Source organism: Dipodomys spectabilis, unplaced genomic scaffold, assembly GCF_019054845.1.
Source record: "Dipodomys spectabilis isolate Male_0828 unplaced genomic scaffold, ASM1905484v1 ptg000009l, whole genome shotgun sequence".
Taxonomy (NCBI): Eukaryota; Metazoa; Chordata; class Mammalia; order Rodentia; family Heteromyidae; genus Dipodomys; species Dipodomys spectabilis.
Window position 1 is genome coordinate 8,755,129 of NW_024870686.1, and position 144,179 is coordinate 8,899,307.

Genomic DNA, 144,179 nt, shown 5'->3' on the forward strand with positions numbered 1-144,179 from the left:
AAAAATAAATTTCTCTCAGTCTTCAGAAAAAGCAAAATATAAAACATCATGTGTGACTAGTTTTTTTTGGTGGGGGGGGGAGACAAGGACTGAGGAAAAGAATAAGTTTGTGTACACATGCCTTGTTTTCACAGAATATTTCTAGAAGATTCATAGGACACTGACCACAGTTATTACCTTTGAGTTAACTTTTGAATTGTCTAGTGTCTATACATTCAAAAAATGTCTTTTTTTTTTTCACAAGGTAACTAACAATGGCTCGAGCCTGTAATCCTAGCTAGTCAGGAGGCTGAGATCTGAGGATCACAGTTTAAAGCTAGCCAGAGCTAGAAAGCCCATGACATTCATATCAATGAAATACCAAAAGTTGGAAGTGGAGATGTGGCTCAGGTGGGTAGAACACCAGCCTTGAGCAAAAGAGCTAAGGGATAGTGCCCAGGCTCTAAGTTCAAGTCCCAGTACCAACACACACAAAATAAATAAAAGAAAATTCTTTTTTGTCTTTTAAAAAACTTTTCTACAAAATAGACAATTAAAACAGCAGACAAACCCATAGAAGCCAACACACAGGAACATGCTTGCCTGCCCACACACAAATAAAAAAATAGCTATTTTTAAAACTCATTGCAAAACTCACTGTAATAAAGCAAGACACCTTTTGTGGGAGCAAAGCAGACCAAAAACAGCACTCTGCCTTTTCTTTCTCTTCTGTAGAATTACAAAAGCTTGCTCATCCTTACACTTGCTGTAATATCTGATATTAACACCATGCCTCCTCTCCTGTATCTTATCAAACTGCACATTTCTTGAAGGCTAGACTCAAGACTAGGATTTCCTTCATGGATCTCTCAGAATATGTAGTGTGAAAGATTGCACACAGTGGGTACATAATTACTAACACATCAGAGGTGCTATATACTACATTTTATGGGTTTTATTTTGTAGCTCACTGACTTACCTGAATTATTTATATCATATATAAAATTCAACATCATAGCTATGTGAGTTTTCCCTGATTTTAAATTTTGAAAGCCCACTATTTTTTTAATCTTCTAGAATGCTTGTGATGTTAGAATAGGAAAGGCTTCCCTTCAGGTATTTAGGAAAGTAAATGCATCCATACACATATACATTTGCACATGCACATGTGTATATATACAATACAAACTTATTTTCCAAGTCTCTGTTTTAACATGTCCAATGTCTTCTTCATTATGCAGAGGCCTAAAAAAGTCAACATGCAGAATGCATTCTGCGGTCCTGTTTTATGTGTCACATTTTTAAACTGTAGATGAAATGAGGATCTCTTGGGCAAAAGGCCAGGACCCAGTGTTGGAAGAGGGGCAGAACCTTGTTTGTGTCTCTAGGGAGTTGACAAATCACTTGCAGCTGATGACGGTGAACTGGGAAAGTAAATGACTTCTATGTCCTGAAGTTACCTGGACAAAATCACTTCTCTATATATTGATTTCTATCAAACCACAAAGACATCATCATTGCAAATAAGCATGGAATTTTCCTCTCAACTGTGTACCAGAGGGGTTCTCTCTGGACTCTGTGTTCTCTTGCCATGGAAGTATTTGTTTAAATAAAAACACAGAGAATACAACATGTAAAATAGATGAATGTGGAAGGTGCCAGGGATAGCTGAGAACCCCTATTTTCAGTTCTGTGGTCCTTTAGAAGCAGTCATCTCAAACATCAGTATGTGAGAAAAAATTACCTAAGAGACCTTTTAAAAATGCAACTTATCGGATCTAACAAGTGGAGAGTCTGATCAAAAAGTCTGAGTGGGACCTGTAATCTATAAATGTTAACAAAATGGGAGAGGTGACAGCTGATGGATGACTTGACATGCAGTCTGTCACGGCAGGGAAAACTGCCGTGAAGGGAATCCTACAATAGGCTCCCATTCTGAGTTACTAACAAAGTTATGACCTCCAAGGTTCTCAACTCACGTTAGTCCAATTTCCCATAATTCCCCGTGCCCTCCAAACATGGGAAGGAAATGAGATTTTGTTCAGGCCCATGGAAAAAATTCTAAGAACTTGTTTATTGTAGAGCAGCACTAGTGCTAATGCAGAGACTAAAATTCCATCCAACACTCACTTCCCAAATTATCTCAACAGAAGGAAGTGGATCACCCTCTAGATTGTGTAGGATGGGTGGGGACACCAGCTGAAACCCTAAAAATAGCCAAATCATGTCACAGGGCCCATCAGGGAATTCCTTCCTGACATTTGGCTTCTATGGATTTCCGTGAATGAGCTACTCATGGCTATGCCAAAGTGCCTCTGAGTAAAGAGACAAAGAACTCTGTGGGGTTTATTATTGACCCCACATTTCACTTGTTATTTTCTTGTCTGAGAAATCAGACATTGGCAGAACCTCTTTATCCACAATAGGGGAGTTTACATGGTAGGAAATGCGTTGCTGTTTCCACCTTGGAGGTGATAATGGTTTATGCCTCAGTAGCCACCCTGTCTCTCTGGTTAGGCAGCAGTTCAGGCCAGATTCAGATGTGGCTATCTCTACCTTATTTCTAGTTCATCCGTTTCTATGGTGGTTGGCAAAGTCAGATCATCTCATGTGTTCAGGACAAGCCTGAGAAGGTAACTCCAAGATCCATTTTCTTTCAAAAGGCATGAGAAGATCACTGAGGTATTTTCTTTTTTTTTTTGGGTCCGGTCGTGGGGCCTGAACTCTGGGCCTGGGCGCTGTCCCTCAGCTCTTAAGCTCAAGGCTAGTGCTCTACCACTTGAGCCACAGCGCCACTTCTGGCTTTTTTCTTTTTGCTTATGTGGTGCTGAGGAATCGAAACCAGGGCCTCGAGCATGCAAGGCAAGTGCTCTACCACTGAGCCACCTTCCCAGCCCGACTGAGGTATTTTCTAAAGGTTATAAGATTGTTGTTTTGTAAGCATAGCCTCGAGAATTGGCTTTTGTCTAGAAATGTGAAGCTTAAATATTCTGAAAACCCAATAGAGAGAAGTTATATCATTTGCTCTTTCTTCACAGGCTTGTGTAAATGCTGCAAAAGCTCTTCAATTTTGGGAAAATAGTTGGGTAGAGAAGACATGATTATCAAGTATTAATGTAATTTTAGATGAATGTGCCAGAACAATAATAATAAAACAAGTATCAGCCCTCAATATAGTCACCTCGGAGGGATTTGTTACAGTGCAGCTGTCAGTTTTCAAAATATTTTTGCAAATCCTGTTTCATGCATTGCCTTTCAAGTAAAGATGGAAGCCACTTGAGACAATCAGTCTTACTAACAATAACTGTTAACTTCTTTTAAACTCATATATCTTTTTGAAGTGTTAAAAGACCCTCAGCTTCTATCTCAAACTCCATATTACTTCTTGTGCTATCTAAAAAAAGTTCACATTTAAAGATGAAGCATATCTTTGTTGTTTAATGAAAACAAAAATCTCACTTTTCTAATTTTAAACTGTGAATATATTTTAAAAATACACCACAGACAACACACCCTCCCCAGAATTTTTACTTACTCACTCAAAGCCACAGCATTAAACTGGAGTTAATGCTTATATTTAATTCTGAAATTCTCAGTTTGTGTGTCCATTTGACTCAGTAACTGATTTCTCCTTCTGTCTCTAAATGTATCAAGAAAAGTGTACCGTCATAAAATAAGAGATGTCACAGGGCAGTTTCAAACAGGTTCATAAAGACTTCTTATACTGATATTCAGAAAAGGAAACATATGTTTGTATGCTTAGAATCTTATAAATCGATTAAGAAAATCAATCTCAGTAGTTCTATTGATTAGTTGCATTATTAAACATAGGCTTGTTCTTGAAAATACAGGTCCTTGGAAATAAAACTCAGTGTACATTTAGAGAGTTTGGTCTCCAGTGTACTAGCCATACAGTTTATAGCTAGGAGAGCTTGAGAGACAGGCAATAAGAGAAGGCATGTGTGTATAGGACATAAAATCATAAATAAGTATTCTTAGAGAAACAAGTGTAGAAGGAGGAGGATTGGATGTGGAGGTTAGAGAACAGCATGTATTTGAACTTATGTAAAGATGTATTTGAAAACCAACCACTTCCAAATAAATAAGAATCTGAGCAATTGAAGAGACAAGTTTGTTCATAACCTCTGTTGTTAATGCAGTTCAGATATTTGTTGTCACTCTCCAAAGTCTGTGCCCTATCACAGTTATGTTTAAGATAGTTGATGTGTGAACAGGCATGGATAACCATGAGAAATAACTTTGTACCTGAAAAGAATCACAAACGTGATATTCCTAACCACAATGATGAGGAGGATGAGGAGGAGGAGGATGAGGATGAGGATGAGGATGACCATGACAAGAATGATATTGACATCAAAGGTGGAACTGTCATGAGTTGGCGGTGTGTGATTGTTTCAATTTTACGCTTCTTTTTCTACTGGACTCCATTGAAATTAATACGATAGCTTGAAGGGTCATATTACCTGAGAAGCAAATACATACATACCCCATCATTTATATAGTAGAAAAGGAAGCCAAATGGGAGACTATGTAGCAGTATTTCACTCTAGTGAATATAAGACGGGATTTAATTTCCAGGCACAGCAGTTCAGCCATATAAATCCACTAGGGTATCCTCTGGGATGCTAAGTTTTGTCTCTCTGTTCTACGATAAGCTCTTGAAATACAATGTTTTTCAATGTCAGCATCAGGATGAAATCTTTCAGAAGTTAAAACAAACTGCATAGTATTACAGAATTAAAACCTAGAAACCTAGTTTGAACTTTTGTTTTCCTCGTCTCCTACTGTATAAGGTTCACCAGTTTAATTTCCTGGAGCCTCAGTTTCCTCACTTTGAGCTGAGGATTCTCATCAATATGTCACATGGTAGGTCAGAGCATATCACTTGCCACTATCAAAAAACACCTGGGACAGGGGAGTGTTCTCTTGGTGGCAGTTATTTTACCTTTCTTACTGTTAGATACACAGCAACTGCTTTCTTTGTGCTAGTCTCTGAACCTGGCGTTCTGAAGGATACCAAAATTAAACAAGAGATAGGTTACCATTTGTGAAACACCCAGACAGGGCCTTGTGGGCCTCTTCTTTACCATAGTAGAAACTAAGACTACAGAGTGGTTAGCATTTACTGTTTAAGGGTGTCACATAGCAGAATGCCTCCAGTGTCAATAATTAGCTTGCTTCAAAGCAGAATTTAGAGACCCACTTCACGTATTTGTTTGAAGATCAAAGCTTCTGATACCAAAAAAGGAAATGGAATGCAGTTCACTGGGTGCTAAATCTAGAAAGCCAAATGGACCTCATGTCAGCCTAGTCTTTAGCAATCAGCTGTTAGATATACATTTGCTTTAAAATAGAATATAATAATAATTTTAAAAAGGAATTCTACACAGCTACACTAACAGGAAAGTATACTTCAAATGAGATCAAGCACAATGTTCCCCCAGGGAACAAATGTTTGGCAAGCTTCCACTTACACATCTTCTTACCTTGGCTATTTTAGCAAGAGAGAGAGAGAGAGAGAGAGAGAGAGAGAGAGAGAGAAACTTGTACATGGATGCCTGGTAGGGCTCCTCTACCCTACCACTGGCTTAAGATGTTAGAAATAGTCTTTTATTTAAAATGCAACTTCTTTTCTTTTTGTTCCCAGATATTTGTTTTTGATGAGAAACATCCTTTCCTGGTAGAAAATGTAGAGAAAAGTTGGTAGGAGGCTGAGAAGCTCATCACCTCAGTGGCTCTAGAATTCTCAAGCTTTGACCCTCAGCTGCAACCATAATTTCTTTGTACAGCCAAGACATGGGTGCAGAAACTCTTTCCTAGTTAGAAGAATGTGGCCCCCACATACTTCCTTAAGCCTAACCTCTGTGCTCTGTGCTTTCTCATAATGCTACAGTGTGTGTGTTCAGAGACAAGTTTGGGGTTAGCTTATTGTTTATTTCTCACTATCCCTAGTGCTTTAAGGCCTTGCATGTCTATCACCACATTCCTCCCTGTCTCAGGCTCTTGGGAGTACATGTTCACTTCAGTGTTCCATCCTCAGATAATATGTAGACTGTTTGAGATTAGGCTTTGTCAGAATCTTAGTCATAAGCTGAGTGGCATTCATAACTGCTTTTAGATTTGTACACTCTAACAAATTTCAGGCTCCAACCTCTCCTCTGTATCCTGGCCAAGGGTTCAGAGCAGATGGTTCTCCATCCCACCACTCCCTAATAAAAGAAAAGAGCCTTCTTTTTGTTCCTGATCCCAAACCCAATCTTTGTCTTCTCCTTCCCTGTAGGCGCCCTTCTCCCAAATATTTCCAGCTGACCCTCCAGTGTTAGGGCGCGACAATCCCCAAAGTTGCAAGAATGCCCCAGTGTACATCACCCATCACTTTTAATCTTGTCTCATTCAGGCAATGGCATCAGTGTAGGTGGTGCCAGCCCTGGACATCAGCTCTCTTCTGATTCCTTCCTCCAGCCTGAAGAGAACAGAATTCAGAGAGGCAAATCCTTTCTCCTTAAACTGGTGCTCACTCCCAATTTTTCAAAGGCAAATGTTTGGACAGCAAAATATACTTATCTCCTGTGAACAAAAGCAACTTTCTGGAAAGAATGTGTTGAGGGAAAACTTTTTTCAACTTCATCAGATACAGAATTCTGTTGTTCTATTTAGTCGGCATTATAAGATGCCTAACAACATCTCGGCCTGAACCTCTGATCTTGGATTTCTTCTCTTGGTTCCCAGTTTCCTATAAACAAGGGACAGTTGTTTGACTTATAATTAATATACTGAAAGATCCTGCCAAATAGCCCTTTCTACAATGAGCAGAAGCTTCATCTCCAAAATACTGCCTACATTCTCCAGTGAGGCTCTGTTCCCACCTCAGGCTCCAGTCAATGGAGTATCCTATTTTAGACTTCCTTCAGATTTTCTTACATGTTGTTTCAGTCCGATCCTCAGCCCCAGAATATTGTTTCTATCTATCTCGTCTTCAATCATATCCATTTACTAAAACAGCTGTTGAGAGATATTTCTCATCAAAGATACCTTATATTACCACAGACATCTGGAAGTCAGGCAAGATGGTAATAGAAAGATCAAACATTCATGCTCTTAGTGGAGTGTATATTTGTTGATTTACTAAAGCATCAAGCAGCTGCCTTCTCTTATTGGCACAGTGTTACACATGCAGTTGCATTAGCTATTTAGATAATGTGGTTGGTGCAACAAATAAAGCCTATATATATATAAAACATTACAGATCACTTTGAAAGTATACAGTGGTTTAATTGTTGTTTTTAGCAATTCCAGATTGACAAAGGGGGCTTTAATTTAAATTGTGCTCATGGCATTCGCATTAGACAAAAGCTAGTACTGACTTTTCTAATTATTATTCTGTCTTGCAAATTAAGCTGGTTTGTTTCCTTCTGAGCAGAAGAGTAGTTGGAAAAAGCAATCATGTCAAATGCTATTCTCCAAGTAGATGTCTTTTGCAGATTCTGAAACCACTGAAGGAGGTTTAGCTACACAGATCTAAGGAATCCCAGAATTTTAGAGCTGTATCTGCAAGTGCCACAATCTGATTTTCTTTATCAACACTTTTTAAACAGAAGTGCCTGTGTCCTGATCATGCACAGATGTAACAGGAACTAAAAACTATAAGATAAAGTCCCACTGGCTGGACACCAATGGCTTATGGCTGTAAACCTGCTACTCAGGATGCTGAGATCTAGAGGATCACAATTTTAAGACCAACCCAAGCAAAAAAAAAAAGTTCTCTAAACCTTCTCCAAAATAAGCACTAATAAGTATGACTGGTAGTGTGGCTCAAATGTTTAACTATAGCCAATAAGCTCAAGGCCCTGTGTACTGGAAAACAAACAAATAAATAAAGCCCCACAGAGCCTAAGGTTGGAAACAATGGGAAATAATTGGTGAAGTAACAAATAAAATTGACATATCAGTTTTACTGGATATTAAGTAATTCCTATTAAAACAAGTTTTCCCAAAGAGCAAACCTATTAATTAATATGCGTGATTTTTTTTAAATTAGCAGTTCAGGGAAAATTTTTGAGCTAAAAGCACAAATGACAAAAGCAACACTTGATGCATGGGGTTATCTTAAACCAAAAGTCTTTTGTGCAGCAAAGAAAAGAATAAGAGTAGAGAGACAGCCAAATAGGAGAACTTATTTGTGAACTATTCATTCAAGAAGGAATTAATACATTGAATATATAAAGAATTCAGGAGCAAAACTGTAATATAATTTAAAAAATTGACAAATAACTCAAATGGACATTTTTAAAGAAGACATGAAAATACCAACAAATAAATGAAAAAATAGTCAACACTACTAATTGTTAGAATTCAAATCAAAACTACAATGAGATATCATCTTACTGAAGTGAGAATGACTACTATGTAGTAACTACCACATGATCCAGAAATCCCAAAGAAATGAAATCAGTATGTCAAATAAATATGTCTGTACTCCCATGTTTATTATAGTACCATTCACAATTACTAAGATACAGAGTTAACCTGGTTGTCCACCAATAAATGAATAAATAAGGATGATGTATATATGGCATATATACAAAAATGGAACACTATTAGCCATAAAAAGAATAAAATGCTGTCATTTTCAGTAACATGGATGGAACTGGAGGACATTAAGTGAAATGAGTAGGGTCCAGGATAACAGCAAATACCTATGTTTTCACTTGTATGTAGATGTTAATATTGACCTCACAGAAGTGAAGAGTAGAAATGTAGTTCATAGAGCCTAGGAAGGGCATGGAGGTTGGGGAGAGTAGAGAGAAGACAGTGAGTACAAGTGTGAAGCTGGATCAGAGGAAGCATTTTTTTTTCAATCACAGGAGGGCAACTACCCTTAATAACTATTAATTATATACTTCAAAGTAGCCAGAGAGAATTGTGAATCAGCAGCATGAAGAACTGATAAATACAAGAAGCAATGGATCTTCTAATTGCTTTGGTCTGTCATTACACATTGTGAACATGTACTGAAATGGCCCATTATGCCTCATGAATATGTACAATTTCTGTGTCAATAACATTTTAGATATATTTAAAAATCCATTTAGAAGCTTGGAGGCATCTCAGGATGTAATTCAGAAATGGACAAAATTATCGAACTGTAGCAGGTGAAATGACCTCACTGAAGAAGAGGTGCTGACCTCAGTCTCTTTCCAAGAATGTTCTGGGTAAGATCAAATGCAAAAGAAAAAGCTGCACACAAGCACTGTGCTCAGTTGATAATGTGTTGCCATACAGGTACACTAGAAATGAATAACTAGATTGGTGTCAGATAGAGGAACCAGGCTTCCCACCATTGGAATAAGTTACAGATTCTAGTTACATTGTTTTTCCTAATCAGGGTAGTTGTTGAATAAGCATTATGGAGGGAGAAAAAGCAGAAGGGAAGGGAGGGAGCAGGGGAGAGAAGGACAGGCAAAAGTTCACTTACAATATAGAAAATATAGAAAAATATAGCGCAAATAGAGCATGTATTTATCTTGATGAGACATTTTATTCATAGACAAGTATGACTGACTTAGGATTAAAACACAGGTTGTAATTTAACAGGTGGCATTAGCCTTATACAATAAAAATAAGTATAAAATGTTTTAAAGAGGTTTTAAATATTAAATGTAAACTACTCAGATGAGCATTTTCATCCTCGAGAATGACCTGGGATGTTAGTTATGCAAAAAGAGAGACAGAGTGAAGGAAGGGGTGGCATTGTCCAAAAAGAAATATATTCTTGGGATTGTGGTTTAGTGGTAGACTGCTCGCCTAGCATGCATGAGGCCCTGGATTCAACTGGTACCACATAAACACAAAAAATAAAAATTTTCTAAAGAAATGTGCTCTTTGCCTGAGTTCTATAACTATAACTTCTTTGAACATCACCTTTATAATAACAATTATAAAATCAAATTAAAAATTAAAAAACTAATAAGGACATTATTGAAATGAGACCAAAGGAACCATTTGAATGTCTATGTACAGTCCCTGTAAACTTTCAAAGGTTTTTGTTTGCTTTGCTTTGCTTTGTTTAGTATAGTTTTGTTTTGTTTTGATTGCAGTCCAGAAGATTAAACCCAAGACCTTACACTTGTTAGGCAAGTATTTGTATTATTGGAGCTAAGGCTCCAGCCCCAACTGATTTTTTTAAATGCTCAAGTTGCCAGGAGCTGAGGGATGGCTCATACCTATAACCCTAGCTACTCGAGAGGCCCAGATCTGAATATTGCAGTCTAAAGGAAGCCAACCTGGGCAGAAAAGTCCTTGAGACTCTTAATTGCAATTAACTACCAAAAAGCCAGAACTGAGTATGGCTCAAATGTTAGAGTAACAGCCTTAAACAAGAGGTACCCAGTCCCTGAATTCAAACCCCAGTACTAGCAGCAATATAAAATAAAGTGAAAAAAGCATTATTGATAAAGTCAAACCCTTTTACTCATCATCTTTATATGTTATGAAAGCAAAGTATTTTAGTAAGTCATTCTGATAAGTGGTTGATTAAACTCTTAGTAAATGAAATTCTTTTTTCCTCCTGACCTGGATAATGTAAATAGATTGGTTAATCATTAGAGTTCTCCAGGTCTTCTCTGTGGTTCCACTCCCTTAAACAACAAAAAAAGATTGCATACCCTTGAAGTTTCCCTGAAGTTATCTTAGGTAAAGTCCAAAGTTTAAGGCAATGTTTCATAAACCACAAACCTTGTTACCAAAGGACCTCCAATTGCTAAGCAGTCCAACTCACTCTGACTTTGGGGGATGGTCCCTTGCTTAGCCTGGCTTCAACCCAGTCCTTGAAATATTCACATATATTGGGCAGATAATTAGACTTCATTGTAGGGTGTATTAGGCTACAGGTGTGTGAGGGCCACAGGACAGAAGATGATCTCTCAGTTGGGGTTTCTTCTCTGTCCCTCCTCACTTCACCCAAAACTTAACTATCTCTTGCAGCACACTCCCTCTGTTATCCTGAGATCCACCCAAAACCTGATTACTTCAGTTTTCAAATCATCAGACGTACCTACCATCTTCCTTACTTACCAGGACCTGACCTCTTTTAGCAACACCTCCTATAAGAGGAAAATGAGGTATTTTAAGGAGTTCTTGCAGAGCAGTAAGATTCTTCCTGTCCTCCAGCCCTCTCCAAACTAAACACACAATGCAGAAGAGATTTGGCGAAGTAATCATATTTAACTGCTTTGTGATGATTTAGCCAAATATTTGAATAGAGAACTATTGCTGTAATTTCTGGTATTTTTTAATGTTCTACTTAGACAACATTGTGTCCTTTAAAAATTGTGGATAATGAAGGTCGCCTGGTCTTTTCCTCGACTCAAAGGGATAAATAGCTATCAGGCCATTATGTGAAAATACCAATAGGACAGATTGGAATGACTGTCTTGGAAAGAGAATGTCCCCATTGTAATACTGCAAGGGGCAAAGTGGAAGCCTGCTGGAAGGGGCTTCGTGTCACGCTTTCCCTCTCAATGCTGAATGTCATGTGCTCGTGTCACACTGCTGTGTAGGCAGTGTCTGCATCAATGCACACAACTGTATCACAGAAAACAAATGAGGCCACCAGCAAAGACTAAATGACAGATGAGCTCTGAAACGCTCAACTAGATCGATCTTCCCAGCATCAAATTTAGCAGTGTGTTTTCTAAGATTTTTATTTAGAGAATATTTCATTAAAATTCGTATTTCATTATTTGAAGAGGGTACTGGTTTGAACTCAAGCCTTTTGCTTCCTACACAGGCACTCTACCGCATTTGCTGCTTCCAGATCTTTGATATTTTTCCAACAGGGCATTGAGCTTTTTCTCAGAGCTGGCCTTAGATGGTGATCCTCCCACCTAATCCTCCCTAGGAGCTTGTAGTCCAGGCATAAACTGCTATGTTCCATTGGTCATCTCAGATACTGTCTTGCTAGGCTGGAAACAGAAATATTAAACTGTGATCCTCCTCCTCTTTCCACCTCCTAATGAATGGAATTATAGACACGAGCCACCATGCCCAAATTTAAATTCTTATTTATTATTCAATGCATGAAAAAGGCATCTTAAATTTCTCAACATTAAAGGAAAATTATCAACACGGAAATTCTAAGGGCCTCTACATCCTGCAGTTTGTTAATGCTGAATCTTAGTCAAAGCTTCTTATGAAGTCATCTTCATAAGCAAGAACATCTGAACTCTCCTGTGTGAGAGTCAACAATCTCTAGAAGAAAAGAACTTGCACACACAAAGCGCTTAGTGTGTTACCTGGCTGGGAAAAAAAATGTGGGTGTGAGTCAGTTACAGCTTGATTTGTCAATAGTTTTACTAAATCTGGAAAGTCCTCAAGGCAAGGCAGTGTCTAGAGCCTCTCTGGTAGATCCTGCCTCAATTCCAGTCCAGATAAAGAGTGTTCTGTGAAGGCCTTGGCCTCACCTATGGTGAAGGGAGTCTTCCAGGCTGATGGAGTGAAAACAGAAGATGTGTTTCCTGTTAGTAAGAAGTACCTTCTAATGGAGAGGAGTTAGGGACACAGAAGCCATGTCCTCAGCCCCAGGGCTGACCCCATTTCATCTCTTTTACGATCATCTGCAAACAGCAGAGAGCAATTGGGTGATATAGGAATTCTATTTAGGAAGAGGTGGTACAGAACCAATGGCCACAAGACTCCTCAGTTTTGCTGCTCCTCCCACCCCTCCCAGACTTCTGTTCCTGTCCCTGCTTCTCTTCCTTTCCTGGGAATAACCATTTACTCATCCTTTAAGGTCCTGATCGAATGCTGTATCTGCCAGGAAATAGCTCTTGCATGAAGAGATCTTAGAAATCCCTTTGTTCTCATTATACCTTGAGGCACGTACCACTCTGGGTTTGTGGGGGCCCCCTGAGCCCTCCTGACATTGCTCACCCTCTCAGCTCGGTTCCAGCTGCCAATGGCAGGTTTCCCTTTGCCTTTGAGAAGAATTTTCTTGGCTTGCCATGACTGGCATTAATTCAAATGAGATAATCCCAAAAGAACTGCTTACCTTGTCACTTCAAAACCCAGATCGTGTTCCAAATTTTAAAGTAATTATTTCTGTCCTTCTCTCAAAGGTGATTAGGCCACATTGCTAATCAGAAATCCTTGAGAAGTTTGCTACTCACACTATCAGCATGTGTGTATGTGTGCGTGCGCATGTGCGTGCACACGCGTGCGCACATCCCTGCACCCACATGATAATACTAGGCCTTGAACTCAGGACCTGGGCACTGTCCCTTAACCTTTTCACTCAAAGCTAACACTCTACCACTTGACCCGTAGCTCCACTTCCACTTTTTTGCTGGTTAATTGGAGGTAAGAACTTCACAGATTTTTCTTCTCAGGCTAGTTTTGAACTTCAATCCTCAGATCTCAACTTCCTGAGTATCTAGGATTACATGCTACCAGAGCCTAGCTTCATCAATACTTTTTATAGACTCAGACAGTAAAGGAACCAGTAAGATGATGAGTTCCTGGCCAAACATGATGAATCACATTTCAGAAACCTAAGAAGATGGTCTGATGTCTCTAGAATTCTTTAAAAATTATTCAAGGAAGATCAGCTTCTAGATAAATATATAAGAAGAGAACACTGTATTAATCAATTTAATTATAAATATTACTATCACATTCCCCCCAGTCATGTTCAGAGGTCAGCAAACTTTTTCTAGAAAGGACCAGATTGTAAATATGAAAGCCTTACTGTTCCTGTCACAGCTGCTCAACTCTACCAAGGAAATATGGAAATAAATAGATATGGCCATATTTAAACAAAATTTTTGGAGCATCAGAAAAGAGTTCTAATTCTGTGGGCTCATTATGCCAGTTCTGCATATTTTTAAGGTACAATACTATATGAGTGGTATAGAATTTTTGCCTTGGATCAGATCTGGGTTTAAATGTTTGTTCGGCCTTAATTAGCTGTGTGAAATTGGACATGATATTTAGCTTCCTAAGCCTTGACTTCTTTACCCATAATACAGGTTAATAAGGGTACTACTTTCATTGAGCTGTTGTAAGGATTAAATAAAATAGTAGGTGTGATAACAGCTTAACAATCTTGCTTATTACTGGCATTGACGCTGCCCTCAAATCCAACTTCATCACCAAGAAAGGCAGGCTTTGCCTCACCTTCCTGTGAATCTGATTTTGAAATCATCCAGTGGCTTCAACCATCATCAAGCATCATTCAGCTTCCAAAAACCTCCACATTCAGCCTCCTTTCAATGATTCTTTTTGATTCTTTTTTGTTCTTTTCTTTTTTTGGTTGTGGGGCTTGAAGTCTGGGCCTGGTCGCTGTCCCTCAACTCTTCAGCTGAAGACTAGCACTCTACCACTTGAGCCACAGCACCACTTCCAGCTTTTTCTGCTTATGTGGTGCTGAGGAATGGAACCCAGGGCCTCATGCATGCAAAGCAAGCACTCTACCTACCACTGAGCCACCTTCCCAGCCCCTTAATGATTCTTCTAAGGATATAAACTTAGTAAGTGCCTTCAAATAGGTCTGCATGGGAAAAGGACCTGTGATCTCACATTTTATAAATCCATTTCATATTATTTAGTTACTCTTGCTTATGTGTTTGTGTACTTCCCCATTTCCTTCCCAAGGCAAGAGCTCTTTTGTCTCTGATTTTACAATAATTCACTGTGCTTATCATACAGCAAGAACTATAATCCTAGCTAATCAGGATGCTGAAAACTGAGGACTGCAGTTCAAAGCCAACCCAGACAGGAAAGTCCATGAGACTCTTATATCCAATTAGCCACCAGAAAACTGGAAGTCACACTGTGGCTCAATGTGGTAGAGCTCAGAGATAGTAGCCAAACCCTGAGTTTAAGTCCCATGACCAACAAAAAGACAGACAGACAGACAGACAGAGAGAGAGAGAGAGAGAGAGAGAGAGAGAGAGAGAGAGAGAGAGAGAGAGAGAAAGAAAGAGAGAGGAAGGAAGGAAGGAAGGAAGGAAGGAAGGAAGGAAGGAAGGAAGGAAGGAAGGAAGGAAGGAAGGAAGGAAGGAAGGAAGGAAGGAAGGAAACAGGATGAAATGAAAACAAGGAACCCAGTCAGGTGTGGTGGTACGTACCTACAATCCCAGTTACTTCAGAGGCAGAGGCAAGAAGATCTTGGGTTCAAGACTAGCTGGGGCAAAGATAGGATGGACAGACAAAAAACATCTTCCTATTACTCCCAGAGTTTTGCCTTGGAACTCTGATTTCCCACACTACATCCAGATTCTTCGAAGGACAGGACAAATCTCAAAGCAAAGGATCATTTTTCCTAGCTTCTTTGGAAGATTTGATAAAGAAGTTAGGCCAGAAATGTTACTAGATTTTCTATAAACTCAACTAAAATTGTGCTTCATTCCTCAATTCAGTGGGAGATACTTAACCCAGTTCATGCCAGCTCCCTTTCCTTGCTTGTCTAAGGCATTCTAAAGTCTAAGATTCTCTTCTTTTTTCAAGCTGAATCTTGAGGACTATTGTTGTGCCTGGCCTTGGTCATCAGACACAAGGGATGGTGTGCCATCCTTCGTCATCATCAAGGCAGCTTCAAATGCAGAGCTCTGTTTTTTCTCTCTTTCAGGCATGCAGAATGCCCCTGTCTTCTGCATTCTGCTTTTGTGCCCTCTGAGACAGGAGGGATGGATCTCCTAGGAGGTTTCTGGCCCGATATGCAAGGAAATGTGGTAGATGCAAACACCCAAAACCAGTCAATATTTCAGAATTCTTCTTCTATGTAGATCATTCAAATTAGGATGAACTGCATAGGGGCAAACATACTCATATCCAAACAGCATGCATGATTTCCAAATACGAAATTGATCTAAAGGGTAGAAGATGTTGGAAAATAAAATGGGCTTACTATGTGAAACAAATAAAAGGAACAATCTTGAAACAATCAGAACAGTCCAAATATAAAAGTAGCTGCATCAGTGGCCAGTGGTTTATTGGAATGAAAATAGGACACTTGATGTCTAATGGTTGCTTAAGCAGATGTGTGAAGAAGGTGCCTTTATTATTTTCTCTAGTTTGATTCTTTAGGAAGGAGAAGGGAAGGAAATGGAGAAAGGGAGAAATAGCATTTTTTTTTTGCAGAGAGCAGGAGAAAGAGAAAAAAGAATTTGCATATGCAATTTTGAAAGCTTAATCAATTCAAAATCTATAGGGTAGACCAGCAGGCTGGATACCCAAGGAGATCCAACATTCAAGCCCCATGGCCATCTGCTGGCAGAATTACCTCTTGCTCAGAGGAGGTCAAGCTTGATTTATGAAGGTCTTCATCTGACCCATCAATTATGAAGACCCATCCACATGATTGAGGGTAATCTACTTTATTCTAACTCTACCAATCTACATGTCCATCTGAGCAACAAAGGAAGGGATAGAAATGTATTCATTGCCTTACTCATAAACTGTAACCCCTCTGTACAGCATCTTTACAATAAAATAAAGTAAATCACCTTCATGCAAACATCTGTATGACCATATATCTGGCATCTTATGGCCCAGTCAAGTAGCTGCATATAGTTATCCACCACACTGGATCTCCACTGTAACTCATTCCAATTCCTACACATTTCCCACGTCTTGTAAATCATGTAGCATCAAGTGAGTCTAATTTTAAAAACAACTTTTGAGACTCTAAGATAAAGATGCTGTATAATTACCCCATGTTCTACCTCCCTCCATCCCTCCTCCCCTTTTTCTCCTGCTCCCCCCCCCTTTTCTTCTGGGAAGAGAAAGAAGTTTTAACAGCATTGCTTTTACAGGGTGATACCACAGCGAGTTGCAACACTTTCCTGCCTGAGGCAAATGTATCTGAAGACAAATTCCTTTTTCAGGACCATGGACTATTATCATTTGTCAGCACTCACAGACCTCGGCACTTTGAAGTCTACATAGGTATTTTTCTTCTTACTCAGGTAGGTAATTTTCAAAATGAAATGGAGTTTGAAGTATTAGAGTTTGGCTGCCAGTTTCCGATGGGAAAAATTTACAAACCATTCACACATAATTATTTACACCAGAACTTTGCAGGAGGGTCTTTAGGACCCCAGTCTGCTCTCTTCTGAATCCTTTTGGCTGGGATTGGCTTTTCCAATTCAGCAGGGGACATACAGGTGGAAAGTGGCAGGCCTAGAAGGACACATGCAGAAAGAAAGACACCTGTTAGAACATCTATAACAAAGGTCCATGGCCAACATCCCTGGATAGACTCACATTTCAGGACAATGCTTCAGTTGAAAAGGCAAAAGATAATTATTTAACTTCATATAAAATACAGTTGCTAACAGTTACATAAGCAAGCTATAAGTTGCATTTTTCAAAAATAGAAGTTGAATTAGTTAACAAAAACCACAAACCTTTCCAAATAAGCTTTTATTCAACACCACCAACTCCAAGAAACAACCTCAAATTTCTATCAACTTGTGAATTCCTGTAATGGAATATTAGTAAGAAAAAAAGAACAAATATGGAAACCTAGTCTAATTTTGATAAATCTTAGACATAGTATAATAAATGTAAGAAGCCAGACTCAAAATGTTTCACACTCTATCATTGTGTCATACTTGTATGACTTTCTATGAAAGATAAAACTATAAGGACAGAAATCAGGTCAGCAATTGCCACAGGCTTGGAAGAGCAGGACAGATTCAGTCTGAAGGAGCATGAGGGAACATTTGGGGATAAAGGAAACATATCTTGATTGTGATGGTTACATGACTGAATAATTTTTGTTAGCTTCTCAGAAATGTAGCCCCTAAAAAGGACAAAGTTACTGCATATAAACCATAGAACTATAACACTGAAAGAATTACTGTGCATAAATTATGATCCAGGAGAAACACAGTCCAGGATAATACAAAGGCTACTGCAAAAGATTTGTTCATCCTTCTGAAAGGATTTGAAGCAGAGCTCACAGCAGCAGTGATGAGCCTGAGCCACTGGTGCACAGCAAGATGGGAAATTGCACATTGTAGACCCGCTAAGCACTTCAGCTAATTGAGCCTTATTCATCCTTAGCCTTTGGAAGACTGAACTAAAATCTTGCTACAGGAAGATGATGTGGGGGTGATCTGCCCAGAGGAAGAGAGTCATTGTGAGCCTTGCTAGTCAACGTCTTTTATAAATGTGCTAACGGGGCAGCCAGTTCCATACTCTCCTTTCTGTCCCTGGGCTGCTACATGCATACTATGGTTTGAGTGTGGTTTGTCCCTTCCAAACTCCCATTGGAAATTAATTCCCCACTGTGAGGCAGCAAGATGATGGTAATTTAACCCAATTATAGTGCTTAGAGGTGGTGTCTCTGGGAGCTGATCAGTATTAGGTACGATCCTCAGGGTGGAGCCCTCATGACTGAATAAATTCTGATGGCTTCATAATGATGGTGGTGGTGATGGTGATAATGATGATGATGATGGTGATGATGATGATACTGAAAGGTTGAACCTAAGTCATTGTATTTGCTAGGCAAATCTTCTACCATCTACTTCATGCCTCCAGTCCTTGTTGCTTTAATTTTGCTTGATTTTTCAAATAAGATCTTCACTATTTGCTGCAGTAGCCTAGATTCTGATCCTCCTACCTCTGCCTCCCAAGTAGCTAGGATTATCTGCATGTACTGTAGCAGTGAAATGAATCCTCGTAGCTGTGTAAGGAGATAAAGATGATACATACACAGGCAGTACTGCCCTGCTTCTCATCACATTATATCCTGTATTGCCTGTAGACTCTGCCAGCAAGGTCATCAATCAGATGGAGAGCTCCGCCTTGTAGCCTGAACCAAAATAGCCCCCTCCCTTTTAAAAACCATAACTTATCCCGTCTGTGGTATTGTGTTATTAGCAACAGAAAACAGAAAAGTACAGCATTTTAGGCTGATACACCAGGAGAAATAAAATGCTAAGTTTATTTGCCTTGAAGAACTGAAATAAGGTACATGGGGTGCCAGGGACTGCTAGCAGAAAGAGTGTAATTGAATCCTAGTTGTCTTGGGAAGGACCAGGGTAGTGAAATTGAAGGCCTGAAGGGTAGGGAGAAAGGATGAAAAGATAAGCAAAACTTTTTGCTTATCTTGATGTGAGCATTTAAAATTGCACCCAACAGTGATTTGAACTATGGCACTATCTCCAGGGTATTATTTAAATATCCTCTTTCTTAGTGCCAACGATATCCCGATTTGCTGGGGCTTAATCTGATTCATTCCACTGGAAAATAGGGTCGTTAATGCATGTTCGGCATTGTCCCCACAGGGGAATGTGGTGAAGTCATTCATGCAGCCCTGACATACTGCTGACTTGCATTCACATTCCCGTCTGTACCTTACTCTGAGATCTGCAGAAAAACACATCATTATCACCTCACTGAGTTTATCAGCTCAGTCTTGCATTGTGATTACACTGCAGGCCCTTGCCTTTTCTAAGCAGCAGGCACTTTCTTCTCCTGCCACACCTGGGACCATTCATCCTGCTCACCTCACTGAGTCAGGCAGCCAGCATTTGAGCTCTGCTAGGTGCCACAGAGAGGTGGAAAGATGATTAACTGTAGAGAATAAATCTATCTAAGAAACTGGAAACAATGAGAATGCTGCTGCTACCATTAAGTCTAGAAACAAATCGTAAGTGCGAAGAATAGGCTGTCCTGCCTTTCCTTCTTGTGTCAGTCAACTTTCAGTCATGACAACAAGATATCTAAGTTCTAGAAGTTCCATTTCAAACCAATTGAATGCCTGTGGTCAGGTGGCACATCATGGCGTGAGTGTCAGACAAAACCACTGAGGAGGCTAGGAGCCAATGCCTCACACCTGTAATCCTAGCTACTCAAGAGGCTGACATCTGAGGATTGTGGTTCCAACCCAGCTAAAGCAGGAACATCCATGAGATGCTTAACTCCAATTAACCACAAATTAAGTGGCACTGTGGCTCAAAGCGGTAGAGTGCTAGACTTGAAGGGAAAAGCTCAGGACAGCACCTGAGCACTGAGTTCATGCCCATGATCAACAAAACAAAAACCCACTTAGGTCATGGCCAGGAAGCATAAGAGAACCAAAACCCTTTGAGGCCATGCTCCCAATAACCTAAATACCTCCTATTGGGCTCATTCTCCTAAAGATTCATACCACCTCAGTAGTGTCACAGGGGCTTTTGAGGGAGGCATTCAATCCTCAGAATTCCTCTGGTACATCCCGATAGCTTGGCCCTATAGTGATACCACCAGCAACTTCAGAGAAATAAATATAAGCTAAGAAAGAGGATACATTCTTTTTAAGAACTAAATGCTTCTGCATTTACACTGTGCTTGGTCCTTCATTCCCATGAGGAGGGCAGGATTGGCACTCATTTTTCAGAAAAGGACTTAGAAACTTAGGGAAGTTAATAGACTTGCTGAAGAGTATTCAGATATTTAGAGAGCAGAGCTGATGCATGATCAGTGCATTGTCAAAGAGAAGTTGCAGACCATTGGTGGCTCACACCTGTAACCCTCATTGCTTAAGGGATCGAGATACGATGGTCAAGGTTTGAAACCAGCCTGAGATGGCTGTATTATCTCTAAATAACTAGCAAAAAGCTACAAATGGAACTGTCTTGCAAGTGGTAGAACAGCAGCTGTGAACAAAAAAGCCAAGTGAGTGTGCAAAGTTCTCAGAGAAACAAAGCAAGCAAGCAAGCGAGCGAGCAAGAAAGAAACAAAGAAAGAAAGAGGGAAGGAAGGAAGGAAAGAAAGAAGGAAGGAAGGAAAGAAGGAAGGAAGGGAGAAAGAGACAAAGGGAGGGAGGAAGAAAGAGGAGAAAGGAAGGAAGAAAAAGAAATACAGAAAGGGAGTGAGGGATGAAGGAACAAAGGAAAGAAGAAAGAAAGAATGGATTTTCTAAATATGGCTTTATAGCTTTCAAAATATGAGGGAAATCCAATCAGCCAATCAGAAGCCACCAGATTCTGCAAAAAGGGCTGTGGCATCTGGCAAGTTTAGATCCAAATCTGAGCCCAGTATGGATGATTTCAGGAAGCTAGAAGGTAAACATGGAAAGGTATTGATATCATGGAATATAGGCGCTCAGAATGTCTTGGACTAAGAGGGAAAGGGCATGGAGAGGGGATGGAGAAGAAATGATCTAAGATGAACTTTGAAAAATTGAGTAGCTTTCAATAGAGATAAGAAGAGAGAGAGAAAAAACAACAGCAGAAGATCTCTAAGTAGAAATGAAAAAAATAGAAAGCATGGAAGACAAACTCATTGGTAGGGTCAATGATAGCAGATTTAAGGATGTGTTGTCTACAGTGAACTCAAGCGCTTAAAGCTCAGGAAAACACAGAGATTTGAAGAAAACTAAAGAAATGATGAGACTGAGAGCTGCTTTCTTGGAGCCCCTTAAAGGGGAGGTACAATTACCTTTTGAATGTAGAAAATGTCAGTATTTAGAACAAGTAAAATTAAGTAGTACTTTGCAAGTAGTTGGAAACTTTATGTAAGACTTCTTAACCTTCAAAGATAGAGACAATGTATTTCCCCCAAAAAAAGTGTGATTATAAATTCATAGTTTTTATATATTTAGTGATCTATTAAGAGGAACCAGGATGTATGTCCTTAGCTGTTAATATCACAAAGAGTAACAATTCTCCTCCTTAAATTACCCCTAGAGGTTATTCAATGATAGAGGATTCCATGAAACATACATAATATTTGTGAGCAGAAATGTTTTCTAATGGCTAGATCCTCTCTCCCCCTCCCCCAAAAAAACAAAAAAAAGAGATCACTTGATTTTTCAAGTGTCCAGCTGAGTTTGAAGTATTTAGTGCATCAGTAGATCTGACCTTGCCTTCTCTCAATTGTCTTGCAAATCAATGCATTGTCTGAGCTACACAGTTCTAGATATTCTGTTAGTACTTGGAAAGTCCTAATAGAATTGGAGATAAGCATTTAGAAGATCCTTCTGTTTCATGGTAGCTTTGGATAAAAATAAATGTGCTATTAATATACTGTTTGGATGGAGGATTTACTTTTTGTATGTAGTAGCATGTCAGAGAATCTCAATTTTAGTTACTAGCTTTCTCTTTCTACAGCACAGCAAGTCCAAGAGTTGAGTATCCCTAACAAATTGTAACATCACTCCTAAACCCTATTCCATAAGGTAGTGGTTTCTACTGTTTAAATAATTCGTTTTATAAGATATGGAGTGTCTGGGTGGAGAGGGGACTATGTCTATTACCCAACATTTATATACAAACATTTAAATTACATTAGAATCACAACACGCAACTTTCATCATTCTTTTCTTTCAAGAGGGAAACAAAATCCAGTTAATATTGTATTTAGTTAGCAATTGTTTTAAGTATTGTACAAAAGTATAAAGAGAAAACTTGATATGAACTGGGAAAAACTAACTTCCCTGTCTATTGATTGGCAAGAAGGAGGAACAAAAATACTGGCATGAAAAATAGTATTTTTGATCTCCATTGCTTAGGGATTAAGGAAAGCCCCCCCAAAACAAACAAACAAACAAACAAAAAGCCTTTCAGGGAAAGTATACTTTTCTTATACTAGAAGTAGAAGAGGTTTGCCATTAAGTCATTAAGGACAAGCATTGTCCAGTCTCAAAACTCTAATTTTCACCAGAGTGATTTTGTTTGATATTATTTTTTAACCTATAAGCTCGAAACACTGCAGGGAAGGACAGAAGAGGGGCCTGGAGGACTTCAGAGGGACATGGAGCTTAGCAGAAAGCTTGTAGCACAAAGGCTCACCCTTCATTATACTCTCCCATAAGAAAGTTACAGGAAGCTACAGGAGTATCAGTACTGATACAGGAGTCTCAGTACAGTATGGTTTGGAACTCTCAGAGGGTTCTGCCTTTCTCTGTGGCTTACCCCGCACTAGGTACACCTAGCTCTGGCTGAACTGACCTTTATGGTAAGTAATCTGGTGGGGAAATCCCACCTGGAGATTGGCCTTCCAATGGCATGAAGACTGAATGCTCAGTTGGTGATGATTTAAATGAGAATTTCTAGAAAATTTTAGAAATCATAACATTACTGTATACATACTCCCAAGTTGAAAAGAACTGAAGAGATTTTTCTTTTATAGGGGTTAGTAGAAAAGCAGGCAGGCAGGAAAGGAATTGCGGAAATTGTAGATGACAGGTTAAGCTGATGCACCCCAAATTGCCTGATAGCAAAATGGAGACTGGGAACTACAAAGTAGTGAGAGAATAAAACATATATTAAGGAAGGAAAAAGAACAAGGGAATAAGGAACTAAATCTTTGGCACCACAGCCTTACAGGGACCAAAAAGGAGACCCACCAATCAGAAAGCCATCTTCAAGGACTCCAGTTCTCACTATTTAACTCAAGACCAATCTCTCTACCCGCTAAAGATGGTACAAGATTGCTGGGATAGACTGAGATGTTGCCGTCTTCCCTGTGATGTGTCTATGCCTTGTGATCTCTTTCTCTAACTTACTTTTCTAATAAACTTTCCTATCACCTTTATGTCATCTATTTTGTTCTATCCTTACATTTCCCCTCCCCTATGCAGAAAGTCAGAAGACAGAGCTGGTTGACTCATCTTTGCAGTGTTAGGGCTTGCTTAGAGCCAGGCCAGGGGTATGTTTTCAATGAAAGGGTGCTGACTGAAGGAAGGGATTTCATCTTCTGATGAATGCCTTAAAAGCATCCATTCCTCTGCTTCCTGCCAGCCTCAGGGCGAGTAGCCTCTGTCACATGTTCTTTCCACCATGATGTTCTACCTTAGCAGGATGAATGGAGCCGAGGACTAGGAGCTGAAATGTCAGTAACCATGAGCAAGATCAACAATTCCCCCTTAAGTTGCTTTTTCGGGTATTTTGTCATAACGATGAGAAAGGTAACTAGCACAGAAAATTGGTATCAGAGACGCAGGCTGCTTGCTGTGACTTCCTGATCATGTCATTCAGAAGCCTTTGGAATTGCTTTGGAGAAGGAATTTGGAAAATTTTGGAGAAGTGGGCCTGAGAAAGCCTAGAAGGATGTAAACAGACCTAAATGGAGGCTGCCGAAAGAAGTACAGACCAAATTGCCAGTAAGACTACAGTCAGCAAAAACTGCACTCATGAGTTTTCAGTGGAAATGAATCTTCTACATTCTTATTATGGGCTGGCAATAAATTTGGTGACATCTTGCCAATGCCTTGAGACTTTGCGGGATTCTGAGGTTAAAGGCAATAAACTAACCAATCTAGTAGAAGAAAATTTAAGACAGCATAGGGTTCAGGCTGTGACATGGTTATTGCTAGTGACTTTTAACCAGGTTTGTAGTAAGAATAGGGAACAAACAGGAAAGGTGACGCGTTTCCTTCCATGAGCCCCTGAGAAGGAGGTATGTGAAACTGTAAGCTTGAAGCTGAAGATACAATGGTGATCCCAGAAAGTGTAGAAATGCCAGGAACATGGAGTTTCTGCCATAGAAGGTCACAGGTAATAAGTGGAGCCAGCCTGAGAAAGGCCATGTACGAGACAAACAGCAAGCTAAATTGATTGGTCATGGAGGAGATCTGTTTTTACTTTGCTGTCCCCTCTCCACTCTACCCAAATACAGCTCCTCAGAGAAACCAAGAACTGGGTTCTTCTGCTAATCTGTCCAGCACAGGTTGAGCTGTATGTCTCAGAGCCCAAATGATGTGGTTCTCTTGCTGGCCTCTTCAATACAATAGCATTGTGATGCCTGTACTTTCATCGGATTACAAACAAAGGAACACTATGCTCTGATATAAAAGTCACATTTATCTTCTTTCTGGATACGCGTGCTGTGGAATCTTGCGAGTGAATGTTGCTATCATTGTCCTCCGACTTAGTCAGCTGAGTTGGAGGAGATTTTCATGTTTGTTTGTTTTTTAAAGAATACATGACTGCTTACAGCAGATTCCTTTGTGATCAAAACATCAGCTCAGTGCCCTGGCCATGCATGAGTCCTCACTCATGCATCTCGTGATGCTGACCTGGAAGGGAGAATATTAGATAATGGAAGATTTATTTAAAGAACAATCAGAGATAAAACCCTACAGTTCCTTCATCTCACAAATACACATTCTTCCCCCTCATGCTTTTATGCTTTTATTGCTGCGTCTTTTTGGAAACTGTTTTCTCATTCATCCACCCCCACTGGGCAAGCCTGTCTGGCAGCTCTGCAGGTGTCCCCTTGGCCTCTCACAAAGCCCACTTGTTAATCAGCCCTGTCACGTGCTTTTGTGACCCCCTTCTTACCCAGCTTTCTTCACATCTCTCCAGCCAGCCACTACTACCACTAAAAGGAAAAAAACATCTAACAGGCAGTCAAAAGAGCTATTATCTTAAAGACTCCTTAATAAGGCCTAGTGCTTTCCTGTAAATTGGTCTACCCAGTTGCACCCTTCCCCCTTTCTGGAGACTCTGCTACCCCTCTGCCCCCCCCCAACACACACATATCCCCATTCATAGATCACTGCAAAACTCACTGATTCTGCTACGTTCTGTGGTCACTGGGCCTTCCTCTACATGTGCTTCTCACCCACCATCACTGAATGTCTCTCTCATAATTAGCTGGAATGTCAGTCCACAGCCTGCCATCCTCTGACTAAACAAAGAGCAGCTATGGCGACCCAATGCAAAGCTGTCTCAAATCTTCTGTGCTTAGTTCTGGACTGGTCTGGCTAGGCTAAGTTCTTGCCGCCTCACTTGGTTGAGAAGCAAATGAGAATGTTAATTCTGTACATAATGATAGGGGGAGTGGTGACTCCAGGGTCTGTTGAAGGCTGTGGGGTTGACACCGATAGTCAGTCATGAAACCAATAGTCACGAATGACCTAGACCAATTATGTACGTGGTCCTGAAATGGATGGGAGGCTGCACACACCCATCTTCAGGTCCCAGGCGGGAGGTTTCATTTTTTTCTCTGCTATCAACTTTCTCCTCCACCCCCAGCCCCCCATACCGGAACTCAGACTCTGCCTTTTGACTGAACACATGCTCTCAGAAACCTGAATGGAGGGAGGGAGCCAATTAAAGTATTCTGCTTATTTACTTGGTTGGTTGGTTTGGGGTTTTACAGTGTGATATACCATGGAAGGAAACAAGACACTTCCTGAGTGATTTGTTTTGCATCAAAATGGGATTTCTCCACTGCTAGTATTGATAAAATGCTCTAGTTTAAAGGCACAGTCTTGTACTTGCCAGATAGATTCTCTACCACGTAAGTCATGCATCTGGCCATTTTTGCTTTAGCTACTTTGGGGGTAAGTCTTCACATTTATGCCCTGGCTAGCCTGCATCACAATCATATTTTGCTTTCCATATTGCTGAGACAACAGGTACACACTGCCATATACAACTATGAATTAGTAAGGACATCTTGGACTTTTCTGCCTGGGCTGGCCTTGAAATAGGATCCTACCAGTCTCAGCCTTCTGGGTCACTAAGATTATAGGCATGAACTACCATGCCTGTCTAGCACTGTCTCAAAACTCTTTATAGGCACATTTGTTGTGAAAACTATAAGAAGAAAAGAGACCAAGGAAGAGAATAAGGCATATCACATCAAGGACTAGTAAAGAAACACTGTATTTTTTAACAGGCTTATAAAACTAATGACATATCACAAATGTCATATTCATTTTAGATAAATAAAACCATTTTGTCTGATATGGTAATACACATGTGTAATTCCAGCACTAAGAGGGCAGAGGCAGCACTGTGAATGCAAAGCTAGCCTGAGATAAATACGGTGTTAGAGTTTGCCCTAGGGTATATTGTATAGGGAGACCTAGTCTCAAAAAATAAATAAAAGCAACAATGAAAATTACCAAACTATTTAAAAATACAAACATCACATTCTGAGTACTGGGTTTAGGATTTCAATCTATCTTGTTTTTTTCAGGGGGGGGAGGTTTGGGGTACAATTCAACCTATAACAATAACCTTTTGAAGATTAAAGTTTGCGGAAATTTCATGATATATATGCAATAGCCAGGCATGGTAGTTCACCCCTGTAATCTTTGCTACTCAAGAGGAAAAAAAATCAAGTGGATCATAGTTTTGAGGCCACCACAGGCAAAAAGTTAATAAGATACCATCTCAACCTGTAAGGTATGGTGGCTATCTGTGGGTCTAAAACAAAGAAGGCAGTCCAAACCAGCCAAGGCAAAAAAGCTGAAGATCTTTCCTGAAAAGTAACAAAAGCAAAAGGACAGCAGGACAGCTCAAATGGTAGAACACCTGCCTAACAAGCTCAAAACCCTAAATTTAAAACCACCTACCACCAAAAGAAAATTAAAAAAAGAAAACGAAGAAAGAAAAAAGAAAAACAATATCTGAAACTGAATGTACATCTAACAGTACTAGCATATGTAAGAAAAGCATGCTTTCTTTCTTCAATGCTGAAGTATTGGGCACAATGAAATGTCATAAAGACTTTGAAACTTTCGTTCTCAGACCCACGTAGTTTGAGATTCTGGCAGCCTACATGTGTTATTAAGATGCTGCCCTCCAGTTTGGGCAAAATATTTTAAAAATCCCAACTCAATGCTTAGGATACAATACTTAAATTATTTATTATGTTTTATCTAAATATGACTAAGCTAGGGAAGAATAGGATTAACCTCAAGGAAGAAAAAGATGTTGGATTAAGATTTGTTTGTGCATTTTATTTTCATTTTATTTGGGGTACGTTGTGTGTGTGTGTGTGTGTGTGTGCGCGCACACACACACATACACATACACACACTAGGGATAGAACCCAGGGCCTTGCACATACTAATTAGCCAAACACTGAGCTACAATCCCAATCCATTATAGCATTTGAGACAGTATCTTCTCATGTTTCCCAGGCTGGTCTTGAACTCCTGGGCTGAAGTGATCCTCTTGCCTCAGTCCCTCGAGTAGCTGGGAGTATAGCTGAAATCTCACTGTGTCTACCACTTGGGTAGGGTTTGTAAGGAATATGTGGCACCATAATCATAGGGCACGGATGAACTGAGAAGATGCTTGAACTTCCATATCTAAGAGCAGGGAGAGACAGGGTTGGCAATGGAGGGGCTCTGGGAGGAGATGGCTGCTGGAGGAGTGGGACTGTTTGTGCTTGGTAGATAAGCCTCTTCATCTTTGGCAGAAACTGTTATGTGCTAGGGTATAGAAGGAGCCCAGAAAGGCTTTCCAAGCTTCCATAAGACCCTTTGCCTTCTTCCTTCCAGTCCCCTTCATAGTAGTTTTGAGACTCCCAAGGTCCACAGGGTGGGTCTTAGCTTCAAGCCTCAGCTTTAAGGAGCACATGCTCATGACTTGTGAATGCACTAACCTCTCTCATTTGCAGTCACTTGGTCCTGTGTATAGTGGTCCTTTACTTAAGTTCCTGTTCCCCCCCACACCCACCCAAATTATCCATTGCATTTGTCTTCCTACTGGATTCCTTTCTTCCATGGAGTCTTTTGCAAACCCCTGCTGCTATAAACAAAATAGTTAAGAGATTGATCTTGTCTGAAGCACCCCCTACTTCATGCAATTAACCAGATCTCTTTTGGATTGTTCAGAATTTTGGAACAAACGCCCCCTTTTGCCCCCCTTCTTTTCTTCCTGGACTCTTCTAGATACTGCTTTCAAATAAGCTTGTTCTGTCTGCTTCAAACACCTGCCTGCCTTTTAATTCTTTAATGGATGGAGAAAACAAGTCTGTACCCCTAGACAATATCACTCAGGATTCATGGCTTCTGTACACTTCCAACTCAAGACACCACAAACTGAATTTTCTAACTTTCTAACTTTCCTAATTATCATCTGTACCAAGAATACCATTGTTCTTTCAGTCTTCAGGGGACAGATTTTTGCTGGGCATCTTGAGTTCCTTTGTATGGAACTCAGGGTTTCTGGGAAGTTTAAGTGAGAGCTACCATGTGAATCATTTAGCACTTTGGCTTGCCACACATGAAACATTTCATTATGTCAGCTACTTAACCTATTATGGCTCACAGTGAATCACTGAAGTCGCAAGTTTCCAAGTCTCCCTCTTTATCTCTTAAAACTGCCCTTACTCCAGCTGCCCTCACTATTATTTCTGGCCACCCCCTTTGTCAAAGCCCATTGCCTGTCTTCTGGACCAGAGACAGAAACTTTCAGCTGGTCTTGTTGTTTCCAATCTGTGCCCATACCTCCTAGTCTATCTGGGATACAAGAGTGAGACAGGACTAACAAGAACCAACTGGGATGATGTCATCCTGTCGCCCAGAAATGTTAACGTGTCCTTGTTGGTTCACCTGGAAGCCAAGCCCTTCCTCCCAGTGCCACCTTACATTCCCAGGTGTGTCTCCCTTAGCCATGCTCCAGCAAGACTGCAATAGAACATCTCAAAAGAAGTGTGTTCCTCCTTTGTGGACACTGTTCCCCCAAGTCCAGAAAGTCCCCATTGTCCCAAAATAACAACCTTTCTCATTCCGCAAAAACCCTCTTCCTCCATTAAAAGACCTCTTGTGTTTCTTCTCATTTTCTGCTTCCTGGGATGGCTCACCTTCATCTCATGGAGCTAAGATTTTTGCCTCTTACTGACTTTTTGAAGCACCTAGTGCTTCAAAGTACAAGGTATGCAGTAAGTACCCATTGGTTAAAACCAAGAGATATCTCGCCATTTAGAGGTCTGTCATTCTGCTGGGGAAATAGCCTAGATGACTTCCTTTGGCCACATTGTCATGCTCTGGGTCATTCTTACATACTCAGTTTGTGTCTGTGCAGGATAAGTTAATGGTCTGAACTTCCTAATTCTGCCTTTCTAATTCCAAACCATCATATTGATGCTGTCTGGACTGACTGATTCACGTCTCTTTACATCAAAGCATAATAGGCATAAAAGTGTGTAAGCAGAATAAATTCATTTGAAAGTGAATGGAAAGCCCTCAAAGAAAGTAGGCAGAGTATCCAGAGCGAGGTCCCACAGAGGAGACCAATGGGGTCCTCTCAGACGTGGTTATTATAGTGCAAGGGCTCCTCCCTTGGGTTTTGTGTTAATTACGTGGAGGCTTGTGCATGTGCATGCACCTCCTGATTATTTTCATTGGTTGAGTGGACACCGGGGCATTGTGGAAAAAGGAGGCGTTTGAACAGGAGCGCATAGCATTATGGAAAGAGGTATTTGAGCAGAAGCTTGGGACACTATGGGAACAAGAAGTGTTATTATAGAACACATGCTACGTCTACTACTTTTCATCCCAATCTAACAGTTCCCCTTTCTCTTCCTCATTATCTTGTCCCAAAACACTTCCTGTCCCACCTGTTTGTCTTAATCTCTGAACCATTGTCTTGTACGGAATGGCATCTATGGACTAAAACATAGAAAAGCATAGCTGTTCTTCAGGGTCTGGGTTGTACCAAGGAGCCTGAGCCTGGCAATGAGAAGTGTCATGGAAGTGGACTAATAACTAGCTAGACACAGAATTCTGTGTGTACACAAATTGTGCTGCATTGCAGGTACAATATTGTTCATGACATGAATGAGATTCCTCATACCTTAACTAAGGCTACTGCAGAGCACTGTGTAAGAGGATGGACATTTAGTGGGTACCTGAATAATTCCTGGGTTCTTTGCACTAGGCAAGATAAAGCCATCTCCCTGGTCATGTTGGTAGCATAAAATGATGCACATGGTATATCATCAAATGCAACACAATGAGTTTATTTCATGTGAACACTGCAAACTACCTAGCTTTATTAGGAAGTCTAAATAGGAGCATCAAGGTCCTGGTTGACCCTAGCATAAGAAAAAGACCTATCTCAAGAATAACCATAGCTTTCCCTATTGGCCACACTATTGGTGGGAGTATAAACTTGTTCATCCATTCTGGAAAGCAGTATGGAGATTCCTTGAAAGACTACATATAGAGCTCCTGTATGACCAACAATAACACTTCTGGGCATTTACCCAAATGATCATAAGCAAGGCCATGCTAAATCCATCAGCAGCATTATCCACCATAGCTAAGATATGGAACCAACCCAGATGTCCCTTAGTAGATGAATGGATCAAGAAAATGTGGTGTGTGTATGTGTGTGTGTGTGTGTGTGTGTGTGTGTGTGTGTGTGTGTATGTATGAATTTTATGTTTCCATTAGAAAGAATGACACCACCCCATCTGTAAGGAAATAGAAAGATAAAAAGACTTGGAAAAAATCATATTAAGTGAAGTAAGCCAGACCCCAAAAAATCAGGTCCCATGGTTTCCCTTATTTACAATAATTAGTATACATCTAGGATAATCTTAGCAGATGAGCAGAATAGCTCAATAGCCATGTAGTTATGACCATATAAGATGATAATAAGCAAAATAAGCTCCAAGATATGGGCACAAGAGGTTTTTTCTTTGCTGTTATTGCACTATGTGATTGTTTTTTGTTTCTTTTGTATGTTCTTCCCCCTATGGTATATCTCCTGTTGTCACTGTATTTGATTTTGGTACCCTGGTATCGTATATACATTTGTTTGAATTAGGGAAGGGAAGGAGAACAACAGAATGATGGGACAAAGGAAGAGAGGAACCAATGCAACAGTGACATACACAAGACAATATGTTGGAAATGGTCTGTATAACTTGTGGGGCAGTGGAGGGAGGGAAAGTAGGAGAAAAATGAGAAGGGGTAACAAGTTTGACAAGAAGTGTACTTATTACGTTACTTATGTAACTGTAACCCCTCTGTACATCATCTTGACAATTAAAAAATGAATAACTATAGCAAAATGTGCTGGATTCATATAGTAGAGTGCAAAGCCCTGAGTTTAAACCTCAGTATAGCTATATATATATATATATATATATATATATACATATATATGTATATATATATATATAAAAAATCAAGTTAAAAAGAAGAAAATAAAGTATGAAGGTGTCTCCTATGTATTCATTATGCCTTTGTTTTGTGAAGCAATTGCTAGGTAGACTTTACAGAGGAAAAACTGACATATCTGGGATGAAGAATAGAAAGCATATATATTTCAAAGCCCTGGGAGAGGTCTGTGATTGCACACTCTTACCATGTCACTTCTGTAGTTCTCCAGTGCAGACCATTTTGTACCTGCCTATCAACACTGTCCCTGATGAGTTGGATGTTGTTGGAGCCTTGCCCAAGTTGCCCTCATCCATTGGCTCAAATGACCTCCCCTCATGTTAGGAAGAGAATAGGGCTAAATTAGCAGTCTTGGGGGAGGGGCTCCTGGCAGACCTTTGCCTTTCAATGGAACCAGAAAGCTCTTGATTTCAATCCTAATACCACCACTTTGCTCTGGAAAAATGGGCTCACTGCTTGGCACAGGATAAATAATATGCAAATGTTAGTACCACCCCACCCCTCTTTACTCTCTCATAGTATGTCCCAGCGTTAGGGGTTGGCCTACATCCCCTTCACCCCTTCACACTGAACTGAAACGTCGGCTACATGTCACTATCACATATAGGGGGGAAGAGGAAAGGAATACGGGAGACTCCCCTTGGTTCTCCAGGCCCATCCTGGTGCCAGACTCTTAACTAGAGTTATAATCAACTGTGTCTCTGGAGGAAATAAAGGGCAGAGAAAAGCACGTGGGTGTTAGGGGGATCTTTTCCTGGCATTGGAAGGAGATCTCAGCAGATTGACTGGGGAAACACCCAGATCAAGGTGCAACTCTAACCTAAAGAAGCAAGAGGAAGGGAGGGACTTGATTGGGTCCGAAGCTGTCATAATCTTGAGTTAAAAAGATTTTTCGCCAGAGGAACTACTTCTCAAACTCATTCTGTCCCGGCGGGATGAGTCACAAAGCAGACAGGGCGTAAACACAGGTGTAATGTTGGCCCTGTGGACGACCTGGCGGTCCCAGCGTGGTAGATAAAAGGCCACCTCTTCAGTCCAACCCTGCCTTGAATTCTAACTGCAGAACACTAAAGTTCAGAGAGGTTAAGTCACCGGCCAGACAAGAGGGACAGGGCAGGACCTGCAATCAGCTCTGGCCCCAGGGTAATGGTGACATTTCTCCTGGCTCAGCCGCCATTCAGAGCCCTTTCCAGACCTTGATCTAGTTATTCCACTCGGGACCCCATCTCTACCTCATGTCCTCTCCTCCCTGCTTAACTTGCAGGGCGGGCTGGATGCAGGCATGCAAGCACCCCAATCCCTACACCTATGCACGCACTGTGGTTAGGGAGGCTTGCAGGCACAGACATTCGCCCCTGCAGACGAGCGCACGGTGCAGGAGGGGGTGCAAAAACCGAGCTGGGTTGGGGGGTCAGCGGGCTCCAAGCTTCTAGCTGGGGGCGGAGCCTCGCTGCGGCCAGCGGGAAGGCGGGTGCGGCGCGGAGTTCCGAGAGAGCCCGGTGGTGGTGCGGAGGGGGCGGAGGGGAGCGGTCGGGGCCGGCAGAGGAGGGCGCAGGAGGCGCGCGCGCGTGCTGAGCCGCGGGGCGCGCGGGCCTGGGGCGCGTGGGGGCGGTGGCGGGGGACTGCGGAGGTGCGGCGGGAGCCCGGGCGAGCGGGCGGGCGGCGTAACCGGAGGCGAAGGGGGCGGAGCCGCGCTCGCAGCTGCCACCCGGCTGCCGGGCTCCGGGCAGACGACACCCGCCCGCGGCGGGGCACACACCGCGCGCAGACACTCTCCAAACAATGCTCCCCGGCGCCCGGCCGGGCAGGGGACGGCTGGGCCCTAGACGGCGTGGCCGGAGGAGCGCAGTCGGGAGGTGAGTCCGTGACGCACGCTTCACATTCGGCTTCTTTTTGTCTGGCAAACGTGGCCGCAGCGGGGGGCTTTGCGGGAGCGCGGAGAGCCCCTGTCGGCGCCCCGCGGGGTGACAGGCGGCCAGGCGCGGCGGGTGGAGAGTCCCGACCGCGTGCGCCCGCCCGGGTGGTGTCCGGGGTGGAGGCGGGCGCGGGGCCGGGGGAAGGCTGAGGAGCCCCTGGGGGGTGTTTTCGATTCATTCAGCAAAAACGTGCGCTTTCCAAACGGGGAAACTTTCCTTGGAGTTTCGGGAGTGCAGGGGCGCGGGGGGGGGGGGGGGGGGGACACCGTTGGGATGGTTTGACTGGTCTTGCTGGTCTGGCTGCTGTGTTTGCGGGGTGCGTTTGGGAACTGTATTATCAAAGGCGCTGAGAGGTAGAGGCCGGCCCAGGCCGCTCCGGCCAGCCTCGCGCCCCCCTCCCCACCAGGGTGATGGCTTGGGGGATCCGGGCTGGCCACCTCTCGGGTGGCAGCAGGTCTCCAGAGGGCAAGGAGGTGATGCCCCGTCTCTGAACATGGTGAACCCGAGAAATGCATCCTGTGAGCATGCATGGGTCTTAACATTTGCTTGCCCCGCACCCTTAGCCAAGGACGCACACGCGCACGCACATGCACACTTGGAAATAGAACCCTCACTACTTGTGAGAGAGCTGTGAGTGCGAATGCAGGCGGAACGCAGCCTCCAGACTCTCGCTCTGTGTTTCTCCCAGGTTAACGCTCAAGGCAGCATAGGGTTTTGAAGGAGTCTCTTGCCAAGCCCAGAGGTCTATGGAGGTAAGGTTGAGTCCAGACTCCGGGTTGCCAGGCTTGACGGAGCGCCTGTCTGAATGAACTCTGATTCAACAATCTCTTTTGTGAGAAGGCATTTTTGACAGGAAGTCCGAGAGAATTCTGCAGTTAGTCTGCTAGCCAGGAGTCCTTTAGACCATAGTGGGTGCAAAGCACATTTCTCCTGCTGAGATCAGATTACACGGCGTTAAAGAAGGAAAATAGAAAACTGTATAAATATTGTAATTTACCTTCTGGGTGTAGATATCGGGGAGGAGGGATTGTTAAGGTTGCCAAGTCCTTCTTTCTGTCTGGTCAACTGGAATGTATTGAAATCCAGACACTTTCCATACATAGTTCCTATTCCAGGCATTGCACAAATTGAATTGTAGTAGCCAGGATCAGCTGCGCTGGGCTCTAAATATTTAGTTGTGGGTCTGACTACCCTGATTCTTCTGATTCTTTTTGAAATGGGGTAGGAGTTATCTGACAGCTTGGGTCTTGTGAGTTGTAGCTACAAATCCAGTGCAGAAGTTTGCAGAGGCAAGCCTATTTTATCATGATTTGGATCAGAAAGAATGCTGAGATTTTTTTTTCTAATCTTACACTGCAGCCTCCCACTAAAATGGGGGAATTTGCATAATTCTGAGGGCTGCCTTCTCCCCCCTCCCCTCCAGGGAAGGAATGTGGGTGGGAAGGTGCCATTCCCAGGCTGTGTGTGGAGAGCTGGCACTGCCTGGGCAAGCTAGCTCTGCTCCTGCTCTGTGAGTGTGTTTCACTGTCATTTACTGAAAACAAATAGGAGAAGATTCCAGGCACAGGGGAGCATTGGCGAAGACTTTGAACTGGCTCTACCGACACCATGGTAAATTCATTTTGCTGGGACTGAGAAACCAGTGTCAACAGGACACAGAGAGTCAACCGTGCTGGGAAGCTCAGGACTGCATTTGTTTCCCCTGATTTAATGATGTCTGATTAAAGTCTTTGTGTGTGGGCAGTTATGTGGTGAAAGTTTCCTCCAATCTGCCCAGACTTTCAGAGTAGGTGGGGGAACCGAGGGAATGATCACAAATGAAGCAAGGGGTCTCAAGGAAACTTCCAGCATGACAGTAATCCAGAGCCTCCCGAACTCTCAGGGTTGCAAGGCCAAAAAGAGAGAGGGACCTCTGAAAGTGGGGAGTTTGTCACCCTATGACAACACTGTGTTCTGAGCTGCTTGCTGAGGAGAAAATAAGATGTGGCCACCCAAATTTGCTTCTTTGTAAATTGGTGTTAGTCCCCCCAGGAAGTGGTTAGATATGAGTGTCCTCAGCAAGGAGGAAATTAAGGAACCCACACAGCTGCAGTCTGCTGTCTTCCAATACTCATTTAGAGGCAGGGGAAGCCTGGCCTGTACATAGCCTGTGGATGGGCCTGACAGTAGCTTTTGAATGGCTCGGAAGGTTTAGCCTGCCTTTACACTCTAGCTTCTCAAGAGTGACCATTCTTCCCACCCTTGGGGACCAAAATTATTTCTTCTTCTTCTTCTTCTTCTTCTTCTCCTTCTCCTTCTCCTTCTCCTCCTCCTCTTCCTCCTCCTCTTCTTCTTCCTCCTCCTCCTCTTTTTCCTCCTCCCCCTCTTCCTCCTCCTCCTCTTTTTCCTCCTCCCCCTTCTCCTCCTCCTCCTCCTCCTCCTTCTCCTCCTTCTCCTCCCCCTCCTCCTCCTGTTCCTACTCTTCTTCTTTTAGAATTAGCAGCAAACTTGCAGTTCTCTATGGCCTGACACTGCAGGAAAAAGAAAAACCTGTCTTTATTGAAGGCCAGTGACTCCTCTAAGAATTTGGCTGGGGAAGAAACTGCTACTTAGTGTTATTTGGAGGAGAACCTAACCAATTCTTCAGGAAAGAGATTTATAAGGAAAACCCTGTATCTTAAAGATGTCATTGGCACACATGCATCCTTGTTAATTTTGGAGGGAAAAAAACATACCAAAAACACTCAGTTTCAGCACTCATTGACTAAAGCAGTGAGTAAGTGTGGGAGACAAGAAAGAGAGGGCTTCCCACAAGGCCTCTGGAATGATCTTTGAAATTCCTGGCACAGTCCACCTTGTTAGTCTTGTTTGAAGAGCATCAACTTCATGCAAACTCTCATAGTACAAAGTGGAGTAAAACCCCTAGAGCAAAACCTTCCCCACTCCATGAGAATCTTTTTATCTCAGGGTCTCAAGAAGATTTCCTTTCTGGAAACATTCTCCTGATGGGATGGCAGTTCATTCCCCATAGGAGAAGGTGAGCGGTGAGTGTGCTGCTCAGCATCCTTAGGGGTTACTGAGGTGACCCAGCAAAGTTGGCTTCTCTTTCCCAAACCAACACACTCAGTATCAGTGGACACATCTCAGTTTTGGCCTTTGTTGTAGTTTTACCATTTGTATGCAGAATGGGGATCCCAGCCTCCTGATGGGGTGGTTTTCAGGTGAACTGCTTAATGTTTGCTGCCGCTGAGCTACTCTTTAAGAGTGAATTCACCAGGGATTGTGGGGCAAACTGGGCTTTCAACTTTATTCTCAGAAGCAATAGACTCTGGAAAGTTGATCCCCTTGTCTTCAGGTCTATGCTATTGTCAAATACCTATCTGATAACCTCCTCTCACATTCTCTCTCACAGTGCCTAGAGGAAAACTGTAGTGTCCATGCATTTCTTGCCTGTTTTCCTCCTAAGCTGACAGCACCTAGCTTTGTCAGCTTGGGGGTTGAATGAAGTATATTAAGCAAGGGGAGGGGATGGAATTCCCAAGATGCCAGACCTCCTGACAGCGTTTCCCTGGGGGTCAAGGCAAGACCACAACAATCTACCTATTCAGCAGTATATATTACAGGGGCCAATTTCAGGCATTGTGTGGGCTCAGGGATACTTTTCTTCTTATACAGTTCTTGATAAAAAAAAATTGTGCATTGTTCCTGATTTATGGAATTGAAACTTATTTGTACAACTACTTAATAATTCCTTTTCTTTTTTTTTTCTTTCTTTTTTTTTTGTCGGTCGTGGGGCCTGAACTCTGGGCCTGGGCGCTGTCCCTCAGCTCTTCAGCACAAAGCTAGCGCTCTATCACTTGAGCCACAGCACCACTTCTGGCTTTTTTCTGCTTATGTGGTACTGAGGAATTGAACCCAGGGTCTCATACATGCGAGGCAAGCACTCTACCGCTGAGCCACCTTCCCAGCCCTTAATAATTTCTTTTTAAAAAACAGACACAAAAATGGAGCGTTACCATCTGATGGCTATTGCTTTTATTTGCTGCACTGCTCTGTGGTTCTTGTTGCTCTGAGGAGCTCATATTCCCCCTCATCTTCAATGTCTCACAAAATGTATGACTTACAGTCACCTCAAACTTACTTTGCTGTTGATGGTGGTAGTGGTTGTTGTGTTTCCTTGTAACTTCCCCAAATTTTCAACATTTTACAAAAGTCTTTTGTGCTTCCTGTTCATGTAACAGAGCTGGGTTTAGCTTTCACAGATTCTTAAGGCCACTCCACTAGCAAGTATGGCAGAGCGTGTGACAAGTGAGTAAGGGCCCCAGAATGAATGAAATACTCATCTTACCTTTCTTCTGCTTGCCTTCTTCCTGTCCATTTTTTCCCCCAGTCTGCTAATCAGACTGTAATTGCTAGGGCACCCATCTTCTGGAGGGGAAGATCCTAATCAAGCCAGCATTCTGCCTTTCCAGGAGGTTGCTCTGGGATCCACCTCTGCCTCCTACAAGTCTACACCAGAGAACTGGGCACAAAATGAACCAACACACTATTGGCTCACAATGCTCCAGACCATCCGACTGAACCCTGAGAGCCCAAAAATGTCTGCGTGCAATGACTTTGTGGAGCACATTTGGAAGCCCGGGTCCTGCAAGAACTGCTTCTGCCTGCGGAGTGACCACCAGCTGGCCATTGGCCATCCCCAGTCCAGAGCAGGCAGCCTGCCCCCTCCCCCTCGCCTGCCCCCCAGGCCTGAGAACTGTCGCCTGGATGATGACGGCTCACCCTACTCGAAGCCTACCATTGCTGTGAAGCCCACCATGATGAGCTCCGAGGCCTCTGATGTGTGGACAGAGGCTAGTCTGAGTGCTGAAGTCCCACAGGTGAGGCTGACTAACCCCTGTGGAATTTTTACAGGAGCTGCTCCTCTTCTAACATGAGGTGGCTGGATGGCAGCCAGAGAGGGCTGTTGGAGCAAGAATCCTGCAGGATGGCTGCCCATGGGCTTGCCCTGAGATTGTTTTTCCCTGACTTCTTGCTGTTAGGCTCTTTCTACCTTCCTTTTGCTCTGTCCCTTTAAGCTAATAACTATTCATCCAATTTCCTCCAATGATTTGGAGACATGTAAAGGCAGACAACAAAAAGCTCTTTTAGCCAGGTGCTGGTGGCTCACTCCTGTAATCCTACATACTCAGGAAACTGAGATCTGAGGATTGTGGTTTGAAGCCAGCCCAGGAAGAAATGCCTTATCTCCAATTAACCAGCAAAAAAACAGAAGTGGAGGTAAGGCCCTAACTTTCAGCCCTAGTACTGGATAGATCTCTCTCTCACTCATATTCTCTCTCTCTCTCTCTCTATATATATATATACACACACATATAAATATATTTATGTATATGTATATATATAGCTTTAAGAATATTTTCAGAAATTATCAAGCACTAGCCAATCATATATATCATATAATTATATATAATATTTCTATTATATATACATGTTTATATATTTATATGTATTTATATATGATATATAAATGTTATGTATAATATTTATATTAGATGTAAATGTTTTCAGAAATTTTGAACTTAATAATATATATGATCACAATGCCATTATCACAGTTAAAATATTACCACCATTGCTTATGATCATCTAGTACCCACCCAATATTCATACTTCCAGGTTAGAAGGTTGAGTTTTGCTAGCTTTGATCTATGATAATTAAAGCAGTTACACCTTAGAGGTTAGGCCCATCTGTTCATCTCACTGGTAACCCTTACAAAGCTGTAATTATTTAGGGTTTGTAGATTTAGGCAGCTGGACACATCTCAGAGGCTATATGCTTAAGACATTCCAACAATGTCTTGCTTCAGATTGACTTCTTTGTATGCTCTAGATTTTATTAGCTAAAGTAGTCAAGATATGTGGTAAGCGTATGTACAAACAAAGGTCAGTTTGAAGTCAGGAGATTCTTAATGAAGACTGGCATTTCCTGTGGTTGCAGTGAAGTCCATGTCCCTCTCAGGGCTGCTCTGTTTCCTTTTAGCTGGTTACACCCATTCACCAAGCCACTCTGGGACCCCTTCAACCTTCACCTATATAAGCCAGGAGTCTTGGGAAAGGATCCAGATGCAGGCCATACTTCAAAACTGCATTTAACAGTCTTAACAGAGGAAGTGAGGAGCTTTGAAAGGGAAAGAAGGGGAGACAGTGATTTCTTTGATGGGAATGACTGGTCCACCTCTTGTAGCCCAACCACTTAATCAGGTTGGGGCTGAGGGCACCATTGTTAACTGGAAGAGAGAACAAATGTTTGGCATGACTTACCAAGAAAAGCCCGGACCCATCCCAAAGCCCTGATCACTAGGTGTTTTAGAAATCATTTTGATTTTATTTCTTCAGAATGTGCTGGAGCAGAGTTGTTTAAAGAAAAGAAAAGAAAAGAAAAAAGTCAGCTAGCACAAAGCAAATATAAAGCCCCAAAGCCCAAAATTGTATTTTCCAAGCCTGGAGAAGAAACTAACTCACCTAGCAATTGTGAGGGAGAAGACAAAATGTTCTATTTTTTTTTCCGAAGTTTTTGTTTTTGTTTTGCTGTTTTTATTTTCTTAACTCATAGACTTAAGTGAAAAACATTACAGACCCTGAGAAGGTAGCACAGTCAGTGTCTGGAAAGATAAGTGGCTAGGGAGCTACAACAATGAATATAAGCTGTGAAGATATCAGAAGATGGGCAGGTGTATAGCTTGCCTAGAGTCCACACCTCCCAAGTTTCCCCAGACACTATGGTTGACAATGTCCCAGTACACGCTCTAATGTAAATCTTTTGACCTTTGGGCCTGTGTAGGTCATCTGGAGACGAGCCCCGAGCAAGCTGCCCCTCGCGAAGCAGGATGACGTGCCCATAGTCTACCTAGGCAGCTTCCGAGGAGTTCAGAAGCCTGCTGGTCCCGTTGCCTGCACAGAGGGCAGCTCCCACTGCCCGCCTGCCTATGCCATGGTTGGCTTGCACAGCCTAGACCAAGGGGAAAGGAGCATTGCCTTCCACCCAGTGAGCTACCCAGAGGAGAAGGCCAGGCGGGAAGAGAAACCTTCATTTCCCTACCAGGAGCTGCCCTCTGCTCAAGAAAGCTTCCGCCAGAAACTGGCTGCCTTTTCTGGGATGACATCTGGCTGTCACAAGGGCCCTAGGCCCTGCCCGTCTCCACAGCCCCTACGGGCATCCCTGCCCTCAGAAGATGACAGTGATCAAAGGTGCTCACCCTCAGGGGACAGTGAAGGCGGAGAATACTGCTCCATCCTGGACTGTTGCCCAGGAAGCCCAGTTGCCAAGGACACCATGAATGCTGAGGGCTCCCTGGGCAGACATGGTGGAGGGGACTGCTCACCCACATGCTGGGAGCAAGGAATGTGTGCCCAGCCGGGGCAAGAGGAGAAGCGTGTTCTAAACTTCCCCAGGGAGTTTTGTGGCCAGGGTCCCACAACGAACCCATCCCATCTGGTCTCTAAGAAGCTGACCTCAGAAGCTGCCAGTTCTGATGGCCTGTCCTGTGGCAGCAGCAGTGGCACCAGCAGTCCCTTTACCCCACACCTAGAGAGCGATTACTGCTCTCTCATGAAGGAACCTGTCCCAGGGAAGCAGCAGGACTCTGGCTGTCATGTAATGACCTCTAGCAAATGCCTGGGACTGGCTGTGGAACCCCAATCTCCAGCCCAGCCCAGGGAAGCAGTACAGCCTGAACCCATCTACGCTGAGAGCACTAAGAGGAAGAAGGCAGTTCCAGTGCCTTCGAGGCCACAGGCCAAGGCAGAGCAGGCAGCAGCTGCTCCAGGCCAAACCCATGGCCACCAAGCATGGGCAGGGGATACTTGGGCTCAGAAAGTAGCATCTGGTTGGAGCCGGGACAAGGAAGGCCCAGATAAAGCTCCTCAGGTGGCAGCCACCATTACAGTCATGGCAGCACACCCAGAAGAGGACCATAGGACCATCTATCTGAGCAGCCCTGACTCTGCAGTGGGGGTGCAGTGGCCACATGGACCTGTGAACCAAGACTTAGAGGCTGGTACAGAGGAGACACCAGCCCGGCAGGGACCCAGCTCCAGGGAAAGCCAGGCTCATGGTCTGACTGAGACCACACCCAGGGGGAGGCCTGCCATTCCCCCCAAGTTGTCTAAGAGTAGCCCTGGAGGATCTCCAGCATCACCATCGGCCTTGACCCTGGCCGATGTCGGTGATGGGAGCTCCAATGGCAGTGGCTCTGGGACACAGCCTTCTTCTCGAGGCCCTGCCGAGCTCACTGCTTCCTGCCGAACCAACAGTGCCACTGTCGGTGAGCCTGCCAGGTGTCCTCCTGCAGTCTCCTCTTCAGCCGTGGACCCGAGGCGGCCCAAGTACCAGACTGGCGCCTGGAGTCGGATAGAGGAAGAGGAAGAGGTGGAGCAGGAATTGTTGAATCAAAGCTGGGGAAGAAAGACAGAAAATGGCACTGCAGACCTTTCAAACTCTTCTACCTGGCATCGACTCCACCCCAGTGACGGCTCCTCTGGGCAGAATGGCAAAGTTGGGACTGGGATGAGCAAATCAGCCTCTTTTGCCTTTGAGTTTCCCAAGGACAGAAGTGGGCTGGAGACATTCTCCCCGCCCCCTCCCCCTCCCAAGTCAAGGTGAGTACCAGTGCCTGTGTGGGAAGATACAGTCTGGCTGTAAGGAAGCTACTCATCTGTAGGGCCTTTATTAGAAACCTTTGTTTTTGCTGTATCTAACTAAGGCCCAGTCTTAACTCCTGCCTTCCAGGCGCCAGTGTCTCTGTGAAGGCCTTGGTGCTTTTATGTTAATTTCTCAGTGTAGATTTCAGGCTTTGTAAACAAACCTACCAGTAGTGCCCTGCTTGGATTGGCTATCTGAAATAAGAAACATGGGAGGCTGGTATTGTAACTCCATGGTAGAGCTGATGCTTAGAAAGTATGGGCCTAGCACTAGCCCCTTCCTCCCCTGCCCCAAACCCCCAAAAGTCCTGCAGAGCTCTTGCTCATTTGGGTTCCCATGATTTTAAAATCAGGTGCTCTTTTTGCCCACATGTCTCAGAAGTGTCTTCTGCAAGCCTTTTTAAGGAAACGGACACTTCATTTTGTTTAAGCAGGCAAAAGTGGGCCAAAGGAGGTTAGGCTACAAGATTTGGAGAGGCAAAATAAGCTAAGCTAAGTGTGTGCTCCAACTCTTACTGTGATGGTGAGTAGGCTTTGGTGCCAAAATTAGAAAAGAGGAATCTTTGCACATGTGGGTTATTAAAGGAAAAGAATAGAGTTTCATGCTAGTATGCTGGAACTCACAGCTTTCTCCACTGCCTCTCTGACGTCCTACCAGTTTAAAGTACCTTTGAAAAGCTCCAAAAAGTAAATGCCTTTTTGAAGCTAGTGAGCTGTGCATGGAATTTAAATTCTGGAAGAGAAAAAATTTCCCTCAGTGAAAGCAAAACTGATTTTTATCAGAGAAAGGAGAAACCTGCTGTTTAAAAAAAGGGGAAAAAAATGGCAGCCTTTCTGAACAGAGACTTTCTCTATCTGTGTCATTGCCAGTGTTCTGCCAGAGCAGATGTCTTCTAGATTGATGTCAGGGACAGGGGAATTGACCACAGAGAGAAGAGACTGCCACATTTGACTTTGAACATCAAGGCCTCCTAGGCTGTGATCTGATCTAACAGGGGCTTGTTCTCATGACCAGTGCTTTCTTTGTTCTGAGATTGCCTTGGCCGCCCACCTTGCAGAATAGACATCTTCCATAGCCTCAGATGACTGCAGACTCTCTGGTTCTTTGGCTATAATTGTATTTCATTGAATGAATGAGCGATTCAGCAGCTAAGATGAGCTCCCATTTATATAGTGCTTCCTTCCTATGGGCCAAGTGTGTACTTTAGAATGTTAGACTTAATAACTTATGTAATCCTTAGAACAACCTGATGAAGGAAGAATTATCAGCCCAGCCCACAGACAACAAAACAGAGCTCAAGAGCTGAAATAATCTGCCTAAGGATGTTACAAATCTTTTATCAACCCAGCCCTAAGTCTGTGTTCTTCAACATGCAAGAGGCATAGAAACCAAGCAGAGTGTGCACCCAGTTTGGGGTAGCTTTAATATCAGAAAACCTAGTTCATATCTAATCTTTCTTACTCTCTGGCCGAGTAACCTTGAGCAAGCTATTCACTGTGTCTGAGTCTCAAGCTTACTCTTCTCTAAAAATGGGATAAGAAGACTTTCTTAACACTTCCTTATTGAAATGAGATGCGCAACAGAGACCAATGGGGAGGCTAGTTATTATGTAGGCAGAAACCTATATAATAGGTGTGTCAGTGGCATCCATACCCTGCAGGACTCAGCCTTGCCCAGACCTGGAAACACTGTCTGAGCCTTAGAGAAAAACTTTCTCACTCAAGCATCACAGGGCTCTGAGAAATCCTAGTAACCATGGTAACACGACTCAGAAAGTGTTTTAATTATCAGCTAGGGTGAGATCTGAGTTTTTTGGTCCAGTGTGCTATGCTAAAACTTAGATTATGTATAGCTCAAATCAGGTAGGAACTTCAAAAGTTCTAGTTTCCAACTCTTTAAGATAAAAACATAAAGATAACATTGTCTTCAGATCTTTTGGTAGAAAAATTTAATAACTAAAATGAACTTAAGGGAACATGGGGGGGAAATCTTGCTATTTTAAATAAAACAAAATTGTCCCTTTAGAGCAGAGTTTTCCAAGGGTTGCTGACATTATCTTTTGAATCATTGTGTTTCCCTTGTGAGGGGCTAAGAGGGCAGGCTTGAATACAGTACTTCCTGAGTTCTTCTGGGGAGGTTACCTGGAATTCCAAAGTGCTCCAATCTGACAGGACCAAGGTATAGACAAATCAGAACATTATTGTGAATAAAGACCAGAGTTGATTGGGTACAGTATGAGCAACACTAGGAATTATGGCAGGCAGTATTCCAAGATGGAAAAATGTGTAGCCTCTTTAAACGATGAAAGAGGTTAAGTTGTTTACTTCCCATGGACTCATCTGTTCAGTGGGGCCTGTTTCTAATGATGAATTTCTTCATGTGTGTGAAATGTGCTCAGAACCCTAGAGAAAGAATTTGTGTCACAGAGATGTTTCTTCCTCCTTACCCTGTGTGGAGAGACAGCCAGACCATCTGATGCCCTTCTTGGGCCATCATTTCTACAACAAATGACACTTATTTTTAGGTTGTTTTGTGAAAGTAGCTGTGACAAAGATACATGTTCAGAATGACTTTGATTTTCCTGTCGTCTTGTTGCAATTATTTGTGGGAGTAGCCATCTGAGATCGTGTCCTCTGAAATCTATCACTTATGTTCTGGTGAAACCTCTTGACATAAACATTCTGTAAGACCAAGAGGCTCTACAGCCATGTCATATGCCGAAGTGTAGTTGTGCACCCTCTTCCTGGGCAGGTAAGGAAAAGTCTGGGCCCTTCCTTGTGCTCTGTTGCTGAGGTAACTACCTACCTATATCTGCAAATTCACACAGATTTGTAATGATTGAGGCACCAAATCTCTGGGTCATTGCCCTGCCCTAATTTAAAACAGGGTAAATAGGTAAGGACTGAAAAATACTGTTGGCTGAGAAACAAACAAACAAACCAAAACCCCCCAAGAAACTGCAGGCAAGAAGTATCAGCTGTTAATTTTAATATCACCTTCAAGACTTAAGGCAGTTTAATGAGATGAGAAGCCATAGTTCCTGGGGAAAAAATTAAGATGCAAAAAACAAAATCTCAGGTTTTTTGCCTTTTATTTCCTCCTCAGATGCAAGACTATGTTGAAATGACTTGTAATTTGTGAGTGACAGGTCAGAAGAAGGAGAATCATCTGGTTAGGACAGACAAACATTTTACAAAGAAACTCCAAGTAGGCCTGAGACAGTGTGGAACTGAAGATGACAGGTGAATGAGAAATAAGACAGATTTGTGGCTTCAGTTTCTACATAGTCTGTTTCCAGGTGAGACTATTCAAAACAAAAGATTTCTCCCAGAAAGTGAGAGATGGTTTTCTTTTTAAAGTTGTCATTGGGAAACTTTAATTTTAACCCTCCTCTTGGTAAAATTTCCCCTTCTTGGCATGCTGGCCAGAGGAGGCTGAGTCTGTTCTGGGGTTTTGGTCTTTCTTAAGTCCCCTTCTGCATTGATTCTCAGTAAAGAAAGAAATAGCATCATAAATAGAGTTCTCTTTTTTGTCCATAGAAGTGATCACTTTGATAACTGGATGAACCAAAATAATGTATAGTATATTCTGTTCTGTAACATGGTCCTCTCAGCCCGAGCTCAAGGACGAGAAGAGAGTAAGATGCTATTTGTGTCCAGCCTCTTTGTCCAATCTAATTAAAGCTTAAGTTCTGGACACCTTTCCTACTGTAGCAAATTGCAAGGGTACTAGAAAATCCCACAGTCTTGCCATGGGCTTGTCTATATGGCATTTTGAAAGTCAGTGTGCATTTTATTTAGGGACTCTTCTGTAACTAATTTGAATAAGGAGTCTAGAGGTAGAGTTGGTGAGGGTGAATGAATACTGGGCAGACTTCAGTGGGAGAAACTGTTCCCCTACCCCAAACACACAGAGTTTGGCAAATGGAACAAAGCAAATGTATCAACAATACAAGTTTATAGTGTGCTCATGCCAAAGGCAAATTAATAGTTGGCCTCTCTCCATGAGTTTGTGGATGGAACCTGCAAACACAAGACCTCTTATAAACAGAGTATTGAAACTGATTCCTGCTCTCCTGTTCTAATACTTTAAATAATAGTGGCTTGCAAGTAGCATATACACAACTTTTAGGTCTAAGTTTTAGCATGCATTTTGACTACGACTAGAAAAATTCTTTAGTTCATTGGGTAGTTATAAATTGCCTGTCTTTTATTGGACTGTGCAAGGTGGTAAAACATGGTCAGGGACAGGGATTCTGTTTCTTAAGAACTGAGTTGGCATGACTTGAATCAGCAGGTGCACAAATGAACTCCAAAGGCTTGCTCCTACATTGATGAGACTGGTTCTCACAGAGTCTGCATTCTTACTACACTCTGGGTTATGTTCTTTAACACAAAGGTACAATCAGCTCCATGTGTAGAAGGAACTAGTTATAGCCCTCTCCTTTGTCAGGATTAGCACAGGTTTGTAGGCAACCAAGTGTGTGTGTGTGTGTGTGTGTATGTGTGTGTCCCATTTATTCCTTGCAGATAAAAGCACACTTAGCTTCTATAATTCCAGATCATCCAGATCATCTAGTGTAGTGGCTGGCACTTAGTAGATGCTCAAGAATCAAGTTAAATGGATAGTTAGGATAGTTACAGGTTGAAACCAGGCCCTGTTTATTTCTCTTTCAAAGCAGCACCTATACCTTCATGCCTGGCACATGGGTGAACAAGAAAGGCTTTTAAAGGAAGCTAGTAGCTTGGAATATGAAACATTCTGCACTCAGGCCTCCTGGTAGCCTTTGTATTCTTTTCATGCTTCTCACAGTGTGTATTGCTTTCAAAGAAATCCATGTTTATATCTCTTAAATAAAGTATGATCACTTATGTTTGTTATTCCAGCTACTTGTGACATAGAAATAGAATTGTGGTTCAAGGTTAGACTGGAAAAAGAATGAGACTGCTCATCTTGAAAAATGTGTTGGGCATGGGTACACACCCCTGTATCCCAACTCTGCAAATGATAGAGATAGGAAAATCACCATTGAGGCTGTCCTCCAAAAGTGTAAGAACCTATTTTAACCAGAATAAAGGAAAACAAAGAACTGGGGCAGTGGCTCAAGTGGTTAGCACCCTTGAGCTCAATCTCCTAATATCACAAAATAAAGAAAGAAAGAAAGAAACCAAGAAGGGGGGTAGATAGGGAGGGAAGAAGAAAGAGTAAACTCCTAGGAGTTTAGGAACCAAGTCTCATGCATTCTTCCTGCATGTCTCCATAGCAACCCATAGCACAGAACCAGATTCTTGGTAGGTATTCAATACAGAATGATACCCATTGTAATCCTGTGGAAGCTGAGGTTAATAATGGTTAATGCTTCAAGGTAGGCAAACACCCTGAGGGCGTAGTGCATCCTTTTTTGGATTCATTACTCTCCAGTGATTGTACATTTTACATTTTCCTTTTGCCAGTGGCCTCTATCATGCTGCCTTTTTTAAAAAGGCTGAGCAGGTGTGTGGAGCCTGCCCTCTTTCCACAAAATGTTTCTTTCTGGTAGTAATTATCTAATTTTTTTTTCCACTGGTAAGTTGCAAGGAATTCTAGGGTGTGGTTTTACTTCTCTGAGAACAGAGTTTTCATGCTTCCTGGGAGTGGGGCTGGAAAACACAAACTTAGGCTGGATGATCAGGTCTCCTTTGTCCATCAAGCCATCAGAGAGACTTTGTTCGAGAATGGCTTCTGCTTTGTGGGCATGGCAGTCACCAATTGGTGAGAAATTTTCCTTACTAGTGGTACAAGGGGTGTTTGGTTGTTTGGAGATTAATGTCTTACTAACTGTATACTCCTATCAGGTTAATAGGTCAACTATAGGGAGCACTTGGTGCCTTCTTTCCAGCTAATACATTTCCAAGTTTAAACATCTTCATTGCTCAAGATTGTGTGTGTGTGTGTGTGTGTGTGTGTGTGTGTGTGTGTGTGTTTGTGTGTATGTGTGTGTGTGTGTGTGTGTACATACATGTGTGCGCTTGTACTTTTGAACTCAGAGCCTCTTGCTCTCACTTTCTTTTCTGCTCAAGTCTGAATCTCTACCACTGAGCCATATACCTCCACTCCTGGCTTTTTGCTCATAATTCAAAGTAAGAATCTTACAGACTCTTGTTCCTTGGATCTTTAGATCTCAGATTTCCGATTGACTCGGATCCTAGGTGTGAGCCATCAGCACCTGGCCAGGATTTCTTTGTACTGACTTTCGGGAAATCCCCCAAAGTGCTGGGTGTTTAGAGTTCTCATGCTGCTCCCACACAAATTTTACATTTATAAAATTCCCTGCTTTTATGGCTTGCTTGTTCTTTCTATTTCCCTGGCAAACTGACTTATATAAACAATTGTTCTTTGTTGGGTGACAAGTGCAACTTCTAGGTTGAAGATTGCTTAAAAAAAATCCTTCCCCCTTTTACTCAGATAGTGTGTTAATCTGTTAATTACAGTGTGTCTTATCATCAAATAGTGGCTTTGACTTCCTTAGAGTTTGGTATTCAGCTGTTTCATGTCTCTTTACATCTGTGCTTTACAACTCTTCTGAAGTCTATAACGTAGGCCAGTAATTGGTGATACCATTGTATGTTTATGAGGTACTGAAAAACCATTCAGAATGGCCCTTGCTCTTTGAAAACTCCATATAGTAGCAATTAATAGGGCCAAAAATATACTAGATAAATATATATATTAGTAAAATGAGCTTAAAGATCAGGAAGAAAGTGAAGGAGTGTCTGAAAATTTTATTTGTGCCAGTACTAGGACTTGAACTCAGGGCTGATGCTGTCTCTTAGCTTTTTTTTGCTGAAGGCTGGTGCTCAACCAATTGAGCCATACCTCCACTTCCAGGTTTTTTGCTGGTTAATTGGACACAAGAGTCTCATGGGCTTCACTGCCAGGATTGGTTCTGAACCTCAGATCTAAGCCTCCTGAATAGCTAGGTTTATAGGCATGAGCCATCAGATTCCAGCTGAGAATCTGAAATTTAAAAATCAATCATCACTTAAAATAATTCTTACTAATAGGTAAAGGTCAAAAGGAAGGTAAGTTTTCATGGCCATAGAGTCATGAACCAAAAGGAACATTGGTTCCTTCTATTTTAGTTCTGACCAGTTGGAGTACAGCTCTGGAGCTCTGCATGAAAACTCACTGTGCTGGAAGTTTGCTGCAATTGATTAATACTGTCTTCAGACTATAGAAGTTGGCGTAAAAAGACATGTGCTGGTTATTTGCTAAATCTGCCTTCAAGCCTGAATTGCTATGTAAATAGTTTTCAAGTAGTTAGGATTATAGTAGCTAGGATTATCTAGCTTACCAGCACCTAGCTTGTTTCCAAATATTATATATCTATGGTTAGTTGAATCTGTAGGTTCCTGTGAACCTGTGAATAGGAAGAACTGAGGGTAAATTCATTATGTTGTACAGCCAAGCTCCAGAATTCATTTTGCAAAACTGAAATTCTATACCCATTAAAGAAAACTACTTTTCCCTTTACCATGACCTCTTACAGACGCCATTATATTTCATGTCTCTTTGAATTTGATCACTTAAGATACTTCATATGTTTGGAATTATACATCTTTGTGACTATTCATTTCACTTAGCACACATCTTCAAGTCTCATTGATGTTATAGCATGTGTTAAAATTCCTTCCTTTTTAGAGCTGAATAATATTCTGCTACATGGTATAACCACATTTTGCTTCTCCAGTCATCCGTTAGTGGACACTTGGGTTGCTTTCAATTTTTAGTTATCGCGAATAATACTGCTCTAACTATGGATGTACTAGTTTCTCTTTAAGACTCTGTTTTTGATTTTTTTTGAAGGGGAATATACCCAGAATGGCATTGTTGGATCACCTTGTAACTCTTAATTTTAATATTTTTAGAAATAGCCACACTGTTTTCCGTAACTGTTGCACCATTTTGTATTGCCACTAATAGCGTGTAAGAGTTCCAGTTTCTCTATATTCTCTCCACACTTGTTTTTTTCTGGGTTTTTGTTTGTTTGTTTTTGATATTAGGCTCTTATCAGAGGCAGAATTTGCAGATATATTTTTCCATCCTCAGGGAGTTCATTTTCACTCAGTTGACTGTGTCTGTTGCGGGTAGGATACGAATTTTGGGCTAAGGTGCTGGGTTAGCAGCACCTTGCCAATCAAGGAGGGCTTGAAAGTTCTGAAAGCAGACTTGGCAAAACTAATTGTCTAGAGACAGAAAAAATTCCCATCAGGCATAGGTGCTGTTGGTGGATGGAGTCTTATAGGATGGACCAGAACCATAGTGACTCCTAAGTTCCTGGAAGATTGCTATTGGTTTGATTTCATCAACCACTAGAGGTGTGATCTGGGGGTAAGGAGGTAGTGTGAAGATGAAAAGAATCCTAGAAGGCTAGTAATGCTTAAAGGAGATTCTTTTTTTTTTTTTTTTTGTCGGTCGTGGGGCTTGAACTCTGGGCGCTGTCCCTCAGCTCTTCAGCTCAAGGCGAGCACTCTACCACTTGAGCTACAGCACCACTTCCGGTTTTCTGGTGGTTTATTGAAGATAGGAGTCTCACGGTCTCTCCTGCCCGGGCTGGCTTTGAACCGCGATCCTCAGATCTCAGCCTCCTGAGTAGCTAGGATTACAGGCGTGAGCCACCAGCGCCCGGCTTAAAGGAGATTCTTTTATTGCAAGAGAAGTCAAGCTAATATGATAAGGTTTTTTTTTTTCTTGTAATGAAAAGGGGGTAATAGAACTTAGAAATCTGATTGGCTGGAGATGGGGTTGAACAACCTGATTGACTGGCTCCTGGGTCTGGGGCTATAGTATAGCTGATCCAGCTCTCAACCATAGATTATTCAAGTCAAGTTTGGACCGTTATAGACATGTCAGTGATTTCTGATTATTTTAGGGAAAAATGTATATTCCTAGAACATTCTCTTGACTAGCTTTCTTCCTTGAGGTTCCTTGAAATGCCATAATCAAAGAGTAGGCATCAAGGTGGAGTGAACTTTTTAGGTTATCTGATCTGTGTCTCTCTTAATAACAAAAAAGATGGCTCAATTTACTGATGGTGAGGAGGTGAACTTGTTCAAAGTGCACTGTACACATCTATGGTATTATCACAGTGAGACCCCCGTGTGCTGTTAGTGTGTGCTGAAGCATTTACCGGAGGCTGTTAAAGACATCTCTCTGTTTACCCATCTACTCATCCATACTTTTAAGTGTAACGTACTTTCTATCTACATAATGCTATTTATAGCATTTTTGTAAATGTTAACTCCTTGAATCTTTGTAACATTCCTAAGAGATAAGCATTTTTGCTATCTTCATATGATAAATGGAAAGCTGAAACACAGAGAAATTGAGTCTCCTTTCTCAAGACACACAGCCAGTTGGAAAGGGCAGTTCTGCCTCACTGATGAAGTCTTAGATGACTCTGCCTAGATGGCTTCTGAGGTCCTGTTACCCCGTGCCTGCCCATAGACAGGGCAGCTAGTGAGAAGTATCCTTCTGGGGATTACAGTTGTTTGGTCTTTAGCTTGCATTTGTTATTCTCTATTCCTTTTCTCTTCTCCATGCCACTCTGATGTGAACAGTTGTAAGAGCTTCCTCCCTCTGCATCCATGCTGTGGACTTTGGACATGTTTTTCATAGGGAAGTGCATTGGAGATAAGTGTAGTGGGGACTGGGTCTAAGTTCTTCAACATTCTTTGCACCCCAATGTTCCATCTCTATCTCCAGACTCAAATGGAACTTCCCTACTTAGGAACCCCCAGTCACCTGCCTTCCTTATTCTTGTACCCAGCAGCCCAGTGCCTCTTTGGGGAAGTACATAAACATGCAGAATGGGGCCACAAATAAAAGACGGCATTTCTGAGACCAAGTGGACAATCTTCAACAGATGTTTATATCTTTCAGTGATAAGGTATATCTTGATATAGTCAGGGAAAATGCCTGCAAATTTCCGTTGACCAGCTTAAGCATTTTGATCCTTGACTAAAACTAGTAACCTACACACAGTATATGTGTATTTCTCTGGAGGTACACCTGTATTAGTCAGCTGTCTATCTCTGTGACAAAAATACCTGAGAAAGCAACTTCAAAGGAGGAAAGATTTACTTTGGTTCATGGTTTCAAGAGTATCATTGTGTTTTCAGCTGTGTGCTTTGCATTTGAGGTAACGTAGAAATCATGACATTGGAACATGTGGCTGCTCACCTCCTGCTCACCAGGAAGTAGGAAAGAGAGAGAAAGTGCCAGGAAAATAGACTGTACTCCACCTTCAGGTGTCATTCGCAATTGGCAGTGTTACTTGTGCTTCTGCCCAACCAGTTAAAAATCTAGCTTCCCATAACCCATTCCTCTGGTTTGATGAATATGTTAGAGCATCTCAAAGAACTTCAGGAAACACTTGCTTCTATTTGAGGGTTTATTATGAAAGGTATCACAAAGGATAGTCATGAATACCAGATGGTGAGAGGTACCCTTCAAGACCTGTCATTAAGGATATAGACCTCCTTGTCCATTCTTAGACACCACTCTCCAGGAATCTCTACACGTTCAGCTCTCTAGGAGCTTCTAATCTCTGCCCTTCGGGGTTTATAGAGACTCCATTACATAGGGATGATTGCCTAAATGATTCACCATTGGTGATCAACCTAACCTTCAGCCTTTCCCCTCCCTTGGAAGGTTGGGAAGGGTGGTGGAAAGTTCCAATCCTCCAGTCCTTGGTTTTTCCCAACGCCCATCTCCAAGCTTCCTTGGAGCTGCCAAGCATCAGTCAACTCATTACCATATGAAAAAAATACCACTTGAGAGATTCCAAGAATTTCAAGCGTCTTAATGCCAAGGAAACTGGAGTAAAACCCAAATATATATATTTCATGACATCACAGTTTCCCTATCTTTTAAAATAGCTGGCTGTATTCCCATTTTTAAATGATTTCCACTGAATGTAAAAGCCTACAGTGCCCCAGTAGAATGGCTAGGCCACAAACTACAAATGCAAATGAAAGGACCTGCCCATGGGAACTTTACAGGCCATCTAACCATAAAAGCACCAATTTTCTATATTTATACATGCAAACCAATCAAGCGGAAGCAGAATGGCCCACTCAGTTCTGGCAGGTGGCCTTTGCTCACTTGCAAAAAATAACTCTCCTAGCATCTTTATCAATAAGCACCTAAGACAAAAATACTAATGAGTTTTCCGATTCTGTTAGCTGTCTTTCTAGACCCACCTGAAATTTTTTTTTCAACTGTAAGATTTGTCCAAATTCAGGATATTGTAGGATTGTTGTATTTTCTAGGTAGGAGAAAAGTCTCCTATTAAATCATATTCCTGATCCTTGTAAGTTGCTGAATGTCCCTGTACTTTGCTCTTTCCCCCCCAGACAACCATAATTCTTTCTTAAAGAAAGCATTTATTCTCACAGATGCCACTGAAGTAATGAAACAGGAAGATAAACATAATCAAGGAGTATTTAATAATTACTTTCTGTTTTAGCACATCCTGCCTGTGAAACAGCTCCTCAACTTGTTTGTAATTTTGAGGGTGATATCAAGTCTATTTCACATGAAAAAATTAGAAAAATGTATCCAGGATTATAACTAAGTATTTAATCAGGTGATTCAGACTCAGTTCAGTGTTTGATACAAAGGTGAGGGTCTGGTCAAAGAAGACTGAAATGGCTTGTAAGTGAAATTGGTACTGGATCTTAAGGATAGGTTTGAAGAGGAGAGGGGAGCAGTTCATCTGTTCCCAGGTAGAGAAAGGAGAAGGATTCAGTGGGTGTTTGGAGAACAACCAGAAGATAAACTTGATTTGAATAATGGATATATGTAGAGCTCTCAAAATAGAGCTCTTTTGCTTAAACACACTCACATGCATACACACACACACACACACACACACACACACAAATGAATCTAGATTTCTTTTCTAATGTATAGATAGAAAGGGAATTATTAGAAAATGAGATTGTTCAAGTATTTCTGTTACATGGAAGTTGTCAGGTGATCCAAGATGGTGGCCAAGGGAGAAGCTCTTCATAGGAACTTGTAGAGGGCTATGCAGTGTCAACTGTTGTGATGAGAGTGATACTTTAAGTCAGATGCTCTTCCCTAAGGCTGCTCTAAATCTTGTGTGTGTGTGTGTGTGTGTGTGTGTGTGTGTGTGTGTGTGTGTGTGTGTGTGTGTGTGTGTGTGTGTGCTGGTACTGGGGCTTGAACTCAGGGTCTTTGCTTTTTCACTCGGGGTGGTGCTCTACCACTTGGGTTTTGCCTCTTCTGGCCTTTTGGTAGTTAATTAGAAATATGAGTTTCAACAGGCTATCCTGCCTAGGACAGCTTTGAACTGCAGTCCTCCTGAGTAGCTAGGATTACAGGGGTGAGCTCCCATTTGTTTGAAGATGTGGCTTTATGTCTAGAGGAGCTTAATAAAGATTTCCCTCCCAGTTTGCATGTTGGTTGAAGCATAGCAGCCTTGTCAGCTCTACTTAATGTATCATCCTTCAGTCACTAATACAGCACTTGGCACTGAGCAGGTAGTGAGCCCTATATGTGGGACAACCTCATAAGGGTATTCAGGACAGACAGGAAGGGGACACATAGCAGCTAATATAGTTAGAAGAGGAAGTTATAAACCGGGTATTCATATTCACCAACTGAATTTGAATCACTTGATACATTTAGAATGTGGCTGAATAGTAGAAAACAGATGAAGAGAAACTTGATGTGGTTGAGTGTATGTGTGACTTTCTTCTAACCAGGGAGCCAAGTAAGACAATTGGAGATTAGAAGCTGCAGGTCCGAGAGGCAGAGCCGGCCCTGTTTTCCTGTGTTTCTACAGGAAGTGCATTTTATAGAAAAGTCAGAGAGGAACTGGGGGAAAGGAGCGCCCAGAGCTGGAGAGCTGACAGTGGCCCGACAAGCCACTGTGGGCTGCTGGTCCTTTACCCTCAAGGGCTACTCCATGAGACCCCAAAGTTGCTGGCCGGCCAGCCAATCACGGACTCAGTTGAGGACGACACTTCGGGCTGGGCTGTAGGATGGTAAGCATCTACATTCTTTGATCGAGACATTGAAGGCAACTTTTCACTTCCTCTTAGTGCTTTAAAAGATGCACAGTATATACTTTCCGCATGTTAATGAGATTCTTTGCCCTTTTTCTTTTTTAGATTTTCTTGTGATTACTAAGCTTAATAACGAATGTGACCTCTCCCCAGACTCCATGCTCTGAGTGTTTCCTAGAATTTAAAGAGTTAGACTCAAACTGCAAGCTGGCAGTATTTGCATTTTCAGATCTTGAGTTCTAGAGGCAGAATGCTTTCCACCAAGTATACGTGAACTCTACAATCAATCAGTCTGTGAGGGAAGCTTTGTCTCAGGGCCACTAAATTTCTAGAAGCCATGTGAAGTTTGAGCTAGGGGCTCTGCCACACACCGGGACCCTCGTGTCCCTTAAGGATTGTGGACATTCTGAACGCTCTCGTTCTGGAAGCTCTGGGGTATTTTTAGATGAGGCTTGTTCCTATGAATGAGGAAGTCTGGCAGATGGCTCTTCCGTTTGGATTTTTTTTTTTTCCAGCTTTCTACCAATGTCGGATGGAGCCTACTCTTGTGTAAAGCTTTGGTTTCCAAGGACAATGGGGGGAAAAGCCATTCAAACAGCAGTGGCAGCAGCTGCAGGGGCTGTCTGGAAGGACGTTGTGCCACCAAGTTGTATTTCACAGAGCTCTCCTGTAACCCTGTCCGCAATCAGCAGTGGGAGGCAGGAAAGGAAGTTGGAACGAGAACAAGTCATTTATCACATGGGGACTAACGACATCTGTGGAGGCCATACTTGCTGGAGCTGATAAGAAAGCCGTTCTCCTAGCAGAGAGAAGACAATAGCGTGTATTCCTTTTATTCACAGAAGCCAATTCCATAAATTAAATGGTATCACACTTTATGGTAGAGGCTTTGCACCAGTTTGGTGAAAGATAGATGATCATTCATGACATTTTAAAACTTGAGTACAACTGAGTGCTGGTGGCTCATACCTGTAATCCTAGCTACTTAGGAGGCTGAGATCTAAGGATGGAGGTTTAAAGTGAATTTGGTCAGAAAAGTCTGTGTGACTCTTATTTCAAATTAACCAGCAAAAAGCTAGAAGTAGAGGTGTGGTTCAAGTGGTAGTATACCAGCATTGAGAGAAAAGCCAAGTGAGAGTACAGAAGTCCTGAGTTACACACACACACACACACACACACACACACACACACACACACACACACACACGGAGTATAGACTTGCTATATCTTGTTGAGTGTAGTCTTCATAATACTTGGTTTTCCATCCGAGACCACTCTATTAGGGCTCAGAAAAAGTCATATTTGATATATTAGGCCTTTTTCAGGGATTCATAAGAAATCTATTGCACACACAGAGTGATGAATCAAAGCCATCTTGATGATAGGTGTCTGCTTCGATGGCAAGCCAGCCTTTTATTTTAAACTTGATGTGGTTTTACTCATTGACTAATTAAAGTGGCAATCCTTGAAAGGTACAGTTATCACAGGTTTCCAGGGTAGAAGCTTTTCAATAGAGTTCCTGTGAAATTTGAGGTTTTATTTCTTGGGTTTGTTTTGTTGTCTTGTTTCACAGTGTTGGGGTAAAAACCAGGGTGCTTCACATGCTCCTAGGCAAGCATTCAACTCTTCCTAATATGTTAATGTCAAGGAAAAGAGCACCCCAGTGTGTGTTAGTGCCTTCCCTCCACATCTGCATTTGAGCATTCCCTGTACCTGCTTTTGTTACCCACCTGGAGAGATCCTGAACTTGGTGAGGTTTTCCAGGAAGAAAACAGCAGTTTTATTTCTCAGTCTTCCATTGGGTGCTTTCTGACTTCCCCAAACTCACGCATAGCTCATAGAACTGAGTCTGTATCACAAACATAGACTGATTATTTTCCTCCTGTGTCCAATTGGTAAAACTCTGTAGAACTCTGACCTCTCCTTTGTAAGACCAAGACTGAAAAGGTTTAACCCCAAGCCTTATCACTAGCAAGCTCATAAGGCTATTAAAAGGGGAAACTAGCTCTCCTGTGTCTGCCTGTTCCCTCCTGGGGCTTTATGGAAGTCCCTATGGGTCTTTCTGTGTCCCTTCTGGCTCAGATGCTTGGGGAGTGGCCATCCTGGGGGCAGGGGAGGGGTCATTCAGACTTTAAATTTTTTCCTACCAAAAATGTTTAATTTATCAAGTATTCTAAGCATACAGAGATGTTCAATAATTTAATTTCAATGACCTTTCCGTGTCTTCACAAGATTTCTCAAACATTAATATTTTGCCTCTTTTAAGTTTTTTCTCTTTATTCTCCCCCCCCCCGCCCCCAGTTACTATGTTTTATGTTTTTGTGGTACTGGGGATTGATAGGGCTTGAGCATGCTAAACAACACCCTGCCACTTCTAGCCTCTAGACTTTTAAAAATCATTAGTGTATTTATTTATCTGTTTATATATTGCATCAAATAGTTGTACAAGGGAGGTTATTTTACGTGTTTTTATATGTATCAAATGCATCTTTATTAGTCACTCTCTTTTCTAACCTGCTTTCCAAACCTGTGTCCGCAAGCTTCATTATTTCACTTTTACACCCCAGCCTTTGATTTTTCAAAAAAAGTAAAATACTCATAATATAGTAGGAGTCTCTATTCCCTTCTCATCTCAACTTTCCATTGCTACCCAGAGTAATTGCTGTCTCAGAGAGCATCATTACATTTTATTTAACCTGCCAAAGTTCATTTATTATGTGCTTAAGTAATGTGTGTCACACTGTGCTTGAGCCTTTTATAAAATTTTGTTTAATTTATTGTCAAGGTGATATACAGAGGGGTTACAGTTACATAAATAAAAAGTAATGAGTACATATCTTGTCAAACTTGTTACCTCTTCCTAATTTTTTTTTTTTTTTTGGTCAGTTGTGGAGCTTGAACTCTGGGCCTGGGCGCTGGGCACTGTCCCATAGCTCTTCAACTCAAGGCAAGTGCTCTACCACTTGAGCCATACTTCCGATTTTCTGGTGGTTTTGTTGGAGATAGGTCTCACAGACTTTCCTCCTCAGGCTGGCTTTGAACCTTGATCCTCAGATCTCAGCCTCTGGAGTAGCTAGGATTACAGGCATGAGCCACTGACATCTGGCCCCCTTCCTCATTTTTCTCCCACTTTCCTTCCCCCCAACCCCTCCCAAGTTGTACAGATTATTTCTAACATATTGTCTTGTGAATGTCACTGTTGCATTGGTTCTCCTCTTGTCCTTGAGCCTTTTGTAAACTTTTCATCCTTGACGCTTGTTTTGTGTGTGTGTGTGTGTGTGTGTGTGTGTGTGTGTGTGTGTGTGTGTGTGTGTGTGTGTGTGTGTGCGCGCACTTTGGTTTACATGTTGTTAACTGCTACATTCTTTTTCACTGTAATACTGTGCTACAAGTTATCTGTTCCATTATTGGTGGATAGGTTTTGCTGCTTATAACACAGTAAATGTCTATGTCCATATCTGAGAGTTTTTCTAGATTTGCCCCACATAGCGCAGTAGATACTAGCTTAAAGTCAAGTTAGCCCAAATTGTAATATATGTGGTCTAAATGTAAAGCCTACCAAATTTTAAGGAGTAGGAGCAAAGAAAAGGCTACAAAAAAAATCTCATTAAAATTTTATGCTGATTATACGTTGAAATCACTTTTTGATGTATTATGTTAAAATACATTATTAAAATTAAGGTCACCTGTGTCCTTCTACATTTCTAAGTATAATTACTAGAAAACTTTAAGTTGTATGTATAGCTTACATTATATTTTTATTCAAGACCATCTCCCATAGCAGAAGTCAGCAAACTGTTCCCTACAGGCCAGTTATCTTTTTTAAAATAAAGTTTTATAGACAAACATGACCATTCATCTAATATCTGTGGCTGCTTTCCTGATATACCAGCAGAAATGAGTAGTTGCAACAGTCTGTACATTCTGGGAGGCTCAAGTATTTACCGTTTGGCTATCTAAAGACAAGATCTCTATTGTAATGATCCTTAAATATTTTCTTAAACAGGAGAAAATACATTTACTATCTTGAGCAAATACACATCTGCATATCTACAAGTTTTTATTAATGATATATATTTCTTTTTACCTTGTTGAAATAAACTGCTTGTCAGTAACTGTTGTGACCCTCTAAAAGTAATTAAGTCATTCATTCACTGTTAGTTATTTAAATGACATTGCTTAAGGATAACCAAAAATAGAGTAACTGGGTTATAAGAACTGTACATTTATCTTCCAGGATTCATTACATTTTCAGCGTGTGTGTGTGTATGTGTGTGTGTGTGTGTGTGTGTGTGTGTGTGTGTGTGTTTCAATCTGTGGTTTCACAAATGATGTAAGAAAGTTCGTTTTCCCACATCCTTAGCAGTACCTGATACTGCCAGTGTGATCTTGTTTTAGGTATAATCTGGTTACTAGTAATGTTTATCATCTTTCTATGTGTGCCTTTTCTGCATGCATGTGTCTTGTTCATTTTAATTGTCCTTTTTGTAGTGGTTGTCTTCACTTTTGTTTTTTTTTTATTTATTATGGTATTAATGAGGTTTGAACTCATTGCCTCAAACTCACTCAGCTTGTTTACATAACTTGCTTGCTTGGCTAGCACACAACTATTGGATCCACCTTCAACCTTGCTTTTTGCTGGCTATTTTTGCTGGACTTTTCTTGTGGACTTTTCTGCCCTGGCTATCTTTAAACCACCATCTTCCAGATTTCAGCCTCCTAAATAGGTAGGATTATAGGCATGAGCCACCAGCACTAGACTCCATTGCTCTTTGCAATTGGTGTCATTCATCGGTTTCTTGTGGTCATAGGCATTCTTTTTATATTCTGAGTACTGATTCTTAATTATGTAGTTGTGAACAGGCTACCTATGTAGTTCCAAGTGTTGTAGCATATTTTCTGAAGATCATCTCATGATAGCAAACAAACATTCTCTAGATAATTCTGTTAAAAACAAGGGATTCAGTGACTATGAAAACAAACCAGGCAGGGCCTGACAAAGAACAATCAATGGACTCTTGACTGTAAGGTCATGTGCATGAAGAAAAGAAGGTCTGATGCAGATCAATACTGTTTGTATGTTTCTTATAGCAGATTTTGAGATGTAGCCTGCTACAGTTGAACAAGTGAGTCATCAGGAAATATCAGTTTAGCTAAATGTGTGTTATCACTGATGAGGAAGATCTGGACTGATGGCTGTCTGTCTCTCAAGAGGGCAGCTGTGAAGATTCATGTAATTTTTGGAAAAGGGGAAGGAGAAAGCCGTAAGCTAAGCACTCTACCTAATAATGGGATGTTTTCTCTAGGGCAAATTCTCTTTGTTTGAAGTTGGTATTCCCATCTCTCCTAAGATGATAATGCTGTCTTCAAGATTCATGAAAATATTTCACAGATAATCGAACAGCAGATTCCATGATTCAAGAATAAAGGTTAAGTTGGCTCTATCAGGCATTTCACTAGAAATCTGGTTAAAATTTAGGTAAATTTTTCCTTAATTTCAAGAAACAACATAGACTTTTCAAAGCCATGGCAAGAAGAGTACCAGGAAAGGAACCCCTATATTTTTAATCCTAGTTTACAGTTCGTTTGCGATCTTTTAAACACAATTCAATTTTTATAGATCTCTGAATATTGGCTTATATGATGTTTCAATTCTTATTTTTAGAGATGTTTTAAGGGATATAATAGATGGTATAAATATTTCAGCAATCGGATTAGAATGTGAAGGCAGCTCTAAGTCTTGAATTTGGCACTTGTTTGATTTTTATAAACTCTCTTGCTCTAACCCAATTCAAGAAATCTCCTGCCATTCATGTGCATAAGGTTTCTGAAGAACTCCTGTTCTCTCTCCCTCCAAAATCTTTTTTTCTTTTTTCTTTTTTAACTTGCTGGCACTGATCAGGGCTCAAGAACATAGTAGATTCATGACCCATTGGCCTGGTCTCTGAATGGAAACCAGCTGAATCACCTTCATTGTGTGTTTCTACCTTTTTCCAGGCACCTTTTAAAAATGAACAAGAGCAGTTCTGACTTGGAAAAAGTGAGCCAGGGCTCTGCAGAAAGCCTCAGCCCATCCTTCAGGGGTGTCCACGTCAGCTTCACCTCTGGCTCCACAGACAGCCTGGCCTCGGACTCCAGGACCTGCAGCGATGGAGGTAACAGATTGACCCATGACAGATAGGCTTTGGTTTTCCTGGGGCTGCAGGCCAGCCTGGGTTAATTGCCAGAGTTTCGAAGGGTTGAACAAGGCCTGTTTCTTGGTCCCGATTTCTCCATGAAGTTTACCCCACCAAGGAACAGTTAAAGTTTGTTCCCTCATGAATATGTAACAGAAGCCTTACCCATATTATACTGTGTAATTATAAAGTGCCTTGGTGTGGTAACAAGATGGGACATGGTTGCAGTTGAAAGCATATTGGAAAACTATTGAAAGCATATTGGAAGCCATCTAAATATATATATATATATATACACACACATATTACCCATGTATATGCATATATGTATATATATATATATATAGGTATATGGGTATATATGTATACACAAATACACGTGTGCTCAAGATTAGTTCTGTTCTCAAGATTAGTTCTTATTTTGGCTGGACTTTCAACTCAGGGTCTCATGCTTGCTAGGCTGGCACTCTGCTACTCAAACCACACTCCCCATCCCTCTTAGCTTTAAAATAGGTCACACGTTTTTGTCCACACTGTCCTGGACTATGATCATCTTATTTAGCTACTTGCATAGCTAGGATGACAGACACATGCCACCATGCCTAACGATTGATTGAAATGGGTCTTACTAACTTTTCCCCTAAGGCTGGCCTCAAACTCAGCCTCCTAATCTCAGTTTCCTGAATAGCTGAGCTTACAGGCATGAGCCACCGTACCAGGCATAAGAGATCAGCTCAAAGGGCATTCCACACACATTAGCCTTCAGTGCCTTTCTCTCTCTGTCACATGTGCATGCATATATGCACATACATACAGGGCAGGTGTTTACATAAGTGTTTTTTAAATAGAACATGAAGGATTCATCAGGTCACTGTCCATCTCACATTTTATACCGCACTCTAAAGCAGGATATGTCCTGTTTGGAGCTCTGATTTTCTGCATTTGTGCCCTGGGCGGGTAGTATTTAAGACCTCTTACCTTTCGACCTTCTTCATGTGTGTGTCCTCTCTTGGGCTCCCATGGCCTTTCTTAGCATGTTACTCTAGACCCATGCTCACATGCCTCTTTTCCTCATTCCTACAAAAGCATTTTTGGTGAATAGGCAATTTTGGAGTAGAGGGCTCTATTATAAATTCATTGTCAACAATATTTTTTTATCTAAAAGATAGATCCTGGCTAAGACTGAAGCATGTAAGTCTGACTGTGGTGTGTTGGATGGGAAATCTTTGCTAGTTCTTGCTTAAAAACAGGAAGTATCTTAGCCTTGATTTGGGAAGGATGTAGCAACAGGATTTTCATTTTTTGCAGATTTTTCTAGACTCCTATCATCTTCCTTTTCCCCTCCAGTTGTGGAAACCTCAGTGAAGTAGATTGTTCCATAGAAGGCTGGCATCAGAACCATTAGCTCTAGTGCTGGTTGGCTCATCTAAGAGACTGATATACAGCACACTCCTCTGCCAGCCACTAGCCCACTTGCACTGATGAGAACTGGACTTAATTGCTTCACTACTTTCTTACCAGTAAATAATGTCTAGTCTCATACTCCTAAAGACTCACTAGGAAGAGTAAAGAACAGATGAGTGGATAGGATAAGATAGGACATTGGTCTGTTCAGAGAATGAAGGCTGTTATTAAGGTTTCCAGAAGAGAGAGACTTAAATGCCAAGTGAGGGCCTTTGGAGAGGGTGAGACTTGAGCTTATGTCTGCAGTGTAGCTGGAACTGAGGTGAGGATGAGTGACAGAGGGCTTTCCAAGTTAAGCAACAGTAAAGAGGAGCCAAGAGCACAGGGAGAATGCATATGGGGATGGGAGGCCAGCCTGATGCGCAGCAGTGCACATAGTGACAGGAAATGGGACACGAGGGTATACATCAAAGACTCTCAGAGCCCATATGTGGAGGTAGGACACAGGTAACTGCTAGAGGTTTGTGGAGACAACAATGACGCCTAATTAGGACATTTTCTCACATTAGTTTCTGAATAACATGAATTAAAATGAGGGCATTTTCACAGTCATTTCTTCTTAACAAATTGGTTATTCAGTGGAAAAGTACCCCAAAATTTGTGTTCCTAGATCAACAAAAGGTATGTACTCTGTCACTAGACTGACTCCTGTGAGCTAACCTTTTCTATTCTCCGTTCTTTCAAGTGTCTCTCTACCAGAACAAGGTTTTGAAGCCAGAAAGAGGTCTGAGGGCATAGCTTAACCTCATAAGCACTGGGCCCTGGACTCAGTCCTAACTACTACAAAAAAAATGAAATGAAAAAGGATGGGGAGAGGAAGGGAAGGGGAGAGAGGGGAGAAAGAAGAGTGAGAGGAAGAAGAGGGAGGGGAAGGAAGGAAGGAAGGGAGGAAGGAAGGAAGGAAGGAAAGAAGGAAATTATTCATTTGATAGAAATTTGTTGTATGCAAAGTATATATTGGGTACAATTCTAGATGCTGAACTTCATCAGTGTTTGAAACTGCCCCCCTCTTACTTTCTCTATGGGGCAAACTAGCCAATGCATCAGATGGCAAGCAGTAAGTGACTTGGAGAAGCATCAAGCCCAGAAGGAGCAGAAAGGGGTGGGAATGACTGTCAACACAAGAGACAGGAAGTTCATGAAAATCAGACTTCAGTCAGAGTGAGTGAAAGCTTGACCAAGCACTTGCACTCCTCAATCTATCACCTGTGAGGAGAAATCATATAGGAAGTCCTGTGAAAGACATCTGAAACTGTCTAACTAATTCAGTAGATTCCCTGCTTATGAAACAGGCATGTTAGCACACTTGATCCTAAATTCATAGATCCAGTCTAACATATTACACTGGCGGTTTTGCTGTGATTTCTATCACAATATGCAGCCCTAGACCTCCAACAACACATCTGAATCATGGATTCTGTTCTGGGAAATCCATTACTGAAGGAAGAAGGGTATATTCCATAGGAAAACATACTCATTTTTAAATTTTTCAGTGCCCTAAACTATATTATTAGCAAAGTAAACTTTCATCTTAAACTCTTCTCTTTAAGCTGAAATTCAGGGCTTGGGTCGTCACCAATCTTTTTTTGCTAAAACTAGTACTCTACCACTTGAGCCACACCTCCACTTCCAACATTTTTGTGGTTAATCAGACACAAGACTCTCATGGACTTTCCTGCCTGGGCTGGCTTTGAACCATGATCCTCAGATCTCAGCCTCCAGAGTAGCTAGGATTATAGGCTTGAGCTACCTGCACCTGGCTTTAAGCTAAATTTTAAATTGTGTATTATTATCTCAAAGTCACACATATGATAAAAATTCAAACAATACAGAAAGTATATAAGAAAGTCAGTTCCATTCAAACTCTCACCGTCGCCACTTCATTCTTTTCTGTGTTGTCCCAGAAATGTCTATCCATATTCCACGTCATAACATTCCTTTTCTACATATTTTTGTACTTAATGTAACCTTGAAATTTTTCAGTCAGAACCTTCAAGCCTACCTTATATTAAATTGTAACATTTTTTTCATCGTATGAATTAGTTAAACTCCTCTCTTACTGATGCATATTTAGATTGTGCTCATTACAAAACTGTCACAAGAACTAATGGCATGCATAGCCAGAATTTGGTGAGTCTGATCTCCAGGATAATTTTTTTCTTTATACTAGCCTACATTAGTTGTATAAGAAGGGTTTTAGAGCTGGGTATCCATGGCTCACACCTGTAATCCTAGCTACTCAGGAGGCTGAGATCTAAAGATCACTGTTCAAAGCCAGCCTAGGCAGGAAAGCCCATGAGATACTTATCTCCAGTAAACCACCAGAAAACCAGAGGTGGGGCGTGGCTCAAATAGAACACTAGCCTTGAGCTGAAGAGCTAAGGGACAGCGCCCAGGTCCAGAGTTCAAGCCCCATGACAGACAAAAATAGAAAGAAAAAAAAAAAGATACAAGGTTTTAGCTAGGTGCTGGTGGCTCACACCTATAATCTCAGGAGGCTGAGATCTGAGGATCATGGCTCAAAGCCAGCCCAGGCAAGAAAGACTGAGACTCTTATCTCCAATTAATCACCAGAAAACCAGAATTGGTGCTCAAGTGGTAGAGTGCTAGCCTTGAGCAGAAGAACTCAGGGACAGTGCCTAGACCCAGAGTTCAAGCCCCACAACCAACAACAATAACAACAACAAAAGGGTTTTATTGTGACATTCCCACATTAAGTATATAGTGTGTTTGGATCAACCTCACCCACTCTATGGCTCTTACCCATCCCATTTCCCCTTCTTACGAAAATCTCAACATGCTTCCTTGTTCTATTTGTATGATAAATTCTCAGAGAAAATAGAATTGATGTATCAAAATTTGTATGCATTTCTATTAGATTTGACCAGATCATCCTCTGAAAATGTCAGTTTACCTTTCTATCAAGCAGCATATGAAAACAAACTTTTAGTTTAACTATCTTGGGAAGAAAACCCTTAGTGATTATGTTATCACCAGAGAATACAACTCCAGAACAATAGTACAGCTAAGGGCCAGGCATATGGTGTTCTGTAACCTGTTTCTCAAAGTAAGACTGGCTTCCCTTCTTTTGAATTCAAAGTACATTCTTTTCTTGATTATTGTGTCCTGGGATGATTACGTGATCACTAGAGAGTCCTCAGAAATGCCACATTTGCCATCTAATTGTAAAATACTAACCTGCTTCTAGTTTCAGATCATTATCCTGTCCTTTAAAAAGCAAATGTTCCTTTCAAAGAAATCCTATTGCGTTTCTGTGTTAATGCAGAATCTGTTCTGATGGTGAAACCAAATGAGAGGCTGCACAATTCTCCTTTGGAGGAAAAAGTGATGTGTGACCTGACAGCATCCTTGGCCTCACCCTCTGCATCTTCTGCTGTGGATAGGCTTAAGCCTGCATAGCTGCCACCTTGGGGGTGTGACATTGGCAAGGTGCCTGTACTGAGGGATATATATTTTGTCACCTTTAGTAATTGGGGGTTGAAGTAGGCCACAGGACCTTGGCAAGGTTTTCTCTGCATACTTTGTCCCCAGTGCCTTGCATGGGCAAATCTATAAAGCCATTTGCTGATGAACAGTGTGTTGCCCTTGTCTAAAAACTGACCTAGCTGACCCACCTTCTAATCCTAGCTACTCAGGAGGCTGAGATCTAAGGATCATGATTCAAAGCCAGCCTGGGCAGGAAAGTCTGTAAGAAGACTCTTCTCTCTTAATTAACCAGCCTCTAACTGGAAGTGAAGCTGTGGCTCAAAGTGGTAGAAAGTGGTAGAGCACTAGCCTTGACCAAAAAAAAAAAAAAAGACCAACATAGTGTCTTGTACATCTCATTGTTACAATGGGTCAACCTGTATCCCTATTTAAGCATTTTGTTTTTTCCCTTCCCCTCCCCAAATTAGAGCAGTGTATATACAAGATGCAGGGCACCAACATCAAATACAGTGAAAACAGGGGTTATACCGTGGGGAAGGAACATACAAAGAAACAAAAAAAAATCACATGGCATATTATAAGTACGTTAGAAACAATAACAAGAAAAAAAACCACTTGTGTCACTATCTTGGGTTCATTTCTCTTAACATCATCTTATCTGGTCATATGTACATAGCTTTTTACAATTAAGGGGTGGGAGGGGGCGGGAGTGTAGTTGTAGAGGTGAGAGGGAAGGATGGTAGGGGAAAAACAAAGGAGGAGATAACAATGCTTGATAGGAAATGTACTCATTACCTTGCTCTTGTAGCTGTAACTCATCCACACAGTATTTTTACTAACCCATCTGTACAGTATTTTTACAATAAAAAGTATTTTTAAAAAGATCAAAACAACACCACCAAAAAAAAAGAAAAAAAAGCTGAGCACTGGTGGCTCCCTTCTATAATCCTAGCAACTCAGGAGGCTAAGATCTGAGGCTCACAAGTCAGTTGAAGCCAGCCGAGGCAAAAAAAGTTCCCAAAAGACTCTTATCTCCAATTAACTATTTAAAAACTGGAAGTGGTGCTGTGACTCAAAGTGGTAGTACACTAGCCTTGAGCAAAAGAGCTCAGAGACAGTGCGGAGACCCTGAGTTGAAGCCCGAGGACCACCACCAACAAACAAACAAAAAGATCCATAGAATAGTTCAGTAACGTTGTTTGCTTTGTCTTGCTCAAAGTTTGAAAGACTGAAACACAAAAGTCAAGAACTTGAAGAGCCTCCCCTAGTCAGGTCTCTCTACCTTTGTACCACCTCCATGCTTGCTCTGGCTCAGCTGTGGTCAGATGGCAGCATTGTGCCTAGAGGAGCTAAACAGGACTCATTCAAAAGGCTCAAAACAGCACTAACCACTTCCTCTTTCATCTGGCTGTAGAAACAATCAAAGTACCTATTAAAACCAGCAAGAAGAGAGCACCCTGTCATAAGGTAAACCTCACAGTCCCACACTTGAACTTTTGCCCTACATTTCTACATAGACCTGTCTTCCCTAACCATTGAAATCTTGATATTTCCTTAGCTTTCTTGAATGGAAGGAGCACAAACAAGTGTACCATCCTCTAGCCCTTTAAGGTTCTATACATTTGGGCACAGAAGGGATTCTGAGTATTCTTTCTAGGTGGATTCTTCCCTTACACATATAATTGAAAGTTGAAAGGACAACTTAGGCACTGGTGTTTGGAGCCCTCTAGTCCAGTTCATAAACACAATTATAATAGGTGATGTAATTAAAAGGTAGATGTAGTGATCATTCTCATTCTGTTTTTATACTTACTTGGAAGCTAGTATCTTGAGACACTACATAAAACAAAGATGTACTTGAAACATCAGCATCAAACTAAGATAGAGTTGAATCACTTTCATGTTCCTTTGTTGCTGAGTCCTTTTGGATGTTGAGCAAAGATTTGTTTAGGAGTTTTTTTAAGGACTATTTTCCTGAACCAGTGGTTTGCCTGTGATTTTGGAACTATTTTGGGGCATGTGGGCATATTTGCTCTTCTTTTTGGCCTTTCTAAATGCAGAGTAGCAGCTGCTGTGTTACCTAAGGCCATGTTTATGGGAGGCATAGTTTGCCAAGAAAATCAAGAAAGTGGCAGAGTGACTGCCCTCTGATCCCAGCCCTAAGGTCTATAGCCTACTTGGTGATCTAAGGAATAAGAACATAGTGAATTATTTCATACAGAAAGTCCTCACCATCCTTCCAGATTAGAAGTGGCCAAATAGAGAGGGAACTAGAGATGGAGGGAATGGGTGTAGAAGCAAGGTAGGCATCTGCCTAGATATGCTTTGGTAGGGAGCACCTTGCATACAGAATACATGTTCAGAGAGGTTGTAAACAGAGAGAATGGATGAAATTATTGGTGTTGGAAAAGGCCAGTCATGCAATCCTTTTTGTAAATGAGGAAATGCAGCTCTACAATGTGGCTGGCTACTTAAAGATCCCTCTGCCACTGGCTTTCTGGGCTGGGTAGAAGCAGAAGGGGACACATTACTAATATCTGGAGATGTTAAAGAGAAAGAGGCCAATGCAGTGATAGTGAGGCTATCAGCTCAAAGCTTAAAGAAGGGATCAGCTAAGACAATGGTGTGTTAGAACACACCCTATCACCACCACCCTGCAAGATGTACTGGGAATGAGTTAAGAGTTCTGACCCCAAGCAGGCTGCCCATCCCCAGAGTCACTAATTAAAAAGCCAGACCCAAAGAAACATAGGTTACATGGTTTCCCTCATTCGTAATAATTAGAATATGCCTATAAATCTACAAGTAAACCCAATGGATAGTAAAAGACAAAAAAATTATACTTGGACATGATAAATAGATTCAATAATTAGACAGAATCTTGTTGAATTTATTCACACAGTGAGACCAAAGGAGGATATTCTTAGGAGAGGATCCCAAGGGCCCAATATCCATGTGCATATGATCATATAAAATGATACTTATTGAAATGAAGTCCAGGAAATGGAAACAAAAGGTTTTTTTAAATTGTACTGCTTGTGGTTCTTTTTTCCCGTTCCCCCGTTCCTCTTTTGCTGCTACCTTTGGTTTCTGTACTTTTTGTCTTATGTGTAAGTTTATCTGACTTGGGGAGGGGAAGGGGAAGTACAGATAAAGGGTGAACCAATTCAATAGTGATACTCACTAGACACTATGTAGGAAATGAACTATACAACTTGGCAAGGGGAAGACGGTCAGGAAGGAAAAAATAAAAATAGGGAGAAAATAAGGGAGGGAGTGACACTGTTCAAAAAGAAATGTACTCATTACCTGACTCATGTAACTATAACCCCTCTGTGTTCACCTCTCCAATGAAAAAAGAAAAATATTCAAATGGTAGGACTTTAAAACATAAGAAAACAAACAAACAAAGCGATGACTAGGCTGGAGGTGGAAACTGAGTATCAGGGTTAGAGAGAAACTTGAGCAAAGGGTAGGTCCTACCAAGACTTCCAGCTTCCCATGTTCCCCAAAAGAGAAAGAGACCATATCTAAAAATCAAATTACAACACAAACAAAGGCTAAAGATGTGGCTTAAATGGTAAATCCCACCAAATGTAACTTTCCTGATTCAAATCTCAATAAAGTTTTAAAAGCATGGACCAGTCACTCAGACCCTTCCTCATTTCAGTCCTACCTCCAGTCTCTGCTCTGGTAATGAAAAAAATTAACCTCATATACCTCTGTAAGCCAGGGCTAGAAGCTAGGCAGCAAATCTTCCTTTTCTCAGCCTTTTTTGCTAGAAGGAGAGGAAATGAATTGTCTGCCCTGTCTGTCTTTTACCATCTGCATTACTGGCTGAGCCCTTGGGAGCAGAGGAGCTTTCTGAGTGTGAGATCAAGGCTCTGGACTCCCGGATTGCAGAACCTGCAGAAGGCAGCAGCCAGCAATGTCTTCTGGCCTCCACCTGGCTGTTTCGTAAACACCCACTCCTCTCTGAAGGGAAATTTTTTTGAGGATGTAAAGCTCACTGCTTGTGACTATGCCCAGATTGCTTGATTCATTATTAACCCAAGCCCTCTAGGAATGGACAGAGATTACTTATTCAGCCTTACTGGTGGGAACCCACCTTACCGTTTGCAAAGCAGAGTGAGGTGGAGAGGACTACTGCTATGATCTTGATTAGGCACTGGGGAGCTAGAGCGATTGTTCTACATGCTGGAATGGGCAAGTCAGAGAACTCTCCTGGGTCAGCTGAGAGACAATGAGGGTATTGGTGTGGGGCCTGTGCCACCACAGGGAGCTTCTCTTTACTGAATCCCACTGGTGCCCAGCTCTTGTGTTCAACAGGCTGAATATACCAGTCTTATCTGCTGAGCTTAACAATCAGGGCTGCACTAGGTAGGGGGCCCTGAGGTCAATCACACACTGATGCAGCTCCAGTCAGTGAGGCTGGGTCAGGAATGTAACTGCACAGAGTCAGGTGGAGCTCAGAGTCTATGGTTATCTTTCCTGCTCCATAGAGAGCCTGGAGACCCAGTGTTGATCTGGGCAGTTCATTGTTGGCGTTTTGTCTCCCCAGGGCCCGTCCTGCCCTATATGGGCTGGAGAAAGCAAGAAGGGCTTGGTGAGAGCATGGAGAGGGATCACCAAATTAGGAGCAGGACTAGGAGCTTCCCTTGTAGCTCTTTGCCCCTTTTATCAGGCCTGTGTGCTGAATGTACTCCTTTATTCTGCTGTCATGGCTAAGACTGGAGAGGTACAGAGAATGTATTGCCTGCCCAGCTTTTCAGGTGCTATAGCAGTGGGCTCATTGAGGGATAATCATAGTGAAGATTCATTTCCTGGACCTTTTTCTCTTAATACTGTAACTTACAGGATAATAGGATGCCTTCTATAACATGAGAATATGATGAACATTACTTTTCTTAAAATCTATTTTAAATGAAGTAAATCAGAGACAAAGATATATCTTTCCTCATATGTGGAAGCTAGCTTATAAATGTGTAAGTAAATACATTGGTATGCACGTCTACAAAGTAACTGAAGGGTAGATTCAAGATATGGTAGATTCAAGGGAGAACTAAAATAGTGCAATTCCTTAAAAAGGCCAAGTCAAAGTTCAACAAAAATAAACACCAGGAAATGGGTACTTGAAAGGGGGTGGGCCAGGGTCTAGGAAAAAAGAATAGACAAATGAAAAGTAGAGCGAGTTCACAATGCAGTGTATATCCTATAAAATTAAGAAGAGTGAGGAAAGGGGCTGGGGTGGGTAAGCATGTTGAAGAGGTGATATTGATCAAGATGGTATGCATTCATAAAGTGCTTTGTTAAATGATAACTCCTTTATATAAGTACTTAAATAGAATAATAGAATAGATAGTACAGGCATGGAAGTCAATTCTTAGAATAAAGGAGGCACATAATACTTGTCCTTTCTCCAATTGTCTATGTCTCTCTTCTTCCATCCAAGTATGAATCAGCTCAACTCTTCTTAACTTCTGAGATAGATGAGATTAGGCATAGTTAGGGTGGTTTAGCAGTAGATTGTATCTCTTTTGATGCATATTTTATTTATTCATTTATTTATTGCTGGTCCCAGAGCCTAAACTCTAGGCCTGAATGGCTGCCCTTGACCTTTTGTGCTCAAGGTTAGCTCTCTACCACTTGAGCCACAGCTTCACATCCATCTTTTTGTGGACATAGGAATCTCACAGACTTTCCTGCCTGGGCCAGCATCAAACCATGGTTCTCAGAGCTCAGCTTCCAAAATAGCTTAGGCTTGCAGGCATGAGCTCACTAGTGCCTGGCTCTTTTAAATTATTTTGCATGTGTGGTGCTGAGGTTTGAACCCAGGGCCTTTCATCTGCTAAGGAAAATGCTCACTCAATAGCCCTTTTTTTTTCTGGTTTGTATTTTCTTTTTGAAGTAGGATGTTGCTAACCTTGCCCCAACTGGTCTTGAACTTGTGATTATCCTACCTTCACCTCCTGAGTTGCTTGGTCTAGAAGGATGTGTCACCACTCCAGGTTTTTGTATGTATATTTTAAACTTAAACTTTCATCTCATGATGAAATCTCCATTTCATACATAGTAGACCAGCCTTTACCTTTTATAGACCAGGTTTGCATCTCAACATCTGTGTCCTGCCTACACAAATTAGTTGAATGTTCTCACAATCTACAGAAGGCTGTGGCCCTGACAGAATCTCCTTCACAATCCAGCTCTATTCCCCTGTGTCCAACTTTGGGAATCTGGAACCTTGGAAAGACTCACTTTCTCCTAGATCTATTTTTTCATTTATAAAAATTGTAAACCTTGCCTCCTAAATGTATGTAGAATTGCGCAGTCCTTTGGCTAGCAAAAGTTTGTGAAAACAAGTAAAGATCTACACTTTAAAACGGGAGATTTCTTACTCTAAATAAACCTGCTTTTGAAAAAAACATCCAAATATACATGTGTAAGTTTGCTATTGCAGTTACAGCATTGCTTTGCAAAATGTTAGCGAAAACCTAAGTGTCCATCAGGAGGTGTCTAACTAAATTATAATACTTACATATGATTGTATATGATTATGATAGATAAAAGTAAGTAGCTAGATCTATACCCTTGAAAAGAAATCTCTGGAATGTAAAAGAAAAGCAATACTGCAAACAATCAGTGTCAAGTGGAAATGTGTGTGGGGAGTGCACACATATGCACGTTTATTTGGGTTGTTGAGATGCATGCACAATAGCTGGCAGTGTCCTCTGATGATTAGAGACAGAGATTTAAATGTCAGTGTGTACCTTCTTGGCCTTTTGAGCTATGTCCATTGTGTATGTATTTTCCTATTCAAGAAATAAAACATGTTAAAGAAAATGAATTGCTTTGACCAGGAAAAATAAAAGGCATGCAGGATCTAGGCCTGAGTTGTTTTGACCCCTAACCTGACAGGTTCTGCTTCTCCTTTCCAGGACCATCATATGAGCCAACCCATTCTCCCACAATCAGTGGGAAGAAGCTTTTTGCTCCTGTCCCATTCCCTTCGGGCTCCACTGAGGATGTGTGCCCCAGTGGCCCTGCACAACCTCCTCCACTCCCCCAGAAAAAGATAGTGAGCCGGGCAGCCTCTTCACCAGATGGCTTCTTCTGGAACCAAGGCTCCCCCAAGCCGCGAACTGCAAGCCCCAAGCTGAACCTAAGCCACTCAGAAACCAACGTCTGTGTCCACGATGATGCTCCCTTTAGCTACTCCCTGAGCTCTGGGAACCGCCACCCTCATGTCTTCTCCTCATCTGAGCCTCTAGAGAAAGCTTTCAAAGGCAACGGCCACTGGGTCCCAGCCTCAGGCCTGGCTAGCAGCAAAAGCGACTGTGTGAATCCCAACTTCCAATGCACAGTGGCTGTGACCACGTCATCCTCCCAGCTGAGTGTGGCCAGCCAGGCCTCCTCTGGCAGCACCCAGCTCCAGCTACACAGCCTCCTGAACAGCATCAGCAGCAAAGAGGGCACCTATGCCAAGCTGGGAGGACTCTACACTCAGTCCCTGGCCCGTCTCGTAGCCAAATGTGAAGATCTCTTCATGGGTGGCCAGAAAAAGGAACTACATTTCAATGAAAACAACTGGTCACTCTTCAAGCTGACCTGTAACAAGCCCTGTTGTGACTCAGGAGATGCTATTTATTACTGTGCCACCTGCTCTGAGGACCCTGGCAGCACCTATGCTGTGAAAGTAAGTACACACACCCCTTCCTCCATTCTGCAGCATTCCTCATTGGTCCTAGCCAGAGTGAATCATTGCACTTCCCCAGACATTCCATTCGAGGAGGGCTGTTAATGCTTCCTGCTTGACAGTTTCACTCTCTGCCTATCCCAGGACAGGGTGAGATGAGATTTGTAGTATGAGTATCAGACGTGTTCTGTGCTTCCAGGAATGAACCTGTGGGGTCTAGTTTCAATAGGAAAACATCTACCTTTCAGTGAAACATAATTGATGCATTTATTCAGCATTTATTCACTGAGGGTCTGTGTCAGGTATTTTGTGAAAATCTGAAGGTATAAAGGTGAACATAAGATTCCATACAGAGCTTCTGATCTAATAAGGGAGATGGATAATCAAGTGTTTCTTTAAGTATTAGAGCTAGAAGGATCATTAGACCTACACATAGGCCTTGAACAATGGAAGCAATGCTAACATTTACTGACATTCACTATGCAATTAAATTCTTGGCTGGGTGTGTTAGCCATGTTACCTGTAGTCCTAACAGTGATGCTACAGAGTACGTAGGTTTTACAGATGGATATTTGGAGCTCAAAGTGATTAGTAGCTAGTCAGTAGTTAAAATAGATGGGTCTATTATAAGAACAAAGGAATCAGGAAACCTGGCACAAGATACTTGGCCCTGACCCTTAACTATGTGGCATAGAATTTAATATTCACCAATGATTGTGCTGGGCAAGTAGGACTTCAGGGCCTCATTTAATAACATAGAAGAAGCAATATTCCCCAATACACAATGCAAAGAAATTCAGCCTCCCCAGAGACATGAGAAGCAAGCAGTGTTTCTTATTTCATTAGAAGCCTAAGCCATGAGGAAGCAAGAAGGTAAGTCTTAGTCGCCACAAAAGTGAGGCCTAGGGGTTTCCTGTTTTAATTTTTCTACAGACTTACTAGCTCCAGGACGCTCAATCTACCATGTGAAAAAGGCAGTTTGAGAATCATATTAAATACTCAAGGGTATGGTAATCTTGAAATGAGATTACCAGGAAAGACAATATCAATTTGCAAATGTGCCTGGCCTGGTAATTGGGAGGGGGGAAGGATCTGAGCGTTACTGTGTACTTGCGACAATTCCACTTCATTAGCACTCCAGTCTAGACGGAATCCAGTCACCTGGGAGCCCACAAGAGAGGGAGTGGAGCTCCTTCCCAGTGGAGGTCTGTGTGCCCCAGAGCTCATTTCTTCTGCGCATGTTAAGCAGGGAGCTGGCAATGAAATCAGAGGCAGCCTTGCTGCAGAGTCCCAGCGAACAATAGCAAGCTGGCACCTGCTTTCCGTCATGCTGGAACTGCCATGTGCGCAAGCTCAGAGCTCTTTCTTGTAGCCTGACTTCAAGAGGCAAAAAGGGGGAACATCATTAGCTTGTGTGCATTTGGGGAGCCAGTTTTATCTTCCAGCCATCTAAAACTCCAGTTCGTTATTAGAGACCTGTGTTAAGTCTCTCTCTTCTCTCTCTCTCTCTCTCTCTCTCCCTCTCTCTCTCTCTCAATGTAATAGACATGACTTAGCCCAGACTTTCATCCTTCAAAAAGATCCTGGCTCTAGAGTTTAAAATGAAACTTAGCTCCACAAAAAGTTTGAAATTTGAACTGGGCCGAAGTTCTGTGTAAAGTTTTAAAGCCAAAAACTAGGGCAGGGACCTCGAGAAATGAGAGCCATCGTGTGTGTTAGTTGTTAGGGACATGAAAGGAGACCACCCTCTCTCTTTCTCCATCCTCCCAGCTTTCACCCAGCACTGTACGCTGTATGGTGATCTCAGAATGCCCTTCGCAGGGCTCCCAGGCTAGGTTAAATGTTCCTCACAAAGCATTCCCCAGTGGAAGCTGGTGTGACACTGTGGCCATTCCCAGAGGCCCTGCTCACTTGCTGATTTTGAAATGCATCCAGCCAGGTTGCCATTTTACCTTGCTCCTTCATTTACATCTCAGTGCAAATTGTCAGGCGCTCAAGCAGAGCCCTGGCCCAGGCTTTTCATATCCCAGAAGAAAGGAGATCTTGGAAACCTTTCCCAGGACCTCACAGCTGCACACTGGGGTTGTATAATACCTGCTAGCCATCTCTAGATCGCTCAGCACCACCACATGGCTACAGCGGAAACAGCCAGAGCAGTCTCCATAGCAACCTCTTCCACAAAGCCTTCACCAGAGGCTTGACAAGATGCAGAGCACCCCACCTGCCTTGTTTTTTCCATCCCCACTGGCTCCCTCAGGAACTACCTAGTTAAACAGAGGAGGAAATAGACTTTAAGATAAATACCAAGATCTTTCTTATTAATGGATTCCAAATTTGCATAGTCATCTGCCCACAGAATACACCTATAACCCACAAAACGATCCTCAAATCATTTTTCAGCCCTCTGGGGACAAGTGCTGGATAAGAAAGAAACTGAGTGGAATTGAGAGATGTTCGGTCTTGTTTTAGGCCACATACTGGAACCATGGGTCCTGTTTTTGTTTGTTTGTTTGTTTGGTTTGGTTTTTTGTTTTGTTTTGTTTTATGGTGCTAGTCAGTACTGGAACAAGAATTCAGGGCCTGGTCATTGTCCTTTAGTTTTTTTCCACTCCAGGTTAGCACTCTACCATTTGAGCCATAGCTGCACTTTTGGCTTTTTACTGGTTAATTGGACATAAGAGTCTCATGGACTTTCCTGCCTCAGGCTGACTTTGAACTGTGATCCTCAGATCTTAGCCTCTTGAGTAGTTAGGATTACCTACCGAGCCACCAATGCCTGATTTAAGGGTCTTTGTTATGATGTACCTAGTGCCCTGCTTCTCATAACTTGTATGCATTTGGTTGGATTTTGTTATTTGAAATGAACTCCAAGCAGAGTACTAAAGTGCTTATGTTCATGAGGCACAGGGCTGTGCGGGCCTTACAAAAAACTATAGGTAATAAATAGCATTTTGGCTGTTTATTCAATGTCAACAGTATATATTAAATAAAACAGACGCATACATAAAAGGTCATGTAATAATGATTTGATGAAAGTATTGTGACCAGAGATTCACAGAAACCTGGCTCTGTATTTCCCCTAAGAGCACTGGTTCAATATTTGATAATTCAGTATTTATAGATACTTAATAGCACAGAGCTACTCTAAATAGTAAGAATCTCCTGTAACCTGCCAAAGGTTACAGAGTTGATATTGAAGGCCAAGTCGTTTGCATTCTGAAGCCCATGGAACACTTTCCAGTTGTCTAGTCATAGGTAAATCATCTCTAAGATCCTCTCCTATTAGAGTTGGGTTTCATGGGATTAAATGAGACATCCTGTGGAAGCTGCATAGTGGCAAAGCAAGAGTCCAGTGTGGCAGGTGTGGGTGACAGGGTCCTAAGGATGTTCTTCCACTGTCTCCAGGTGGCACAATAGATGGTGGCTGGCCAGCAAGTAAATATTTGTATATGATTCCTTTTGAAGATGCATACTCTCAAATTTCTTTTAGTTTGATAGTTCTGGAAGACTGAGGACAAGGCAGGTGTGGTAGCATACACTCTGCAATCCCAGCCACGCAGGAGGTGGAAATAGAAGGATGGAAGCCATTCATAGCATAAGTAACTAAATAATAAAGAAAGAAGATGGGCACGCAATCCCAGCTATTCAAGGAGGATCGTGAGCTGAGGTTAGCCTATAGACAAGTTTGAGACCGTATCTGAAAAGTAACTAAAGCACAAAAGGGTGGTAGTCAAGTGATGTAGTACTTGCCTAGTAAATGTGAGGCCCTGAGTTCAAACTCTAGTTCAGAAACAACACCACCTACAAAAACAACTACATACACATAGGGGGCCTTTAGCAATACCATTTCCACATGTATTCCAAGATCATGTTTGCTAATGTCATGGCAAGCAATTTCTGGGGTAAATATGCTTCCTTTTCTATCTCTGTTCTGCTTCCACTATAGAGAGGTTACTAAATTAATGTTCCCTATTTACTTCCCCCTATTTCAGTTTTCAAATACTTTGCTCAGAGTCCAAACTCTTTGGTGCCAGATTTCACACCAATAGCTACAATATAAATGGATTTCTGAAAAGGTGTGTGTAACAGGACTTGTGAAACCACCAGCTTTTAGGATTGTGGCACTTTGTAAACACTGCTGGAACCCTCAGCCTGGAGGGGCTTAGAGTGGTGACTGGAAGTTCACTGGAAATTGGGAGGTGTGTTCTTTACAAGATTATACCCAGACAGTTACCTCTATAAAGCCTGAATGCTAATTTTGTGTTTGCAGCTACTTGACTAGATTGGAGATACTTTAAACAATAAGAATCTCCTGTAACTTCCCAAAGGTCACAAAATTGATATTTAAACCCAAGTCCATCTCTTGCATAATTTCTGTTGGAGAGACAGAGACAAAGAGACTATTAACCATCTTCAGTCCTGACCCGTGTAATTACAGGGAAATTGAGGCCCTAGAGAGCACCTTCAGGGCTGGCTCTAGACTTTCCAGCTGAATAGCAGCTGGATGATGATTAGTGTGGCACAGGTGGCTAGCACTGTCATTAGCACAAGCAGGAGAGATGGAGAGGACCCAGCTGTGTGATTCACCAGGCATCCTTTCCTTAGAGGAGCCTGAGATCATCTATCTTGTTTACTGCTTCCTTCAGCTCATTGGGTGCCCAGGGCACCATAGTTTATCTGTTCCCTAGAGAGTCAGCAGCTATCCTGATTCACCTTTGGAGGAGTGTGTAGTTTTGCAGGTTATTGCCAGCCAGTAGGGATGGTGTATTTGCCTAGGTCTAGAAAGTAAGACAGCCTAAGAGATGAGGGAACTAACATGGTCTACAGCCCCACTGTAGCTCTGATCATCACAGAAGTGAAACTCATTCATCGTCAGGTGGCCCCTGCCTCAGGTGAGAGGTCTGGGGAGTGAGGCCAATTCTTGCAGAAACATATGGTGAATTTCTATAATGCACTCCATGGACAGAGGGCTGCCTTGCTACCATACCACAGACCCACACTGCTTACTGTTCACAGGGGCTCCTCCCTCCCTGGACCATTGGTCATTTTACGTTCAACTTTTTAGAACTAGTCCAATTGTTACAAAGTGGCTATACCATTTTGCATACTCACCAGCAATGTATGAGGGTTCTTGTTCCTCCACAATCTCATCGATACTTACGAGCATGTCTTGCTGTCTGTTTTACTTGGTAGAAGTTCTTCCATTGTGGTATTGATTTTTTTTTTATTTCCTTAATAAATGCTTTCATTCATGAATTAGGTTTCACATGATCTGGGATGACGTGCTGAGCATCTTGTCACCTGTTTAGAGCCACTAGAAGATTTTTTTTTTTGATGTATTGTCTCTTCATATGTTTGCCTTTGGGTTGTTTTTGCATGACCAGGTTGTAAGAAGTTGTTTTAGTTTTGTGTTTTGTTCTTTTTTGTTTTTTTTTTCTGTTCCAATGTGTTACTTATCTTTACAATATCTGAAAGTTGACTCTTGATGCACAAAAGTTTTCAGTTATGAGATCAAGTTTATGGATTTCTTTCTTAGATAGACCATACTTTGAATGTGATAGCTTAGAAATCACTGCCCAACTCTAGGCCTCAACTATTTTACATTTCTTCTCATTTTTTTCATCTGGAGTTTGTCTGTTTTAGTTCTTGCCCTGAAAGTTTATTCGATCCCATTTGAGTTAACGTATATGCACCGTGTGAGGTAAGGGGTTTCTATTGCCTTTTTGCACATGGATACCAAATGTCCCAACATCTGTGGAACAAAACCATGAACAGAGCCATCGACCTCCCTCTTGACTCTCCTCCTTCTCCCCACAGATCTGCAAAACCCCTGAGCCCAAAACAACCTCTTACTGCAGCCCCTCTGTGCCTGTGCATTTCAACATCCAGCAGGACTGCGGCCACTTTGTGGCGTCGGTGCCCTCCAGCATGCTCACCTCCCCTGACGCGTCCAAGGACCCTCTGCCTGCCCTCCCCTCCCACCTCCCTTCCCAGGAGCAGGACTGCGTGGTAGTGATCACCCGAGAGGTGCCCCACCAAACAGCCTCCGACTTTGTCCGGGACTCGGTCGCCAGCCACAGCGCAGAGCCCGAGGTCTACGAAAGGCGCGTGTGCTTCCTGCTCCTACAGCTGTGCAACGGGCTGGAGCATCTCAAGGAGCACGGCATCATCCATCGGGACCTGTGCTTGGAGAACCTGCTGCTGGTACACTGCAGCCCCCAGGCCTCTCCGGGGCCGCCCTCGGCCTCCCCGGCCCCACCTGCCCCTACTACTACCACCCCTACCCCGGCCCCGGCCAGTGGCCCTCCTGGCCCTGCAGCCGTCCCCGCCTGCCAGGCAGTGCCTGGTGAGAAGCAGTTACCCAGGCTCATCATCAGCAATTTCCTGAAGGCCAAGCAGAAACCCGGTGGCACTTCCAACCTGCAGCAGAAGAAGAGCCAGGCCCGGCTGGCCCCCGAGATCGTGTCTGCCTCCCAGTACCGCAAGTTCGACGAGTTCCAGACCGGCATCCTGATCTACGAGCTGCTGCACCAGCCCAACCCGTTCGAGGTGCGGGCCCAGCTGCGGGAGCAGGACTACCGGCGGGAGGACCTGCCCCCGCTGCCCACGCTGTCCCTGTACTCGCCCGGCCTGCAGCAGCTGGCGCACCTGCTGCTCGAGGCCGACCCCATCAAGCGCATCCGCATCGGCGAGGCCAAGCGCGTGCTGCAGTGTCTGCTGTGGGGGCCCCGGCGCGAGCTGGTGGAGCAGCCGGCCACGTCGGAGGAGGTGCTGTGCAGCACGCTTCACAACTGGATCGACATGAAGCGGGCCCTGATGATGATGAAGTTTGCCGAGAAGGCGGTGGACCGCAGGCGCGGGGTGGAGCTGGAGGACTGGCTTTGCTGCCAGTACCTGGCAGCCGCAGAACCAGGAGCCCTCTTACAATCGCTGAAGCTCCTGCAGCTTCTGTGACCCCAGCCCCCAGCCAGCCAGCCCGGCTCTTTGGCTGAACCCTTCCATGCCTGCCCCTTGCCTTGTCTTGGAGGTATCCTGTCTCCCTGGGAAATGGTACAAGTGACTATCTTGTTCGGGTGTAATGTATACATATACATATACATATATATATAATATAAATATGAAAGACGAAGGATGTTGTTCACACCAGCTTGTTCACAACCCCCCACATCTCCCTCCGTGTGTCTCCTGTAATTTATGTATATTTTTAGCCCTGTGCAAGGAAAATTCTGCTGACAGAATGAAGCCTGGACTTTGATCTTGCCATATCTTTATGGAATCTCCTCACCCCCTCATCAAATTGTTATTTAAAACAACAACATCAATAAACAACAACAGCAACAAAAATCTTGGTTGAATTACAAGAAAAGCTCTTTTATGACCACGTGGACTGCGTGAGTGTCTTTGGTGGATACTAGTAGAGAACTCTGCGGCAGTAGCCAGGCGATCTTGAAATGCCCTTGGCCTTGCACTTCTCAGATAGAACAGCAGTCAGTGGAGGCCTGTGGGTACTGATTCATCTCCCCTGCTTCTCTTCCCACCCAGCAGCCTCCTGGGAAGAATCCAGACATGGCCTGGGAGATCTCAGGGGTTTGGAATTAAATCCCACTGATTCAAACCCATTTCCAATTTGTTCTAACTCTGTGACCCCCATGGTTCAGATGAAAAGACAACATAACACAGGACCAGTTAGCAAGGCCTGGGCAGGACTGAGAGGACGTAAGATGATGTCCAAAGCAAGGCTCAGAACTGTAGGACACAGTCACACACAGGAGGTGTTTTCATTGATGGAAGAGTGGGAGGAGTTCCTGTTCCGTCTTCCATCCCTAGACCCCAACCAATGGGACCCTAGACAGAAAGGGAGGCTGGGTAATAGTGCAGTGCCCCTAGGCAAGGAGATGCTAGAGACTGAACTTGGTGCTTTTTGGTGAACCATTCACTGTTGTCACTGTGCCAGATAAAGCCACCTCATGCAAGAATGGAACTGAGTCCAGTTCCCAGCCAGTTACTAAAAGCTCATTTAACACATTATACACCCCCGCTATCTATTAAGGCTGATGATACTTATTCCCTTGCCTTTAAAAATGAGCATGAGGGGCTGGGAAGGTTGCTCAATGGTAGAATGCTTGCCTTGCATGCATGAGGCCCTGGGTTCGATTCCTCAGCACCATATAAGAAAAAAGAAAAAAGCCTTAAGTGGCACTGTGGCTCAAGTGGTAGAGCGCTAGCCTTGAGCTGAAGAGCTCAGGGACAGGGCCCAGGCCCAGAGTTCAAGCCTCACAACCAGCAAAAAAAAAAAAAAAATGAACATGATTCTGAGGCAGCAGCTCTTTTCTCCTCCAAATGATTTCCACATGCAAATGATTCATTTGAAGGTAAATGGCCCAAGACCTTTGTATTCTACCTAAAGGGTAATCTTCCAACTACTGAACTAATTAATTTCTAGGACCTAGTTAATGAGTATGGACAATTTTTTTTAATGCTAAGATCTTAATAGGTATCCTAGAAATCTGGGAATGTGTTTGCAGCTAGCCAGAATGAAGAACTCTCCCAGGTTTCCTCCTGCATTTTAATTAATTCCACTCCAGACAAATTTACCTTCTGGCCTCTTGACTTCGCCTACACACATCCACATTTCCATGTATCTGGTGGTGACGACAGCATACCGGGGGACACCTTTGTAATTTCAGTTGTTGCCTGAACGTTAAAAGAAGAACTGGCTATAACATGGCTTCCCAACTGTGTCCATCATAAATCTTTGAACATAGAAATCATAATTCGCTGGAGGATCTATCTGCTTCAGGGGGCATTGTTTTGTCAATTGTTTGTTCCTGGGAATTTTCCAGAAACCTTTCACCCTCAATTTGCTGTCATTTTGCTTTCTAGTCCTTTTTCCCTTCAAATAAATAAACAATAGAGAGGGAGGAAACAAACTCTGCCAAGGGAATGCATTGCCACTTGAAGGCATATTTTTAACCCCTGAATAATTGCACCTTCTTAAAATGCCACCCACCTTAGGGGGGAAAATAATTGAGGCTGTGCAAACAGTTTTAGAAACCAAAATGAAACTAACAGGACATAAAAGAACAATCTACAGCAATAAATTCTGCTGGGAAAAAAATAGGAGCAATTAAACTTACTTATGAGCCTGCCCACCAGCCTAGAAAAAGAAACCAAAGGGTTGGAGAATTCTTTTTGTGCAATCTAAGGGAATCGTTTACCTAACAACAGGTCTTTGCCCTGCATCTGGTTCTAAAGAAAACTTGTCAAATGGTTTTGAAAAAGCATTTTTCTAAAATACTGCTGTGTCTGAATGTTTGAGGGAGAAGGAGGGAGGAGTATTGGGGCTTGAACTCAGAATCTGATGCTTTGACTGATCATGGCTGTGCTGTATCACTTGAGCCAGGCCTCCACTTCTGACTTTTTGTTGGTGAACTAGAGAGAAGAATCCCTCACAGATTTGTCAGTATGGGCTGACATCTAATCACAATTCTGAAATTTCAGTCAGCTAAGTAGTCAGGATTGCAGGCATTAGCCACCAGAGCTCTGGTAAGCCAATTTCTTGTATTTGCTGTTGGCAAATTTGAGTGTATAGGTCACAAGTCTAGTTGTATCATGTCAATTCTTTGGAGTGATTGTCTTTCCTTCATTCCATTTACCCTTCATCATAAATGGTAAATCATGTGGCTACAGATATTAGGTTTGGCAAACTGTTTTAGCCACACCAAATACAGAGGTTCAATTGGGATGTCTGGTTTGTTTGTTTTGTTGTTGTTGTTGTTGTTTTTACAATCAGCATCTTTTTTTTTGTTTTGTTTTGTTTTTTATTGTTAGAGATGTCTGGTTTTAACTAACAGAAAACTCCCAGCATTTGATAAATGAAATCCAGAAACAAGTGATTTTTTTTTCTTCAGGAGTGATGGACAGATGTAACCAGGGATCATTTTATGAGGATAATCACACCACATCTGGCCTCTTAATATTTTTGCTTGAGGCAGCAGGTAGGCATGGTTCAGTGGTCTAGGGTGTGTTTAGCATGGACAGGGCCTTTGGGGTAATCCACAGAATCACCGAAATGAATACAGTGAACAAAAGCTTTTAGAAAAATACTTCTATGTGTGAGTTCCTCCCCTCCCCCTCCTACATTTTCTTGGCTTTAAGTTCAACTATTTAAATCTGCAGCGGCTCTTCTCTCCAACTCTGAGTCAAATTTTCTCCATGTTTTTATGTAATTTTTGTTAACAAGTCTTGCCCATTTTTATACCAAGATGAGGAATCACTTTTCTTCTTCTGAGTTCTTTCCTGTAGGAGTTCATTTGCTTGCCAAAAGCAAGATAGGTACTTCAGGAATTGTTTATTATAACACATGGCTCTGTTCTAAAAGACTGGGCTCTAGGGAGCTGTAGTTACCACTTTATATATAACATGTACTAGTTTCCAAGCACATAGGGCTGGAGAAAACCCTTTTGTGATGTACACAAAACATTGTGATGATTTTGAAGAAAGAAGACACATGTTCCTTCAATGATTTCTTTGAAATTTGCTCTAATGATACAACCAATAAATGAGCTAGCTTTTTTCACTGTACTGAATATTTAAGAATCTTGGAGATTTAAAGATAAGCTTTCTAAATCTCACTAAAAATAATTTGAAATGTAAATACACTTTTAATAGAGAATGACATGAATGGAACTGATTCATTGGAAACCAGGAATTTAATCCATCTGGTGTCATTGCTATAGATGATAGATAGATAGATAGATAGATAGATAGATAGGTAATAGAATTGTCGTGTCATAGGATAATGGGGTGTCTTGACAAATTATTATTTCTCCTTTCCAAAGCTAATGGGGGTGAATGAGTGCCTATGTGTAAGTGATATCCCTGGAATGGAACCCTGGAAAAGAATTGGGAGGCTGCCTGATGAGGTTTCAAGGACCTGGAAAATGAGTCTAAATTAACATGAAATTACTGCTCATTTAGGGGTTGAGCCAGAACTCTTAATAATCACTTTGAATCCTTACTAGTTCTCAGACTTCTCTGGTATCAGCCTTTCCTTCTAGGATGTACTATATGCCCTCCAACTTCATGGAGAAGGAGAAGCAAACTGAAATTGACTCAGGATTTTTCTGCATGCCAATAGACTAACTTGATCTATCCCAACAGGGCTTTGAACATAAACACTCATCACATATGATAAATGCTGCAGTCAACGCTTTCCAGCTCCTTTTCCAGGGAGGACTCCAGTCATTCTGAAGAAACACTGTCCCAGACACCAGATATGTTTAAACTGTCAAAAACTTCTTTTGGACTTCAGCTTTTTTACTTCTGCTTTTCTGGCTTAGCAGAAGTAATCAGGCATAGAAACAAGTGGAAGAAATTGAAGGTGGAGGTCTAAGGAAGGAAGAGAGGCAGGATGTAAAACTCAATGTTCAGAGGCAAGCCACTGCTTCACCTAGATCCAACTCCTGATGTCTTATAGCCCTGTTCTTTATAGGGATAACACAGTTGTATTTCTATTCTCAAGGATCTCTATGAATGAGAAAACTATGTTTGTTTCTAGATTGTGTAGAGTTCAGTTTAAGAGCAGATTAAAAAAAACCCTCAGTATCTACAAAATTCTGTCCTTGGATGTATAAGTACTTTATAGAAAACAATAGAGTATTTGTCTGTAACCTATGTACAATCTGTATGTTTTAAACCATCTTTAGATAACACTGTGACATACAATGGTAATGCTGTTCTTAGTTGATACACTAGTAGCAGACTTAAAGATATATATATTTACATATATATCTATATATATTTACATATATATATCTCATCATCATCATCATCTTAGTTGAGGGAGGGTACTAGGAATGGAACTCAGAGACTTGCATATGCTCAGCACTCTACCACCCAGCTACACCCCAGCCCAAAGCTATGCCTCCTTTTAGATTCTTCACTGACCATGATGATGTAGACAAGCTTCAATTTCCCTTTAAAAATACCAGGATTGTTGATTTGTATCTGTTGTTTGAAAAGTAATGTTTTGAGTGTGTAAAATGTAAGTGATACAGAAAGACAAAGCTATTCAAAAAGTAAGACCACTTCCCCATTCCTTTCTATCCTGTTCCTAGTTCTCCTCCTTCCCCCTGCTCCTACTCATCTGCTAGAGTTGCCTAAAACCACAATAGCAGATATAAGTAGTGTCAGCCTTTTGCACATGTGAACTCTAAGAGGCTCTGCATCATCAAATTCGAACAACCGGGACTTATGAATATTCTAGGAAATGCCAGCACCTATTTTGAATATGTAGAGTCTTTTATACATGTCATTGTTCCCTAAACAGAGCCATGCAACAGTGACATAGCATTCACATAGTATTGGGTATTCTAAGTAACCTCAAGATGATTTAAAGCATGCAAGATGTATCATAGGTCGTGCAAATATTCTGCCATTTTTTTCTAATGGTCAGACAAAAACAATGCCCAACAGATACTGAGAAATGTGTATTTCTCCTCTCTCATTCAGAGTTAGCAGCATAGATAGGTAAGAACACTATACTTTTCTCACCTACCAGTACCTCAATAGGAATGGTCTTGAAAGGGAGGAAAGGACTTGCTTTTTGCCTTAAGTCAGATAAATAACAAGGTTTTGTAGCCTTTTTGAGGTGTTAAGATGTCCTGCTCAAACAGCAACAACTCATCCAATCTACTGATACTGCTCTTGGTTTAGGTCTCAGGACAACTCGTTTTATTTCCACTGTGGGATAGATTTTCTTTCTTCTTATATGGAAATTGTGAGGTTTGCTGTAAGCCACAGTTGGCCTCTGCCACAGTCCCCTAAGTTCAGTGATAAAATTTACCCTCAGGCAAAGGCCTGGAATGATATTGTTAGAGCTGGCTCTTGAACATCCAAGTCTTCCTGCATAAACTTGGCTTTGATCTGTTGCAATACAATTCAACCTTGTGACTATGAGGAAAATACTTCAGGATGGTTTTCCAGGATAGTGTTTAAGGACAAATGAGGTTGTGTGACTCTGTGTACTGGGTTTTTGGAGGTTTCTCTATGGTCTTTCCATGACTTTAGAGAGTTACGATGTAAGCAGTAATAACTCCATGCATTGAAATCATTTATGGAACTGGGAGTTAACTCTTAAACAAAGAAGTCTGGTGCTGTTGGTCTTGGCTGAATCTGTCATGAGTCATGTGCTGTTTCTAGAACCTGACTGCATGTGGATAGAATGAAGGAGCTGGCTGGATGCTGGCCAATGGAACAGTTCACTATGGGAGGGAAGTAGGGCAGGAGCTGTGCCCCTAGCAATGAGCATATACAAGGAACAGAGCAGAGTGCTTCTCAGCCAGTGCCCACTGTGCCCCTGCAGCTGGAGTTGGCAGCCGCATCACAGCTATGAATCACACATTTGATACAAGCCCTCATTCTGCCTGCTGACAGGCCCAGCCTGGCCTTGGCTTATCACCCGACAGTTCCCTTTGTTTCAGCTTTGAAAAGGCAATGGCCCATTGGAGACAGCAATGGAAGAAAGAAAACCAAGGGCATTGTTAAGTGGGGATGGCAGCCATTTGTGTTCTTTCAGGAGGATAACCATTTCTAAACACCACCCACCTCACAAGCACTCCTATAAAAGAGCTTTTCACCAGGGTTTGGGCCTAGGGTTGCTGTTCTGCTGGGGGGGGAGAGGGGTAGGGAAATGATCACATTCCAAGGGACAAGCCCTGTGAGGTCTGGAATTTCTTCTTTGTGGCAATTCTCAACTTACCATGAAGAGAAAGAAAGGATGGAGGGTGAAGACACTTAATATTCCTGGAGTGATGTGAAGAACATACGGCAAGCCCAGAGAAAGAATGGTTACAGCTGGGCTCCGGGTGCTGACCGTGTCTGTAAATGGACCCCACTCAGCTTAGCAAACAGAAACAGGCATGACATCCGGGTCGTTTGTTAATGTGTCTAGCATACCCTTGTGATCTGTGCACCAAGAAAGGAATTCATTAATACCGTCCATCTACCATTCATAGATTCTCTGAGTTGCATGAACAGAAGCTTTTAGTTGGTACCTGATGAAAATATTGTAAAAAAAGTATAATAACCTCTTTGTTCTCCTGGCTTCTCTTTTCCAGAAGTCTTCATATTTAAAATATCATTTTACCTTCTTATAACATATCTGGATAAATGGGGCAATCTAAACAGACAAGCTCCCATTTAAGACAAAATGAAGATCTAGAAAGGTAAATTGCTGGAGAAGGGTAAATTTAAAACTAGAATATGGGGTACAAGTCTTTTGTTCTCTGAGAAACTGTGCTATGTGCCACTGTGCCATGTGCATTACCAAATGCTTACTGAATAACCACTGACATCTTGGCACTCCATCAAGGGTCAACTCAAATCCTACCCTACCTCATGCAAACTCAGGTAGCTTCCTCTTCTGCAATTGCTCATTCTGGATCATTCTTGACCTGGAAGGCATGTCCTTTTTTTCTGTTGTATAAGCAAATTCTTTCTCATTAAGTAGATTGCTTGCAGGTAAGCAGCAATCATATCCTAAACTACTTGGTTCCCCCATTTCTTATCCCCTTATGCTGTAGACAGTAGCATTAATTTTTTTTTCCTATTAAAGATTTTTACTGTTATTATTAAGGTGATGTACACAAGAGTTGAGATTTCATAAGTCAGGTAATATTTCTTTTGGGGGAAATGTTACTCCTTCCTTCATTCTCTCCCAGTTTTTCCTTCATACTTTTCTATGAATTTGTCAGAAAAGATATACTTAATCTTTAACTTCCCATCCAGTGCACCAAATATGTTACCAGAAATTTAGAGTGAGTAAAGTTTACCTCGGTCCTTGTGTCTGACAAGAGAAGAATTAAGACAATTTCTTTAGTACAGAAGAAATATGGTGAAGAAAGACAGCACCTGGCACAGATAGGCGATTAGAAGACAATACCTAAGCCTAGCTCAGCCTTCTCGGGCCATCTTCTTCATTATAGAGATGGACTGGAGTCACTGAAAATAGCTTTCTGATCAGGGTCTCCTTTCTGTTTCCAGTAAGATTGTGATGCCAAAAATAACTCATTCTTTTGTCCTTCTTACTTCTTTGTTCTTTTATAGTCCCTTGCCCCCATTTTTAGTTTGGCAGGTTTGGATTTATCAGCTAATTCTGCCATCTGCAAGTTGTGTAGAACACAGTTCCCAACTCACTGCTTTTCTGTATCATTTTTGTACTTATGGCATTTATGACCATGCTTCATGGTTTACAGTTGATGGCTATGACAACTGCTTGGGAAAAATAACACCCCACAAAACATGCAAGGCTTCATGGCTGGCCACATGTTTTACCATAACCCTCAAAAGTTGTCCAACAAACCTCCATAAGAGCTTGACAATATGCCTCAGAGAGACTAAGAGACATACCAGAGAGTCCTTGTGACTGGTGAGTGGCAAGACTCAGACTAGAACTGAGGCTTTCTGTATTCAGGCCCAGTGTTCTCACCATTGTTTCTAAGCAACGAGGCATGGACCCCATTGGGGCCCCTCTGCCCTTCACAAATAATGCTGACATTTGTATTTCCCATCTTAAGAAACTTCTGCTGCAAGGGTCACTGCATAGTGCTCTTTTGTTAACATCAAAAGTTAAGTTTGAGCCAGGCACTTGTGGCTCATGCCGCTAATTTCAGCTACTCAGGACATAGATCTGAGAATCTCTATCCAAAGCCAGTCTAGGCAGGAAAATCTAAGAGACTTATCTCCCAATAACCACCAAAAAGCTAGAAATGCAAGTGTGGATCAAGTGACAGAGACTGCCAACCTTGATCTACAAAGATAAGGGACAGCACCAAGGCCCTTAATTCAAACCTCAGTACCAGCACAGAAAAATTAGAAGAGCATTTCATATCTTTTTATTCATTGCAGGAAAATGCTATCTACTCTCTTTAATGGGGTAATGATGAGGTACATAGAGGTAACACTTGCAACTAATCTTTATTAGACCCGTATTGAACTTTCTCTAAATGCATTTCTAGAGTGTAGAGGCCCCTTTCTGGTAACCTGGAGTTACCAGAATGTTCTCTCATACTGGAGTGAGATCATTCTCAGATGCTCTGCTCCATCTAAGCCAGTGCTCTGCCATGCTGCTGGCCCCACAGTTCTGAAGCCTTCATGAGGTCCTGTCAGATGCACACAATGGAGATGTTCATAGAACCTGCCCAACCCAGCCCCTTCTGTGCCCCAAATTAGGCATGCCTTCTTCTCCTCTGGGTGTCAAACCAGACTCCCAGTCATCTGTACTCAGACCACCATGATACCAGTCACCTTCCCAAGGTGCCTCCATCCCTCAGACTTGTCAATGTGTCCAGCCCCAAACAGGGCAAGTAGACAGTGAGCAAATACAATTCATTGATCAGACCTCTGGAAAGAAAACTTTATTTTCTTCACATGTGGGCAGAAAGAGACAAGAGGTTTCCAGTTTCCCAAGTTGTTTCTTTGTCATTCTGCACTGCGAGATCTTCCTTTTGAAATCTGAACACTAGCAAGCTGTCAGCCTGGGGATATCTCAGGCTTCTGGAGCTGTCCCAACACTCTTTACTACAACTGTCACAATACAACAGAGCCTCCTACATGGGGCTTAGGGTATAGAACTTGGAGGCAGAAGGCATGCTGGACAGATGTCAGCCATCTCAACCTTGTCAGTGATTTTAAAGGAGCCACTGTCTCAATTCCATGGAAACGTTCCATATATAAAAGATTCTGTTCTCTGAGTTTACCCCAATGTGGATCCGGTTTAAATGATCCACTTCCATTTCTTGGCAATGGGGTGCTTTCTTTTAGAGCTGCTTCCCACTGTTCTGTGTTTACAGCAAAAATCCAGTTTTCCAAAATAAATTCTGTCTTTCCAGGATGAAGGGCACACAGTTGGCCTACTTCAGACCCGATGGCTGATTTCTCTGCCATTACTGATTTGTAGGTTTGTCAAAGTAGGCTAAGCCCCAAGCAGATCATTTCATCAGGCCTAATAAAGGCATGTCAGAACTGTGCCAGGAAGAATTTGGTTTCTGAAGCAAGTTAGCGTTGAAAGAGCCAGGGTAACCGCTTTCTGCCCAGATCCCCGAAGATCACATTGCAGGAAGTAGGAATGTGATAGCACAGCATCTTGGCAGACAAGCTTCTTCCTTGTCCCCAGCTTCCAAACAAATAGCTCTCTGGGGGAGTGATGTCTACATCAAAAGCTACTTGTCACTCAGTAGGCCTCCCAGATGAGGAAGTGTTTATGTTGGCAGAGAATGACAATTTTCTCCACATCCGGAGCAGGGGGGAGTGGAGATGGGACTGCCTGAACCAAACTTTCTCTGGCTGCAGTGGGGTAGATTTGTGGCTGCTATATCTTCCCTACACATATCTTTCTGAAAGGCTGGGGGAAATGAAGACAGTAAGACTGGCCTTCCTTGAGCCTTCCACAAGAACTGGACATCTCCAACCCCACACAGAGGCCCCCAGGTAGGAGATGCAGATCTTAAAATCTCCTCGGAGGCTTCAAGTTAAGTTAGTTAAAAATACCATTCTTGGAAAAATCTGAGATCTTGAGAGAAGCTAAAATCACATTGTCGTTTTGTTTTTAATTAACCCAAATTGGGTGCCAGTGGCATACACCTGCTATACACCTAGCTATTCCAAAGGCTGAGATCTGAGGATTGTGGTTCTAAACCTGCCAGGGCAGGAAAGCCTGTGAGACTCTGGAACACGGATAGTAGGTCTAAGTGGTGCCATCTTGGCATCCTAGTGGATGATGGGGATTTTCTGAAAACTCTAGAGGTGAAATTTCACTTCCTCACGCCCCACCCCCAGGTAATAGATACCTGAATTGCTAGAAGCAGATGGGGTGGGGACTTGGACAATAGTTTCCCAGACCTGCCAGATCTGTACCATGAACTGGGGTGACTTTTAGCTCTCCCTGTGACAGTGCCCACTAACCATGACCCTATTTAGGCCTCTTGAACCTTGCCTCCATTGCAACATGCCTTGTGTCTCCTGACTTTTCTTCAGTCACCACGGTGTCCCTCTTCAACTCTCCATTAGAGTTGATCTAGTTTGTTGAGATTTTTTTCTGCTCGTTCTATGCTACCTTCATGGCTCAGTTTCCTAACAATATTAAGTTCATTGGAGGCTGTAAGTTTTTTGGGGGGAACACAAGTCTGCTTTCAGTCACTAGCTTTCTAATAAAGACTCCCAGTTTAGTCTCTCAAAATGTGGCTTCTCTGTATCTTGGAATCAAATTCCCATATAACAACTTTTATCTCCAATTAACCACCAAAAAAAGCCAGAAGTAGAGCTGTGGCTCAAATGGTAAAGTGCTAGCTCTGAGCAAGACAGTTTAGGGACAGAGCCCAGGCTCTGAGTTCAAACCCAGGACCAACATACGTGTGTGTGTGTGTGTGTGTGCACGTGCAGACAGATCTGAGGACCAAGTTTCAAATACAGCTAAGGAAGAAAAGTCTGTGGGACTCTTATCTCCAATTAACCAGCAAAAAGCACGAAATAGAAATGTGGTTCAACTGATAGAGAGACAGCTTTTAGCAAAAAAGCTAAGCAGAATTGTAAGGCCCTGCATTCAAGCACCTCTCCTTCCCCTTAATAAAGGAGTTCTTGGATGCAGAGACTTGCTCAGGAAACTTGGCTACATTTCGCTACATCAAATGACACAAGTTAAAATCCTCAGTTAAAAAACACGTTTGTCCATTGTCAACCACTGAGCTGTAATCGGTCTCCTAAGTAGTATGCTTAGTCACTGTGTTTTTCATTGGTAGAAATTGTAGTGTTGTTCAAGATCTCCCACATGCCTTTGAAACCTAGACAAGATTCCCACTGTGTCGAGTACCAACTGTCCAGCATCTTTAGTAACAGAAATGCACATCGATCAGTTTATGGACAGTTGGGTTTGATTCTCATGATTTAAACATCTGTGAACATTCGTATATGAGCATTTGTGTGGTTATATGTTTTCATCTCTTGCTGTTTTCATCTCTAGGACTGGAATTTCTGAGTCATGCCTTGGGTTTTAAAAGTATTTTCATGCTGAGATTCATGGAAAGCAAATCTTGCTATTCCCATTTTAAAAATGAGGAAACTAGCCTGGACTCACATGTATAACACACGTATAGCAACTCGGGAGGCTGAGATCTAAGGATCCCAGTTCAGTCATTCCAGGAAGGAAAGTCCATGAGACTCTTACCTCCAATGAGCCACCATAAAAGCCAAAAGTGGAGCTGTGGCTTACGTGGTAGAGTACCAGTCTTGAGCAGAAAAGCTCAAGGACAGTGCCTAGGTCCTGAGTTCAAGTCCTACCCTACCCCTCAAAATAGGAAATTGACCTCAATGAGGTGCACCTGCCTGTGGAGTGAAAATTGGTCTTGTCCTATGTTTTGACTTTTATAAAGTTTGTGAGTGTTATGACTGAGAAAGGTTAAAATAATTTAATTGGCTTTTCCAGAGAGATTTAAAAGATTCCATTTCAGGAGAGGAAAAGATTTTGGATTACAGTATTCCTTCTTCAAGGCCTAGATAGTAACTAGAAGCTTTTAGTTTTTAAACTGGACCTAGGTGAGAAAACAAAGTGTTTCACAACCAGGTTAATCACACAAAAACTAAGTCCAAGACAAGCATTCCTTCTCAGCCTTCCCTTTATTAGGATGCTAATGGAACTGCCAAGGTTCCCTCTTCTTTCTCCCAGGCAGGATAAGTTTATGTCCGGATGACTGGCTTCTATGATTTACTCTGCAAGACTCCGTAACACCTTTCCACTTGAGTGCTCAAGGAGCTGGCCATGCAATCTAGCGTGTTCTTTCTATCATAAACCTTTCTGAACATCTTAACCTTGACTGAAATATCAATGGGAATGGTTCTTAGTATAACTACAGAGAAAAGGCAACAAAGATGTGATTAGAAGGCCGTGCATACAAACAAAAACATAGATATAAATTATAATGGAGATATGATCTAAGGTGCAAGGACAGTAATATAAGATGAATTTGCCTTATTTATAGTAGGGAAGAACTCAGGGCCTGGGCCTTGTCTCTGAGGTCTTTTGCTTAAGGCTAGTGCTCTACTACTCAGCCAAAGCACCATTTCTGGTTTTCTGGGGGTTAATTGGAGATAAGAAGCTCATGGACTTTATTTCCCCAGGCTGGCTTTGAACCACGATCCTCAGATCTCAGCCTCCAGAGTAGCTAGGTTTTACAGGTGTGAACTCCAGTACCTAGCTCAGAATTCTTATACTGAGAGACCTGGTGTATCATTCTTCAGTTGGGGTAGTGTATATGGAGAAGTCTTTGAGGTATTAGAAACCAAAATAATCAAGGTCTTATTTATGCAACCCAGGCTGGCCTTAAACTCAGGATCCTCCTGCTCTCCTGCTTTAGTTGTCCCAAGTGCCAGGACTACAGGCATGTGCCCAGTCTTGGGAGATTTCTCGATATCTACCTCCATTGTGACCCCCAACTCTTCCAGGAAGACCTCCAAGGGCTACATACAGTCCACAAGGTAAGAGGAAGCTGGTAAAGTAGAGAGCCAGGAAATGCAGACTGTGATAAAGATGAGAAGATATGCTGATACGCATCCAGGTCTGATTTCTAGACCATGAACTGTTTTCATGTTTTGGGGGTTTTTCTTTTTGTCTTTTGTTTTGGCAAGTATAAGGCTTACTCCGAGCTCTTTAAAGCCCTATTAAATCTACAGCTTTTACTTCCCGGCCTCTCAAGTGCCACTTATTTATAATCACTTATGAACAGACTGATTTGAAATAATCACTCTTCTATAATTTGGAGGGAGGGGGGAATTTGGCCCAGGGGTTACATGAGAAGGCAGTTGCTAATGCCTTTTCCTGTTTTATAGCTCTCCTAGGATTATTTTCCCTAAAAGGAAGACTACTGCTTCTGCCTCTTTCTTTCCAGTGGTGAAGTTTATGTTCTCTCACAGATGTTAAAGAACTTTATATTGACTACTTTCCCATCATCTTACCTTAATGCTTAGCTTACGGCTCAGGAATTTATTTTTCCTGTCAAGTTTTAACCCACTGTGATTTTTCATACAGACACCTGGCAGTGTATAAGATTGGACTTCTCAAACAACTGGCTCACCCCAACCATAAAAGAACTAGACCTAATGATTTACTGAACATTAGCCACACCCAAGCTCAAAGGAAAGTCCTTCCAGCCTAAAGGACTCAATAGCAAACTCTAGACAGAGACTCGTCTGATGCTACTTCTCTGGTTTGGCTGTCCTTGGTGACATCTGAGCTGGCCTGGCTCGTGCTTGTAGTTAATCGAAAGGCCATGTCTTAGTGATCATGGGATGTACAGATGGACTTCTCAGATTAGATGCAGCTGTTCTTTTAACTTACAATGAAAATAATTTAAATATATGGGTGATTACGAGTCTCTCCCTATACTATTAACAGTGGTGATTATTAAGAGACTGTCCATTCTGATCTTCTAACTACTGTTCTTCTGATGTATCTATTGAGATTCATTGCAGCTAGCTAAGGCTTTTCTTCAGGAGGATAAGGCTGTTTTAAGATGGTCACATGGCTTCCTTTAGCATTAATTTCCCCTCTACCCTAGACATTGGTTCTTTCTTCTTTATGCATCTCAAATTACTCTTTTGTTGTCCTCTTTGGATTTCTCTTCATTTCTACCTTCTGCTGGGGGGTGGGGAGGCATTTCAACTTCTGAAAGGCTACCTAAAGAATTCTCGCATCCAGGAAGTTTGCCCAGAAGTGTTCCTCACTTCTCTTTTGAGTCCCTGGCCCTGCCTAAATGGTACCTCAAAGAAAGCTGTCTTTCCATCTTGCTAAGCAGAACTTCGGGCTTGAAATCCTTACCCAGAAGAGTAGTTTTTCTCTCCATACCTGATTTTTCCTAGTCTTGCTCTAGAATAACTGAACTTCTGTAAAATTCTCTCTCTGCCTCTATTAATGTGTGTATATATATATATATATATATATATATATATATATATATATATATATGTAACAGTAACTTCTTAAGTGATTATGTATTGTCTATATTCTTTTGGGTGATAGCCAGAAATACTATTAAATCTGTTTAATGTAAGAAAGAAAGGAATGGAAGGATGTCAAAGTCACCCATTGACTCATCTGATTCCACAATGAATTGGAGACCAAATGTTATCTGAATTAGTAGACTTCATTACAGGCTTTGTGCCCAACTAGCCCCTTCCCCTTGCTCCTTGAGGGCTCTATGTTCATATCTGTGCTGGACTCAGAATTAACCCATAGATATGAAAAACAGACCACCTCCATCCATCCCTTCCACACCTTTCCACTGCCTTTTGCCTTCCTGGGCCTCATCCCAGCCTGGCTGAAGGAGGGCTTAGTAGCCCACTCTTACCACACAGATACAGGTGATACAAGGTCCCACTGCTGAAACAGGGCTCTGGTGAGCCCCCTTCCTGAAGCCCAGATTGGGGGAGGGGCGAGTTTTGCCCCCACTGCTCTATGGAACCCTGCCTTCCTTGGATACAGGTTGAAGTCTCTTGTGTTACTCTCTAGGTTCCAGGGAAGAGTGCTTTCTCTCAGACAGTATGTGTGACAAGGGAGCTGGCAGCAGGTAGTGGTCCATGAACAGGTACCCAGCATGCCTTTTACAGGCAGGGTGGTGATATCAGGTAGGGTCTGCCCAATGTAGTGCTTCAGAGTAACAACCCCCCTCGGTGGAGGTGGAGGTCAGTGATTCAGAGGCAGCAGAGGAGCCCTGGTAGATGTGAGTAAACCTGCAGCCCAGGGGCGAAAAAGGAAGAGGAAGTGTGTTGGCCCCAACAGAGAACACATGAGTCACTCGGCCCCACTGTAGGATCTAGGGAAGAACTCAGAACAAGTTCTGTTCAAAGTCTGGTGTATTCTCCTCTTCTAACACATTGAACTTTGGCATCACTCCAAGGCTAGGTTTTTTTTCTCTCTCTCCAGGCTCCTTGTGAATGAGGAAACCCTTGGCCTCCACCAACAACCTTCATGAGGCAGATATGACACATAAGAAGGAATTCATACCTACTGATAGACTGAGACAAAAGATGAAGGTTTGGGTTTGCCTTGCTTCCCCAAGCTTGCTATTTCAAAGCTTTGGTGGGTCACAGTTTCTCAATAGAATAGATCAGACCTCAAAAAGAAAAAAAATTACTGTCTCATGAATCTCACTCTGTATTTAGCACTTTCAACAGTGAAACTCTAGCAGTTTAGAGAAGAATATAGTGGCTTTAATAATGGGTCCTGGATTAGGACACTCCCACCATCCAACACAATTATCCTCTCCCCGTCTGGGTCCCTATCCCTAGACTCAGCCAATGTTGAACCTTAAACATTAGGAAGAAGTTGCATCTAAGGCCACGCACCAGTGGCTTATACCTGTAATTATAGTTCTTCGGGAGGCTAAGATCTGGAGATCACAATTCTTAGTCAGCCTGAGACTCTTATTTCCAATATGTTATCAAAAAGCTGAAAGTGGAGCTTTGGCTCAAGCCCTAGGATCTGCACGCATGCACACACACACACATGCACACACACACACACACACACACACACATACACACACACACAACCTATACTTGATGCTAAAAGAAAGAGGAGCAGGTAGACTGCATCTTATAAGATTTAGGATTCAGTGCCCCAGAAAAGAGATGGATTTGTTTGGCTCCAAGATCTTCTTCTTGGTCCAACTCCTTGGACTTATATTTGATTGTTATTTTTTAATAGAATTTACTTGTTATTATGAAGGTGTTATATAGAGGTGTTACCATTTCGTATGTCAGGTAATGAATACATTTCTTTTATGGACAATGTCATCCCTTCCTTTGCTTTTCCCCTTTCTCCCTTCCATCTCCGTCTACAAGTTTAATGGTTATTTTGAATAGAGTCTAAGTAATCAAATAAGTAAAAATGAAAATGGCTGTTTCTCAAAACATTCTGATACAAGCAGTACCATTTCGGAACCAATTTAATGGCACTAAAAGGCAGCCAAGAATTCCTTCCCACTTCTGCAAAGAATGTTCTGCAGGTAAACACTGCGTCTGTATCTGCTATATGGTACCAGGTGCCTGGAGTGACACTAGACATGGAGACGCAGTTGTGATTGTTAGGGCAGGAGAGAGTGACAGAAGCATTCTGTACAGGCATGGCACCCAGCGGCTCTGCAAGGGCTCAGCCCCCAGCAAGGTATTCAGGAAAGGTAATACATCCTGGTTAGAGACTGAGATCTAGAGTATCAGATAAATGCTGCCATGGTACCTGGAAGCTATGATATTGCCTGGTAATTACTGACACATCATGCAAAATGATATTGAAACAGAAGAAAAGGAAAAAAAGAGAAAGGATTTTATTTGCAAAAGGAGTAAGAACAAACCCAAAAGAACACATGAAAACAAAATACATGGCAAGAAGGTGGGACCAGGGTTCAAATCTATAATCCTAGTTACTCAGGAGACAGATCAGAAGGTCCTCATTCAAAATCAGAACCATTGGATTAGTCTATGATTAGTGGCAAAAAGTCAAAAGTCAGGTGTGGCTCTAGAGGTAGAGCACTAGCCTTGAGCAGCAACAGCCCAGTGAGAGACCTTGAGCTCCAGTACTGGCATATATATACAAAACATACATGCCAAGAGTAATAAACACTATACTATAAACACCTTCATTTAAATAGAAACCCAGTTAGCCTTATAGAGCAATATTTGCATTGCTTTCACTTTGACTTGTTCTTTAGATAAAGTTTATGTTTCTGCCAGCTTAGAACAGAAATAATGTATTCACGAAAAATTATTTTCCATGAAAGAACAAACATTATAAATGATCACATATCAGGACCAAAGTAGTTAGCAGTGAAACTTCCAACTATTTTATAGAGTTCATGTTACTTTTTAATTTCCTGAAGTCTTGCTAATTACTGATGAATATTCCCACATTTTGGACAACATTGCAATGTTTCTGTGCACACAATCGAAGGCTCAAGAACACACACACACACACACACACACACACACACACACACACACACACACTAAGATTCCTGGCATTTAGGTCAAGATTTGCTATTTGACTTATTTTTTTGAGGCTTGACCTTATCCGTTCATCTGAATGACATTTTGGCTCGCTGAAAGGGCAAAACTCAGAATAGCAAATAATAAGATAAAAATATTTAATCTTATTAGTCCATCTGTATTCCCAGATTATTTTACTTTAGAGGATTTGAGTATAGACAGCCTTCTCAACCAACCCTCAAAATAATTGGCCTGGTATTACCTAATGCCAGAAACACTATTCAAATTGAACAAAATAAGAATTTTAGACTGTCTGGCTTGTTCTTAATTCTTCCCTAAGGGCCTGTTTGGTTTAGCATCAAATACAAGATTAAGAGACTCTAAATCTTAGCTAACTGCCATTCAAGAGATTTAGACATGATCTTTTTACATAAAAGAGAGTTAGAATACATCTGACATCCCTTGTAAGGAGAACACATGTTTATGCATAAACTGATCTCTTTTTCTTAGTGTTCTTTATTTGAAAACAAAATTTAAAAAATTGCCATATTCTCAAAAAGATCTATTTCAATTTTATAAAACTTTGAACAATATGGTTTATCAATTTAGCTGGGCATTAGTGACTCAGGCCGATAATCCTAGCTACTCCTGAGGTTGAATATCTAAAGGCTTGAGCTTCAAAGCTAGCCAGGGCAGAAAAATTCAGGAGGCTCCCATCTCCCAAATAATCAGCAAAATAAAAGCAGGGTTGGAGGTGTGTCTCAAGTTGTAGAGTACCAACAAGTCAAATGAGTGCAAGGCTCTGAGTGCAAACCCCCATATCCAAAATAAAAAGCAAGTCCTATCAATTTATATTTACTAAAGCAAAGAAGCAAAGACAATCATAGGGAAATATAATCACAAAATATGTGTTCATATCTACATAGGTGTGTGTGCATGTATAAATGTGTGTATTTCCTTATATCCTAAATTTGCATATTACAAACGAAATGGCTGATTTGTCAAACTCATTAACAGATTCAGAAGGAAATTAAATTTTGGTGTTCTAACACCAATTTTAATGTCCCTTGTATTATCCTATGCTGTAACACAAAGATATTTGCACAGCAGGGATGGGTAATATTTCTCTCTCAGAAGTTGGTTAATAATTAGACATTGTAACATAAGTAGTGAGCTACAGTATGCAATTTTCTTGTGTATGTAGACTTAATAAAATCATTTAATAGTTCTAAGGAGATATCAGGGGTAGAGAAATAAGGAAGAAAAATTAAAGATAGATTATTACAAAGATAAAGTCCATGTCTCCAGTGTGCCTGTCTGTTGCTCTCTCTTGCAGCTTTATTCCAAATATGTTCCAAAATTCCAAATTGTAACACTGTGAAGTTTAAACTGGAGAAATGGGCTTTGCAAAGAGCTAGAGAATGGAGGAATGTACCAGAAATGAAATGTTCAAGAAGGCAAAGGAGCAACAAGGGACAATGTGCCACTCCGCCAGACCTACCTTAGTTGGACATGCATCATCCTATACCAGCAGAGAAAAGTTGCTTTCCTGGTTTTTCTCTTTTTTTCACATGGGAGGAACTATTTTTTAAAATATATTTGAATTGTTTTGCAAGATAAATTCAATATTTGTATAAATAAGCACAGTGTGCAACGCTTCATTTTCTAGGAGTAATTACTTCCGTTTCTGAAATCCTTGTAGGCATACAGGTTTGCATACCAACCCTTGCAGAGCAGGGAGGGATATGTAAATCACCTATGGATACCTTATATAAAATTATATTTTTAGAGGGAAGGATATAACTAAGCATTGAAACTATTTAGGCTTTCTTGCTTTTTCCGATTCTCCAAATCTCTGTTTTCTATGAATGGATTTAAAGGAGTAGCTACTGTTGCAACTTCATTTCCTCTCAGATGTGTCCGTTCTTCCATGAAACCTGCCTCTTACTGGTAAGAAGAGCTAGTGGTATGGCAACAGTAACCAAATAAAAGACTAGGTGCTCTTGGTGAAAGAGCATTACTCACAACTCTATACATCTTGTCAGTTATCCAGAACTCATGAGCAGTTGTGACTGGAAAGGAGGAACTAATACATCAACAATTCCTATCTCCTTAAAGAGGGTGGAACAGCTAAGTGACTGCATACCAGAGCCTGGGCCATACGTACTTACCTAGGGAAGGGCTGAGTCCCTTTTCCCTGAGTATGCCCAATACAGCTTCCTGTAGGCTTGTAAGGCGTGGGTCTGACATGATTTGACATTCAGATGAAAGCAGATAAAAAACTCCAAAAAAATATTTTGCCCTAAGCCAAAATAACACTTAAAAGCACAGGGAAGAAAATGATTGTGCAAACCAAGACCATAGTTCTGTTTGGAGAAATAGATCTTTCGTCTATTTTCTTAGATCAAATCAGTAGTGAGATCTGTGATGAATGAATAGCAAGATCTAGGGAGTGGAGCTATGGCTCGAGCACAAGTCTTGAATGAAAAAGCTGAGGGCATCTGAGCTTGTAATGCTAGCCATGGTACTGGCATACAAATAAAAAAGTGAATCGATGGATAAGTAGATAGATAGACATCAAGATTTAACCAAACTACTGACTCTATTTCATTTTGGTTTTTGTTTTGGTGCTAAAGATTGAATCCAGTGTCTTAACTCATGCTGTTCTACAGCTGAGATATACCTACAGTCTACCCTGACTCTGCTTTTCATTTCTGTGTATGAATAGACAGGATGGGACTTAATTTTCCAAGAATAGATTCAGAACTTCAGGTATCCGAATGATCTTCACATAAAAGTTCCCACTTAGGTATCCCTCCTATACTACCCTGGACATTGACTCTGATCTAGTTATTTTTGAAGTATTACCAATATTATGAGAAAATTATGGATTAATTGTCATGGGTATTTGGAGCTGAGGGTCGGTAAAAGAAGTTACTGAGACAGGAGAAGAGGAGAAACAAAGGTTTATTAGAACACCAGAGGCTGAGAACCATGGTGCTTTTGTTGCTGCTGCTCCTGCTGCCGTTTAGTGCTACTCCAGTATACGGTTTGGGATTGGATTGGCTTTTATGAAGTTAGTGGAGGTATTTGGGGGGGCCTGTTGCATGCACCAAATCATCTACATTCTACATTTTATACACCAAGCTCATCTACCTTCTGCCTGGACTGCTCTGGGTAAATTGGAAAAATCACTAAGGATGATTTGTGATTGGTAAGAAATGGATCCTAGAATCAAGTGTTTGTGTTTATCAGTACTTGTATGTATCCAACAATGTGGAAAGCTGGACCATCTTAAAGCTAAGCTCTGCTTAGAGAAACATACGCTAAAGAAACATACACTGTTGAAGGCACCTGGAAACCATGTTTTCTGTAAGTTTTTTGGAAAGAATAATTAAGTGGTTTCAATGGGTGCTTCAGCCAACCAGCCCCCAATTTTTTTGCCCCTTTCCTCTTCCCAATGTCTCCACCACTAAAGTCCCTGACCTCTCCTCTCGCTCCACAGCTCCTTCATAGGAAATCTTCCCACCATTGCCATCCTCTACCACAATTGGTCTTCTCATCTGCCAGCCCCTCTTACCATTTAAAATGCATAAAGGGAAAATAGGGAGATTGTGAATATGCAAGCATTCATTTCTTGTGTATATTTTCACATCTTTTAGAGTTCTATTATAATAAAAAATGAAGAGCCATGTTGAAGAGCTTGGTGGCCCCAGTTTGAGACACCTGGAGACTAAAATTGAGGTGGAGAGTAGAAAAGCAAGGAGCTGACAATTGTTTAGCACCGTTACAAAACGTGTGGTCTGTTCATACAGTGTGAAATGGAGCCAGGACCGTCTTGGTTTGTCTGAAATGGGAAGACAGTGACTCCATGTGTTTATTCCATGGAAAATTTAAAGCACATTAGAATTCACCTGCACCAAGGGCACGAAGAGATCAGGTTGCTAGAGTCTGAAGGTAATTTGTGATCACTTGGCTATATGTTGTTCCATCCATGCCTGTCTCTTACATCAAGTAGAGCTAAGGGGAGTCAGGGGACCACTAAAAAAAAATCATGCCTAAATGAACACAGCAGGCTTGGATTTGACTCATGTCTGAGAAATCTGAGATCTCGAACTGGCTGGCGGACAGTTTTGATGGCATAGTGGAATGTCAAGTTAGAGATCTAAAGTCTCTGGTCCTAGAAGGACAGACAATTCATTAGTAGTCCTGTGTACCTGATCTGATACACTCGTGATGAAGAGAAATAATGCGGGCACATCTGAGACCTCTCAGCATGGCCTTCATGGCCCCAGGCCTCATTTGCTCAGCTCTTTCCCAGAGGGCTGAGGGGGAGTGAGTAACCACAGCACCCACTGCAGGTGACCAGGCTCAGCATCCTGAGTGCCAGAGACCAGATGGATCAGGTACTAGAAAACTGTGGCCTATGGGCTGCCTACCTGTTTCCATCAATGCTGGTTGCTGGAACACAGCCACCCTTCGTCACTGACACTTTGTTAAAAGGCAGAGCTGAGCCACTGCCACAGATATCATATGGCCTGCTATGTTGAAAATATTTATTACAGAAAACATCTGCGGACCTCTGGAGTGGGTTCTTAGAAAACCCTCAGAAGCACTACATAGTGAGAGGGAGAGCTTGAAGCCATGTTTGCATTGCCTCTTCCCACTTGTGCCAAACACTGAGGGTCACAAACAGCTGTGGAAGTTGGGAGAAACAAGATGGCCCACCCTCCTTCCCATTTCAAAGGATCAGTGCGCAGCAGGGAGGAAGGAAAGACACTGTGTTTACTCTAAGTTAGATTTGAAGTTATGCTTATTTGATAGGCCTGGGTACTATCAAAGACTAAATCAAAATGTTTAGGATTAAATCTATTTTTCATTCAGAGGACAGCAAAGAACTTCCACCCATGACAAAAATATCCATGAACAGTGGGAGGTGAAAAATAAACTTAACTTTAAGATCATATCCCAAAAGTCTTTTATGTTCAATATACACACTGATTTTACATGTACATCTTCAGAATTGACTGCCTTTATTTGTGGTACACAGGACAGGGCTTATTCTTTTTAAAACTCTGTCTTCTCTTCTGTGAGGATTGGCCCAGCTGAATATCCTTTCAGCATAGATATCCTCTGAGTCTAGAGCTCAGGGTCTCTCCTTCAAGATGAATCATGCCTCATAATGACTCTCACAATGATGCATGGTATGACTGTTTTGCTGGAGTTGCACATAAACAAATGATTGCAAAAAAAACAATGATTCCCAGTATGTACTCATACTCTCCCATTGTGCATTTTGGCTGCACAATAAAAGCAGCTGAGGCAGACAGGCCACTGGTTTAAGGAGTTCGGTTATGTTTTCTGGTTGTTATAGATGGAGTGTTAAAGTGAAAATTCCCTTTAAAGTGTTGATTTGTGTCTTCACAGTTGCCTTTGAGTTCTCCCAGAGACTCATTAGGTAGATTCTGAAGCTTGTAATTCCTTCCACTGTATTCATGGGTTATATAGACAGTATGCCCTATTGATGTGCCAGTAAAGCAGATCAATGAATAAAAGGAATGGCTAGTCCTTTGAGTGTTAGGTTGAATCTTTTGGGAAGCCTTGCTTGGGTGTTTCCCTTTGCCCCCACTGATCAGGCTTTTGGTAAAACTCCAGTAGGTTAGGCTCTGGATAAATGGCCTACCCAGGAGGGTAGGCCGTCTTTAAAAAAGATGAACTTCGGGGCTGGGAATGTGGCTTAGTGGTAGAGTGCTTGCCTAGCAAGCATGAAGCCTTGGGTTTGATTCCTCAGTACCACATGAACAGAAAAGGCTGGAATTGGTGCTGTGGCTCAAGTGGTAGAGGGCTAGTCTTGAGCACAGAGTGGCTCAGGGGCAGGCCCTAAGTTCAAGCCTCAGGACCAGAAAAAAAAGACAAAATTCCTCTAAGAATATCTTCTCAAAATGCTTGTATAGATGTGTCTTTGGTGGAAGCAATATAATGGATTTTTCTCTGGTCTTCTCCATGAGAACCTGGTAGGGCTCCTGTAAGTAAAATTCTTCTAAGTGTGAGGTAGGGCAACTGAGGAGTCCCTCTAAGGCTGAGCACCCAGGAATTTTTAATCTCAAAATGGTCTACTAGCCTCCAGCAATTCATCAATTACTGTCTAAAATATTATTTCTGATTTGGGTCCCAGCTGTGAGTTTCTGCTTTCTGAGCTTCAGTTCCCAGTTGCTGTGATTCCTCACATCTGTTTTTTTCTTTCCAGGAACAGGAGCAACGGTCAGCCCTTTGTCCTACAAATTCTCTGATGGAGTTGAGGAAAGTTGTTAATTTCTACTTTGTTCAAGGATTTTTTTTTCTTTGTTGGGAAGAGAGGAGTTACATTTTTCCAACTCTTTACATATCAGCTAGATATGTAAAGATTTGTATAACTATGTATCAGGAATATGTAAATATGTATCCAGAAGTCCTCTCACTTACATTAGTCAACTGTATAAGAATATTGATACTGCACAAATATTTTCTCCACAAATGCCAAATTTTGTGTTCAAGTAAATAAAAAAAAAACAAAAGGAAAACAAAACAACAACAAAACCACCAATGGGGCACCAAGAAAATCGCCAAATTTAAATCAGGTGCCTGTGGCTCACTCTTGTAATCCTAGCTACTCGGGAGACTGACACCTGAGAATCATTGTTTGAAGAAGCCCAGGCAGGAAATTCTGTGAAACTCTTAGATCCAATTAACCACCTATGCCAGAAGTGGTAATGTACCAGCCTTGAGCAAAAAAGCTAAGGGATAGCACCTGGGCCCTGAATTCAAGCCCCAGTCCCTACACACACACTCACACACACACACACACACACATACACACACACACACATACACACACACACACACACACACACACACACACACACACGTATCATCTTTGAGATTCAACATTATTCCAGGAAGCTCTACAATTATCTTAAAAGAGTTACTAGAACACAAAATTCAGTTTTGTCCATTTCTAGAGCAATCTTTTGTCTTTGTGATATCCTAAGTCCTATAAGTAACACCTTGCACGTGTTGTATTTTAATATAATAATTATTTTCAGCATTTTGCACTGTGAATATGTTTTCCTGTACATTTTCTTTTTTATTGAAAAGCCAATGTACAGTTACACAAGTCAGGTAATTAGTACATTTCTTTTTGAACAGTGTCACCTCTTCCCTATATCTCACCCAATTTTTCCCTCCTGACTCCTCTCCCTCACAAGTTGTATAGTTCCTTTTCCACATAATGTCTAGTGAGTATCACTACTGCTTTTGTTCACCCTTTGTCCCACCATTTCTGGGCTCTCCCTTACCTTCCCCAAATCATAAATGTACATACAAGACAAAAGGTACGGAAATAAAAACAGCAACAGAGAAGAGAGAAAAAAAGCAAAATAACAAAAAAAAAAACCTCATTTCCCTTTCTTGGAGTTCATTTCGATAAACATCATTTTATATAATCATATGCACACAGCTATTGAGCCTTTTTTCTCCTCTCTTAAGAATAGCCTCCTTCGGTCTCACACTGTGAATGTTTAGAATCAAGCAATAAGGGCTCATGCCTGTAATCTTAGCTGCTCAGGAGGTTGAGATGTGAGGATCATGGGTTGAGGCAGGAAAGTCTGTGAGACTCTTATCTCTAACCACCAGAAAACTGGAAGTGGGACTGGGGCTCACAGTAGTAGAGCATTAGCCTTGAGCAGAAAAGCTCAGGGACAGGACTTTGCCCTATGACAGATACTTGTGTAGGACATGCATTTAGAACCCTAGATTCATGTACAGAAGAAATTCATTTGAACAACCAACCAACCAACAAACCAGGAGGTGTGCCGTAGAACAGGGAAAGGAGAAGGACACTCATTGGATAGGCCTGTTCCGTAGCCTGTGGTCAGAGTAAGCTGATTCTCATTCTCACAGCAATCTCACTCCTGGCTTAGCAAGTCCAGGTGTTGCTGAGCACTGATGGCTCAGGACTGCAATCCTAGCTACTCAGGAGGCTGACATCTGAGGATCAAGGTTTAAAAGTAGCCCCAGCAGACACATCTGAGAGACTCTTATCTTCAATTAACTGGCCAAAAAACCCCCACAAAAAACAGTAGTGGAGGTGTAGCTTAGGCACCGGCTTTGTGTGGGAGAAATCATTCAAGAACATGAGGCCCAGAGTTCAAGTCCAGTACCAACAGGAAGAGAAGGGGAAAAAAAGGGTCCAGGGTCTAATTACAATGCAGAGTGTCCTTCCCCTGACCCCCCAAAGTGCTGTAAAGTCATACTGTCTATTTCCCTACAGTAAGAGAAAGAAACGAGAGAGACAGAAAGGGAAACCAAGTCACTTCTTACTCTGAGACAAAGTATCTTGTCTTTAGTAAACTCGTATTTTTGAAAAAGAGGGGTGGGGGCTGGTAGAGACGTTGTTCTCCATGATCTCTTTTCCTACAAAAAGTACCCAAGGCAAGGGGTCAGCATTCAGCAGCGAAGCACAACCAGCAAGCAATAAAAAGAAGGAACATATTTTATATTCCAGTGAATTCTCTTGGCACACATTCAATAAACCAGTTAGGAAACCAAAGGCTGTCTACATGGATTACTTAATTTGATTTGAGACAATTCTTGAACATTTGTTAATTTCCTAGCTTTGAATATTAATTATGGAAGGTATGTGACGAGCTGATGGCACACAAATGAATCTGCAGAATGATACTGAATAAATCTCAACGAAAGATCAGTGCATTCCTGGTGTTTCAAATCATTCCAAGCCAAGTACCACGCAACACATGACTCTGGAAAATGTAGAAAATAGGATAGTGCTCTGACATAAGACAGAGCCAGAGCTACAAAATAGTATTTTTTAAAAGTAGGTAGCACGATTAACTTGATGAAGAGAAGACTGATACTGTCACCCTGGCCTCTCTCCTCCCTGGCTTCTGCTGTTCTGCTTGTGCTTGTTCAAAAATTTTAAAAAGTAGACAGTAAGTCAAAATGCAAAATCAGACTTGAACCAGAAAAATCCAAGATGATGATGGGGCGGCCAAGGCGAAAATGTCCATGGACAAAAGGCGCAGTGCTGAAAGATGAGGATCTGCGCATGCTCCCACTCAGGATATCGCCCCTTCCTTGTAAACGGAAGCCTGGCTCCTCACCTCCAGAATATCTATCGTAGAACGTGAGGTCTGCTTCCTCGTTCTTTGTCCCAAGAATAAAGTTTCTGCTCTGTTTTGCCAAAATTCATTCTGTTGGCGCCAGCAACTCTGGGTAAAGAGAAGAACCCTTCAAGGAGGGTAAGACTTTTCGCCAGAAAATGACTGTGACAATGAGAACATTGAGAACAAAAAGGAAGGAAATTCAGAGTAAGAAATGATGCCATGCATGTAACTCAATTACTTTATTAAAGCAATACTGGCACACTGTTTTAGCTGCCCTTACCAAAGTTGCAGCGTGTCCCCACACAGGATTCCTTCAAGGGTCACCTACTCCGGGCAAAACTTTAGTGATCAAATAGTTATCTATGACCAATATCCCAGTGTTCTACCAGGTCTAGAGATTTACATACCTTTAGGTTAGTGATATGGACTTTTCTTTTTATACTTTTATGTCTGTAACTTACAGGTACACCACAGTTAATAGAGTGACTTAGCTATCCGGTAGTTTAGACCACTGATGCATGTGATTCTTGTATTGCTTCTGAGAAGTAGCTCCTGGCTAGAGCAAACATCTAGTCAAACCAAGTATTTATCTTCGAATGCTTCTAGAGTATCAGAATAGGATAGAACAGGGAGCTACAAAGGTGAGACATCTCAGCTAAAACAGATCACTCTGCTGGCTTTGAAAAGTTTTAAGAATGCTTTTCTTGAGCAAGTCAATCAGTGTACACACACACACACACACACACACACACACACACACACACACACACACACACACACACCAAGGGAAGGGGAGAAGGAGAGAGAGAATCATTTTCACCTTTGGTAATATGGTAGGCCTCAGTATCATTCATCTAAAATGCTAGTTACTCCAATACATGTATGGATGAATAGGTAGATACCACATGATTTTGCTGATAAATAATAAGGAAATTCTATAGTGTACAAAAGGACAAATTTTTAGTTCAAGAGGCAGGCACTGGCCCTGGAGATTTCTCTGGATATATTTTGGTGGCCCCATGACCCAGAGCCTGAGGCTTATCAGGACATACCTGGGAATCAGGTGACAGAGCCTAAAGCCTGTGTACTGGGAGAGGTCACATGTAAACACCTCTTCATTACACTGTCCCTCCATGGGTAATATGTTTGGCTTGAACTCTTCACCATGGAGAGGAAGGCAAAGAGTGAATCTACATGTATTGGTTTTGATTATAGTAGGCATAGGCAAAGATAGGAAGAAAATTTCTCCTGTGAAAATTTTGAACCACAAATCCATTCCAAGGGTCTTAGACCAGGTTTTGCATTATTTGTAGGATGTAAAAAACTGTCTAAACATACAGTAGTTCTGAGTTGACACGACTCTTTTAAGTTGTCCCAGACACTTAGAGAATGCTCATGCTTTAAACTCAACTTCCCTCCCAACAACAAAGGAGGACATGGGCTGTTAGGAAGGAGATTCAGCAAAACCAAGGAATTATAGATCCATGCAGGCAGAGATAACAGACAATGGAAATTATCAAAGAATTTAAGTATGTGTCGTTTATTTAAATCAGGCCAACAAAAGAATGACAACACAATTAGAAGTTAGGAATGGTGACCAGATCAACTTGAAAATGAACCAGATGAATATCTAAAGGTGAAAAGCTGAACATTGGAAACTCCATGACCAGATAATAATTATGTAGACAACAACACACAAAAATCCATACAGGTGGAAAATGAACAGCATAGAGAGATGAATACAATAAAATCAGTCATGGCCTTAATGTCCTCTGGGGAGGTTTGGCACATTCAGGCAGGGTGGAGGGGACCTTTGACCCTAAGGGTCTGCCCATCTTGATTGATAAAATGTCCTTTCTCCCTCACTCATTCAACTTATGAGAACAGTTTAATAGTCATTTTAAGTTTTCAGTCCTTTGGCTTCTCTCATGTCTCTCTACAAGGAAGGGAGCCTGAGGGAAGTCTAGGGCTTTAGAGGCTAGTTCTGGGAGTCCTGGTTCTTTGGAAGGAAATAACTTAGATTTGAGAATGGAGAGAAAGAGAATCTCACGCCAAACCTCATGTTCTGAAAAATCCCTTGTTTCTCTTGTAAAAATTTAAAAATAATTGGCTGGTTTGAGATGATACTAAAGACCTCCTGGGCTTCAAAAAAAAATCTATTTTCTGTTTTTGGTTTTTAGTCTGAGACCGGGACTCAAACCCAGTACCTGCCACTTTTTCTCATTGGGTATCACTTTACCAGCTGAACCATGCCTCCAACCCCTCCCAAAAATCCCTAGGTCAGAAATGAAAGAAATAGTCATGTCAAGCCATGGTGGTCCATACCTATAATCCTAGCTACTCAAGAGGCTGAGATCTGAGGATCATGTTTGAAAGCCAGCCTGGACAGAAAAGGTGAGAGATTCTATCTGCAAGTAACCAGAAAAGAAGTTGGACTGAAGGCATTGCTCAAGTGGTACAGCACCAGCTATGAGTGAAGAAGCTGAGTGAGAGCACAAGGTTCTGGGTTTAAGCCCTAGTACCAGCACACACACACACACACACACACACACACACACACACACATTCACATCTTTAATAAAATTACATCATTAAAGGAACACTTCAGGACAAGTGTTTCTAGGAAAACAATAATTTTTGAGTTGTAACACTATTAAGAAAAAGGAGAAGGCAGGAAATTAAGCTTGAAAGTAGATGAGAACTTCATCTGAACTTTTCAATCTCTTAATTCTGACCACATATAGAAAGTAAACCATTCTTATCCCAGCTGTCCTGCTCAACTTTAATATACCTTCTGGTCACCTGGGGAGATTAAAACAGAGGTCTGTGGTCAGGCTTAAAGAGTCTGCATTTCTTATTGTCAGGATACTGCTTATCAGTGATGCCTTTCAGTATGAGGCCTGAAGCATTTGTAATGGTGAGTAGACCCCTGGTGGCCATAAAGGAAATGTACTGTCATCGTCAATTTTTTCCCCCATTTAGATCATCAAAAGATATATCTGTCTCTACAAAAGCCAACCCCTGTAATACTCCATCATTGGCAAATCCAACATAGTTTATTAATTTGGACTTTAACTGGCACAATACTGGCAAAGCCAACGTAATTTATTAGTCTCAACTCTCAATATGGAATTTGGTGTCACTCCAAACAGACCACACAGCCAGTGATAATCAACAAAGGGACATGTTTAGTCTACTTCAATGCTAAAGCAAATGCATACCCCCCCCCAAACAACATAGAAACCAACCTCGCAGAAGCCTTTACATACAAACAATGTATGAGTTACAAGTGATTCATCTCTGTTATTTTCTTTTAATGTTCATGCTTTTAATTTGATTCTCCTACCGCTGTCAAGGATTGCTATAAATTGTGTTTCTTATAAAGTGTTCTCTAATTTAGGTCCTTCCATGGTTCAGACTATTTTACTCGTTAATTAGGAAAAATGAGAACAGTTTTATAGTCATTTCAAATTTCTCAATCTTTTGGCTCCTTTCAGTCTGTGCTTCTGAAATGGAAACTAAAAAGGACAATGCTATTTGGCTATTGTCAGTGGTTCAAATTAAACAGCGTCTGCAAACATAGGAAAGATACTCAATTTTGGAATTTTTTTCTGCTTTTTTTTCTAGCTACAAATACATTTCTTATTTTGAATGTCAACAGACATATTTCCTAGCTTTGCCATGCTACACAGATAACAGAAAGCATTCTGTTTTTTGTAAGATAACAAAATTTTTATCACCCTAGGATTAAAAGTAAATAATCCTGCCCCAAAAATGTGCTCATTCTCACACTTGAAGCGTGTCCAATCGAGACAGATATCAGTATCAACATGATATTGGTTAAAAAAAAAAACAAAAAACTTTAGCTATGCACAAATCCTTATCACTAGATCACAGTCCTGGATGGAAATGGTACATTGTGACTCATGGGACATTTTTTATCTTTTCAATTATTTTTTAAGTAGCTGTACAAATGGGTTTCAATTCATTAAGCCAATTTATGAGTACAATGAATCTTGACCAATGTCATTTCTTCTCTCCTTCTCCCTGTCTTTTCAAGGAAATTTTCTTGAGTACACAAATGCTCCAGTTAAGGGAACACTAAAAATGAGTTTTCTTTGCTGGCTCTCCATAGCAACATCACTTCTATTTCTGACACAAGCATTACACAGATCCTATAGAAGTTTAATGTGATTATTCAAATCTTTTTTTATTTTCCAGCCTTATAAAAACATCGAGACTCATAACTAATGATGACCTAGACTTGGCAGTCTAGGTCTGTTTGTACAGACAAGTTCAAAGTCTTTCTGTTTGGGAATAAGAAGTAGTGAAGATTTTCTCCATAAAGGCTTGGTAAGAAATATAATAAATGGTTAATCAAAGATATTTCTGTATTCCATGAGGTCACACAAAACTTTATATGCATCTGTGGCTCAGATCCACATGTGGTTCAGATACTTAATGAAACCTTACCTGGCAGCGTTTCTGATAGTCATTAGTTTACTAACCTCAATAATTTCATTACATTAAAAAATATCTGAAGACAGGCTAAGTGGCTGAAAGTTAGTCACTCCTAGTAGCATGTTTTGGTTATCTGAAGCTCAGAAAATTTCACTACAAAATATAAAGAAGGAATAGAACCTCAACAGATACCTCCTAACTGGAAAACATCAGTTATTCTTTTTCATTTTGAAATCTCCTCTAGCCCTTTGGAGTCTATTTTCACTCCCCTGTATGTCTTGTATCCTATAGAACTTTTCTATGAGTAAAGCAGACAACACAAAACAACAATCAAGGTGAATAATCTAGAACTGGAAGCCAGTTCTTCTGCATACCATCCCTTAGCAAATCCTAAAGGATGTAGTTAAGAACAAGTGTTGCTTATAGTAAATAGGTCTATCAATACCAAAGCATGCAAGTAACAGGAGAAACTAAATATCTTTGCTCTTCCACAGAAGCCATTTTAAAAATTTAAGCATTTATGAGATCCGAATTCAGAAGTCAAGGAAGCACACATATCGAAACAAGGCCTGACTGAGAGTAGATTTAGGGAATGTTTATCTCCCAGAAAGAAATGGCCTAACCCAACTTGGGACTTCTTGCACTCAAGTGTTAAATCTATCACTTTGTATTGTATTTAGTGACTTTTGTAAGCCAGAAATATATTTGACACAGGTCCTTATGCAATATGTGAGTATTAGTGATTCCCACATGAGATAGAAAATCATTTAATGAAATTGCATTCTTCCTACGTCTTCGGGGCTTGGAAGGAACAGGAATTTTCCCATGGTAGAGAGCAGGGAGGTGCAATGGTGGATTTTACAATCATCTCTGGGATTACCTTCCAGGCAGTGGAAGCTAGCAAAAATGCATACTCTGGCTGGGTCTGGCAGAGCAGTGAGGCATCGGTTGCTGGGAGTTGTGATGCAGATTTACCTGCAGGTAAATACCGAAAGTCAGGTTCCTGGAGGAATGTTGAGACAGAGCCAAAGTAAACATCCAAAACTGGATCAGCAACCCTGGGGGCCAAATCAGGAGTAGAAACTAAGGTAAGGTGCCAAATGGGTTAGAAAAACAAAACAAAAGAGGAGAATGGCAGAGCAAGATTATCCAGCAGGATCCAAAGAAGCAGCATTTTGAGATCATGTTGACTGCATTTAGAACTGAAATAATAGATCAGCCAACCCCAGAAGCACCTCCCAGCTTTCTCTTTTAGTTTGCCTGGAGAAGGGTCTGAGGAGAGTTGGAGTTTCTAAGTTTGTCTTAAGTTTCCACTCATTGTGACAATGGGTGGAAGTCACCGGAGCTCTTGCTGGGGATCTAGTGTCCCAGGTCAGGTATTGGAGAGGAACTGGTTGTGGCAGTGACCTGGGAACTCGCTGTGGATGTTTGCAGAAGAATAAAGCCACAGAGGCTGGATCCTCTGACAGCATAAACAGCTTGAGAGGCTTTCTGGTTTGAAAGGCCAGGTTTGCAAGAATCTGAAGGAGACCCAGCATCTTCCTTGGGCTGATAGCGGCTAGTTGATGACTGTAAGTCTGTCTAGGTGACATCCCGATCTCTACACACACCCCCCACCAACTCCTCCCAATCAACTACCAGGCCTACTATTAAAGAACCAAATGATCTTGAGGAGTACAGTATATTGTCCTATCAAAGACCCCCCAGAGTTGAGGTAAACACATTAGTTATTTGGTTCTCTACAGAGCTGCAGATGTTTACTACATTGTCCTTTTGTTACATGAATGTTGATTAATTATTTATGTAATTCAAGCACAAATACGAGCACTCATGCTCTTACTACTGAGTCCACTCCCAGCATCAAGCATGGCCTCTTTCCTTCCCACGGAGCTCTGGTTCTGCTCTTATCCACCTCCCCCAGCTGTGTGCCCCGAAAGGTCATCTCATGCTCTGCTCCAGGGTGGCCTTGATTTGTCTTAAAGTTCTCTCATTTCTCTGACCACTTCTTGTTTCAAGGAATGAACATGTAACAAAGTTGTGGGGATATGTGCCAGAAGTCTGGGAAGTGTTCTCTCCTTCCTAAGAAAGCAGTGTAAAAAGGAGCTTTGCTTCTTTCTCTGCTTCAAGCTGTGCCTAAATTGAATTCCTGGAACCACTAACTTGCTACTAGTCTAAGGTTGAAGCCTACTGGAGGAGGAGGAGGAGGAGGGAGAGGGGACCAAGAAAACCAAGATAAATGCAGCCAGAGTTCTGATGTACTTACTGTCCCTGAAGCAGATCCCTTTCTCTAAGTGATAATAAATCTTCATGTTGTTGAAGCCAATTTAAGCAAAGGTTTCTGCTTCTTACAAATAGAATTATCCTAATTATCACACACTATAAGGCAGACAATTTCTTTCCCTATTATACAGATGAGGAAATTGAGTTTTAGAGAGGTTGAACCACTTTTTTTAACCAAAGAGCAAATATTAATAATACAAGGGGGATGCATTGTAATTCCATAGATGCATTCCTTATACATTGACTGAGTTCATCATCTCTGTTATATTCTTATACCACTTCTTGCATAGGGACACAATTCGAAATCAAGATGACCCAAATCCTGATCCTATTTTCCTTTTTCTTGTCTTTATTGTACTAGTCCTGGAGTTTGAACTCAGGGCCTGGGCATTGTCTCTGAGCTTTTTTACTCAAGGCTAGTGCTCCACTTCAGCTACAGTTCCACTTCCAGCTTTGGGGGACTAAACTGGAGATAAGAGTCTCACAGACTTTCCTGACCAGAGTGGCTTTTTTTTTTTTTTTTGGTCAGTCTTGGGGCCTCAACTCTGGGCCTAGGCACAGTCCCTCAGCTCTTCAGCTCAAGGCTAGCGCTCTACCACTTGAGCCACACACCGCTTCCGTTTTTTTCTGCTTATGTGGTGCTGAGGAATCGAACCCAGGGCCTCATGCATGCAAGGCAAGCACTCTACCACTGAGCCACTTTCCCAGCTCACCAGAGAGGCTTTGAACCATGATCCTCAGATCTCAGCCCCTTGCTAGGACTACATGAGTGATCCACTCTCTAATTCTGTTTATTTAACCCACATAAACCTGGACGCAAACAGCATAACCCCTGGGTGATGTGATTAGTCTGACTCTCAATCACAAGGTCATAGGCTGTGGACATGGATGCAGAGGGCTTTGATTATCCACGTTGCTTCCACTCCACAGCAGCTATCATTTGTCAGGATGTTTGTCCTGGAGGTGGCCTGGTCAGGATGGTGTTTTGGAGACCTAGGGCAGCAGGAGACAGGAAGTCAAATGGAAATAAAAATGGATGAGTCTGACTCTCTCTACGTTACATAAAGTCTGTTACTCATCCTTTGTGAGTCATCCTAAATGTCATTGCTCAGTAAGAATTTCCTCCTACATCCCAGACTTGGCCAATCTCTGTATTACTTGCTCTCAGGAACTTAACTTTCTTGTTTTCACCCTGATGTGATTAAGTAACTGGTTAACATTGTGCCCAGAAGTGCCTGGCTCTAGTTCTAACACCCACTCATTAAGAGAATTATATATATTTATATGCATATACATCCATATATAAGCATTCATATATTCATAGATAGATAAATAGATTGATTGATAGATATGAATATTTGCAATTTAGCCAAAATTGGGAAGAAAGAAATCTTTATTCTATCTCTGCCTTGCCCATAGCACTGTTACAACTTATAGAAAAGATAAAACAAGCCAGGCGCCAGTGGCTCATGCCTGTAATCCTAACTACTCAGGAGGCTGAGATCTGAGGATCATGGTTCAAAGCCAGCCTAGGCAGGAAAGTCCATGAGACTCTTATCTTCAATAAAAAACACTAGAAAACCAGAAGTGGCGCTGTGGCTCAAGTGGTAGAGCACTTGCCTTGAGCTGAAGAGCTGAGGGATAGCACCCAAGCCCAGAGTTCAAGCCCCACGACCGACCAAAAAAAAAAAAAGAAAAGAAAAGACAAAACAAAAATTTGTTCTCCCAGGAAATAAACCAACATTCTTCTCAGTATTCCCAGTGTAGCATTGCCCACCGGGATCTTGATTCCTATGAACCTATTACATCTCTCTTTTATAAAGAGTACAAATTCATTCTTTTTTCTTTCTCTTTTTTCTTTTCTCTCTTCTGCCCATTTCTTCTCCCCCTCCTCCTCTCTCTCCTCCTTTTCCTTCTTCTCTTCTTTCTCCTCTTCTCATTTTTTCCCTTCTTCTTCTTTGTACTAGGAATTAAATCCAGGCACTCACAAATGTGAGCCAAAGCTTTCTGTCACTTGAGATATGCCCCCAGCCCACCATGATTTCCTTCTTGGTAACCCATCTCCTGCTCCAGCCATTTATTTGGTTTTTGCATCAGGTAACATGAATGTCCCTATCAGAACAGATAGGACCCTTATGAGGTATAGATGGGCCTGTCCATCACTCCCAAAGAGGCAGAGCTGCATGGAAGCAGGGAGGAGCTTCTGAGTCAGGTGCAGGGAGCCTGGCTCCTTGGCTGTCTACTGCTACCTCAGTACAGACAGGAAAGGGAAGGACATAAATCTTATCTCTTCTGACATTTTGATTGACCTTCCTTATGTACCTCTGTACCAGTAACACACACACATATACTATACACACCATACACATCACATACATACCATACATATACACCACACACCACACCATACCATACCACACACACTAGATATACCATACACACCACACACATACACACCAAACACACACCATACCATATGGTATACACCACACATACCATATACACATATCATACCATACACACCACAACATATACACCATGCACACACCACACCACACATACCACACACACCATACCACACATATCATTTACATATACACCACACATACACACACACACACACACATAGAGGAAAGGAAGCTGGAAGGGTTTTGTGGACCTGTTAGAAAACTTACTTTCTTTCTTAACTGTTTCTTAATCTGTTTAATGTCTCCCAAAATATAATGTATACAGACATATCATAAAATACAATTATTGCTGGATATTAGCGTAATTTTGTTGGTGATTTTGGCCCCTAAAGCCTAATGTGATACTTTGAACATAGTAAATGTTTAATACATAACTTTTGAATAAAGGAAAGAATGAATGACTGGTTTATTGCTCAGAAAGCAGACAGAAAGAACTGAGCTTTCTTCAGCAAAGAGTGAAGTTTTCTACAAATGGAATTGTCTTCCACAAATATGGGAGGAAAAAGAAGAAGATAAAGGAGGAGGATGAGGAGGAGGTAGGTGGGCAGGAGGAAAGAGGAGAAGAAAAGGAGGAAAATAGCTTAGAAACCTCAGTTGTCAAAAGCAAAGTGGTAGCACTGGTGTGTGCAAAAGGCCAGTTCTTCCTTTACCACTAACACATCCCTTTGGTGTGATTCTTATATTATTGTGCTAGGTGCTGTAAAGAGATAAAACATATGGCTCTGAATGAAAGAAACACCATGATAACATACTACGTAAAGGCAGGGCATGGTCTCACTATTCTACTAAAACCAGCCAAGCAAACAAATTCCATTGCCTAAAGAATAAAGAGAACAATTTTGGCCTGCGTGTTCTACCAGCTCATCAGCTTTTTCTCCTCCCTACTTTCTACTTCAGTCTTTCTGGTTTTCTGGTTCTTTGAGTCCGTTCTTCTTCCCCCACACACTTTTTGTCCACCTGTCATGCCTTTCTGCCTACGTGTCTCTGGAGGTCTCAAGTTGGCCTCAGTTCTTCAGAAGCCTCCTTCCTGTATCCCCTGTCCATGTAGCTGTCTTGGCCTGCCTTGCCCTCACATACAAGGTAAGTTGTATGCCTCTTTAAAAGTACTTCTACAAACAGTAATTAAGCAAACAGGCAAATTACATGTTTAATGTTTATCTCTTGTCTAGAATTCAAGCTGGAAGAAAGCAAGCTTTTTTTTTTTTAATTTATGTTGTGTCTCAGGGCCTAAAATAATGCGTTAGATTATTTAATTGAGCGAATGGATGAATATCAAATGCAGTTGTCTTCTGATACTCTCCTGTTTGTGATGATCCCTAACTAAATTTTTGTCATGAGCTTCCCATACTCATAAAGGCCAGTGACTTAAGGTTAGATCCTGAGTCCTCATTTTTTCTCTCTTTAGTGGCTGCCGAGTCAGATCTTACTACCCTGGCGTGCATGACCACTAAGACTTCTGCCCACATTTTCCCCTTCAGAACAATGGCCTCTCAGACATCCTCTCACGTGGATACCTGCACTTCATTGATGTAAAACATCTTGTTTGGTCACAATAGTAATTTCATTACTCACTTTCCTCTCCAGCCTTTCTGACTACCTAGCCACAACTGAGTGCATGTTCCTTCCTCCAATGGGTCTTTGTGCAGCCATGTTCAAATGTGATAAAGCATTGTGGTGGGGAGAAAATGCTGGCTTTTCTTGTAGGAGAGTAGCATAGGGCCTGCATTTTTGGAAGTTTTCTTTCGCTTATCTGACATCTTAATATTATATCTCCAATGAGTGGGATAAACAAAAGAGTGCAATATTCATGAAATTAGCTGGGAATGTTCCTAAGCTCTTAATTGTGGGGAAGGTAAATGAGAGAAAAAGCAGAGACTGCAAGAAGAGAAGAAATAGAAGATGGGGGAAAGAACATTGTCTACAAACGAGCATGGCTATTAAACACAAAAAAGGAAACAGGGTCCCAGTGAGAACTGTCTTCAAATCAACATCACAGGGCCACATTTTCAAACTGCATCTGTTCCCAGATATGTAGATACTTTTTCTTTTAAGAAGAAGCTGATTGATCAGTGAGGAAATAGCTATCCTCAACAAAATAAATGATTTTGTCAACTCTACTTTTGAGGAGCTATTAAAGAAGGCCAGAGAGAGAGCGCGCTGAATGGAAAGCTCCTAAGGATAGCTAAGGATACGTATTTTCTCTGCAGATATTTATTAAGCATGTAGTAAGGTCCTGGGGTAAGTTCTGGGGTACAAAAACAATGCATGATCTGACAGCAATGGAACTTTCAACTTAGTGAGAGGAGGCAATTATATAACAAATACTTCACCAACGCAACAGAATTATGACAGGATTAATATTCCGAGTCTGATGAATGCACCAAGGAAGTACAGCTTCCCTAGAGACCTGGCTCTGAGTGTGGAATTAGTTCACCAGAAAAGTATGATGCCAGGAGAGGATCTTTTAGAGCAATTACAGACCTAATTATGCTCAAAATTGAAAGAATGGGCTAACACTGTAGAATCAGAAGAGGTAAACAATATTTTTACAGTGAAAGTAGATCCAGGAATCAGGAAGCTTTTGCTATACAGTAAGTGAAATGGAATCCTTCTTCTTGAAAAAATGTGTAGCTTGCCTGGAATAGTTCAACATGTTAACTAAAGTTCAAGACTCCTTCAACTCCTAAATAGTATTTTACAAAAACTCAATGACTTCAGAAGTGACTGAGCACGGCTAAATGCAGACAATGCTGCTTACAAAATGATGCCATGGTTTCTCTTAAAACCTTTATCATTATAGATAGAAGTTTCCAAGCTGTCAAAGAAGTAAATCTGTTTTCCAGAGCAGAAACATCTCAACTTTGTCTACCATCAAGAGAAAGCAGTACTTTATGTCTTACCATTTTCATTTGATTATATTTTCCTCTAAGGAAAATCACTCTGATGTTCACTTGCTGTTGATACTTAGTACTGAGGAACTTTATGAACGCCATCTACTCGAAGGACAACAAAGCTCTTTAAAATGCTAGCTTGAAAAAGCAATTACAATGAAAATAAAAAAAGAAGTATTAGAGATAATTTAAGAAAAACACAAAGATCAGAAGCTATCACTCATTTGTTTAGCAGAACAATTCAAACTCAAAGCAACATACCCAAAGCTATTCTGATCAGCCAATAGTATTGTGGAAATTGAATGCTCAAATATAAACGTTTTATTCTCATCTAAATAGCTCCAGTGAAACGTCTTCCTTATCTTCATATATATATATAATTTTTCCCCTTAGCAACTGTCAACAGAAATGCCAGTTCTGACCTTAGGACTATGTTTGCTTAGTTTGCTTATTACTGCCAGCCTACCAGAGCTGACAGTTTCCTCAAATAACATACATAGCTTTCTATAACCTAATGAGCCCCCGATCTCTAATTTTCTGTCCTCTATCATGCCAGTAGCTATTTAGCCCATGCAAGCCTGCCCCAGATTGCAATCCTACTCTTTCTTCCTGAAAAAATGCCATTACTGGAGATTCTTCTCTACATTTTCTTCTGACTTTGACAATATTTAGCAAAAGATGAGCAAAAATAACTACCAAGTGGATTTTTTTTAAAAAAGCCTTTGACTGTGGCAAATATAACTAAGAAGAAGCCTGGAAGATCATACAAAGTTTGAACATGATGAAAATAGCATGTCATTCCCTTCTGGTGACAAGCCATGCCACACAGGACTCTTCTAGTCTGTCCAGGGTAAAAGTCTGTCATAACATCCAAGAAAGAGGAGCAATGTTTATTGCTGGTAGCTGAAGCCCACACAGTAGTATCTCTCAGGCTGAATGAGTCAAACAAGGGCTGACCCGACATGGGCCACCATCGCTGCATAACCATCTGTATAAATCGGTTACTATGGAATTCCTCACCACACGTGTGCCACTCCTGCTCAAACAGGGAAACATGCCCAGCTGATTTTCTCTTACAGTTAAAACTGATCTGGTTTGGAGACAGCGCCAAGTAGAATTTGTCTTGGCAAGGAGGAAAAGTCTTTGACTGATTTTAAAGCACTTAAAAAAAAATCTTATTCTTCTGTGGGCCGAAAAGACATCAGGAATCTCAATTCATAAGCCTCAGTTGTTAGAATTCATGGGGATGGAATGTCTTGTTAACTCAGGTTGTGGTTGGTTGCCTATTTGCATATTTTGTGGACACATATAGACACTAACCATTTTGCCCATCACTGTTTGTATCTCCTTCCTAGTTAAACATGGAGTGCATTTCCCCACCTTTGGCCTTATGATTGTTTTACTCATCCTCATTCCTCTTCCCACCAGTATAACTGGAATATGTTTCTTTTCTATCCCAGACCCTAAGGCTGAGTCTAGGTACTGAGGGGTGACAAGATTGAAAGCCTTTGAGTTCTTGTGTATCCCATCAGCCCTTCGCCACCCACATGAAGTCTTTCAATCTTGCTTACGAAGTTATTCTTGTTCTGAGCTCCGGTAGCTCACGTTGTCATTTTAGCTACTCAGGAGGCTGAGATCTGAGCTAGCCCAGGAAGGAAAGTCTGTGAGACTCTTGTCTCCAACTAACCACACAATGCACATATGTGCGTGTACACACACACACACACACACACACACACACACACACACACACACACGCACACAGTTGGAAGTGGAGCTGCAACTCAAGTGGTAGAATGCTAGCCTTAAGCAAAAAAGCTCAGGCACAACATCCAGGCCCTGAGCTCAAGTCCCAGGACTGGCATCAAACACAAACAACCACCAAAAAACAAAAAACAAAACCATTATAGGGAATTTCCATCACGCACAGCTAAACCTAACAAGGTTGTAGGAGTAGACAGTGAAAACCCTGAAAGTAGCAGGCAGTGAGATCAATCCTAGAGAATGAAGGGAAAACAACACTACTAGCCTACCACTTTTGAAAATGTGTATTATTTCTTATGACTGTAGGAAGAAATCGGTAGTAAACAGGAAACCTAAAATACTGGAAACCTCTCCTGAGTCTAAATTGTAGTGGGTAAGAGAGTGTGTGTGTGTCTCCAGGAGAGAAAATCTTTGTAGCAACAGGCATGCTCATATAGCTTATTCATTACATTGGTCTTGCTTTGGGCTCTACTGGGTTTTGAACTCAGGGCCTTGAACTTGCTAAACAAGGGCTCTACCACTGCGCCCCCCCCCCCCCACACACACAGAGCTTTTGTATGTTTAGTTATCTTTCAGAGAGGGTTTAGCCCTTTTTGCTCAGGCTTCCTTAAACTGAATCTTCCCATCTACAGTCTCATGTAGCTAGGATTACTGACTTGTTTGTGGAGATGGGAATCTCACTGACTTTTTGCACAGGCTGATCTTGAACCCTGATCCTCCCAAACTGTATGTCTCTAGTTGTTGAAATTATAGGAATGAGCCAGTGCACTTGGCCCTCATTACATTCTTTGGTCCAAACTCTCACAGATTCTCAAATCAGAATATTTCCATGAAAACTAAAAATCACCTTGGCACAAAGCACAATTTACCATTATTAATGCGATTGGAGGCAGATTCTAAGACTGTTTACTAAAAGGAATTATTCTAGTGACAGAATTATATGAGTAGTTGTATAAAATATCTATGTGACATTTTATATAATGTTCGACAGTTTTCCTATGTAAAATGTTTGCGCCATTGACTTTGAGAAAAACTTTACAAATGATTCAGTGAATTGCCTCTCTTTTGACTGTCCATCAGTGGAGACTTTCTTGTGTGTTATTTACTGGAATGCCTTCTTTCCCATCAAAGATTCTAGCAGAATTCATTATGATGCATTTTAATGTGTTCCTTCATCACTAGTCAGTCGCTGAGAACTGTAAATATTCTATGCTGGGGATTACCAAGTGTGAGCATCATGGTTCTGCATGAAGAAGCTTTTGCAGATAATTGCTGATGAGGGTTCTGGCTTACTGACTGTGCTGGAGTTTATGGATATTTATTGACTGAGAGCTAATTAAATTGTTGCCTGCTGCTTTTGAAATTCTGCCAAAAAATCCTGGCTGTTATTAGCACGGCTTTGGGGTTGGAGGCGGCAATGCGATTGTGACACAGATGTTTTCCCTCCGCACTTGCCTGCGCGGATGAGGGGTGGAGGGTGATACAATGGGGCCTCTTTGCAGAAGTTCAGATGTATGTGCAAAATCATCACTATGGGGCCTTGCTTTTGGTTTTTCCCCTCTTTGGACTTTATTATTTTCCTTTTGTTTGGTTTGCCTAGATTTTGCAACTTCTTGTTTCAGCTTTCCCTTCCAGAATTTCTCTGTGAATAGAAACTCTATCAGGCCATCACATCTGGATTTTTTTAAACATGTAATTTTTCTATGCTTTGATGAGCATATATTAATTGTACAATGTGGGAGGTTCATTATGATAACATCATACATGCATGTAATATACTTAAATTATCTTTACCCTCTATTACTCTTTTGTAGGTTACTCTCATACCCATTTTTAATCTTTCTTGCAGTTTTTTAAGGGGTTTTGTTGTTGTTGTTGTTGTTGTTGTTTGGTTGATCACGTGGCTTGAACTCTGGGCCTGGGCACTGTCCCTTAGCTCTTCATTTCAAGGCAAGCGCTCTACCACTTGAGCCACAGCATCACTTCTGGTTTTCTGGTTAATTGGAGCTAAGAGTCTCACGGACTTTCCTGCCCGGGCTGGCTTTGAACCATGATCCTCAGATCTCAGCCTCCTGAGTAGCTAGGATTACAGGCATGAGCCACCGGCACCTGGCTTTAAGTGGGTTTTATTATGACCTTTTCATATATGCCTAGAATGTACTTCAATCACGATCTCCCCCCACCCCCATACCTTGCCTTGTCTTCCCCTTCCACCTTCTATTGGATCCTCTTCACACAAACCATTGATGCTGAGTGTGGTGGCATATGTTGTAAGTCAGCTACTCAGGAGGTACAGGCAGTTAGAACAAGAGTTCAAGGACAGCTGGGAGATAAAAAGGTAGTGAAGCTCCATCTCAAAAACAAAATACAACTGAAGGTATGGCTCGGTGGTCTAGCACTTGCGTAGTATGCTCTGGGCTTACTATTTATTCTCCTATTTATTTTGAATCCTGAAAAAATAAAAGTGTGTGTGTGTGTGTGTGTGTGTGTGTGTGTGTGTGTGTGTGTGTGTGTACACAGAGATACAGATAGATAGATGATACATAGATAGATGGATAGATAGATAGACAGATTGATACCACAAACTACCATGTAAACATAGCATATATTTGGGGACAAGGCTGTGAATGTATAGGGCATGTAGGATAATTTTACCAAGACAACAACACAAAAAGGACTTCGGTGTAGGAAATTGCTAAAGAAGCTATAAAAGTAGCTCACTGTTGTTCACGTCCCCATTGCTAAGGCAGGCTGTGATGGAGTCAAGCTGCTTGTTTGGTCATCCACTTGGTGGTGTGGCCTTTTTTGTCAGAAGGTTTTGTTTAATCCCCTCTGCCTTGGTTTTCTCCCCTGGAAAAGAGCAATAGCAATTGTATTATCCTGTAGGATCACAATGTGAAAGCAAGGTGCTGGTGTCTCCTGCCTGTAATCCCAGTTACTCAGGACACTGAGATCTGAGGATTGTATACATATCATAGCCAGTCTGGGCAGAAAGGTCCCTGAGACTCTTATCCCAACTGGAAAAGCCTGCAAAAAGACAGAAGTGGAGGTGAGGTTCAAGTAGAAAAGTGCCAGCCTTGAGCGAAACACCAATTGAGAGTGAGAGACCCTGAGGCCAAGCCCCTATGCCAGCACAACAAGTATTTTTAAAAGAGAGACTATGTGGGTAAGGGAGGCACAGAAATGGGGGGGCAAATGGTGAACACAGGCAACAGTGGTACTTACTAGACACTATGTGGAATATGAACGGTACAACTTGTAGGTGGGAATGGGAGGGGAAAAACTGGGATAGAATGAGGGAAGGCAGACATTGTCCAAAAAGAAATGTACTCATTACCTGCCTTTTGTAACTGAAATCTCTCTGTATATCACCTGTATAATAAGGATAATTTTTTTAAAGAGACTATGTCCAGGGCTGGGAAGTTAGCTCAGTGGTAGAGTGCTTGCCTTGCATGCATGAGGCCTTGGGTTCGATTCCTCAGCACCACATAAGCAGAAAAAAGCCAGAAGTGGCACTGTGGCTCAAGTGGTAGGGTGGTAGCTTTGAGCTGAAGAGCTGAGGGACAGTGCCCAGGCCCAGATTTGAGGCCCCATGACTGACCAAAAAAAAAAAGAAAAAGAAAAAAGAAAAAAGAGAGACTATGTCCAGCCTCTAAAATAATGGGTCAATAATAAACAATAAGTATGGTTTCTGTATTATTGTTTAATATTATTCACTTTAAATTTAGTAATCATTATAGTAATAATTGTAATTAATGTAATAATATAATTATGTTATAATATATTTTATTATAATAATTTAGTAATAATTATAGTAATAAAACTCACAATGGTGCAGTTTACAAAGTTATTTCATCTGTCATTGGAATAATTATGAATTATTGCTACTGTTCTGCTGTAGAGATAAGAAAATTGAGGTTAGAAAGGTTAAGAATTGTTCTCAAATAATTGAGAAGAGTCATATGGAGCTCTACTGGATTCAATCCTATGTGTTTTCCAGTTTGCTCTACTTGTCTGTCCTTGCAGTGAATTTAGAACTGGAGAACTGATCGGAAAAAATTTAATCTGAGGTCCAGAGAAGAATGATTTTCCTAATCAAAACAACATTGAGATATCACCTCACCCCAGTTAGAACGGCAAAAATCAAGAACTCTAACAACAACAGATGCTGGAGGGGATGTGGACAGAAAGGAACCTTACTTCATTGTTGGTGGGAATGTAGACTTGTTCAACCACTTTGGAAAGCAGTATGGAGGTTCCTCAAAAGACTCCACATAGAACTCCCCTATGACCCAGCAATCCCACTTTTGGGCATTTACCCAAATGTTTACAAACAAGACCACACTAAAGCTACCAGCACAACAATGTTTATTGCAGCATTATTTACCATAGCTAAGATATGGAACCAACCCAGATGCCCCTCAGTAGATGAATGGATCAAGAAAATGTGGTATATATACACAATGGAATTCTATGCCTCCATCAGAAAGAATGACATTGCCCCATTTGTTAGGAAATGTAAAAACTTGGAAAAAATTATATTAAGTGAAGTAAGCCAGGCCCAAAGAAACATAGGTCCCATGGTTTCCCTTATTTGCAATATCTAGTATATGTATGAGTCAAGTGGAAAAGGTTAGATAATGTGATCAGGAAAATGAACCCTTAGATATGTATTTTAATGTTTTTTTCTTTCATGCATGTGTTTCTAACGCATTTATAAGATTATCTCTTTGTTGCTTTGTATGTCCCTCCCCCACAGTATAACCCCTGCTTTCACTATATTTGATGTCAGTATAACTTGTGGAGGAGATGGGGAAAAACCAGTTGTTTAAGGATACAGGTGGACCTGTTGCAACAATGAGAAGTACAAGTTGTCATGTCCAAAACGAGCTTTACAACGTCAGTGGGGGGTGGGGGGGAAGGGGGGGGAAGGAGAAGGATTGGGATTGGAGGGGAGGGGGGAGGCTGGGAAGGGATGTGAAGGGTAAACCAAAGAAGGAGGCTGCAATGCTTGGTAAGAAATGTACGCATTATCCTGCCCATGTAATTGTAACCCCTCTGTACAGTATGTTCACAAATAAAATAAAATTAAATTAAAAAAAAAAGAAATAAACTGCACTGGCTGCCTAAGGTAAAAAAATAAAAAAAAAAAAGAATGATTTTCCTAAGATCATTTCCTTTGGAAAGAACCCTCAAATCACAATTATGATCTAAAAGCCCTTTTCCAATATCCCATATTGGACTGAAATTCCAACAAAGTGTCCAATGAGAAAATTTGCCAGGTGTCTGTGGCTCACCCCTGTAATCTGAACTCCCTCTCTAGGAGGCTAAGATCTTGACAGAAAAAAAATTTGAGATGCCATCTCTGAAATAACCAGCCAAAATCCCATCAGGAGGCATGGCTCAGGAGGTAAAGCACTAGTTCTGAGTGAAAAGGCCAAGATAGAGTTTGATATGGTTAATGAAGTATATAATTGAGATAAGTGCCAGAAAGATGAAATTAAGGCTTAACAATAAAGTAATTGCTGATATTTTAACCAGAAAGTTTATTGAATCACATTTGTCCTAGGAGGTAACCCCAACATTAGAAGCAGCTTATCCTTTGAAATCAAAAGCAAAGTGGGTTTAATCTCCACCGCAGGGTTGATGGTTCTCTCCAGGGTTAGGAGAAGAGCTTGCTGGATAGTGGGATCACCTGGGATCTGCCACCTTTCCCGCTTTGATCAGGTTACGGATAGCTGGATTGCGGGAACAGAGGTTGCTCAGTGATATGAGAACTCAATGCCTCCCTCCACCCACAAAACCAGTCCTTTCGTAATAAATCAGCTGTCTCCTGACAAGTGATGCCTTAGGGATTTGGGGCGTAAATCCTAGATGATTTTCAAGGTATTTCCCCACCTCAGGAAAAAGCAGTCCCATGCCCTAAAGAAATTAGAGTGTTGTTAAAATACTTCATTAGTTCACTTTGTTACATGAGTTGAGATTCATGTGGCTACAAATATAGTATCCAAATTAAGCATGATGAGCAGATTCAGAGATGGATTGTGAAGATACTTAATGTGCTGTGCTTCACCCCCCTTTCTCTATACTAAGGTACTGCAGTTCACTCTCCCCCCCTCTCTCTCTGTGCAACCCCCTCCCTTAAATTGGGAATTGAACCTAGGGCCTCTCACATGCTAGGCTAGGCAAACACTCTACCACTTGAGCCACATCCCTCATCTTTCTTTGAATGTTTTGTTTTTGACATGAGGTCTTTTTAATTTTGTCTAACCTGGACTCCAACTCAGCAGTTTCTTGCCTCTGCCTCCTCTCTAGTAGCCAAGATTACAAGCACGAGCCACTTGGCAAGCTAAAACACTGTGGTTTCTAATGGTGTTCAAGGTAAAATGAGTCAGGCCTTGCGACAGCATCTCATAATACAGAAGCAGACTGCACATGGAAAGTTTCAGAAGATTCTAGATAATGCTCCTATAAAGGAGATCCAGTGTAACCTAGCAGACTTCTCCCTGAATGACTGGGTGACCTGCTAAGTGTTTAAAATTGGGTTCCATTGCTCAGAGAGCTCAAGTTCAATTGGCCCACAGAGTATGGAATACTAGATCATACATATACTCATCTTCAATTTAAAAAATAGTCATTCTTTTACTTAAAAATGCCTTTTACCATTCAAATAACATAGGAGTAGGAATGAGAAGAAATAATTCATTTAAAAACTAATGGTAATCAGGCACCGATGGCTCACACTTGTAATCCTATCTACTCAGGAGGCTGAGATCTGAGGATCATGGTTCAAAGCCAGCCCAGGCAGTAAAGTCCATGAGATTCTTATCTCCAATTAGCCCAAAAAACTGGAAGTGGTGCTGTGGCTCAAGTGGTAAAGCACTCACCTTGAGCTGAAGAGCTCAGAGACAGTGCCCAGACCCAGAGTTCAAGCCCCACAACCAACTACAACAACAAAAAAAACACAAAACACAAAACTAGTGGCGCCAAAAACCATATGGCCCTTTGAAGTTAGCATCTTAAAAGCCTACAATGTATCCTAATGATGCTGTCAACCTTCACAATTCTGTGCATCCACTTTCCAACCTTACGAGACACATATGAAACATTCAGAGGATGCTGAGATGCATTTCATCATGTCATGAATGACAGATTTAAGTCATACCTGACACACCTCAGGTGCCACTGAGAGTTTCATCCAGTAATGTCTCCCTCCCCATCTTTCTCTCTTCTGGTTACCAGGCCTGAACTCAAGCCCCTGTGCTTGCTCACCTGGAACTCTACTTTAGCCTAGCTTTTTCCTGGTCAATTGAAGATGGAGTTCCATGGACTTTTCTGCCAAGGCTGCCAAGGCGTTGAACTGCAATGCTCAATGTAACTTTTTGTGTGTGAATGCTGATACTAGGGCTTGAACTCAGGACCTTGGAGTTACCCCTTAGCTTATTTTTTTTAATCTCAAGGCTGGCACTCTACTACTTGAGCCACAACTCTGCTTCTGGCTGTACTTAACCAACAAAAGGTGGTAAACTGGAGATAAGAGTCTCACTAACTTTCCTTTCCTGCCTGGGGTGGCTTCAAAAACTGAGATTCTTAGATCTCAGTACTAGCTAGAATTACAGGCATGAGCCACCTGCACCTGACCATGTTTAGAGCATATGTTGATTCAAACTTTTTCTCTTGTGCTTGATTTAATTTCTTGTTCCTTTGTTCATCCTGTTCTGAGGAACAATAGGCTATGGGCTGTGTGTGTGTGTGTGTGTGTGTGTGTGTGTGTGTGTGTTATAGCATCCATGTGTAGTAGGCTTGAGTAAGTATACTCTAGGATTTTAGAACCTCCTTAACAGTAGGTTTTTTGAAAACCTACATGCATGCATGTATTGTCAGAAATATTTATTCATGGCTCAGACCCTAAAGAGATGACAAAAAATGTACTTTATATTCTAATATTAAAATTTGTTCCTATGAAAGAAAATGATGACTATCTAAGAACTTGTGTCTTGTTCAAATGAGGGCAGCCTTTGAACGTGTAGAGCTTGGATCTACCAAGTTCCTTCCCTTGTGTATCTGTGACAAGTGGGCTCTTTTATGTTAGAGGACAGCATCAAAAAGACATAGACTACAGCACCATCTACTGGCCCAAAAGACTTTAGTGAGACTTCAGTGAGTGTTTCTCCTCCCCGCAAAAAATCCCAGAGGCCAGAGAGTGAGGACTGGTGCACAGAACAGAGGCCTTAATGGCCAACAGCCTGTTTTAAGGAAGACAGATGGAAGGGGTTCGGTCTTGCTCTGAAGCTTACCCAGGAGCTGAGAACTCTCCAGCACTGTACTATGTGAAAGGGAAATGAGGCTACCAACATGGAAGTCAGGTAGGTTCCACTGAGAGAACTAGAAGCCAGGGCTCTGATCTCAGTTGAAATCCACATGCTGAATGGCAGGAATCCAATGCCCTTCTGACACTCTTCCCACACATTCATTTTTGGACAAATTCAAGAGCTTTGGAGAAAATTGTAGCCATACTTAAGGTCTTCAGGGAGAAGACAGGAGACCGCCCACTCTCATGTTTGGATCTTTCTCTTAAGCATTAATAAACAGCCAAAGGTCATCACACATTGGAGGAAAGTCATCATGAGAAATAAAGACCAAACCCAACAAGTGGAACCAGATGTGGTAGCACATTCCTATATTAACAGCACTCAGGCAAAAACAGGAAAGCTATGAGTTCAAGGCCAGCCTGGGATACAAAGCAAGGAAGACCCTGTCTCAGAAAACAGAAATAATGACTAACAAATGGGAAATGAAGACAACAGAACAGAAGCTGCCAGGAGCCAACATTTATTGTAAGAAGAGAATGGTGTGTGAGAGCAAATAAAAATAAGAAAAACAGCCGGGCGCTGGTGGCTCACGCCTGTAATCCTAGCTACTCAGGAGGCTGAGATCTGAGGATCGCGGTTCAAAGCCAGCCCGGGCAGGAGAGACCGTGAGACTCCTATCTCGAATAAACCACCAGAAAACCAGAAGTGGCGTTGTAGCTCAAGTGGTAGAGCGCTCGCCTCGAGCTGAAGAGCTGAGGGACAGCGCCCAGGCCCAGAGTTCAAGCCCCACGACCGACAAAAAAAAAAAAAAGAAAAACATAAAGAGTTCATAGAATTTATATTTAAAATGGTAACTCTATGAATGATGGACATCAAAAAAGTTAGATGAAATAACAACTAGAAGAAAATGACAAGTTGAGAACAAATCTAAGTGGGGGAAATCTTGTCTCAGAAAGCAAACAGACAAGAAGAAAGCATTAGTGTTATGTAAGTTCAGTCACAGGCCACGCCAGAGGCTTCTTTCCCATATACTATGACACCTACATGGTGAACCTTTCAGTAGACTTGGGTGGCTGCATTCTAGAAAGTGTTCTTGGAGTGATTTCGCTGTTAACAGAAACATCGTCTATTCCTTCTCATTGCTATTGCCTGCAACTACATAGGATAAAACCACATTGTTCTATCATTTAGGTGGATCCTTTTTTTTTGACATTACAATATGGCAACAGACATCTTAGTAATTTCTAAGAAATATATGTTGAAACAAGATTTATGATCATAGAATAAAATAGATTTTAACTTTGAAATTTGACGTTTGTCCCTTCTATATGGCACAGTAATTTGAGTGCTAATCAGCAGAGATGAAATGAACCATTTTCCCATACTGAATGCTGGGATTGTTTTCCAACACAGTACGTTAAAAATGACATCTCATTTTATCTTGATTTGCATTTACCTGACTACTATACTATTGAGGTTTAGTTTTGTGTTGCTTTGTATGTGATGACCCTAGAAGCACTCACAAATACACAATGTAATATATGCACCATATAATACTTTATATGTATGTATATATATTTATATACATATATGAATTTAAGTAGTATATTTAAGTAGACTGTCTAATGGACATGTAGGGTTTTCCCTATTTTTGACATAACAATGCTGCAACAAACACCCTCAATACCTGTATAAAATCCTATTTACATATAGTATATTTGTAATTATATATTTTATTATCCATTTATCTTCTCTACATGGAAACTTTCACTATAATGGAGCTAATGAAGGAAAAATTATACTGGCTCACAGAGACAAAAAGATCTGGAGACAAACCCACAGAGGATGAAGAACTTTGACAAATACTTAGGAGAAAAAGGACAGAAAGTCTTTTTATGAAGAGGTCTTCCTATCATAATATTATACCCATATTATACCCACATATACATTATACATACATTATGTTTATATTTATTATGCATACACATGTAATATAGTGCATAATACACACATGACTCATGTCTCGTATAAAATGGTATTATTATTTACATATCACCAACACACATCCTCCCATAAACATTTTTTTTTGCTGGCACCAGGTTTTGAACTCAGGGCCTCCCATTTGCTTGAGCAGCTGGTGCTCTTCCATTTGAGCTATGCCTCCAGCTCAGATTTCACTGGTTAATTGGTAATGGAGTCTTGAGGACTCTTCTGTTGGGGCTAGCCTTGACCTGTGATCCTCAGATCTCAGCCTCCTGAGTTGCTAGGGATTAAAAATGGGAGCCACCAGAGTTGGGTTCCTCTGATATATTTTTCCCCTCTGATATATTCCTAATCATCTCTAGATGACTTATCATATTTAGTACAATGTAAATGCTATGAAAATAGCATATGTGTTCAGAACTGAGAACATTGTTTCTGTGCATACATTGGGTTTGTGCTTGGTCACATCAATGGATGTGAGGTGGAGCTAAATGTGCTAGGTATCCATTGCAGGAATGAATGCAGAGAGGTCGTTGTGCCTTCACAGTAGCCCTGGGAAGGACAGCCACAGGGGGCTCAGTAGCCACAATATTCATGTCGTAAAGCCAGGGCAGAGAAAGGGGCATAGGAGGGAGAGGACTGGCACCAATTTAAGGTGTAAGAAAGCCTCGCACAGTGATACATGCCTCTATTCCCAGCTACTTGAGTGGCTGAGGCAAGAGAGTCTTGAATCTCAAATCCAGGCTAGGCAAAGCTATCACGAACCTCTGCCAAAAACGAAAGATAAGCCAAGAGGCTGAGGACATGTTCAAGGGACAATGTTTAGGGGGTGGAGGGCTTGTGGGTCATGAGCACGGTCTGGGTTCAATGCCCAGCACCAGGCAAAAAAAATAAAGTAATAGATTTCACTATTTGATCATTTAAGTGCACAACCATTCAGAGGGACAAGTGGGCGGGCATGGTAAGAGGTCTTAGGAGAATGGCTCATTTTCTTCCTTAGCCTATCTATGCATGTGACATGTAGACTGTGCAGAGGTAGCAAGAGTTTTGTCACATTTGACTAGCTGACTGGGCACCATCAAAGACTTCTATTTAACAGCTGACTCACTCTGATTCTTCATACTCGAACACACACCTCAAAGGGAAGTCTCCACCAAACACACCAAAAACTTGTACAAGAGCATGTCACGTAGATTCTTGAAATGGTGCTATTTTAATCTCCAGCAAGAGGAAGGCTGGTATTTGTCCACATGTTGTCATGGATTGTTACACATTTTGGATCCCCAAATCTTGTAGGGATATTTTGGGATTTATTAATTGAGTCATTTCTACAAACCAGAGATGTGGCAGATGATGATTCCGGATGTATTTTTTCCTCAAATTTTCTACAAATTTAGTATGAAGAAATCTCCAGCAAGCCTGGTCTGTGTAAAAACCTGTTTACACAGAACAGTGGGGGAGAATTTCACTTTCTGCCATTGTTGTCCTCTTCTTCATCTTCTTTTCCTCCTTCTCCCTCCTCTTCCTCCTCCTCCTCCTCCTTTCTTCTTTCTTCTTTCCTTCATCTCCTTTCTTTCTTCTTTCTCTTCCTCTTCTGCTTTTTCATCTCTACCGTGTGTGTGTGTGTGTGTGTGTGTGTGTGTGTGTGTGTGTGTGTGTGTGTCCTGAGGCTTGAACTCAGGGTCTGGGCCCTTCCCTGAGCTTTTTCTGTTGAAGCACTCTACCACTTGAGCCACAGCTCCACTTCCAGCTTTTTTTGGGGGGGGGGTTAATTGCAGATAGTACTTCCAAACATTTTTGCCTGGGCTGGCTTTGAACCACTATCCTCAGATCTCAGCCTCCTGAGTAGCTAGGATTACAGATATGAGCCACCAATGCCAGGCTGTATTGTTCTTATTTTAAGATATATTTTAGGGCTGGGAAGGTGGCTCAGTGGTAGAACGCTTGCCTCGCATGTATGAGGCCCTGGTTTCGATTCCTCAGTACCACATAAGCAGAAAAAGCCAGAAATGGCGCTGTGGCTCAAGTGGTAGAGCGCTAGCCTTGAGCTGAAGAGCTGAGGGACAGCGCCCAGGCCGAGTTCAGGCTTCACGACCAACAAAAAAAGAATAGATTTTTAAAAATTCAATACTGCAATTTAAGCTCCGCATGTGTAAGGATGGGTGAAGGAGTATGGCAGGAAGCCCATCTGACCCTCAACAGCAATAGAACTTAGCTTTTTAAAGGTTCTGCAATTTATTTTTACTAAATTTTCACACCTTTTCTGGTTACCAGTGGGAATAAAGCAAGGAATCTCGAGTCATAAATTCTCCTACATCCTCCACATCCCCTCTCCCCCCACCGCCAGGACTATAAATGAAAATGGAGCGCAGAAAACAAGATTTTCAAAATGTTAGCATTTCAGAATGCAGTTGATCATGGAAGACACTAGATGGCAATGGTGTGTCTCTACAGGGAAAGATGGATTTGAGCAACATGAAACAAATGGTTAGAAATTTGGAGAAAATGATGAATCTCTAGATAATCCATGGAAAAAGTAGGTGTAGATGTTTCTTGACGCATTTTTGGTGGTGGTGGTGGTCGTGGTACCTGGGCGCTGTCGCTGCGTTCTTCAGCTCAAGGCGAGGGCTCTACCACTTGAGCCACACCGCCACTTCCAGTTTTCTAGCGGTTAATTGGAGCTAAGAGTCTCATAGACTTTCCTGTCCCGGCTGGTTTTGAATTGAGATCCTCAGATCTCAGCCTCCTGAGTAGCTAGCCTTACAGGTGTGAGCCACTGACGCCCGGCCTCTTGACACATTTTAATGAGTAGATCCGAAAATTTTTATCTCGTATTCTGAATTAGGAAAAGGTGATGCCTTGATTTCTGTCTGAACAACCCATTTTTAAACTGCAAATTCATATTTAAGATTTTACACATCCAGTTCACTTAAAATATGCACAATGCACACATATTCAGCTCTTTCTAAAGCTTTTAGCTGACCCCCCAAAACAGATATAGTAAAAAGATATAGCAAAATGTGTGATGATGTTGGGGAGTCATGCAGAGAAAGCTGTTTCTCCTGTACTCAGACTTTTTAATTTAGGCCTCCAACCAACTGCATGAGGGCCACCTACAGTGAGAAGGGTAAATATATATACCACAACCTATCAGCTCAAACTTAAGTCTTATCCACAAACACCTCATGGACAGCTATAAAAATGTTCAAATATCTGGATGCCAAGGCCCAGTTGAGATCTTATAGTTAACAGTCACAGCTACATGTATAGTAAAAACTTATTAGTAAATAATGGATTGGTTGTCGGATTCCATCTAATAAAGTAATTTTGAAATCAAATCAACCTTGGTTTTCTTTTTCTAGCAATGAATATCTTGTTATAAACTTTCTTTCATTTTGTTTGTTTGTTTGATTGGTTGTTTGGTTATTTTTATACCAGGGGCTTGAACTCTGGGCTTGGGCACTGTCCTGGAGCTTCTTTTGCTCAAAGCTAGCATTCTACTACTTGAGCTACAGAGCCACTTCTAGTTTTTCCTGTGATTAATTGAGATAAGAGTTCAGGGGACTTTCCTACCTGGGCTGGCTTTGAACCACGATCCTTAGATATCAGCCTCCTGAGTAGCTAGGATTATAGGTATGAGCCAATGGCATCATTATTATAAACTTTTGATAGCAGGTCACATGCCCTTTACGATTACGTGTATGTAGGGGAAAAAACCTGTATGAAATAATAGATAATGTAAGAAAAGGAAATGTCTCATTTCCTCTGTAATACAAAAGAAACAAAGCAATGAGGAACTGAACTTCACCAGAATATTAAGCATTTGTTCTTTTAAAGGCACTATCAAAAAATAAAAGGCAAGATTCGTAGTTTCTAAAGGAGTTATCTCTGGGATATTTAAAGGACTCTCAAGCCAGATGTCAGTGGCTCATGCCCGTACTCCCAGCTAGTGAAGAGGCTGAAATCTAGTTGTTCAAAGCCAGCCCTGGCAGGAAAGTATATGTAGCTCATATCTCCAATTAATCACCGAAAACCCTGAAATGGAGCTGTGGCTCTGGTGGTAGAACACTAGCCTTGAGTTAAAAATGCTCAAGGACATGACAACTTGTACTCCTCATTGTTGCAACAGGTCCACCTGTATCCTTAAACGACCTGTTTTTCCCCATCTCCTCCACAAGTTATACTGACATCAAATATAGTGAAAGCAGAGGTTATACCGTGGGGGAGGGACATACAAAGCAACAAAGAAATAATCTTATAAGTGCGTTAGAAACACATGCATGAAAGAAAAAAAGTTAAAATACATATCTAAGGGTTCATTTTCCTAACATCACATTATCTGACCTTTTCATCTTGACTCATACATATACTAGATATTGCAAATAAGGGAAACCATGGGGCCTATGTTTCTTTGGGCCTGGCTTACTTCGTTTAATATAATTTTTTTCAACTCTTTCCATTTCCGAACAAATGGGGCAATGTCATTCTTTCTGATGGAGGCATAGAATTCCATTGTGTATATATATATCACATTTTCTTGATCCATTCATCTACTGAGGATCATCTGGGTTGGTTTCAGATCTTAGCTATGGTAAATAATGCTGCAATAAACATAGTTGTGCTGGTAGCTTTAGTGTGGTCTTGTTTGTAAACATTTGGGTAAATGCCCAAAAGTGGGATTGCTGGGTCATAGGGGAGCTCTATGTGGAGTCTTTTGAGGAACCTCCATACTGCTTTCCAAAGTGGTTGAACAAGTTTACACTCCCACCAACAATGAAGTAAGGTTCCCTTCTGTCCACATCCCCTCCAGCATCTGTTGTTGTTAGAGTTCTTGATTTTTACCATTCTAACTGGAGTGAGGTGGTACCTCAATGTTGTTTTGATTTGCATTTCTTTTATGGCTAGGGATGTTGAGCATTTCTTCATGTGTCTATTGGCCATCCTTCTTTCTTCTTCAGAGAAGTTTCTCTTTAAGTCTTTCGCCCACTTGTTTATTGGGCAGTTGTTTCTTTGAGGATTTGTTGTTGGGGGACAACGTTGGTACGGGGGCGGGGGGGGGGGGGAGGATTGGGTGGGGGGCGAGGGGGGAGGCTGGGAAGGGATGTGAAGGGTAAACAAAGGAGGAGGCTGCAATGCTTGGTAAGAAATGTACGCATTATCCTGCCCATGTAATTGTAACCCCTCTGTACAGTATGTTCACAAATAAAATAAAATATATATAAAAAAAAATGCTCAAGGAACTGTGCTCAGTTCAAGCCCCAGGGCTGGAATTAAATTAAAAAGCAACAACATAAGCAACAACAACAATCATCTCTTATAGCTCAATAGTAAGAAAACAAATGACTCAAATACAAATAGAAACCTTGAACACGTATTTAAAAACTGGACAATAAACATATAACAAATGTTCAGTGTAAATAGTCTGACATAGCTTACTTCCATGGAGTAATCTAACACCAATGAGACAGGTGTATAATTATGGGATGTGAAACATTTGTTGTGCACTCACTAATAATGACATGTTGAAGAATATAAAGATATACTATGCATATAGTGTAAGAAATTTCCCTGATTTAACATTTTAACTATGGCTCTGTTTTTTGTTTTGTTTTGTTTTTTGAGGTTTGCTCTTTTTAATTTGGCTTCTGCGAACTGAAACTACATGAAGGAATAGGAATACCCTCTATGGAATTTCAGGGAATAAGATAAAACATGTAAAGAGAATTATAATATTTGTATTACATTTTCATCACTGGGGTAAAATCGAGATAAATCATCTTACAAGGAAGAAGGGTTTATATTGGTTTATCCTTTCAAAAGGATTCGGCCCATAATCCTGGTGTTGGTGTTGCTTTGGGCTTGTGGTGGCTGAACATCATGGTGGAAGGAAACATCATGGCAGAGGAAAAAGGCTCACCCCATGGTGACGGGAAAGCAAGAGAAGAGAGAGGAATAGGCTGGGTCACAATGTCCCTTTAAGGGCATGCCCTCAATAACCTAACTTCCTCTCATTGGGCCCCGCCTCCTCAAGGCTCAATGACCTTCCAATAAGACCACAGGCTGGTCTATGACCAAACTTTTAGTATCTTGGGTCTGTGGGGAGTATTTAAGATCCAAACCATAACACTAATGAGTGTTACACTGGATGCTATAATCCAGGTAAACAAGTGCTAAGAAACAAAGTAGAAAGAGAGTTCATGCTGTTTGAGAGGTGAGAATTTATTTGACAGAAGAAGTATATTTAATTCAGTCGTTGAGGATAAATAGAATTTCATCATTTAGGAAGGAAACATGACTTTCAAGCCACAGAACCAACTCAAAGGCTAAAGTGAGGAATCTCTTGGGACTGTGTTTTAGGATAGTTCAGAACTGCAAGCTGAAGTTGGAGTTGAAGAGTTGTGGTTTCATCCTGTCTTTGACAGGAGCTACCAAAGGTTTTCAAGTAGTGAGGTTTTATATATGGTTAGATCAAGGGTACGGAAAGGTTATTCAGGGGTAGGGGTGGGGAAAGGAGGGTCAAAGATGGGACTGTCCAAATCCTTTGGAAGAGAAGATTGTCTAAAAAATATTCATCAAGCATTTTTGCTTTTCAGTTTCCTAAAATAATTTGTTTAGTTTTGGTTTTTGACAAAGGGGCTCCCTATATAGCCCCGCTAGCCTTGAACTCTCCATCCTCCTGTCTCAGCCCTCCCCCACCCCCCAAGTCCTGGAATTACAGTTATGTGCCACCCTGCCTGGCTAAGACTTCTTAGTTTTTAAAACTATGTTCCTTCTTTCATATTTTTACCAGAAATTCAAATAGCACAATATGTACTTGTCAGCTTACTGTAAAATATTTTAAAATAAGATGGTACACTATTTTTAGTTGTACCCACATGAATACATAGGATATCAATTTGATTCTTACTTGTATCCATTTTTAAAATAAAATAAATAGTATGTGTTCATCTTTTAACTTACAATTCTATCCATCCCCCTTCAAAGGATAGTTTGGTCATAATTTTTATACTTAAAATTCTGTTATTATTCATGATGTTTCTTTACAACAGGAATGTGCATATAAAATTTATATTTATAATTAATAAATTTTCTTTTACTTCCTAGGCAATAAAACAAAGTATTAAAACTCTACTCTGGATTAAATGCACACAATGCAATTATTAACCTAGAACTGATCAAAGTTCTTTAAATACACTATAAGTTTTGATAACTTCGACATAAAAGCTAAACATTTATTGGGAAATCACTAATGAAATAGTTTATTTCTAATTAGTTCATGTGTCCAAGGACAAATTATTTATTTATTGGATGACACAGGGTTCACTATTTATATTCTTATTTTTCAATTTAAAGCGTTAAACATTAAGAATATTTACAAGTGATTTCAAGTCTGAGTATAAGTACATGGGAATGGGAGGAGTTTTAATACAATGCCACTTAATTCTTAGTACCACTTCTGAGTTACAAGGCCTAAGTCAATAGTATTATATCATCAAATATAATTTTAATGATGTATAAGCTGACAAGTTAGACCAGTTTCCATCCTGTAGGGAGTATAGATTGGAATCATCTGATTTGCAAAGTACCTTTTAAATCTAGGTATGAGAGTCATTCTGTTTTCTCAACACCAACATTTCAAATTGCTGAGATGGCTTGAAATGGATGGGTTATAGATGTTCTTTTGAAAAGAGAGAGATAATCTATTCTAAGACAAAGGGTCCTGAACACTTTGCCCTTCTTCACAGGTAGAGACTTGATTGGGTCAATTCTAGGTAAAATCTCCTGTGAAAATTGAAGACATGAAAATAAATTTCCTTAAAACTACCCATGCCCTGGGCTGGGATGGTGGTTCAGTGGTAGAGTGCTTGCCTTGCATACATAAGGCCTTTCATACAGCACCACATAAGCAGAAAAAGCAGGAAGTGGTGGTGTGGCTCAAGTGGTAGAACACTAGCCTTGAGCTGAAGAGCTAAAGAACGGTGCCCAGGCCCAGAGTTCAAGCCCATAACCGACAAAACAAAACAACAACAACAAAAAACAACTACCCACGCCCACCTACCTATCCTTTGACAAAATTTGTACCCTTCAGGTTACATCTGTGTCAGGGTATAACTCATATATCTAACTAAATAAGGGGAAAATATGAGATGGTGAGAAAAGGGAAGAGGTAAAACAATTTAGGAAGAAGATAAACATGGTATTAATAAAATGATAAATGGAAAAACTACAAAATTTCCAGGTGGATGGGGATGCTATTAATCTAGGAAAGTCGACGCGTTTTAAAGCCATGTATTTTTAGATGTGTTGAATTTGAGAGATCTGTGTAACTTTCAGCTGGATCTACTCAGAAGAAAAATATGGTTCTGATACTTAGGGAAAAGTTCTGGGTTAGAAATGAAGTTCTGGAAATCCCTGTTGTTTGGGTTAGGTGGAAGCCTAACCCATGTGATTGAGATTCCTGAAAGAGAATATTAAAAATTAGAATTAAAAAAACATTTTATTTTCCACTTATGGGATAAGCGCTTAGGTCTAATTTGTACCTTTGATTTTTCCAGGGTCTCCAGCACAGAGTTTGGTTGATATAAAATAGTGTTTGTTTCGCTAGTAATAGATACAGAATGTGAATAATGTGAGAACAACTGCAGTTAAGCTTTATCCAGGTACTTGCCCCAGTCCTTGATGTAATTCATGTTAGCTTACAGCTGACAGCTTCTAGAACCAAGAAAAAGTAGTATAAAAACCTTGATTCTAGCCAGCTATTTGCTTTTATTTTAGAGCCAATGCCTTTGTCCAGTCATAATGGGAAGATACACAATGAACCATTCCCAAGGATTCCTGGCAGGATGTATGTCTTAGCAACTCTTCATTATCTTCCAGAGTCCTCTAAGAAAAAAACAAGCAGAGAGAGGAATCTCCCAAGCGGCTTTCTCTGCTGACATTTCCCTATGGAGGGTGGCAAGTTCTGCAGTGTATCATCTCAACTCGAAAATATTTCTGCCTTTGAAAAATGTCCGTTGAGGGTGACACTGATCAAGATCCGTTGTACTCATAAACTGACAGGTTGAATTGAGGCTCTTTTGTATAACTTCTTAGAGATAATTTTTTAAATGTCCTCCTCTTTTGATAAGTGCTTGCCATTGCTTGCCATTGTTCTTTATCTTCTTTGGCAAATTAGCTTTTTTTTTTCTTTTTCTCTTATAATTAATGGTCACATGGATTTGGAATTCTTTGATTTCTTTTTCCTTTTCTGTATTTCAGTGAATTGGGTTGAATTTCTTGAACAGGTCATCAACTTTCCTTTTCCATGGCCATTTGTTTGTTTCTCTTAATTCCCACACAGGTACCTAATACGTAAGAGTCTCAGTTTACTAGTTTAAATGTGCAAGAAATGTTGCCTTTCTTTACTTAATTCTGATTATAGAATATACATTCTGGGAAGATTGTTAGCAGTTTTTAAAAACATCTCCTCTACTACAACAAACCTGTACAAGAGCTCTAGATTTTTAAAAATCATAAGTCTAAGCAGAGTGCTAGTGGCTCACACCTGTAGTCCTAGCTACTGAGGAGGCTGAGATCTGAGGATCAATGAGATCTGAGGCCAGCCCAGAGAGAAAAGTCTATAACACTTTTCCACCAAAAAGGCAGAAGTGGAGCTGTGGCTTAAGTGACATAGTACTAGCCTTGAGGGGAAAAAAGCTCATTTATAGAGCCTAGGTCCTGAGTTCAAACCCCAGGATCAACACATACACACATGCATGCATGTGCCAAGTTTTGGAGCCTAAAGGTGTAGCTCAGTAGTAAGACAATTTCCTAGTATGTGTGAAGCCCTAGGTTCAATCACTAGCACTATACAAAAGGCCTTTAAAAAAATTAAGTCTGGTTATGTTTGATTATTCATTATCCCAACACACAAAGTCTCTTTACAAGTCTGGCACATTGCCATTTCCATTCTTTGGCTATGTGGAAGTAAAAGAATCTGGGATACTATCGTTTGGGGTCTCCATCTTCTTAGTTGTATCAGAAAGCTACCTGTCACTCAAGATCTTGCTAACTGATCAAGAAATTCCATTGAGCAGTATAAGGATTGCCTACTTTCTCAAACTTAAAGAGCTGTACCTCAGAAACCCACCACTCATTCTCAAAATACATTCTCAAAATGCTTCTCTTTTTGGCTTGAACTTTGGGCCTTGTATTTTCACTCTGTTTTTCCATTCATAGCTCGTGTTCTACCACTTGAACAACACCTCTTTTTGGCTTTTGGCTTGTTAATTAAAGATAAACCTCTCAGATTTGTCTGTCTGGGCTGACTTTCAACCTGGGTTCTTAGAAGTATAGTTATACCAATGCCAGCTTGAAATAATTTGAATAGTGGGTATATAAAGAGAATAAAAACAATTCAATTAATTATTCTGCCATATCTCCTAATAATGTAAAAATTTAGTTGCATATCTTCATATAAACCAAGTTTACCCTACATAAGAGCTTTCATGTGGCAAAAAGATTGTTTTACATTCTAGTTCTGATTAAAACAATAGTGTTGACATTGCTGCTATATATTCTGAATATAGATTTCTAGACAAGTTGAGACATGAAATGACAAGCAAACCTGAATTCTGCAAAGTCTCACATTTTCTCATTCCTCTAATTCAACACTTAGATATAAGTTATTTCATTTCATCTACCCATACTTCAACAATCGCTGCAGGCTAAAGATTTGTAGCTAACCTCTTCAGGCAACCACAAATCTCACACTTGTCTGTTTAACAAGAGTTGTGACTGTGCTACATAATGACTATTGAAACTTTCCTGGCTTTCTTGTTTTCTGTTCTTTGAGCAGTCCTTGATGTATCCAGTGAATGCTAAAGAGAGTCGTACCATTAGGCAAGGACAGATCAGAATTTGTTATTGTACAGGATTAAAAATCTCAAGTTGTATAGTATAGAACATTCTCCACTTTCAGTGCTTTTGTGTTCCTCTTCTCTGAGAGCACACTTGGCTAATCACTTAAGAATTCCTTCTTAACAACTTCACTGTTTCAAATTTCTAGTGATAATGTCTGTCTCTTGTTTGAGTACCTACTATTCAGTTGCATATTTTTCTACATTGTCTTCAGTTCCCAAAAAGAAACTGAGGCCCAAATAACTAATAAGGGACTTAAGATTAAAACTTCATTCTTTCGCTGCCTCCACAGTCAGATTAAGTAATATGCTCAGAGATAATGAACATTGTATGGTATCTAAGGTCCTCATCATCTTTTGATTATAAAGACACATGCCTCCACAGTTCATTTTATCTTCTACACTATCCCTATTCCAAAACGTGAGACTATTCCAACAATCTAATACTCTTTCTCCTATCATTAGTTCTCATGTGTATATATATATATATATATATATTTTTTTTTTTTTTAATTTTTTGGTATGGTTGTGGGGCCTGAACTCTGGGCCTGGGCACTGTCCCTCAGCTCTTCAGCTCAAGGCTAGCACTGTACCACTTGAGCCA

The 144,179-nt window shown here is 41.4% G+C and overlaps 1 protein-coding gene across 1 annotated transcript; it reads left to right on the top strand.

Moving 5' to 3' along the window:
- Positions 1–33,590: 33,590 nt before the first annotated feature.
- Prag1 (PEAK1 related, kinase-activating pseudokinase 1) lies at positions 33,591–82,106 on the top strand. The gene is made up of 6 exons (XM_042701855.1): positions 33,591–33,726; positions 38,238–38,645; positions 40,610–42,426; positions 61,543–61,700; positions 73,568–74,325; positions 80,143–82,106. Exons 2-6 carry the CDS (start codon positions 38,325–38,327, stop codon positions 81,277–81,279), a joined length of 4,191 nt encoding a protein of 1,396 aa, XP_042557789.1. The 5' UTR covers positions 33,591–33,726; positions 38,238–38,324; the 3' UTR covers positions 81,280–82,106.
- Positions 82,107–144,179: the final 62,073 nt, after the last annotated feature.

What these genes read in the sequence shown, in the direction of transcription:
- Prag1 (XM_042701855.1), top strand. Translation starts at nt 38,325, where the DNA reads ATGCTCCAGACCATCCGACTGAACCCTGAGAGCCCAAAAATGTCTGCG. An exon ending in CAGGACCTGCAGCGATGGAG is followed by an intron (nt 61,701 to 73,567) that starts GTAACAGATTGA and finishes TCTCCTTTCCAG; the next exon opens with GACCATCATATGAGCCAACC. An exon ending in GCAGCACCTATGCTGTGAAA is followed by an intron (nt 74,326 to 80,142) that starts GTAAGTACACAC and finishes TTCTCCCCACAG; the next exon opens with ATCTGCAAAACCCCTGAGCC.